The 144,179-nt window shown below is 45.3% G+C and overlaps 4 long non-coding RNA genes across 6 annotated transcripts in view; 3 read left to right on the forward strand and 1 right to left on the reverse strand.

Moving 5' to 3' along the window:
* The window catches only part of LOC119870287, a 21,409-nt gene extending 7,814 nt beyond the window's left edge, over positions 1–13,595 (forward strand). Inside the window, exons 2-3 of the long non-coding RNA XR_005355657.1 lie at positions 12,590–12,693; positions 13,414–13,595. This is a non-coding gene — a long non-coding RNA (uncharacterized LOC119870287). The remainder of the gene's footprint in view (positions 1–12,589; positions 12,694–13,413) is intronic.
* Positions 13,596–44,957: 31,362 nt separating this feature from the next.
* On the forward strand, positions 44,958–72,651 carry LOC106557966. The gene is made up of 2 exons (XR_005355654.1): positions 44,958–45,190; positions 72,055–72,651. It is a non-coding gene; the product is annotated as an uncharacterized LOC106557966 (long non-coding RNA).
* Positions 53,581–108,536, reverse strand: LOC111092539. 2 transcript variants are annotated; one of them, XR_005355655.1, is made up of 3 exons: positions 108,366–108,536; positions 91,496–91,639; positions 53,581–54,700 (listed from the first exon to the last, which is right to left on the reverse strand). It is a non-coding gene; the product is annotated as an uncharacterized LOC111092539 (long non-coding RNA). The 2 variants fall into 2 exon arrangements; XR_005355656.1 differs by lacking the exon at positions 53,581–54,700 and adding an exon at positions 88,858–88,919.
* A 15,646-nt stretch (positions 108,537–124,182) lies between these two features.
* On the forward strand, positions 124,183–143,994 carry LOC111094658. 2 transcript variants are annotated; one of them, XR_005355007.1, is made up of 3 exons: positions 124,183–124,290; positions 127,373–127,523; positions 143,882–143,994. It is a non-coding gene; the product is annotated as an uncharacterized LOC111094658 (long non-coding RNA). The 2 variants fall into 2 exon arrangements; XR_005355006.1 differs by having other exon boundaries at positions 124,187–124,290; positions 127,357–127,523.
* Positions 143,995–144,179: the final 185 nt, after the last annotated feature.

Genomic DNA, 144,179 nt, shown 5'->3' on the forward strand with positions numbered 1-144,179 from the left:
GGTGCAGTCACGGCCAGGGCGGCCTCGCGGGCGTGCCGCTCCCAGTGTCACGGAGGGGACGCACCGGGGCCAGGCCCTGAGCCGGGCTTGCCGGCCGTGTGGACGCGGCCTCTGCTCCAGGGACGCCTGCTGGTGTTGACCCAGGCTCCGAAGGCCCTGGAAGCTGCTGGCCATAGGTCCCGCCTCCACGCACGCCTGAGTCGAGGGGTAGAGTCCAGAAGGATCCCTGGGCTGGTTCCTGGCTCCCGTGCATCACGGTGCACCTGTTCAACCTGGGGCGTCGAGGCGGGAGTTGTCAGAGCTTCTCGGGGGGTGACGGAAGCGGAGGGTGAGGTTCCTGGAGGCAGAGCTGCCACCCGGCCAGGGCCCTGCGCGTCGGGGCTGGAGGGCCCGTGCTGTCCCCAGCCGGGCCGACCCCTGGCAAGCTCCGCTGGGGGCCCGCCACCACTCAGGCCTTGCCCCGTTCCTCCGGTTGAGCACCTCGTGAATAAATGAGATGAGCTGCCTCCAGGAAGCATCTGCTTTGCTCATTTATATCGTGCGTGACTTCATCAGTATGTGGCTTTTACTATGTGTCTGTTAAGGAAATGTCTATTCTTTACACGTCCTCGTCCTTCTAGTTAGTGCATAACTGGAGCCAAACAGAAAAAACAAAAAAACCAAAATCCAGTCTTTCCCGTACTGTCGCTTTCCCCCTGGATCTGACATCTTCCTATCCGGCTTCTGCCTTCGATGACTCAGGCTTTGCCTTTGGCAACACGTCCAGGACACTGCCACTCCCAATTTGTCTCAATGCCACAGCAGTGCCACCACCTGCCTCATTGTGGCCACGGGGGAGTTTTTCTCATCATAAAATGTCAGGACTAGGAGGGAACTTACATGCTATCTAGCCTGGGGATTTTGAAAAATTCTCATTTCCTTAGTGAAACTCTTTAAAACAGAATCTTATGTGGAATTCTAAAGGTAGAGGAGCTTGGGTTGAAGCATGGCTGCGGGGCCAGAGGCGTACCCGCTAGGCCCCCCTCTCGTGCTGGCCCTCCCTACTTCTCATCCCCCCGAGTTAAGAGGCAAAGTGATGAGCAAAGTGAGTCCCAGACAATGCAATCTCATAGTCGGTGAACAGTCTACTGAACCTAGATCCTAGAGTGCCAGGACAAGTTGCTTACAAAAAAATAAGATTGATTTGTTTTTGTTGTTTTCATTTGTTAAAATTCTGATATTTTTGGCTTGGGTGAATAAAAGGAACTTTTTCTTTACTAATGGGCTTTGTCTTTTAGTTTGCCAGACATTTGTCAAGCATGTGATCCTATTAAGTGCTTAAAAATTCATGATTTGAGTGCAAACAAAACTGGTCTCTGGTGCTAGTCAAAATCAGAGTGCCTATAGTTAGGATCAAATGCCATTGCCAGTAGTGGGCGTCCCAAGTAATCGTGGCTTAAACAAGCTGGAAGTGTGTTTCTTTCTCACTGTAAGGTCTGGGGGGTAGACAGTTCAGGGCTAGTATGGTGGCTCTGTTCCGGAGAGTTCTCTGTGATATTTAGGGCATGGCTTTAGGCTTCTTGTACCAAGATGGTAGCTAGAGCTCTAGCCATATCTATCAGACATCAGATGGAGGAAAGGACAAGAAAAAAAGGAGGCAAAGGGCGCATCCCCATTTTAATGGAATTTCCCAAACATGGCCAAAAGGAAACCTCCGTTTACATGCCCTGGCTTGGTTGAACTCATCATAGATTGTTCCTAAGTATCACCCCGGGCAGCCATGTGCCCAGCTAAAAATCAAGGATTGTACTATGATAGAAGAAGATGGGGACAGTGAATGTTGCGGGACATTGTGCCTCAGAGTGGACTTCTCGTGTTTATTTTCCCCTCTTCTTTGATTTTCATAAGCAGATTTCGAGGGAGCCTGAGCATAAGGTATGGAGTGTGTAGAGAGGGTGGGGGTGGGAAGAGTAGGATAGACTCCAGACAGGGTGGGCCTGGTGGGTAATGGCTGATGGAGGCAGATGTGGGCCAAATGAAGTATGAGAGGTTCAGTGACCTGGAAGTCTATGTCAAGTGTTCACCAAATTTTACGCTCATGAGGGTTCACCTGTTTCATCCCCTAAGGCAAGGCTGTTTAGTCACATCGTTTATTAATCGGACAATAATAACATTGCTTAGTACAACAGAACATTATCTGGCCCTAGATCCTCTTTTTGGAGGTAGAGGAGTTTATGGAAAAAAAAAAAAAACTAAACTAAAAACCAAGCAAAACAGAAAAAAATTTATGGGAACATTTAATACTGAGTAGTCAAGGCATGCCAAAGACCAAAAATACATTGCACAGAAGCATGACAAAGCCCATGTGGGAAAAACAAGCTAATGTGAGATGGGGGCGTATGAAACATCATGATTTCATTTTGGAACTAATGTGGGCAGCTGTGGACAGTCGGGCTGCTTTAAGTACTGAATAGCAATTATTGAATTATATTATCAATAATGATGGGATTTCTTTAAAATTTAAGACCAGGTCATAAAGCGCCTGGGTCTTATCTCTGTGTACCGTGTACGAGGTGTGGGCTATTTCCTAGCTGCCGGAGTGCATCCCTGCCTCTGAGGTAGGAAGGCATTTAATAGACTGAATCAGTGCAGCTTTCTTTTGGGAAATTTCAATTTCATCGCAAGCAATTTACATAGAGCGTCGCAGCTTGAATTCATAGCTCATATCTCGGTTGCTTTGGAGATAGCTTCTCTGTTGGAAAGGCAATTACTATCTGCAGGAGAAGCCTGTCTACCATTAGTCTCCAGTTTTAAACGTTGACAGGTGGAGATGGAAGTGGGGGCGGGGGTGATTAATAAAAGGCTTTGTCTTTCCAGTCCACAGAAGGAAAGGGATTTAAGTGTTACAATTTCCCGGTCTCTAGAGAGAGTTTTTTTCCAGAACATTTCAAGCTTTTGACCAAAGTGAGAACATGAGTCCTTTTTGTAATCAGTGAGTTTTGTCTCATTAAGAATATAGGGATGAACGTGAAATGACCAAAAGTCGGTCCCTTGAAGTTTTACCAAGCCATGGAAAGGAAATCGAGTGATGCTGTAAAACCGATCTTGAGCCGCTGGATATGGAGAGCTTTGAAATCTAGATAGTGGTTTTTGCTATAATCTTTGTTCTTAAGGACAATGGAATTGCACTCTGGTTGTTGATGCTGAGTGTTCTGCAGCACACAGCAGTCTCTGTGACGGTGTTTGTGAGATAGCTTTTCCCCTCAACAGCTAATGTGTTAAATTGTTAATGTGTTAAAATGTGTAAAATTGTTGTGTCCACGTTTTAGATCGTGGTTCAGCCAAACAAATGTGTATTCCATGAATGACTTATTCTGTGTGAGGCTCTGACATAGCCCAGAGGCTTGTGCATTCAAATCAGAGACCTGCGCTGAGACCTGCCGGCATTTCCATCTAATTGACTTAGGCATGGGGACCCCGACTCCTTCTCCTTTAATCATCACCTTATACTCAAGGCTAAAAGGCTATAATTATTTGAAGTAGCTGAAATTTGAGTGACCCAGATAATTATCTCAGCAAGATGGGCTTAAAGTTTATTGACACAAATGCCAGTTTCATTAAAGGTTTGGTACAAAAGGCAGGTCCATGAGACAGCTGGTTGGCCGAGGTGAACTGACAGTGAACGGCACCAAAGACATAGGAATCACCAGGGACTTTGAAGTAATTACCATCATTTCCATAATACAGTTAGCAGAGGATTATGGGAGGCCAGAGAAACCTTCATAGTTGCTTTGAGTTGGAGGGCGTCTTCCCTCATCATTTCTCAATGTGGAATCCAGAGCGTCATGGCTCAAACTCCACCCGGGCTTCTACTTAGTCTAAAAACTGGTTGATGAGTCAAAGCAAATGAAAACTGTGTTCGTCCCTAGACTGTGGGTAGCCAAAGCTAATACTATGATAATAGTAAATTTTGCGTAGGTATAGATTTTGAAATCTTACCTTACGCATCTATTTCTTTTGTATGTTTAGTGGATAAAGATAAGCACAAAGCCCACCTAAAAAAATAGCACAATACCTACCTTCTGTAAAGTTTAAAACATTTTTTTAACATTCACCATCTGAATTTAAACACACACAATCAAGTCCTCAATACTGTATTGTAGGGTTTATTATTTATTCATAAAGAGTGAAAATTCTACATGTGATTAATCATAGATCACTTTGGGTATTAAACACATTTTTATACCAGTAGGCAAATGTTATTACCTACTCTTTGTTGACATGTAGTAGACGTGTTATGTTTCCCCATCTAGATTATAAGCTACTAAAGCAGGTGCCTCTAGTAACAATATTAGCACAGACTTAGTGGCTTAAAAACACATATTTATTATTTCACAGTTTCTGTGGGTTAGGAAACCAGGCATGACTTTATTGGGGGCTCTGCTTTAAGATTTCTCGTGAGACTGTAATTAATACGTCGTCAGAGCTGAGGTCTCATCCGAAAGCTTGAAGGGGGAAGAATCTACGTCTAAGCTCAAAAGTCTTCTGTGTTTTTCTCTCCTCTAGCACCAAGTACTATGCTTTGTAGATGCCATAGGTACTTGTTAAGAAAAAATGGAGATTTTGACTTCCATACATGGAAAAATATATGGATGGGTAACTAAGAGTGAGTGAAGTCACTATCCTGTGTTCGACTTCCTCTTTGAGGGAATGGATGGGGATGGTGGCAATAATCGTCCAGCCTTTGTGGACTGTAACTCAGTTTGTGAATGTGACTCTGAACCGATCACATTTCGGAGTGGAAAAGTATAAATAACAATGATAATAGCTCCTATTCCTTGAGCACTTAACCTGTGCCTGGTACTGTGGTTAGCAGGTGAGAAAGCAGAGGCCTGGAGCAGGTAAGTAGCTTGCCCTGGGATTGTGAAGTCGGGAGACCTTATTCTATTGATGCCAAAGCACGTGTTCCCATCCACTCTGCTTTCCTGCCTCTGATAATTATTTAAAACTGCCCAGTTACCTTATACTGATAGGTGGCACTTTGGATAGGACACAGAGCACTTTAGCTCTGTGGGGAGTGAGGTGTGCTGCTGCTTTAATTTCGGGGTTCCTTTGTTCAAGGGAAGGGTTAAGAAGGGATAAAAACCCTCACAGCAAGGCACTGTTAAAATTGCTTTCCTTTTTATAAAGTCCACTTTTAATAGCAAACAAGTAATAAATCAATGTCTCACCTCTAGCATTGTTTAGCAGCTAGGGTCGGGGAGAGGAGGCAATGATCAGTCATAGTCAGCAGTAGTGTCTGGAGACCAGCAGTGAGGCTGGTGTTCCGGGGTGTCTGTGTGCAGGGGGATCAGCAGAGCATGAGGTGATAGAACAGAGCATGAAGCCAGTTGTACACATGCGATCTATGTTCCTTGTCAGCTGTCCCCCTGGCCTCTAGCCAGGGCAGGATTTTCTCCCTCGAGTCAGGTTATTGTGCCCTTGTGGTTTGGGGCCCTCAAGGTCCCAAACCATTAACGTAATAATCACATTGCTCTGGGCAGATTTCTGCCCAGTGTCCTTTGTGTTATGCTGCAAAGACAAATCAGAAACACATTTATCAGTCAGAACAAGTCAGCCACCAGTCATTTTGACTGGTAAAAATAACTTAGCAGTTGATATTTCTGTATATTATACTCAGGCATGCACAGACATAGGCCCTTAAACACAAACACCGAGGAAGTGAGAGTACTATCTGGTATTTTACCCAGGGAAGGAACAAGGCTATGGTTTTCTCCAAAAAATTTCAGACCTACCATTTATTGTATATGCTCACTATCGTGACTCTTCCTTCATTACTTGTTACACTTAAAAGCTAGAATATTTGATGGTTTCTTGCAGCTTCTTAAATTGTGCCAGAATGTGTCACTAATGGATCAAAAATGTTATACTCCGTCTGATATTTCCTGCTCCTCCTTCCCTCTTGACAGACACCGCCATCCTACACTTCCCCACCTGGGTACCATTACCATTAGGTCAAGGTGCAGAAGTACAGAGATCTACTTATCCCTCTTCTGGGAGCCACTGTCTCTGGAAACTCTACAACTGGGTGGGCAATGCTATTTGACTGGAACAAAGTACTGAAGAAAGAGTGTGTACAAGAGAAGAAATGATTGTTTACATACTCAGGCAGACCAAAGAGTCTGAAGTGAGTATGCAGGACGGTGATTTGTAGGAGGAAATCTCAGAATGCAGAAAAGTGACAGCTGAAAAAGAAGGGAAACAGGAAATAACCAGCTTTGCAGTGGTTTGCAAATTCTGTAGTACAATCGAATAATTTAAGCAGTTTCAAAATTCTAATCTCTAGGCCACAGCTCAGAGCACTCACATCAGTGTATCTGAGGGTGACACTCAAGCAAAAGTATTCTTTAAAACTGCCCAGTTACCTTATACTGATGACCTCCAAGGAGAGGAGGCCTGCCATTTCCAGGTATAAGCATCTTGTCATTTATCTCTCAGTGCATAGTAACATTATCACAAACTTAGTGGCTGAAATAACAGACATTTGTTATCTTACAGTGTCTGTGGGTCAGGAAAGCAGGCATGCCTTAATTGGGCGCTCCACTCTAAGATCTCTCATGAGGCTGTAGTCAATGTGGCCAGCAAGGCTGAAGTTTCATCTGAGAGGTTGAATGGGGAAGGATTCCCTTCCAAGCTCACATGGTTGCTGTCAGGATTTAAGTTCCCTGTGGCTTAGGACCCAGTGGTGATTCGTAGAACTAGAAATTAAAACAAGAAACTCAGTCTAAATTATTTCTCTTTGATATTTGATTTATTACAGAATATTTAAAAATCATGACATGAGTGCATAGACTAGTTTATAATGATCACCCTGTATACCACCCAGCTTTTTTAAAAAATTTTATTTATTTATTCATGAGAAACACAGAGAGGGGAGAGAGAGAGGCAGAGATCCAGGCAGAGGGAGAAGCAGGCTCCATGCAGGGAGCCCAACGTGGGACTCGATCCTGGGACTCCAGGATCACGCCCTGGGCTGAAGGCGGCGCTAAACCGCTGAGCCACCCGGGCTGCCCTACCACCCAGCTTTGTAAACAGTTTGCCATATTACAAGAATGTTGTCACTTCACTCTATTTATTTTAATAAAAATGCAGTTACATGGAAGGAAAGGGTGATCTTGTCATGGTGGGTAACAGGGCAAATTTGTTTGTTTTTACCTCTTTTATTTCTATGGTTATGATGGGAGGCAAAGATTCCATTCACAGCATGATTCATGGTATGATGCACATTAATACCTGTAGCTAGTGAGGCCAAGCCTGGGAGACTGACAAGAGGGGTAAAGGGTGATCGTTTTTCCAAACAGCCTCAAAAAGGTGAGCAAGGTGCTTACCAGTCGGTATGTAGCAGGAGGACAGATGCTCTTGCATTCAGACCACCATCTGTGAAGACATACTGAACGTAAACCTGAGGGTATGCCTGGCCAACAGTTACCAAAAGCTGCTACCTATGGCAAGGGGTGAGCAGAATTGACAATTCCAACTTGCCTGGGATTTCTGGTGCAGATCTCTACTTCCATCTCCTGACTTTGGCCTAAATGATCACCCGGGTGTTGAATTCCACACGGGCAGCTGAGGTCAAACCACAAGGGTCATGAGAGTGCTTGCAGAGTTTAGGGATCTGCATGGCCCTTGTTAGGGTTTCAAACAGATTTGGGAAAGGGTTCTGAGTAAATCATAGGGTTTTCAGGCTCCAGCCTCAGGCCAGGAACAACAGACGGTAGGAACACATGAGGTTTCAGGAAGGCCAGCCTCAGGAAGGCCCAACAGGCTTTGGTAGATACGTCCTCTTACTGCTTAAGTATTTGGCTCTTATTTATTTTGGATATGCTCATCGCACAGTTATCTGCATTTCTTTCGCATTCAGCTAAAAAAAATCTCACTTATGTCCAAAATACTTATAAGAATATTTAAACCTGCTTCACCAATCCAGGAAATGGTGCCTGGTAAAAACTAAAAATAAACCAGAAAGGCTCAAGCAAGGTTTCAATAGCAGAATCCAAGGAGTTCGAGGGATTTCTAAACTTGGCCAAAGGCTTTCCTGATTTTCTATTTCAAGTTCATCCACGTGTGGATTTTCAAAATCTGAGGATCATTTCTTCCTTTTCCTGATGTTGAAAATAGAAGAACTCTGGCTTCACTTTGGAGCAGATTGCGATTTACATTTTGGTCCTTCTGTGATGTGGTGGCGAATGTATAATGAGGCAGTAAAGGGCCTGGCCGTCAGAGTTAGCCTGGGTTCCAATCCCAGCTGTCACTGAGTGTGAGACACTAGGCAGGTGACTTACCCGCTCTCAGCATGTCATCTTTCTGCAGTCAAGATTGATATGGGGATTAAATGGGATAATGTGTGAATTTAACATGGGTCCTAGGACACAGTAAGTGTCCAGTAAATAGTGGCTCTTACTCTACTCCTATTGTAGTAAATGTAACCATCTTTTGACTTTCGGTCATGGTTCTGGAAATGAAGCATTGTTATTCTAGATTTGTGTAGGGACGGGGGCATAAATATGCATACCTTTTATGTCAGAGACAGCTAACTATTCACTCACTAACTTGCTTCCTTATGTTTCTGGGCATTTGTCTAAGACCATGTTCCCCGGGCTCCCTTGCAGGTAGGTGATGCCATGTGACTAAGTTCTAGCCAACTGAATGTGCACAGAAGTCATATGTCCCATTTCTAGGCCTGGCCCATAGAAGTCTCCTGTAAACACTCCTCCATGCACTTTATCTTGGGATGGAGCTGGTTACGATGACCTTAGAAACCATGTAATGAGGGTCGCACAGTCAATGTTGGTCTGAGACTTTGAATGACAGCAGGTGAATGGAGATAAGCCAACCTCCAAAGAGAAATGTCTATCTTGGTCTGAGGTAAATAAACCTCTGTGGTGTTTGAAGCATTTTGTCTTTTCTTTCTTTCTTTCTTTCTTTCTTTCTTTCTTTCTTTCTTTCTTTCTTTCTTTCTTTCTTTCTTTCTTTCTTTCTTTCTTTCTTTAAGATTTTATTTATGAGAGAGAGAGAGAGAGAGAGAGGCAGAGACACAGGCAGAGGGAGAAGCAGGCTCCATGCAGGGAGCCTGATGTGGGACTCAATCCCGGGTCTCCAGGATCACACTCCGGGCTAAAGGCAGGTGCTAAACCGCTGAGCCACCCAGGTGTCCCACATTTTGTATTTTCTTATTCGTTAGAGCAGCTAGTTCTAAACGCCCAGCACTGTCTTGATCACTGCCTTCCTTAACTAATACTCCTTTGCTGCTTCCTGTTTCCTATGTGAGATCCCTGAATTAAGTAAAAGGGTTACAGGATAAGTGTTGTGGAAGGACCCCACCACTAACCAAAACATACATCTAGGAGCTTCTATTAATTTTTTTTTTTTTTAGCTTCTGTTCATTTTTATGGATCGCTTCCGCTTCTTGTTTTCTAAGACCCAGGAATCTTGGGAAGTAAGCCTCATTGAGACAGAATTTTGAGAATGGATGTGCAAGGTCTCAGATTACTTGGATTTTACTACACTTGACGTCAGAGTAACAAGTAGCGTTCACCTAGCCAGGTAGCTCCCTTTGAGCATCCTCAGAAGGGGTCATGAAAATGAAGACATAGTTAGGAATCACTGGAATCATTAATGGAAATTAGATACAATTTGACATATGCAGTTAATTGCAAGAACTTTAAGGAACATGCAGTAGGTTTTCTTATCAGTCTCCAGTTCCCGCTCACCACAGAACATTCAGTCACCCTTAACAAATAAGGTTGAGGAATGAGTCTTTGCTCCGAGGTAATCTGCATCCTCTTCTGTGGGTCCCCTGGTGCTTTTGTCCCTAGAACCAACCATCTGTCCATCCTTCCCGCCTCCAGGTATCCTTCCCTTTCTCTCGGTCTCCTCTCCTTCCTTCCTTCCTTCCTTCCTTCCTTCCTTCCTTCCTTCCTTCCTTCCTTCCTTCCATCCCCCCTGGCTTCTCTTTCTATTCATGTACTTGCTTTATATAGTGAATCTTACTAATGAATGTTTACAGACAACTCTGCTCTTCTCCAATGTACCTGGCAAATGTTGGCTGCCTCCTTTCCCTGTTGGTAAAACGGCTGACTGTTAATGAAAAGGATTCGTTTCACAGGGCCCTCTGGCTGCCCTCTCTGTGCCATAGTGATAAGAATAAAGTTTTAAGCCTCTTTGGAAAAAAAGGTCACTTCTTGCTTGGAGTCTGAAAACAAGTTCCACGCTTAAACAGCACCTTGATGCGTCCTTAATGATGTGCCACTTCATTAGCCATCCCTCCAGCAACAGGCACTGAAAAAAATTGCATTCTAGGCCTTGTTTTTCATGCAGAATGGCCTGGCTCCAAGCTCCACTCTAGGGTTCTATCCTAAGGGCTTACCACCAAAGAAGTCATTCTGTAAATGTAACATGTGACCACAAATCAAAACTCCTTATTGGGTTTCCTAACTGCAGGAGGGCTTCCCCATAAGGCATCCAGGAAAAGTTCTGGCAATCTGGAAACAAGTATCAGGAGGGGTACTAAGGGGTTGTTAGAGTTTGAGGGAATGGTCCAGCAAGTAAAGTAGGTGCTACGGAGCTCATAACAGATGTGTAGATGGACAGATTAAGCCCTGGATTGTCGGTCGGTCGGCATTGCTAGTTAAAAAAGAACAGAACCGTAATCATAGATATGTCTCCTAGGACTCACCCTGTAGTTACAGAGATTAAATATTATTCAAAAGAAAGGAATTTGTGTGAGGGAGAATTCCAAAATCCCATAGCCTTCATATTCCAAGAATATTTTCTCATGAAGAGAATTCCAAGATTCGTTGTAGAACAGATTTCTAATTTTTAGATCCTTATTAGGAGACCTCTCTGTGAAATTACAATAGAGCAACAATAACATTGAACAGGTAATGAATAATTAATTTGAAGGCAAGTCTTAAATTAGAACTCCACTTGAAGAAGGCATATTCAGTCCATTTTGTCCTGAACTTTTGACTGTTTGTGGCAGTTTTTTTTTTTTTTTTTTTTACTGAACTAAATTGGATGTGAGGTTTTTGAAAGAATTCTCCATGGAATGGGAAGGACAGTTCCTATCTGGGCATATATTTTCCTAAGGGAAAAAGAGAAAGAAATATAGGTTGAGCACTTGATATGCAGTACGTGCTTTGCGGCTATACTATTTACTCATTGATATATTGCCTACTCTCAGGACTCAGCATAGTCTTATCTCTGTTTTGCGTCTCTAGGTAAGCAACTTGAATAATAACTCAACTGTGAAGTGGAAGACAGTACCACGATGCAGGTCTCCCAGGCTCCACACTCATGTGTTTCCACTGTCCACTGCCCTGATATTTATCAGAGTTTGTGCATACCGAGTTCTTGTCCAATGGAATGGGGATGCTTTAAGAATAATGTGAGACTGACTATTCTAATGTCAGCATGAAATTCTCGTTCTGTAATTGGGCCCTACGACTTTCTCCTTTAATACTCAAGTAAGGGTCTTGTCTCTTCCAGTGTTTCAACTCTTTCTGACCCAGGCTGAAATAAACCCTTTGAAATTAGTAGAGTTTCAATTCATAGTGATGCGGGTATGCAGAGAAATGGGTAGGCTTTGATTTTCCAAGACATTTCAACCATCAAAGCTTACTCTACTTTCTTTGGCCTCCAATGAAGTGATTGTCCAACTTTGGTATAAATAAGAAACATCTGAATAAATTGTCTAAAAACGAATGCCTTGGTGGGGTGCTTGGGTGGCTCAGTTGGTCAAATGTCTGACGCTTGGTTTTGGCTCAAGTCATGATATTAGGGTTGTAAGATTGAGCCTGCATCAGGCACTGTGCTGGGCATGGAGCCTGCTTAAGATTCTTTCTCTCTCCCTCTCCCTCTGTGCCTCCACCCCTTCTCTTGCTCTCTAAAAGAAAAAAAAAAAAAAAAGAAAAAAAGAATGCCTTGGCTTCCACCCTAGTGATTCAGGGGGTCCACAGTGAGGCCAAGGGTTTGCATTTTTCACAAACATTCCAGATGGTCAGGAGAATTTGGGTTTTTAAGTACTCGAATTTTCCTAGTTACTCTGATTTTCCTTTTTTTTTTTTTTTTTTTTTTTGTCTTTTGAAATCTCATGTCCTTTGGGGGTTGAAATTTCTTTTCTAAGCCATGCTCTTCTAGAACTGTACTGCTAGCGTATGGTCTGAGATTATGAAGGCTCAGCATTAAAATCAGAAAAACAGAAGTAAGATCTCATAGCCAGATGCTCTACGATGGTAGGAGAGACGGAAGAGGTTGCTAAATAAAATATTAGTGGTAACATTTTATTCTGTTGAAAATAAAATGTGCATCTAGTCAAAGACAAATTCAAAGGAGTGACACAAACCTGAAGCAATCATGCCGGAAGGGTGAGATCCCAGAGCAAGCTGAGGCTCGGGGGAAAAAGGTTAAGGGCAGAGCAAGGGCTTTTTGGAAGCTGCACAGGGATGAAAAACAATGAAGACATAAAGGCCAGGAGCAGATGATGTAATGTTGACAGATGACAGGGCCGGCAGCACTGCTTATTTCCTGTTTTTCTTCCCTCCTCCATCAGGGACCAGGATCTCCAAACTGAAAATTTGCAAAATAAAAACAGCTTAGAGAAAACATCATCCAAACATAGGAGAGGGGGTAGGAAAGAAGACCTACTGGCACAAAGTGAGTACAAGTTTCAAGACCAGATGAGTCATACCACAGGGTACCAAAGATTGGCACTGGAGTTATAAACCTGTTATTGGTTCTCTTTAAAGAAGAAGAGGTGCCAAATGACTGGAGGCAAGAAAATCTCCTGTGTTTCTCTTTTTTTTTCCCTGAAGTTGTTTCTAGAAACCACAGATGTTAATTCCCTGCAAAATCCTAGAAGAGATAACAAATCAGACAATTTGGCAAAACTTAGAGAAAAGAGTGGTGGTCACCAGGGGCCCGCACGGGCTCTGCAGAAATACATTATGTGGGTCAGATTCCGTGTCTTGAGCATGTGCTCAGGAAGCTACTTTTAAGGCAAGAGGGTCCCACCCTTAGAAAGAGGCCTTTTCAGAAACCCAATGACTTACATCAGCCTCTGGAGTCGGGTGGTTTCTCTTGCTTTCCATTCCCCTTTTACATCATTTAGATCCGCATCGTTTCTTGTATGTTCCATAGAAGTTGCCATGGGGACAAGGTTCCAACTGGCTTCAGATCCAGCTGCTGAGATCTGTCCTGTCTCTTCAGTTTGCGTTGGGTGTTCAGCTCCGCGTCTCTCTAATTTGAGTTTCCCAGTTGACTCCCCCTTCTCCAACAGCCTACCACTCTCAAGTCCACATTGTAAAGTCTCAGTTGCCTTTCCCAGCTCAGTTCTTACCATAGTAACTTCTGAACTCCCACCCCATTCTCCAACAGATAAGCTCCTGGCAAAGTTCCTCAGGTGATCCTGTATCAGGGATTGACACGATGGCTCACTGGTCCCATGCTTAGAAGAATGCATAGCTGCTCGGATGATATGCGCAAGACTACTCTTTTATGGGCAGATGTCCCTAGTAGATAATTAAAAACTGACTGCCTCAATAAAAAATAAATTTATGAAAAAAGAAAACTGCCTTCCTAGTATATATTTTGATTAAAATATTAACAAAATATTAATTGTGAGTAAAGTACTCCATTTCAAGTACCCTGATCATATAGATCTTGGATGAGAATATATTGGAAGGGGAAACTGAGATTCAAAAATATAAATAGCAGGGCAGTCCAGGTGGCTCAGTGGTTTAGCACCACCTTCAGCCCAGGGCATGATCCTGGGGTCCCGGGATCAAGTCCCATGTCGGGCTCCCTGCATGGAGCCTGCTTCTCCCTCTGCCTGTGTCTCATGAATAAATAAAGAAAAAAAAAATCTTGAAAGAAAAAAAAAAAAAAAAGAATCAACTGCTTAACCAAGCTTAACCATCCAGGAAAAAAAAAAAAAAAGATAAAAATATATAGATAGCAATATAGATAGCAAAGAAGGTAACACTCAATAGAGACAAATGTAAAGTCCAGTCCTTAGGTTAAAACAGACAAACAAACAACTGCAAGTGCCTGGCTTTGTGACCATCGACCACGTTAACAGGAGTTAATGTGAAAGTCACTTTAAAGCTTCCGTTAACTATAAGCTCTCTGTGGGTCACCGATAAGATGTGCCTACCAGGAGGGGAATGTCTATCAGCTGTGTTAATAAAAATGTAGACTCAGTTTAAGAGAAATAATTATGCTGTCAGTGAAGGACATGGGGAGAAATCCTAATGTTCCAATGATGACACAAATCTGAGATAATTATGTAAGGACAATTATGTCATAGAATGGGCTGAGGCTTGCAAAAATAGACTCTTCTAGGCTTTTTATTACATAGGCTCCTAGAATCAATTGCAGTAGGGGAATGGTAAAAAATAATAATAATAAATACTGTATATATTTAATTCTGAGTATATTTCTTTTTTTTTTCTTCTGAGTATATTTCTTTTGAGAGGGGACACTGGCAAAGAAACACATGAAGGCCAGTGCTGTGTTTGCGAGTCGTATCCCAGGATTGGTACTCAGGCTTTGTGATGGTCAGCTATTTAGGTCGTGGAAGCAAAGAACTGAGAGACGTGAAAATGCATCAAATGCTTTAATGGGCTCTCTTACCGAAGGGGACTTAGTCTCCCCCTCACAGGGTAGATGTGGAACCCAAGGATCAAAGCTGTCAGGTGCTAAGCACAGACACCTCTGACCTGTGGTTGCATCCCAGAAGCCTTGTGAGCTAGTGAGAACTCAGAACTCTCTCTGCTCTAGGGCTCTATTCTTTGGAGGAAAGAGGTCCTGAGGTGTCCTGCGAATTGCTCAGCTATTTCCCTTGTGGTGCTCAGTATTGACAGCTTCTGTGAGCAGAGCTGGAGGGGGTGAGGGAGAGAGCTGGGTCTCAGGCTCAAGTACCTATGGGAGGCACTGCCTCGTGGTACCTTTTTAGCCTGGACCCTTGGTGCCCGACTGCCTGGAGCTGGGGGGCGAGTAGTTGGCTCTCTTCAGGCTCCACTCAGAGAAAGGGCCTGATAGGAAGCACTGTGCCCGAGAATGCAAACAATTTCCTGGCAACAGCATCTCCTCAGCTCGGCCAGAAGAAATGTGGTGTGTGGGGAGACTAGGGGAAAGAGAGTAGGGTAGCAGGAAGGGTGGAGAGAAAAAGGGAGGAGGAAGGGAAAAAAGGCCAGCGTTGGTGCTTTCGTCTGGCATTTGGCACCTGCTGGAACCTGAGTGCCACCAATCTCTGAGTTGGTAAGAATCCAAAGTGAAGGAATGACCCGACAAAAGGAAAAATAGGGAGTTTGTTATACCATCCAGATCCCTTCTGATCCTCCCAGCTGGTGATGGTACCGGGAAGAGCATAGCGGCCTCTGAGGAAGGAGATGCTGACCACCAGAACCTCTGTGAGGATTTACTTCAGGGCCACGCTAGTGTCACCTTAATGCAGAGGTTCTTAATGGGGGGTAGGGCAAGATCAGCTCCCCCAGCCTCCCCGGGGATATTTGGCAGGATCTGGAGACGTTTTTAGTTGTCACATCATGGGGAAGGAGGTGCACTTGGCATCCGGTGGGTAGAGGCCGGGGATGCTGCCGGAATCCCTATAATGCCCAGGACAGTCCCCAAAACAAAGAACTGTCAAGCCCAGAATGTCAGTGGAGCTGAGGTTGGGAAACCATGACTTAAAGGGATTTAACACTGGAGGCCTCAGTGCCCAGGGCCACCCCTTGGAGCCAAAAGCTTTCCATATCTTTCTGCTCTTACAGGTGAGGTATTCAAGGCTCAGCGAGTAAAGAGAGTTGTGTGGGGACCCTGGCCTTGGATAGAGATGAGTAAGAGCCTTGGAGGAAGATGGAATAGTTTTAAATCCCAGTTCAGTAAGTTAATATCTGTGCGACTCTGGCAAGTTGCTTCACCTCTTAGAGCCTATATATTTTTTTACTCATTAAATGGGCATCACATAGTAACTCCCTTACGGTATCGTTTTAAGAAATATGTGAGATAACGCCTATAAAGTGCCTCCCATAGCATGTGGCCTAGAGTAAATGGCACCTCTAATTATGAGTAGCAAAGCTAGAGCTAAAAACTTGGCTCCCATGCCCAAGTTCTGTTCTTTTCCATTTTATTGCTTTAGCGAGTCCCAGTCAAGGCTAACCATCAGTTCTGAGAGGTTTGCAGCACAGTGGTTGTGTGTTCTGGTCCTTGGCCCAAGTGGGCCTGGCTTCCAAGTCCAGCTCTGCCACTTCCAAGCTGAGAAATTACTTCATCTCCCTCTAAGCCTCAGTCTTCTTATCTATAAAATGGGAAATTGCTAATACCCGCTCTATAGGCTTGTTGTGAGACTTAAAATGAGAATTCACATTAAACGCGTTACCCCAGAGTGTAGACTATAGTAAGGAATCATTATATATTAGTTGTCGCTAATTTTTATGGCAGGTTGTATTTCCCCAAAATGGCTGTCACGGTGTCTCCCATTCAACATGCTCCTCTTCCGGTGCAATAGTAATTCTCCTTCCACAAGAGATGGGTCTGTTTTTTTTCATGAATGTGGGTGGACATGTGGCATAAGGGGGAGTGATACTTGGTGACCTTTAAGGCTAGGCCATAAGAAAGTGATGCATCATTGGCTTGCTTCTCCCGGGATGCTTACACTTACAGCCCAGCCTCCATGCTGTCAGGAAGCCCAAGTCACCCCGTGGCAAGGGTGACTGAGGAGGAACAGACAAACAGTGCGAATCTTGCCAGACACATGAATGAGTCACTGGAAGAGTGGAATGCCCAGTCCTAGCGAGGCTGCCCAGCTGATACTGAACGGAGAGAAATGAGCTGGCTCCACGGAACCCTGCCCAAATTACAGATTCATGAGCAAAATCAATGATTAGTTTGATCCAAAACCACTTAATTTGGGGATGGCTTCTTATTCAGCAGGAATAACTAGAGCAATATTATTTTTATTATTAAATTCCAAAAAAAAGTTTTCCATCTGCCCATTTCACCTTCTCAGCCTCAACATCAACATCAGGAAGAAAAACAGATGGTGCAGGAAATGCTGCTTCTTCTTCACAGATTGGTGGTTTTCATGGGTATCTGGAGGAGGTGAGCCCACCCCGTGACTGTAGTAGATGGAGAGCGAGGAAGCTGAGGGTTTATCTGGGGAACCCAATTGGACAAATATCCTTCAGGGACAGATTAATTCCATGGCCTGAGAGTTGTCTGAGAGCTTGCAGACAAGGGTTCCCAAGAGCACGTATTCATACTTCTTTCCTTCCTTCTGCCTTGGTTTCTGCTATGGGCATGGGGTCAGGAATGCCCCGTCATCCATTTAAGCTTACTCAGTCCTCTGTGCCTCCATTACGGTTTTGAGGGATGTGAGGTGAGGATAGAGGCCAAGGTCTGAGGATGAACTGAAGATCTTGGTCCTTCTTAGGAAAGCAAATCAATTTTTTTTTTTTTTTTAACCAACTATGGTGTGTTCATGTGTGTCTGTGTGAGGTAGAAGGGCAGGGGTCAGTGTTATTGAAATGAGAAGTTCAGGAACTTCCTTGCTCTTTTTCCTGGGCACAGGAGTTGTTGGGAATCTCCTTTTACCCCGGAGGAAAGTTACCCAGCATGACCACTCAGAGCCTCAGAACTACTAGGCCCGGTGAGATACCTTCTTGAGGGGTGAGGGCCACGTAAGAGCTCTACGCTTCATTCACCAAGACAAACCAGCCCTGTTTGTGTTTTGCCAAAAGGATGGAATACTAATGAGCTATGTGCTCACTCTCCCTGGGAACTCTACTGATGCTCTGGTCAAATGGCCCCGCTCTCTTAAGGCAGGGGTCCAAGTCAGGGATCCTGGGATGGGTGAAGGGCAGACACTATGATTTCTGGAAAATTGACAGTATATTAGAAATGCGACTTCCTCCTGCATCAAGTGGGAGAGATTTACGGTTCTGAAGGCCTCACATGCCATGTCCTCTGCATCCCCCACCTACATGTCTTCTCCTTTCTTGAAGGACCCTCAGGAGAGCTCTGGGTTCCACTCTAGGATGTCCACAAAACCCCCCCCCAAAAACCAAAAAACCCTAGTGAGAAGTGGATTTGCGACCTGCCCTCCTTTGTATTTCCCAAGTAACCCGGCCATTGGAGTCCTACTTTGGGAATAGCTGGGAGAAAATGTTCGAGTGTGGCTGAAGGGAGCTTTTATTTTCAACAGAAAACCACTGTGGGCTTCTCACTGCCTTTCCAGGCCTGATTGGTATGAAGACTTGGCCTAACACCTTCACAAAGTGGTGTTTGAGCGATTTGTGGTGAACAGGCACTTAAGGTGGGAGTTTTTTCCTTGTCTCCTCTTCTTAGTTCTTCCTGTGTAAGAAAATTTGGCGTGTTTCCTAATGACATTCACCTACTGGGGAGTGGCTTCTAGCACGTTACACGCGTGGGTTATAAAAGTCGAGAATCCAGCCGATCCAAGGTCTCCAGCGACACTGTTTACTGAAAATGGTGTGACTTGCTATTTTAAAAGGTGGCTGAATGGTCTGTGAGCTGAATGGGGAGTGTGGTGGGAGAGAGCGGCCTCTCTGTTATGTCCCCGGGGGAGGAAGATGGTGCTAAGCGAAGCCACTGCGGGGAGACTGGACCATGAATCACACCAACACGAGTGGGGTTGTTGGCAGAGCAAGTACGCTGAGTGCTCAGTGGTGTTCAGTGGCTTTCCTGGGGGAGGAAGTAGTGTCTGCCCCTCTTTGCTGGGTCATGATGATCTCATTTTTTTTTTGGCTTCTCATCGTTGGCTGTGAAAATAGCCTTTCACCTCCAAAGAATCCGTTAAATCAGACAAGGAGTACAGAGAGCAGTGTGAGTCATCCGCTTCCTTTCGGACTTCCCGGGGAGCTTGAGGGACAAATTTATGAGGCCCCACCAGCAGCCATGCTTTGCTGGTCCCTGGACAGAACTGCTAGTGAAGCAAATACCTCTGAGGGGAGTGACAGGGATAGGGGATGCCGAGAACCCCCTCCACCTCACCAGCAGGCTGCCAGTCACTGACTGCCCCCTGGTCAGACCGGCCCGAGCCCGTAAAGTGGTTTGCTGATGCTTTGGCAAGATGCCCTTCTTGGTTGCCCGCCCCCCCCCCCTTCCCTGGTGGTCACAGGGGACTGGACTTGACCAGGGAGTGAGGTTAGACGCCGGCAAGACTGGAGGCTCCTTATCTGGCCCTACTGGAGGTCCTGGGGCAGCTCCTGACTGCCCTCACCCTGTGACTGGGGACAGCAGTGACTCAGCTGGAAGGGGAGGAGGGCTGGTGTCATCAGCTGTTGTTAGGAAAGAACAGAGGAGCCTGGGGGAACTCTCCAGTCCTGGGAGGCCGGGAGGCGGGAGGCAGGTTGCCTAGTAACAGTGCCAGCACCTCTCCTCACACGCCTTTCAGGCAGCTGGGACCTCCTGGCAGCTCCTAGTTTGCAAGCTCTTCCTTCAGAGCTGCTCTCTGTACACCTTTTAACCAGATTTCACCAGGCTAAAATGCTCCTGGGGGTGTGGGATGTGGGTTGGGGGGCAGAAAGGGTACGTTTTCTTCTGGATCATGGAATGCCATAGAGAGTTCTGCTCTTGATTGACCTTCCCGAGGGGAGGACAGTCACAGTTCAGAACTCACAGGCTCCACCCAGATCTGGGTTCAGATCCAGAGCCAACATCTAGTAGATGTGTATGCTCTTGGGCAAGTTTCTTAATTCTTTCAACGTTTTAGTTTCTTTTTCTGTAAAACAGGAAGAATAATAGCATCTACTTCAGGTGAGGCAACGTGAGGATTTGGTGTGAATAGATAAATGGGCAGAAGATGGACAGACAGGTAGAAGGATGGACAAACTTAGAATAGAGCCTCACGTGTCGAAAGTCTGCATATGTGTCAGTTCTCAGTAGGCTTGGAGGACAGCCGGACACAAAAACGGCCTCTCAGTGAGCTGGGGAAGGGGCCCCAGAGCTCTTGTCTCTCAATGGCGTGCTGGTGTTGGGCGATCTGGGTCCAGGCCTGGTCCCAAGGCTGGTGTGCCGGGGGGCTTGTGCAAGTCGTGACTTTCCTTGTCTGCCCCCAGTCTCTTCATCTGCAAGATCAGAGGACAGGACTGGAAGGGCCGGAATTTACTCTCATTCTTCCCTGCCTTACACCACTGGGCCATGGATCGAATTATGAACCACCTCTGTTGCACAGTAATGGGGGAAAATAAAAAATGAGACAGCGATAGGAGCTTCTCGGTGAGCCCCAGAAGGATGGTTTGGGGGAGCCCTGGGGGCGGTCACTCCCCGTAGCCTCAGTTAGGGGAACTGTCTAGGTGAGACAGTGTAAGGGGCCAGGCAGCTGTGCTCATGGCTAGATCTCCTTGTATTTATTTCTGGAGGTTGCTCTAGGAATGACAATATGCAAACCTAACTTTTCACATTGTATTTAAATTTAATATTTGACTATTTGAAGTAGAATGTAGAAACCTCACAACTCTCTATGTTCCTTTCCCCTTCCTCCCTTATGTTATACGTATACATATGTCATAAGTGTTACATCTGCAACATTAAGAGCCCCCTACTCCCCAACAATGTTATAATTTTATGACTTTTCATAGTCATACATATTTTGAAAACCTAAGAGGAAAGAAGTAGTTTATTATGTTTATTCAGATGTTTACCATTTCTGATGCTCTTCCTTCTCTGAAGTTCTAATTTTCCCTCTGGGGTCATTTCCTTCTATCCGAAGAACTTCCCTTAACGTTTATTTTAGAGCAAGTCTGTTGGCAATGAAAACTTGTAGTTTTCCTTTGGTAAGAATATCTTTATTTCCTTTCTGAAAGGATATTTTCATGGAATGTAGAATTCTGAGTTGACAGTTCTTCTCTTTCTACTCTGCACGTCTGCTGTCAGAAATGTACAATAAAATTTTTATTCTCCTACTTGTAACATGTCATTTTTCTCTGCTTTCAAGATTTCTTTCTTTCTTTCTTTCTTTCTTTCTTTCTTTTTTTTTTTTACAGTTTGATTATGATGGTTTTGTGTGGATTGGTCATGTTTGATGTTCCTTGAGCTTCTTGCATCTGTAAATTTATGTCTTTAACTGAATTTGGGAAATTTATTGTCATTATTTCTTCAAAAAACGTTTTCCATACTAATATCTTTTTCTTTTCCTCATGGGCTCTGAGCACATGCACATCACACCTTTCTATATTGTTCCACAGATTCTGAGTTTCTGTTAATTTTTTAACCTATTTTCTGTACCTTTTGTTTATTTTTTAAATAAAAAATTTTTTTAGAGAGAGTGTGTGCACATGCACACGTGTGAACAGGGTTGGAGAGCAGAGGGAGAGGGAGAGAGAGAATTCTAAGCAGCCTTCACACCTAGCTCAGAGCCCCACACGGGGCCCAGTCTCATGACCTTGGGATCACAACCAGAGCTGACATAAAGAGGTTGGACACCTAACCAACTGAGCCACCCAGGTGCCCTTTATTTTTTAATTTCTATTTTATTTGAGTATAGTTGACATACAATATTACATTAGTTTCAGAGCACTACGTAGTCATTCAGCTTCTCTGTATATTATATTATGTTCACCACAATGTAGTTACCATTTGTCAAGATACATTGCTCTTATAATGTCATTGCCTGTGACAATGCTGTACCTTTTATTTCTATTATTTGTTTCATAACTGGAAGTCTGTATTTCTCCCTACGCATTGTTCATTTAGCCCATCTCTCCACCTCCCCCCCTGGCAACCATCAGTTTGTTCTCTGTATTTATGGGTCTCATTTTTCTCTTCATTTGTTTATTCATTGGCTTTGTTTTTTTTTTTCTCAAACTATTCCAAAAAATAGGAGAGGAAGGAAAGCTACCAAATACATTCTATGAGGCCAGCATTACCCTGATCCCCAAACCAGATGAAAACACCATTAAAAAAAAAAAAAAAGAAAGAAAGAAAGAAAAGAAAACTACAAGCCAATATCCTTGAGGAATATGGATGCAGAAATTCTGAACAAAATATTACAAATTGCATGTAACAATACATTAAAAGGATCATTCACCAAGGTTAAGTAGGATTTATTTCAAGGATGAAAGGATACCTCACTATGCATGAATCAATCGACATGATGCACCATATCAACAAAACAAAGGATGAAAATCATATTAGAATCTCAATATGCACAGCAAGCATTTAACAAAATTCAATATCCATTCATGATAAAGACTCTCAACAAAGCAGGGAACATACCTCAATATGATAAAACCCACACCTTATATCATACTCATTGATGAAAAGCAGTTTTTCCTCTAAGATCAAGAGTAAGACAAAGAGGTCCCCTCTCACCACTTTTCTTCAACATGCTACTGGCCACCCTAGCCACAACAGGACAAGAAAAAAATGAGGGCTCCATATTGGTAAAAAAAAAAGAAGTTAAATGGTCACTATTTGCAGATGACTATTTGCAGTCGTCAGGGTTTTCTTCTGTACTTAGAAAACCCTAATGACTCAACCAAAAAAAAAAAAATGCTAGAATTAGTAATAAATGAGTTCAGTAAAGTCTCAGGATACAAAAGTAATGTCTGGAAATTGGTAGCATTTCTGTCTGTTCTTTAGATCAGAGAATTTCTGTATGTATCCTCAAATTAAGTAATGCTTTTTTCTGGTTCTTTTTACTTTTTTTTTTTTTTTGAAGACAGACTTCAATTATTTGAGTCACTTCAGTGAAGTTTTTACTTCAGATAATATATTTCTCATCTAAAATTCCATTTAGTTCTCTTTTTATGGTTTCTGTTTCTTTGTTGTGGATTTTTCATTCACTTCAGGAGCATTTGCTTTTTGCCTCATGGAAAGCGATGATAATAGATGCTTTAAGGTCTTTATTTGCTCATTCCAATGTCCAGGTAATCATAGAGTTGGCATCTGTTGACTGTCTCTTCCTTGGAGAATTGGTCAGATTTTTCCCTGGTTCTTGACAAGCTGGGTACTTTTGGATGATAACCAGAACAGTTGGTATATGAAGTGGTAAGACTCCGTGTTAAAATCCTCCTAAGAACGTGGAGCTTTTTGTTTATGCGGGCAATCACCCAGTTAGGTTTAGATGGCCCGTCCTGAGACTGGTGGTTCCACTGCCCACTCAGTTTTCAAAGCCTTCGCGGTGCTTTTGTGGGCTGCCCCTTGCATGTGGCACTCGGGGTTGTCTGGGACTTGAGCGGTGATTTACACGATCTAGTTCTCAAGGGCTTTGCTATACTCCTTGGGATGTGTTCCATGCACCTACGCTTGGCTGTGAGTTCAGGATTTGCGTTGGCTTACGCACAAAAATGTCTACCCTCCTCGCCTACCTTCCATTCATGCTAGCATCTTATGTAATCAGGATACGTTGACCCAAACTAAGAAACTGACGTTGATACAATACCCTTAACTAAACTGCAGATTTTATGCCAATTTCCCAGTTTTTCCATTCACGTCTTTTTTCTGTGTCAGGATCCAAGTATGTTTGGTGGTCTTGTCTTTTTAGTCTCCCCCAAACCACAACATTTCCTCAGTCTTTCTTGGGCTTTCGTGACTTTGGTACCTTTGAAGAGTAGTGGTCAGATGTTTTATGAAATGCTCCTCAATTTGGGTTTATCTGATATGTTTTCATTGATAGGATGAGGTTATGGATTTTTGGAAAAGCATCACAGAGGGGGAAGCACTCTTCCCATCTGGTGATATCAGTGGGCACAGGATGTCAACATGCTTTATCACCCGTGATGTTAACCTTGATCATTTTGTTAGGGTGGGATTTGCCCGGTTTTTCACAGGAATGTTGCTGTCTCCTCCCACGTGTAATTTGTTAGAACTGAGTTTCTACATCCGGCCTTTCCCACTTCCTACAGGGCAGGGTATCAAAGAATTTGTGATCTTATGTTAAAACCATCACAATAATTAGAAAATCTGGAGATAAACGTTTTGAAGATACATTTCTCCTGAAAGGTTGTCCCACTAATTTTAGTATTTATCGATGGATCCTGCTTAGAAACTGAGATCCGAGCATAGGCTTTGTGGATGCTGGGCCGTCGCAGCTTCTAGGCCTTCCCTGCAGACAGAGCTGGGAAATGTGCCCACGTACACCCACCAGGGTATCCTCGTGGCCCGTGGTTCAGCTCTCTCCTGAAAGAGAGATGTGAGGTGCCGTCACCCATCGCTTTGTGGCTGCTCGTGTGCACGGCTTCCACCCTTTGCCACCTCACCAACTTTTACAGAGCACAGCTGATGCTTGAGCCACTTATATAACCATCGGGCGCCCGGCGCAGGTTAGGAACCGGGTACGTGGTCAGGGCCCGTGGGGACGGGTTGCTGTGATCACAGGCTGTGTGCTCGGCTCGCTCTCTCTTCTTTGATGGCGAGAGGCACAGGTGTGGATTGGAGGATGGTTATTTGAAGTTCTGAAAGTCAAGTTTCGCCATCTGAGGGGAGATCCACGCGCGGGGAACGACTGGGCCCCTAGTGGTGCTGGGAGCGGAGAGGTTTCTGCGCTGCTGCTGGCAGCTGCTGGGGGGGCCTGGCTGGCTGGGGCGCTCCGGTTAGCTCTCCGCACCACCCGCCAGTCCCGCTCACCCCGTCACCCTCGGGCACGTGCCCGGCGGGACCCCGGGCAGCCGGGCCTGCTCCTTCGGTGCCCGGTGAGCCCTGGGGCTGCGGGGGGTGGGGTGGGCGGTGGTGCGCACCTCGGCCACTTGTCTACCTGTCGGCCCTCACCGTTTTTTGCCCCTGCTCCTCTCCCAGGCCTTCTGGGCAGGAATCGGCCGGCCTCTGTGGTTGATGCTAATGCCTCTCCCGGCCACCCCCCGCCCACCCCGTACCCCAGTCTGGTGCTGGGGGCCCGCAGGAGGTGAGCAGGTGCTTGGCGGGCTGGGGTGGGGGCGCCTGGCCCGCTGGGGCAGGTGCGGCGCCCCGGCTCTGGCTTCCCCTCTTGCACGGCTGCCTTCTCCCCCTGAGGGGGAGCAGTGGCACGAGGGGCCCCCCGACGGCCCAGAGTCCACTCCTGCCTGATGCACCTGAACCGGCGGTGGGGACCGTCGCATCCAGGGGGCCACTGCTGTCCGCGGTAGGGATGCCTGCCAGTCGCCAGAGTCGACATCCCGGGGAGGCAGGGGGAGCCGGAGATGGGTGGCCCCCCGAGATGGGTGGCGGGAGCGTGTCCCCAGGACCTCGGTGGCTCTGTTCTCAGGCCCGTGCACACCCTGCCCCGTTTGTCCCCCTGGAGCGCTGATCTGGGGCCCTCTTCAGACCCTGAATGTCACCCATGGAAGTGGGGGGACTCCTCTGAGTGTCACCTGCCCCTCAAGGCACAGAGCTGCGGTCCCGGCACCTGCGGAGCAGCTGGCTCCTCGCGTGGCCTGGGCGGAGGGCAGGTCTACACTTGTCTGGCCTCCTGGTCCCTCGGGCCCTGCCCGTCTGTCCTGTCCCAGCGGGAGGCCAGCGGGCAGAGCGAGGCTGCTGAGGGGCAGGGGCAGGGCTGTGTGCCTGAGGACTTGACTCATTTAATGGCTCCAGACCGGCTCCCCTCTCCCTTCCCCATCGAGGCCATTCCATGGTATTAATTTCTTTCTTTTTTTCTTTTTTTTTTTTAATTTTTTAAAGATTTTATTTATTCATAGAGACAGAGAGAGAGAGACAGAGACAGAGACAGAGACACAGGCAGAGGGAGAAGCAGGCTCCATGCGGGGAGCCTGACGTGGAACTCGATCCTGGGTCTCCAGGATCTCACCCCGGGCTGCAAGCAGCGCTAAACCACTGCGCCACTGGCGCTGCCCTAATTCCTTTTGTAGTATTTTCTCCCTGCATCTGGTTCACGGGCTCTTGTCCTGAGAACACAGACCAGGAGCATCAGACCCCCGCTCAGATTTAGCAAACTCCTCATGCGGCCGGGAGATGACTTCCTAAGGCAAACTAACTTGAGAGGTTTCCAAGACCGAGGAACTGCTGGGAAGGTGTCTGGTGGCCCTGGTGGCAGCCAAGGTGATCCTGGATTCTGGAGAAAGAGAAAATAGCAATACCTTGGAGAGCTTCTCTTAGTAAATCTTCTAGAAGAGACAAAAATATTCTGGCAAATGCCAAACCTTAAAAATACCACGGATGATATTTTTAGGTGGACAGATAGACATGTTTCTTTGTTTTTCTTGAAGAGTAGCCATTAAACCTGATTTATTTCTTTTTTCCTTTTTTGGGGGGAGGCTAAGTGGCACAGGCCGCTAAGACTGTGGTGTGGTCAGTGTATTTTGAGATGTGTGGTGCTGCTCATCCCTAAACCTGAATGATCCCGGATGACTAAGCCTCTGGAGCTTTTGTCTTTTTTTTTTTTTCTTTTTTCCCCTACATTTTCCCTTCTGCCTTATTTACTATTAGGTTGTGCATCATAAAAATGGTTAGATACAGCAGCCAGGGTAGCTCAGCGGTTAAGCGTCTGCCTTGGGCCCAGGCCGTGACCCCCGGGGTGCTGGGATCGAGTCCCACGTTGGGCTCCCTGCAGGGAGCCTGCTTCTCCCTCTGCCTGTGTCTCTACCTCTCTCTGTATCTCTCATGAATAAATAAATAAAATCTTTTAAAAAAATGGTTAGATAACAATCAAGGAATGAACACATACATTAGAATTAATAAACAAGTTCAGTAAAGTCACAGGAGACAAAAGTCAATTGTATTTCTATGTATGAACAACGAACAGTAGAAAAAGAAAACAACTCCGTTCACAGTGTCATTAAAAAAGATCAGGAATAAATTTAACAAAAGAAGCACAAGACTATACCCTGAAAATTACAAAATGCTTCTGAGGGACAGTAGAGGTCTAGATAAATGGCAATATATTTCATGTTTATGGATTGCAAGACTCAACATTATTAAGATGGCAGTCTTCTCCAGGTTGATCTATAATTCCTATAAAAATTCCAGCCTTTTTTATGTACAGAAGGTACCAGACTATTCCTGAAATTTATATGGAAAGCAAAAACGTAGAATAACCAATTTTGCGAAGAAGGAAAAAAGAACCAAGTTGGAGGACTTTCTCTTCCCAATTTCAAGACTTATTATAAAGCTACAATTATTTTTTTTTAAAGATACAATTATTAAGACAGTGTAATGGTGGCATACGGACAGGCATAGAGCTCAACAGAGCCGAACTGGGAGCCCATTAATAAACCCTTAAAGTCAGTTGAGTCTGATAAAGATGTAAGGCAATTCAGTGGAGAAAGAAGATACATGAACTGTCACTAAGGATGTCATGGGTCATGAGGGAAATGCTAACTCAAACCCCACAAGATGCCACATCACCCCATTAGAATGGCTGTGGTCAGATTAGGTGACAATAAATGCTGGCTTAGATGTGGGAACACGGGGGCCCTGCCACGTGTAACATGGTACGGCCGCTTTGGAAAATGGTCTGACAGCTTCTTAAACAGACATGAGTTTACCAGACAGTGGAGCAATTCCTAATACTAGGTCTCCACCCAAGAGAGTGGAAACGTATGTCCGTATGAGGACTCGTGCACAGATGTTCATGGCAGCATGATCCATATGGCCAAACACGGGAGACCATCCCTGTGTCCGTCAGCCGGTGAATAGATAAATAAAATGCGCTATATCCATACCATGGACTATCATTCAGTTATAAAAAGAAGAGAAATTCTGCTACAGGCTGCCACATGGATGAGCCTCGCGATCACTACGCTAAGTGGAGGAGGCCAGACACCAACGACTGTGCATTGTGTGATTGCCCTGATAAGTAATGTGTAGCCAAGGGCGAGAGGGGGATAGAAAGGAGACAGATCGTTGGCTGGGGATGGAAATGGACTAACTGCCCACGAGAGAGAGGGACTTTCTTGAGACGGTGAAACTGTTGTAAAACTGGATGATGGTGATGATGGCCGCACATCTCTGTAGACTCATGTGACGCACTTGAACTTTAGTCCTCTATTACATTGTCAGCTTTTCTACCAGGAGTGCCTGGGAGGGCAAAGTCCTGTTTTATTCATTTTCTTATCCTCCTTTCTGGGGCATAGTAGGTCTCAATGAGTCTTAGTAGAAGAAAGGCATGAATGAACAACGAGACCACTCGGTTGGTTGCTAGAACCTTCTTGGCTCCCGGAGTGTTAGGGAGGGCTGTTCCCTGTGCCACACCTATTACAGCTCTCCTGACCCCCCTCCTCTGACCTGCTAGAGGGCTGGTGGTTATCCCATCACAGCGTCAGCCCTCTGTCGTACCCTGGGTGTGTGTGTGCTGGTCAGGAAGGTGGCATTCTCGTCCTGCCGCCCCCTGGGTCCCTCAGAAAGCCCAGCAAGATCATCTCATAGGACATTATGCTCGGTAGCATGACTCTTTGCTCATAACCCAGAAGGTGTCCGGTCACGGGGGGAGGCAGAGCCAGAGAGGGACGGCATCAGATGGGGCCTCCCCCAGAAGCTCATGGCTGAGAGGTACACCAGCCAGGTGTAAGCACGGGAGCCCAGCCAGGGGTCTGCAAAGCTGAGTCTTTGAAGCAAAAGGCCGGATGTTTCAGTCTCTGCAAACCAGACTGTTTCATGTTCTGTACTCTCTGTTTATTTGTCCCCGTCCATTACTTATTCCCTCCCTTTGGTAAAGACTGCACGCTTTCAAAATGTGGCAAATGTTCTTGATCTATAGATAGAAGATGTCGCCCTTTTTATACACAGGGAGGAGAAAAGACAAAACAGATTGCATTATAATCGATGTTTTTAAAGACCTTTGTCTTTTTTTTTTCTTTCATACCATAGAAACCACCTAGGTTAACCCTGTGTATTTTACAGAGAAGAGAATTGAGAGCCAGAAAGGAGGGGGGAACCCCCAAAACAACCCTCACCCAGATTGGCATGGTTTGGAAGTAGCACAGACAGGAAGATTCCAGCTCAGTTCAGACACTGCCGAGGCCAGTGGGAGCCCAGCTCCAACCACCAGAGCCAACGGCGTGTGGGAAGGACAGGCAGGAAGGCCAAGTGGAATGACTTGATTTCTACATCTGGGTAAAAATAATTCCTCAATTTGCAGACACCTAGGCGATCACGGGCTTGAGGGTAAAAATAAAACTTGCTTTCTGACAGTGCAAATCTTGTCAGACTAATCTAATTTCTCCCTGCCTTGGGAGCTGGGCTCGGCCGTTCAGGAGGAACCGGCTGCGGGGTGGGGCTGCTGCAGTGCCGGGCAGGGCCTCCCGGCGGGGGGACAGCCCCAGTCATCTCCGGCCCCGTGTCTCTGGAACCTGCTGCCAGACTGGACGGAGCGTCCCCAGCCTCCGCCGTCCCAGGTGGGGAGTCTGTCCCAGGGGCGTCGGGCCACGAGGAAATGAGGGGAGAAGAAGTCAAGATGTTGTGTCTGTACAAAGGGTTTCAGTTGCTCTTTAGTCCCTTTGACTTGATGCCAGCTGTTTGGATGTGTGAACATCATCTCAGCCCTCCACCCCGAGGGGGGATCATTCGGTCCTTCTCATATGTCCGAACCCTCAAGCTGGTGTCATACTGGGTGACGGGGACAGGCTGCAGAAGGCCTTGCAATGTAATAGTGTGGGGATGAGCTGTGAGTTTGCAGCAATTGACCCTGCAGTCGGGTTCGGCGGGTAGGGAATGTCCTGTCCCAGCTTTTGTCTCACGGAGGCCAGAGATCGAGAGCCATGGCGACATCTGCTCGACGCTACCTTTTACCTTATTTGGATGCAACTGGACAAGGTATCGCTGCACGGGTGTGTGGTCCTACCGAGAGAGCAAAGCTATCGTGATTTCTAAACCAAAGGATCACTGACAAATGACTTCCAGAGGGTGTGTGTGGTCCCTGTCGCAGCAGGTGGAGGTGTTGCAGGGCCCCGGCCTGGTGTGGGCTTCAGTCTGCTTCCCGGGAGGACCGAAGAGTCCTCTACTCGGGCATCGTGGGGCCTCAAGCCACCTAGTGCCTGTCCCACCTGGGACACCCACCCAGGATGGGGAGCTTCAGGAGGGCCACCGGAGGGCCTCGCAGGGGCATCCCGGGAAAGCTGGGGGTGGTATTTAGTTTCTCCTTCCTCGTTCCCTTTGGTGTCCTCCTCTGTCTCTGTCACCAAACTGGCACCAACAGCGACACATCTGCCCCATGTTTCCAGTTTCGTGGCTTCATCACTTTTGACCCCATGATCACCAATAGGGTCTATGCCGGCGTTCCTGCCGTGGCTGGCTCCTCTGCTCTCACATAGTTTCTAAAATAAGACTCGGGTTCTAGCGTGTCCCACTGCCCAAGGTCCGGCCCCAGCCCCACCGATCTGGGAATTTTTTTATTGTTCCCTGGCCATGCCATGCTTCCCCCAGGCAGGTCTGCTTGGCCCTCTTGGGGCCGAGGCCACCCTCACCTTTGCTTGTGCTGTTGCTTCACCTACGATGTTGTTATTGTTGTTGTTGTTCTTCCTCCTCCTCCTCCTCTTCCTCCTCTCCCTCTTCCTCCTCCTCCTCTTCTTCTTCTTCTTCTTCTTCTTCTTCTTCTTCTTCTTCTTCTTCTTCTTCTTCTTCTTCTTCTCCTCCTCCTTCTCCTTCTCTTCTTCTTCTTCTTTCTTCTTCTTCCTCTTCTTCTTTTCTCCTCCTTACTTCACTAGCAATCTTCCTTGGACCTTTAGGGCCCAGATGCTACTCACGATGGAAATGTCGCCCAGTAGTCTGGCCCATGCTCGTGATGGTGGTGCTGTGGTCGTGGTTGAAGATGGTGTCCCAGTAGGGACAGTGGCAGATAGCTAAGCACCTGCTGTGTCAGCCTCTAGGGCGTCGTGGAGAAGACGGCTTTCAGCAGTCTGGGTACCGATTCTGGTTCTGTCCCCTATTAGCTACCGACCCCGGGCAAGTTATTTATAACTTAGTGACTCAGTTTCCCACATACATAATGGGGATGATAAGAGCACCTACGTCCTGGAGCTAATCTATGTAACGGGACTCGCTATGTAATACATATTACAAGACATTATCACCATCTTGTAAATAATGTGACGTATCTGTGATCTTTAAAGCAGCCCATGAGGGCAAATGTTCTTATTTCCATTTTACAGATGAGGAAAGTGAGGCTCAGCAAGATGAAGTGAGTGTCCAGGGTTGCTCAGCTAACGCGCAGTGGGACTGGAATTTCGACTTTGGTCTCGCTGCCCCGACAGACCAATGTCTGCCTTTAATTTCTGGAGTACCTGGGGCTGTTGCCGTGAGGGTCACTGTCGGGGAATCCTCTGGTCCCTCCCCATGTGTGCTCGTCTGTTTCCTCTGATTGTAAGCCTCACGAGGGCAGGGTGGCCTCGTGCACCTATGTACTTGTCCAGCGGTTGCCGGAGAGGCATCAAGGGCACAGGCACAGTGTCTGTGGATAAGGGACACAGGCGACTCCGAGGGTCCGGCCTCCCGGGGTCGTGGAGCCGCTGGGGGCGGCGCTCTGCCTCTTGGGGCAGAGCCATCCACACGGCTCTGTCCTTTGGGGTCAGCCTTCGGCTCCTTCTCCGCGGTCACCTGGCCCTGGCGATGGGATAGTCCTGCCACCGCCTGTCCTGGCCCCGCGGGCCCACGGCTCCCGCCACACCACTGCTGAGCCTTCCTTTGGGACGGCCCCTCGGGGTGGCCTGGGGTGACGGCCCCCGTGACCCGGTGGGCCCTCATGAGCCTCCTCCGCTCCCTCCAAACACCCAGCTGTGCTCCTGGGTGACGGCTGGGTCACAGGGTCACCTCCGGCTGCCCGGCGGCTGCGGAGGCCACCTCTGGGAGGGACGACAGCCAAAGGGAAGGCCGTTGGGCACCAAATATCTGCCACAAACGATAAAGATGTGGAAAGGATTTTCAAAACAAACGAAGACATCTGGGCTCAGCCCCAGGGCCGCGATCGGGAGCCGGGCCCTGCCGGGAGCGCGGGGCCGGGGCCTCGGGTTCTCCTGGCCGGAGCCCCTCTGACGGCTGATGCCCGTTGGTGGCGGTCCCGCTACTTGGCAACTGCAGGCTGCACTGGAACCTGACGGGGACGGGAGGCTCGCTGCCCTGCAGCCCGAGGCATCGGAGGGCGCGGCCCTTGGGGCTCACCCCTGGTGCTCAGGCCCCCGCCCAGCCGCGTTGTGCAGCCTCGGCTCCTGTGGCCTCTGCGAATTCCTGCAGCAACAGCTCCTGGCAGCTGGGCCTCGGGGCGCTTCTCTTCCCCACCTTAAGGAACTTCCCTCCACGGGGTCGGCCTTAGAACTCCCGCTGCTGCTTCCCGCCTAAGGAGATTCGTTTCTGGGTGTGGTTCCGCCAGGAGCGCCCCGCGGCCGCCCGTGCCCCCCACCCCGAAGGCCAGGCGGCCCTTCAGTGTCTCCTCGGGGCTGCGGCTGCACGGCTGTAGGGCTCGGGGCCACCGGGGTGCTGCTGCCGCAGGAGCCCCACAGCCTGTCCGCCCCCTGTGGCCCCAACACGTGGGCCGTGCCTCGGAGCCGCAAGCTGAGCCTAACCCGTCGCGAGCGGCTCCCGAGGTCCAGGGGACCGTGGTGGGACGGAGACGGCCGTTCCCCTGGAGATGTAGGAGCCTCAGAGGGGCCGCGCCCAGGGGGGCCGGGGGGGGGGGATGGGGGCCGGCTGGCTGGGGCCACTCCTGGGAAGGGGCCGGGAGCAGCCCTGGGGGACGCTGAGTTAGTGGAAGGATGGAGCCCGAGGGATGCGGAGGCCGGGGGGGCCCCTGGGCGGGGGCGGGGGCCAAGGCTGCCAGTGGGTCTGCCAGTGGGTCTGCCAGTGGGTCTCCGCTGGGCCCGCGCCCTCCCCCCACCCCAGGCTGCCCACGGGCTCGAAGGCAAGGCCGATCGGATAACGGCGGCGAGGAAACCCACCAGGGTGGGTCACGGATGCGCGGGGGCGCAGGGCAGGGCCCTGGGGTGATGGGGGCTTCAGGAAGAAGTGCCCATGCTAACATGTCAGCGTCATGATCATCAAGCTTGCGTCCAAGCCCTGGGAACAGCCCACCGTCCAAAGAAGGTGACGGTGGGAGGGAGGGTGCAGGCGGCGGGTGGAGACCCTGATGGCTGGGCGTCGGTGCAGACACCTGTCCTGGAACCTCGTGTCTGGCACGTCCTGTGCAGGTGACCTCGGCGGTGATGTTCCCTCCCTGGCAAGGGGGCGCTAATGCCCGCCTCAGGCTGCCGGGAGGACGAAGCGGGAGACGGCAGGAAACGAACCTGGCCCGGGGCCTGGTGCACCGTGTGGCGGGTGGTGAGGTAGGCCCGGCCGGGAGAGGTCAGGGTCACCGGGGCCTGCTGGCCATGGCCCGGGCGCGGGTGGCTTGGCCCCAGGCGGCAGCCGGCCCTCCACTTGAAGACCCGGGTGCTTCCTCCTTCCCCCTGGATCTGCGGTGCCAGTTGGGAGGGCGGCCAGCGCGGAGGCCGGGCCCTTCTGTGCCCCGAGCTCTCAGCACCTCTTCTGATCAGCAACATGAGTGGATGTGCAGGGTCTCGAGTCTTACAAGGGCCATGTTCGGGATGTGCAGGGGGGGCCGCCTCCTTGGACACCTGCCTCTGCACACCCTGGGAGGCCCTTTCGGAGCGCTTGGCCTCCTGTTCCAGCTCCCAGGGGCTGGCCTGCCTTTGCTTCCCCCTAGAGCAGCTCTCCTCCTTCCTGCTCCCACCCGAGCCCAGGCCGGGGGTCTGTGCACAACTGAGAAGGGCAGGCCTCGCTGGCCCTCGGTGACCCAGGGCGGCCTGGTGCCGCGGGGGGGACCACGAAAAACCAACAAGTCTTGCCACCAGCAAAAGGAAGGCTGCAAGGGTTTCAAACAGAGCGCATGGCCCACCTGCCTTGCTCCTGCACCTCAGTCCCATCCCTGCCTTCTCTGGGGTCCCTCCAGCAACCCCCACCCACCCCCTGAAGTCCGGTCGTGGTGACTCCTGAACAACTTAGGACTCTCTTCCTTCCAAGGCATGTGAGCACTTCTATTTGCTGGGACCCGGGAGGTGCGCGTGGTTGCCAGGGGGTTGATTTTTTTTTTTTTTTTTGGTTAGGAATTTTGGAGAGGCCCCTTGGCACTCAGAGGCAAGTCACCGAAGGGGACGCTAACCCTGCTTTCCAAGTACTTACAGAGCGACGGTCTCACAACTGTAACGGGACTAGTCATAGCAAAGTCGCTTTTCTGGTACAAAACGTTCTTTCAAAATGTGCTAGATGCCTCGTGCTACACAGACCCCCCTCCCCACTTCCCAGAGTGAAGCAGAGGACTGGGCTCCCCTCATCCGCTGCCCCCACGTCGTGTCGCCCTGTCATGGGCCTGTGCTGGCAGGCGGGCCCGCGGGTCGGGCATGAGTCTTGCAGGGGCAGGGGTCCAGGAGAGCAGTGCACGGAGGGGAACAGGCGTGCTTCCCACCCGGCATAGCCTGGCGTGACGGTCCCCGTGCCAGCCTCGGTCCCCATCACCCCCATGCCCGTAGCCCGTTGGCACACCCCGCCAGAGCCACCGGCCAGTTTGGGCAGGAGTAGGAGAGGGGGGTCGGGTGTGCGCCTGGTCGTGCCGCAGCACATTCCCCGCTGTGGCCTGTCCGCAGTACACACGGCAGGAGCCTTCGGGCAGGAAAATAAGATGCCTTTATTTTATTTGTTATTTTATTTTTTTTATTAAAATGCTTTTTTGTTTTACTTTTTATTAAAATGCATTTATTTTATTTTTATTAAGTCTATGGAAATTTAAGTTGAAACAGAAGGGGGTATTGGCTGAAATTTTCCAGAGTTGTACTTTGTTTTCTTTCGGAGAAACTGCAGATCTAGTTCTTGATGGACATGACAAAGCATGTGACCCACTTACTTCAGGAGTATCCTTACTACATATATATATGTATATGTGTATATACACACAGATTCATATTATCATTCTCTATACCTCTGCAATACATATAAAATACTATGACATGTCTGTAGGGTATACGGGCTTCTATGTGTCTCTGTCATATGTCTGGGAGACTGCTGCATGAAGCAAATATATGCATGTGTCTGTATACGTGGGTGTATATAAAATGTCAGGGACACTTGGCATTAGAACCCCCCCCCTCCCCAGCTATCTATTGCATTTTCATGGGACAATAAATAGAAAAGTGGGCAGACCGAGGACGCACCCCAAATTGCAGTTGCTTGGGGAAGAGGACGGACGTATTGATTCGCCGAGCCGCGCTGATTGCCGCCAAGCAGCCCGTGTCCGGCTCCGTTCCCCAGCTGGCCTCCCGCGTCCCCCGTTACAGCCGCGCAGGGCTGCAGGTCCACACCCGGTGAAGCGGGCGCTGCGGCCCTGACTCTCGGGCTCTGGGCCCACCGGGCTCTGGCTCTGCGCAGGGCAGGCAGGCACTCCCGCCCCGCCCCGTGAACCCAACCCAGCCGGCTGAGCAAGGTGCCTCGGGCCAGGAAGGGGGTGGGTGGGCAGAGATTTGTGATGGAGGTGACGCAGGACGGGTTGGTGAGGCCTCCTTTTGTCTACGCTGCTGCAAAACAGGGTGGCTCTCCCCACGTGACTCGCGTCCTTAAGGCTGCTTCTCCTCCTGGGGCTAATTAGACCCACCTGAAGCTCAGGGATGGTGAGTTAATTGCCAAACGCTTACAATTATCAGGAGCCTACGAGGTGCTTCACCACCATAAAGCATTACATCTAATTATTGTTCATAATCATAAAGGTTCAGGAGTGCCAAGGGCTCCCATGGCAACCTTAACTCTTCTCTCTCTCTCGCACACACACAGTAAGAGATTTTTCATTACAGTATTAAATGCAGCCCATAAACCTGCCATATTATTGGGCAAATATTTATTTTTAAAGCTGAGCTGATCATAGGCCGTTCTGGGGTAATGATTCTTCTTCTAAAGACTCCAGACAGCCCCGGTCCTCAGCGTGACGACACACACAAGGCCCAGAATTTCAGCCAGTGCGCCAAGCTTGCTTCATCCGCAGCAGCGAAATATCAGACAGACGTCACGGCAGAGGACACGGAGTGTGACTTTAGTGTCATGGTATTTCAATAAGAGTAGCCCAGATCACCCGAGAGTATTTACTCTTAGAAATAGCAGGGATGCCTGGGGGGCTCAGTCAGTTAAGTGTCTGCCTTCTGCTCCGGTCGTGATCTCGGGGTGCTGGCATCGAGGCCTGCACCCTGGGGCTCCCTGCTTGGCGGGGCGTCTGCTTCTCTGTCCCTTCCTCAAATAAATAAATAAAATCTTAAAAAACAAAACAAAAAAAAATCCCCCAAATATTTTCCAGGAATTTTCACAGGCCAAACAGCACTGGGCTCTGAGTTGCATGAATGCATTGGACAGACGCGGTTCCTGGGCTGGTGACAGTCACAGGAGAGCTGGGAGGTATCACGGTACAGGAGGCGGGAGCACACATCACGTTCCAAGAGCAGAAGAGGTCCTGGGCTACCCCTAGGGGCGGGAGGTCAAGCTCCCCGTGGAAAGAAAGACCAGCCATTTGGAGGGTCTTTTGGGTCAATTTTGGTGGAATCTCGTGGCGTTCTTGAAGCCGTGGGGCTAGTCCCGTGATGTGCACCGACCCGGTTCCTGGACATGAGACAGCCGAGTTATGGTAGCTCCAGCAGAGGCTTCACCGTCTTTATGTCATCGGCACTCTGAGGCCTTGGATGGGCTTGGGGGGGTGGGTAAAACACCGCAGCCAGAGGTGCAAACCCAGGACAGGGCCTGGAGCTGCTGCACAAAGCCTAGGAGGTCTGTTCCCCTCCACAGATGTCCCCGAGCAACAGAACAGACTGCAGAGTGGCATACAGATGATTGCAGATTTGAATTTCATATTTCTGAAGGGCCTCAAGCACGTACACGAGATGTTTAGAACACATAATAAAGTCCATGATAAGTGTCCCCGCGCCATCTCTCACCCCCCACCACGGTTCTTTGTCCATTTGCCTTCCAGGGAACATCGGAAGTTTACAGAGGGGGCTGAAACCTGCACGGCCAGCAAGGCCATGATGCCGGGTACGCGGCGTCGCTTTTCTTCCAAACCAAGCAGGAGTCCCCTTTTTTATATGCTCCAGACACTTACCTCCTAGACCTCAGGGAGGTTCCTCAGCCCTGCGGCTCTGACCTTCACCATGTAAGACACCTAAAGGACGTTGCGTTGTTTAAGCGTAAGTAGGCCAATAGCATTTTCTCCTCTTCACACGGAGCACTCTGTAAAGTCAGAGTGTAAATCTCAGTAGCAGCTGAGGGGACATGGGAATAGCTAACAGATCTAAAGGAAAGCCCTGTGTTGACAGAATCAAGATTCGGAATTCACATAGATTAGATTACTCATTAGCTCTTCTTCTGAAGAACCGTGGTATTGCTCCGTATTTTAAGCATCTCTTAAATGAGATTAATTTTTAGAATGACAGGTAACGCCACTCACAAGGGGAAAATAACAATTTACTTATCATCCTCGATTACTTGTTAAAAAGCATTTCATTGCAGTCTAGTCTGGTGAATCAGAATCTTCACCCAGAGATCAGTTATAACCATCCTGGTGTGAAGCTCATTTACTGGGGGGAAGTGTGGAAGAAACAAAGACAACGGGGAGGACCAGGCCCGCAGGAGACCCGTGGGTGTTGAGTAGGCCTGTCTGTGGCCACACGAGGAGCCTGCATGGGGTACCAGGCAGCTTTTTTTATAATGTATTTAAGCACCAGCACTGTCCTTGGTGATCTTGACTTCAATTTAAATCATATTTATGTTCTGATTATAAAATAGATACATAGCATTCGTTGGAAATATTTAGGAAAGTCTTAAAAGGCACAGAGGAGAAAATAATAGCTTTAAAAAATTTTTTTTAAAGATTTTTATTTATTTATCCATGAGATACACAGAGAGTGAGAGCGAGAGGGAGGGGGGAGGGCAGAGACAGAAGCAGGCTCCATGCAGGGAGCCCGATATAGGACTCGATCCCAGGACTCCAGGATCATGCCCCCGGCTGAAGGCAGATGCTGCACTGCTGAGCCACCCAGGGATCCCCCGAAAATAATAGCTTTTAAAGGTGCACTGAAGACACACACTGGTGACATCTTTTGTCTGATGCATTTATACCGACAGTGTTTTGAAAGAGGAACAGTGATTGCTGGGACGTGCAAAGGCCCCGTGGTGAGAATAGGTTGGCATTGGCATGTCCAATGAGGCACAAGGAGGCTAGTCCGGCGGGAACAGAAAAGACCAACAGCAAGAGGAAAAATGTTAGAAGAGGTGGTGGGAGAGATAAATCAGGGCTGGAATCTGCTTTTGTAGGTTAGAGTAAGGACTTGGGGTTTTATTCTGAAAGAGATAGAAAGCCATTGAAGGGTATTTGTCAAGGGAGTGGTGTAATATGAATAATCTTCTACGAGGATCTGTCTTCTTGGGAGAGGAGAGGAGGGTTGTGCAAGGACAGAGACAGGAAACCATGTCAGCAATCGAGGCGAGAGACGACGCTGGCTCTGACAAAGATGCGCGTGGTAGAGGTGTTAGACAAATGAGCCAAGGTTAGATTCCGGATCTACGTTGAAAATGGAGCCCACAGGACTCCTGACAGATTGTATGTGGAGTTTCAGAGGGGAGCAAGGATGGTTCCTGTATTTCTGTGTTGAAATACAGGAGAAGACAGTTGCCATTTACTGAGAAGTGGCAGGTTGAAGTCGGAACAACGGGAGCTTGGCTGTGGGTACATCACACCTGAGATGTCACGGGCACACGAGTGGAGGTGATACGTGGGCAGCAGTTGCATTTACAACTCTGGAGTTTAGGGGTGATGCCTGGGTTGCAGAATTAAATTTTGGAGTCGTCAACGTGGGGGTGGTATCTGAGGCCACTTGGCGGAGTGAGAGCACCCAGAGAGCGAGCGGACGTAGCGGGGAGATCTGGGGACCGAGGCTGTGATGTTGAGAGGACGACGAAGGAGCACGAGAAAGGAGCAGCCAGGTGGGCGGGAGAAGCGCCAAGAGGCTGGTGTTCCGGGGTCAGGTGAAGAAAGGCTTTCAAGCGGAGGTAGTCTCAGCTCCTAAAAGAAAGCTGATGGTAGGTTCCAGAAGATTCGCTGAGCAATGACCGTTGGGTTTGGCGATGCTGGACTTGTCAGTGGCCTCGGCAAGAGCAGCTGCCGCGGGATACTGGAGGTGCGGGGGGTTCGCTAGGGGCTGGGAAGGGAGAAAGTGAGAGCGCAGCACTGGCCAGACGGCAGCGCACGGTGAACGGCCGACAGCAGTCTCGAGACATTCACGGTCAAGGTGGTGGAACTAGGAAACGCGCAAGCACCCACTCAGGAAAGAGGGACACACTTCCTTCTCTGGGCGCCGGCGAGGACCGGCTTGCGGGGGCGTCTGCTAGATTGGGGAGGGCGACGGCGTACAGGACCCAGAGCCTCAGACTCATGCACGTGCAGCTGGCGCATCTCTACAGAGGAAACGGAAATGCCCAGCAGAGAATTCCTTCGCCCTCCATCCGCCCTCGTCAGAGGAGCAAGGTAAAAATGGAATAATTTGATAAAAGCGGCTCACGGTTTCCTGATGATTTTCACTTTGCAAAAGTGCCTTTGTGCACATCACCTGATTCTCACAGCAGCAGGGGAGGGAGCCACTATCTCGTAAGTGAGAAAATAGGGACGTGGTGAAGGTCACGGGTGGTATGGATGGAGGAGCTGGGGCTAGACACAAGTTTTTTTTTTTTTTTAAGATTTATTTATTCATGATAGAGAGAGAGAGAGAGAGAGAGAGGCAGAAGCAGGCTCCATGCAGGGAAGCCCAACGCGGGACTCGATCCTGGGACTTCAGGATCGCGCCCTGGGCCAAAGGCAGGCGCCAAACTGCTGAGCCACCCAGGGATCCCCTGGACGCAAGTTTTTTTGACTCCAAATCCCAGCTCTCTCCACTTTATCATCCTGCCTCTCCTAAGAGGCACACGTTGCTATCTTTTTTTCCAAGCCTGCCTTGCAACAGCCAGCTACCAGTCATGGGTCAGGCCCTTCCTGCGAAGAGACCATGTAATGCTCAGAACAACCCCATCGCACAGTCACCATTGTCACCCTCACTTTACGGACGAGGAAACTGAAAGAGACGGACAGGCTAAGCAGCCGGCCAAGAGTCATGCAGCGAGGACGTTGGGAGCTTGGAGTAGACCCCGGTTTCTTCACTGCACTTTGCCATTTTGTCTTCTTCACACCCGGCCCTTGAAGCAGGGAAAGTATTGGGACCATAGTCACGTTGATGGACGTTGATCCTAGTCCAGAACTCTGATAACTGGATCAAGAGAAGGGAATTTTGTGCAGCACCCTCTGGGGGTGGTACATAGTGTTGGATACTTTGAAGTTGGGCGCAAAGTTTCTTGTTCTGAGGAGGTGGTGGCGTCAGCCAGCGCGCCATCCACGGTCTTACCCGACAATTCTGGAATGCAGGGCGGTAGGTCGAGTGGGCATTGCTTAGCCCCTTCTCCCCTGTGCCTTCCTCCAACCCGGGGGCCAGTGCTCACTTGCCCGGGTTGGACCTGGCCGGGGGCCTGCGCTGGCCGGTGCATGGTGGGCAGGCGCCAGGCGAGCACGGCTGTTGGTGGGCTTGTGGGCCGAGCCTCGGTCTCCGGCAGAGGACGGTCCCCGTGGCTCCTGCAGCCTGGGCCCAGAGCGAGGCGCTGAGCTCGCCGGGACTGCACCGTACACCCGCGGGAGAGAGACCGTGGCTTGCTGCTCCCGTGGCCCGGGTGCCAGAGTTGCCAGGCGCCCCGGTGGGGAGCGTCCCCTGGACATGCCCACTGTAGCTGGAAAGTGTAGTTAGCAGCTTTAGCAATAAAGGGAAAGGCGGCGTGGCGCGGTGAAGGAGGCCCAGGGCAGTTCAGGGTGGTCACGGGGGCGACCTCAGTGTCCCCCCCCACCCCCCGCCAGCTCTACTTCGGACGAATCTTTGAAGGGGAGGACACCACGCTCCCTGTTTGTTTCTTTTGTCTTAGATGGTGACTGGGAGGCCGGGCACAGCCCAGCACCGTGTAGGCAGCGGGCAGGGCAGGCGGACAGGGCGCGGGCCTAGGTAGGCACCCCAAGTCCCACCGACGTGACTGCGGGCGGCCGACTTGGGGGTCAGCTCGAGAAACCTTGGTAAGCCCAGGCAGTCACATCCCTGCTCAGTTGAATGAGGGAACATAGACCCTTCACAGGTCATGTAAGTTGAGGCGCAGAGAAAAACTGGGAGGGATGGGGGGGGGCCCAGTGTCGGGGAGGGGGGCATCCCGGAGGTCCTCCTGCAGGCGGCCCCGTGCCCTCTGCGCCCCAAGTTGCCCTCCAGCGGCCCCCGGGCCCTTCTGGTTTGAAGTTCCTGGGATGTTCCCCCGTTAGGCGTGGCTGGCCGGCCACCTCCAGCTGAACCCCAAGCTGACCTGGGGACCTGCTGTTCTTCACACACCTGCCACCCGCCCTGTGGCCACCCCAGCTTCCTCGTCCCCCTCACCTCCGTGGCTCTGAGGCTCTTTCCTGTGCTGTTTTGATGACCTTCTGTGATATTGAACGTACAGTTGAAATGCAAAGAGAATCAATTGAAACAAAACACCACCAAGTGTGTCCCTTTCCAAGTGAAGGGCAGGGAGGATTTGCAGGCTGATGATTAGCACGCACAACCACAGATCCAAGCTCAGGATCCGGCGCTCGGCCCATACCACACAGAAGCGAGGGGCGGGGTGGCCTGTGGCCTGAAGGAGGAAGCTGCCCAGCTGTAGGGCCAGACCGGGACATGAGGCCCGGGGCAGTGTTGCCTCATGTGGTAGACCGAGTATCATCAGCACTTGCTCATGAGGGGATCTAATTTCTTCTGCAGTGATAAGAACACGTGGGGTTGTTACTATGCCCCATTTTGAAAAACCGTCTCATCATTCTTATTTTTTTTTAAAGATTTTATTTATTTATTCATGACAGAGAGAGAGAGTAAGGGAGAGACATAGAGGGGGAAGCAGGGTCTGTGCAGGGAGCCCGACGCGGGACTCGATCTGGGGACTCCAGGGTCACGCCCTGGGCTGAAGGCAGATGCTCAACCACTGAGCCACCCAGGCGTCCCCATCTCATCATAATTAAAAGCAAAATGAGTCTTTTGTTTGTCTATTTCTCTCTTTTTTTCTTTAAGCTTTTATTTATTTATTCATGAGAGACACAGAGACAGAAGCAGAGACCCAGGCAAAGGGAGAAGCAGGCTCCCTGCGGGGAGCCCCATGCGGGACTCGATTCTGGGACCCTGGGGTCATGACCTGGGCCCAAGGCAGATGCTCAACTGCTGAGCCACACAGGCACCCCTGTTTTTCTATCTCTGAACCATAAAAAGCCAGTTTCAAGTGGTTCCATTGTGTCTCCTTATTCTCTACCCCTGGCATGAAGTCAAGGGGGCCGTGTGGACTGGAGCCGAAAATGGAGGCGGCAATAATCTTGACTTGTAGGACAGGAGTCTGTGGTGCTCTCCCCACCCTGTCGACCAGACGTGGGCACTAGATGGGGCCTGTCCATTCAGGCCTGGCCAGGAAATCAGCACTACAGTGTTTTAAATGTACAATGAGAATCTCTTTATAATAACAAAGAGTGGATAATTGATTGCTCAGATAACGCAAAGTAGCAAAGTAACATAATTTTCTAAATACAAAAAAAAAAAAATAGGCTTGGACAGACTTCAAGGGTGTTATGCTGAGTGGGAAAAGGCCAGTCTTTATACATTGCATACTGTTCCTAAAGTGACTGACAGAGGTAAGGAACAGCCCAGCGACTGCCAGAGGTCCGAGATGGTGGGGGCGTGGGCATGAGGACAAGGGGGTAGCACGAAGGGGATCCTTGGAGTGATGAGTGGCTTCATGTCCTGATCGCAGGGACTGCTGTGCAGCCCAGAGCATGTGACGAGATGGCGCAGGTCTGTGGACACAAGAGCCGGTGTCACTTTGCTGGTTTTATCACCGTATTACGACTGTAAGTTGTAGCCGTTGGGGTAAACCCAGTGACCTCCCTGTGCTGTCTTTGGGATACCCCGTGGATCTAGGAATCTACGGTTATTTCAAAGTATAAAGGGTTTTTGGCTATTTAGTTTTATGAAACCAGCATACTGTGAGGAAGAAAGGGGAAAGACAGACCACCATAGGCTGGGAAAAACTTTTTGCAGTACATTTATACAACAGAGGGCTCACGTCCAAAGTTACAAAGCGTTCCTGCAAGTCAATAAGAAAAGGGCTCAGGACTCAAAACCATGAGCCACTCGGGAGCCCTCATCTGCATCTTTCTACCCCAGACTTCTTCTTCTTCTCCTTGTCGCCTTCCAAACTTTTGAGCAGGTGCATCAGCCACTTGCTACCGTCCGTGGATCTGTGTGTATTTTAACCCCTGACTACTTCTTCGGTCACATAAACGGAATGACCAGATTTCATGCCAAAGTTCTTCTCCCTGAGAGCTCCCTCCTTGTACCTTCAGGTTCGCTCAAGAGTATGAGTTGTCATCGGCTTTCGGCTTGTACTCACATTCAGACCAACCCATCTATGAACTGGACTTAGGCTCTTCTCTCCTGTCTTCTGGTCCTAAGAGATCCCCTCACTCTTCAGTTGACGCCATTCCCAGGGAGGGCTGAGAGCTGGCCACAGGCCCAGCACTAGGAGGAACTTCTTGAAGGACAATCCGAGGGAGCCATGGCAGTGTCCACCAAAAGTATCAACCAAAGCTAGACACATGCCGACGCTATCACCCAGATATCGCACTCTTGGGATCGATGGGAGAGAAAGGAGTACATTTGTCCAATAACAACAAAAAAATGACATAAAAAAATTCAAAACAGCTTTTGTTCCCTGAAGAGCTCCAAGCTGGAAACAAACACCACACAGTCCATGAGTAGGAGAAGAGCTAAGTACAGTAGGACTATGGTCATACAATGGAATATGAAACCATAATATAAAGGAATAAACTACCGATACCTACAATAGTGTGGATGAGTCTTACAGACATTATGTTGAATAAAAAAGCCAGAGCCTAGAGTAGATACAGTCTGATTTCATTTCTATCATTTGTCCGGGACACTCAAAACTAATAGTATTTGAAGTAAGAATAGTCTTTACTTCCAGTGAGTTTGGTGGATATGGCCTAGGAGCTTTCTGGGCTGGTAGAAATTTTTTGTATCTAGATCTGGACTTTGATTACATTGAGGTAGATAGAGATAGAGATATATAGAGAGATACATTTCATTTTTTTTGTATTTTATATCTCAGTTAAAAAAAACAAATAAAAAGCATATTCAAGGGAAAGAGAACATGAAAGTGTACGATAAAGAAGCCATGTGAGTTCCTTAATATGTGACACCTCTGTTTGGACTTTCTTGGTTCTTTTTTAAGAGGCAAAGCCTCAAGGCATCAATACTAGGTAAATTCCACTTTGCTATTATTGATACTTTGCTTAGAGTCACAGTGTTCTGGATTTACCCGATCCGATTCTTCTTTGGGACTTGGGGTTTCTACCCAACGCCCCTTTCCATCTACAGCAGCGTCTTCTTTCTGACTTTTCCTGGAATAATTTCTGTTTCTGGAACCAACTGCCTTCTGCAAAATATAAATGTGCTCCAGTTCCCCTGCCTACACCTGTAAATATTGGCCCGCAGCTGATGTCCCTCTTTTATTTTGGAAGCATTTGATGTCACTGTCCCTTAGCTATTTTCAATTACCCTGTCATTTCCCTTTCCCCATCCCCCAAGGCTTTCCATGTGTAGATGATTTAGCAGTATTCAAGAATCAGATATTTAAAGGGACCAGCTTCTTTTGAAACAAGACAGTTTTTTTTTTCCTGCACCAAATTAGCCCTGTTCACACTACTATGTGAGTTATGATATGATAGGGTCCAGTGTTGTTCCCATGGTGAATATGCCAGGCAATCATCTATCAGTGTCGGGGGGGGGGGGGTAGACAGGTGCAATGGGAGCATTCTGATCGCGTCATTTAACCCTTTTCTTCCACTGTAAAATAGGAAAATAGGAGGCAATAGAATTGCTGTGGGAATTATGGCAACACACAGAAAGCACTAAAACAGTTGCTGACAATGGTGAGCACCCTAAGGAGAATTTTGATCAGAGCCATGTTGCTCACTGAGCATGTGCAGGACACATCCATGGAAACCAACGACAGTGGGAAAATGTCTCCTGCACAAATAAATGCACCTCGCTTGGGAAGGACGAGTCCCGAACAGGAAATGATCTCCAGTTGTTGAAAGGTAACAGGGAAAGAATGATTTGTGACGTAGGGAGAATTTCTTTAAAGACCGAGCTGAATTAATTATTAAAGACGTACGTGATGCGTAGGCAGGATAATATCAAGGAGTTCTAAATTATTCATACTTTATCGCTCTTCGTTGGTGGGTGTTTTTGACATGGCTCATCTTCTGCTGGGGGATTCTGTTCTTGGCCCGGAATATTTTCTGACGATGCGCCTCTCCCTGAGAAGATCTCGAACCATCTCATTCATTTGAAATAATCAGTTTCTTGAAGTCCTGGTCCCAAGCATGCTGCTCTTAGCAATATCTTCAGGCTGCAGATCGTAGCTCCTACTTTAAGGGTGTGTGAGATGGAAGAGAGGTCTCCGAGGAGCAGGCCAGTTTTGAATATATAATCAACCCCCTACCATTCCTGAAAATCTTGGTGCTAGAGGTAACAATGAGGTTAGGGGGGCCTCACCCTTCGTGTGCACCCTAGCACTTCCCTGTGGGTCGTCACCTGGTGCCTCGGAGCTCCAGATGGTCTGGGGAGGCCCATGTGCTCTATCGAGTGTGTTAATTAAAGTCACGCAGCTCTTGTGACATGCCCACACATTTCCTGAGCCAGACACAGGTGTTATGGGAAGGGGGCGGAGAAAATCCCCTGATACCAAACTGCACGAAAAAAAAAAAGAGGGAGAGTGCTTGTGGTCAGCTATGAGGAGAATTTTGACAAGGGCTGAGGGCTCCCTGACGAACCTGGGTCTCTTCCTCACCTTTAACCGTAAGGAGAGAATCAGAGGCCTAAGAGTCCCTGTGCAGATTAGTTGTGGTGGGTGTATCGTGAGCATCCCCATCCTTGCTCTGCCTCCCCAGGATAAAGGATCATGGGGTCCCAGCAAAGATCAGATGTTTAGGATAGGTTCTAGAAGAACCTAATCCGATCTATCTATCAATCTATCTATCTATCTATCTATCTATCTATCTATCTATCTATCATCTATTTTTACGTGAAATTTTCCCCAATCTACAGAGCCCAGGCTGTAAGAGAGCCTAAACCTAGGATATGGGGTGGATGTGGGGCAGTGGGGGAGTGGGGAGCAGGAAATGGGAGTTTGATTGGGTTTCTCTTTGACCACTGTATGCGGCCATAGATGTTTCTACTCTAGGAATCTCTATGCCAAGAAGCTTACTTGACTGGTGTCCTTTGAATTAAGTTAGAAACTAGGAATTTGAGAGAGATGATTAAAACCTTAATTGAGGGGGGACCTGGGTGGCTCCGTCTGCCTTCGGCTCAGGTCATGATCCCGGGGTCCCGGTCCCTGCTCCCTCTCCCTCTGCCGCCTCCCCTGCTTGTTCTCTATCAAATAAATAAAATCTTTAAAACTACGCGCACACACACACACACACACACACACACACCCCTACATACATACCTTAATTGGGCCCATCCACAGCATTTATCTTCATTTTGTAACTCTACCGTCATCCGTATCTCACTTCTTGACATTCTGGCCAGCTTCATTTGGGTTGATTGATTCTATTTATTTAATATTTTATTTAAATTCAATTTGCCAACATACAGTAGAACACCCAGTGCTCCTCTCACCACGCGCCCTCCTCAGTGCGGGTCTATCGATCCTAATAGGGTTTTGGGGTCTCTGGAAGGCGAGAGAGGAGGGGCCGCCGTTCCTAGTCTTGGGTGTCAGGCACGTCTGTGAGGCCCAATCCAGTCCGGCCCTGGGTCCTCCCCAGCGGGGCTGGGCAGTGCCGTGGGACTGCCAGGTGTCCCCAGGGACGGGCTGGGGGCCAGGAGGTTTGGGACGGCGGGGCTCCCTCCCACTGCCTTCTCACGTGCTCGTTGCACCCCCTCCTGTGCCCTCCAGACCCCCAGGGCCAGCCTTCTTCGAGTGAGTTCGTTTAGAAGAGCGTCCCCAGGTGGGTTAGTGTGGCTGCTCCTACTGTTCACCTGGGTCGGGGGGGAGGTGTCCGCCGCCTCGTCCCGTCCACCTCGCCCCGCATGACAGTGACCCGTCCCGTCACTTCCAGCCGCCTGTCCCCGTCTCTGCTTCATGTTCGGCCTGCATTTCTGAACCCGGGCGTCTCCCCTGCGTCCCGACCCGCGGGAGCCCTGGATGCACCTGGCGGGGGACAGGCCCTCGGCCCCCGCAGCCGCCAAACTGGCTGACCCCTCAGTGTGTCTGCAGGCCCTTTCATTCTTTTTTTCTTTTTTTAAGATTTTTTTTTTTAAATTGAGAGAGAGTGAGAGCAAGAGAGAGGGAGGGTGGGGAGACGGGCAGCGGGAGAGGGAGAAGTTGACTCCCCGCCGAGCAGGGAGCCCAGAGGAGGGCTTACGGGCTCGTGCCCCCGCCCAAGGCAGACGCTGGGCCACCCAGGCGCCCGGGCCTTTTCATTCTTAGGACTCAGTTTCCCCTCCCTCAGGTACCTTAGGAAGTCTCCCTGCCGTGTTGTGTGATGGCTCCTTAGATCTGTGCGCGCGTTTTCTTGCAAAACCTCAGCCCTGTCTTGCCCTCTTCCAGCAGGAACCCTGGTTTTCTTCAAAAAAAGCCCCACCGACAGCTCTCCTTGCCTTCCTGCCTCCCCTTGGACAGGTCCCCCACGCCCGCCAGCTTCGTCTGCCGGTCCGTGTGGGGGTCCGGGGAGGCCTGGGGCCCAGGAGTGCGCGGGCCGGACCCACCACTGGATTTCCTGCTGTATCAGCGTGGCTCCAGGAGAAGGAGCTTGGGGTGGGGGGCCTGTAGAGGGGGGCTCACACTCCCTTCCCTGGGCTCTAAAACCTGCAGCTCCGCATCTCGCTGACGCCCAGGGCGGCGCTGTCCCCCCAGGGCTGGGTGGCCGGGGTGCTGGGGCATCTGGCTGGGGGTGTGTGTGTCCCCAACAGACCAGGTTTGGCCACTTGCCCCTTGACAAACCCAAAGGCAGAGAGAGGAGCGGGAGTGAAGCAAGAAGGGCACTAATGTAGGGAGGCTGCCCCCTGCCCCCGGGAATACAGCGGCTGGGCTCGGCGGGCCCCAAAGTCCAAAAGTGCCTCCTGGTTACACAGGGTGAAAGTGGGACAGGGGCCCTGGGCAGCGGGGGTCAGGCCATCACCGACTTGGGGTCAGCCGGGGGCAGGGACCTGCGGCCTCAGGGTGCCTCCATTGCTCCAGGGGCTGGTTTGGGCCCCGATGCCTTCTCTCCAGTGGCCGGCAGGGACGGCTGGCCCAGGGGGTGAGCCAAGGACAGCGGTCACTGCACTGAGGCCCGGGAACCCCAGCGCGGGAGCCCTGCCGCGGCGCCCCCGGGGCAGCTCTGACCCCCGGCCACTGGGGCCACGGGCCGGTCTCCCCGTCTCCCACGACGAGCGTGTCGCACGTGGCCTTCTCCCGGGGCCACCTCGCTGCACCCACCTCCCCTGAGGGTGGCACCTGCCCTGCTCTGTCCTCCCTGCTGGGAGGCGCTGCTGTCCTCTCCTAGAAGGGATGGGGCAGTCGCGGCGGACCTGCTGGGGGTCACCCTGCGTCCCCCCGCCAGGCACACTCATCCCTCTTCTACAACTTTGCACCTGTGCCTCTGTGTCGCCCGTCGTGGCCTGGAGCACAGCGGGCAGCCCACACACGCGTGCCGAGTGCGGGAATCTCATGGAAACTTGCTTTGTAGACGTGCGGTGGGCGACGGGGCCGGCCAGGAAAGGAGCCACAAGCTTGTCGGGCAGGGAAGGCAGAAGCAAGTGTAGGACCCGGACATGCGTGTGTGCCCACGGCTGCTGGGGTCGCTGCGGCCCTGCCCCGGGCCTACCCGAGGGCACGCAGCTGAGCCAGGCGAGGCTGGTGAGGACGTGGCCCTGCCCATGCAGGTGCTCGCAGGCAAGCCCCCTTGGTCCCTCCGTTGTGCGGGCGTCACTGTGACCCCGTCATGTCCATCCCAAGCCCCGGGGCCAGGGCAGGTGGGGGCACGGTGCCTGGTGCGGCGGCCTCACAGGTATCCAGGCGGCTGGGGACCGTGGTGTTCATGGACCCCCCCTCCCCCGCCAGCTTCTCAGCGACCACAGTGTGACCTTCATGCACACAGGCTGTTGCAAGATCCTCTGCTACCATCAGCCTTGTTGTCTCAGGAAGCCTTCGGCCGGGCCTGGTCGGACAGTTCTTTCCTGCCGGGGAGAAATTCTACGTGCAGAATAGTGCTTGGCTCTCCGTTCCTTGCCCCTCCACTACCCACCCCCTTCTTCTAGAAGCTTCTCCTCCCTTCTCAAACCACCCGGAGAGATTTTCGGAGTGTGTTTCCCAGCCAGCTACCCTGGCTACAAGGAGACCGATGTACAGGAACAAAGTGTCCCCACGTTATCATTGGGTCACCGTCCAAAATTCAGTTGAGAATCAGCTCCTGGAATGAACAATGTTTTTATTATAATTTTTTATTTTAACATCGAAACACAGAAACGATGGTGGTGGAGGGCATATCCCACTGCAGCCTTTTTATCTGTAATGAAGCTGAATTGAGATCCGAGGGAGGGGGTTTAGGAACAGAAAGATGATCTGTGTGATCCAGGAGGAGGGTGCGAGGGAAAGGAAAAGAAGGGGGGACTGTCCCCCGTGTCTTTGTTAGTGCAGTCCTGGGCCAGGGCAGTCTGCGGTAATCGGGTCCCGTGCACACAGCTTCTTGTGCTCTCAGAGCAAGAACCAGTTGACGTCTAGGGCTGACCCAGGTTAAACACACTCAGAAGAGCTTGACGTAGCAACCAGACGCCAGGTCACCCACCAGCACTGGTGGCTGCTAACCCCCCAGGATGAGCATGTCGCTACCAGCGCATTTCCTCCGTGGAAAGAAATCTGCAGAGGCAGTCAGAGGGGGTCAGAGAACCCCACGGGACGCCCAGGCGGCTGCGTCGGCGAGTAGCTGCCGACAGCTCAGACTGTGACCCCCGGGTCCCGGGAGGGGCCGCGCTGGGCTCCGTGCTCCGCGGAGAGTCTGCTTGCTTCTCCCTCTCCCACTGCCCCTGCTGGTACTCTCTGCTCGTGCTCTCTCTCAAATCAATAAATAAAATCTTTTTTTTTTTAAAAAAGACAGCTGGCTCCGTGGTGGGCCTCATGTAAATCAGGGCACGAGCTGTGCAAGGACTGCACGAAAGCACCCGAGGCCACACTGCTCTCTCCTGTAGGCGCCGCATGCACCGTTAGGCTCAGGCCTTGCTCCTTCCCTCTCCTGTTCCGAGCCACCCCCCCGCAGCCCCCCCGGCCTTGGCAGGACGCGCTCTGGCCCTGGCAGTAGGGGTGTCTCCAGCCAGCCCAGAGCCAACGCGTGGGCCCGGGAGCCCTGCCGACCCTCCACAGCTGACGCAGCCTCGCTCACTCTGTTGTGACCCGACGTGTGGGGATCTAACCAGCAGGAGACGACTTCATCTGCGTGTCGTCAGGGATCACTTCCATTTAACCTTCCCAATCTCTTCCCTACCGTGTGCCAACCATACTTTCCAGGTACGGGAGGGGAGGGGAGAGCAGAACGTGCATCCTACTCCCTAAAATCCATGCTCAAAATTAAAGATATTTGCTGCCTCGGATCCTTTTTAGAAGTTGCAGGAACATAAAGTCAGAACAAAACGTGAGCACATGGAGAGTCCCTTACTGACTTCCATTCTTTTTTTCTTTTTGAGAGCGAGCGAGTGAGCAGTGAAGGGCGGAGAGAGAGGGGGACAGAGGATGCTAACGACCCTGAGATCATGACGTGAGCCAAGATCAAGAGTTGGAGCCTTAACCCACTGAGCCACCCAAGTGCCCGCCCCCACTAACTTTCATTTTTAATTAAGACCTCCTCCCTTAGTGCAAATAATCTCAGCTAGATGTTAGAAAGAAAAGTGGGTGGGCTAATTTATACTAATGTGTGAATGACTAGCAAACCCCTCTCCTAACATCCTGGGAGTTCTTTGTCTTTTGAAAAGAAGGGATACAGTGATGCATATGCATCTTTATCCAGTAGGATTTCAGGCAGGATGAGCAGCTATTTCACAGATTAGAAAATGCAGGGAGTGTTGTAGGAAACATTTCAGGTTGAGGCTGATCTTTTGCTCTAGAGTTCTGCTTCCCTCAGCTACTTATAGCGTGTTTTTGTTTTTTGTTTTTTGTTTTTGTTTTTTTCCTTTTCCTGAACACCAGTGTCAGAGATCTACCAGGCCCTAAAGCTTATGGCAGGCGTGTTCATGGCAGTACTGTCAGGACCTCTAGCTCGGAGGTGAGGGGGGCAGTGAGGACACTTGTTGGCACCTTTCATCGACTAGCTCAACGTGACCCTTCATCCATTTCTGTTGCTCACATTTCTCACCCCTTTCCAAATGCCCCCACTTCATTTTTCCGTATTGCTTTTATTATTTTATTTTATTTTATTTATTTTATTTTTTCCATATTGCTTTTTAAAAGTGAACTTGGCACCTTGACAACCCAAGCGTTTCCTTTTATCCCCCTGACGTCATGAATGCGTTCTCTCCGCGCCAGCCCTCCTCCGGTCCCGTAGCCTTGACCCCCAGGACCCCACCAGATAGAGCCAGTTCCCGTTTCCTAGCAACTCGGTTTGAGGTTGGCTTTGCTGGGGGGGGTCTCCTCCTCCTTCATGAGCTTCCAGACCTCCCCCCACCTGCCCGGCCCCCCAGCTTGGGAAGAACTTTCCTCCCACTTCTGTGAGTATCTGAGACTTGGGATCACCATCAACCCCGCAGCCCCTCAGGCTGCCTCCCCTTCTTGGACACCCCCCCACCCCCCCACTGCCCACCCCTGCTTCTCATTGACGGGAAGATGAATAGTGTGTCTGTGGGGTGAGGCGGTGACATCACGTGCCCCGTGGCCACATGTCCACGAATCCCCAGCTCTGCGTCTAGGGTGAGAGTAATTGTCCTTAGCTGAGGGGGGAGGGGCTGGGAAAGATATCGGATAAATTTTGGGGTTTTTTTTTTTGCTTTAACCTTCACATTGTGAGGTCTCCGGATATAAGCGCGGCCCTGTGTGAGCGTTGGCCCGAGCGACCTCTGGGGGCCTCCACTGTCCTTTTCTTTGAATCTTGGCTTTGAACAAAGCAAATGAGGTGGGGGCACCATTGCTAGGGACCATAGGGCACAACTAGGATGTCTTTCACGGGGACCCTGCCACCCTCTTCCAGGTGGTGACTGATATTTCCTTATCACTGCTCCAGCGCTTTTCAGAGATTCTTTGTCATCAGTTGCCAGGAATCTCGGGGACCTAGTTAAACGTTTAATGAACTGGCTCCGTGGACACCTAAGCAATCATTTTGTTTGCGTCTGAGAGTTGGAGAAACTAATAGGGTCAGCACCAAGAAGCTGAAAACGCTTCCACGTGGGTGGGTGGCTACTCTCAGGAAATCAGTTCGTAGAAGCCTTCTGCAAACATGGGGTGCCTACTATGTGCACGGCACTGAGCGGGGCCTCGGGGACACTGGTCAGGGAGTAGGGAAGCTCCGTGGTCGGCGCTCATGGGTGTTACAGTGACTTCAGGGAGGGCCCCTGGCTCAGGTCATGATCTCTGGGTCCTGGGATCGAGTCTTGTGTTGGGCTCCCTGCTCAAGAGAGTCTGCTTCTCCCTCTCCCTCTCCCTCTCCCTCCACCTCTCTCTCTCCCTTTCTCTCTCCCTCTCTCTCTCTCTTGCTCTCTATCTCAAATAAAAAAATCTTTGAGGGGGGAAAAAAAAATCAGAGGTCTGTGCTTTCACAGGAGTCGACCCCGTGTTTATCTGGGGAGGGTCTATACCTGGATTCTCATGTCCTGCCTCTTGCCAGGTTGATGGGTCCCGAGGGCGCAAGCTTTGACCACTCTGCTGTGCCCTCCTTGTCCCTGGGCTGCAAAGGGGGGGGGCGCGCCCGGAGCCCTTACGCCCTATCCCTGGCATTCGGGACTTTGCTTGGCCCAAACCCCAAACCTACGGGAGGGAGGCCAAGAGGGCCTCCACTCAACCTCGCTCTTACCTCGGTCCACACGGCCAGCGAGGCCCTGGCTCCTCTTCCCTCCGTCCCTCCGTCTGTCCTGTCCCCGGGCCCACAGGGCCCACAGAGCTCAGCCCCGCCTGGTCCACCCGCTGTCAGGGCTGGCCTGGGGGTGCCCCTCCCAGGGCCTCGCTCCCCCAGGGCCTTGCTCCCACCCAGGCCCTTGCTCCTCCACAAGGCCTTGCTCTCCCTCCCAGGGCCTTGCTCTCCCCCCAGGCCCTTGCTCCTTACCCCCCAGGGCCTTGCACACCCCCAGGGCCTTGCTCTACCCCCAGGCCCTTGCTCTTCCCCCCCAGGGCCTTCCTCCCCCACCCAGGACCTTGCTCCCCCCCCCAGGGCCTTGCTCCCCTCCCCAGGGTCTTGCTCCCCTCCCAGGGCCTTGCCCCCCTCCCAGGGCCTTGACACCCCCCCCCCACCCCGCCTTGCTCCCTCCCAGGGCCTTGCTCCTCCCTCAGGGCCTTGCTCTCCCCCTCAGGGCCTTCCTCCTGAGCCTCATGCTCTTCCTCCAGGCAGGCCCGTCCGTGATCCGTCTGCAGCCCCACACCTGCGCCTCAGACAAGTGTTCGCGGCCCTCGCTAGTAGAGAGACCTCCTGCATTCCTGGGCTCACCCTGTTGTTTTCCGTCATAGCATAGTCATCATTACCTGCCACACTGTGCATCCCTTATTTTGCGTTTAAGATCCGTTTGTTGAGATCTGAATACCAGGTCTGCTTGGGAGGGATTTTGTCTGTGGTCTCGAGCTAGATCCCTCGTGCCCAGCCTGTGCTGGCCACAAAGTGTGCTCTCCCTAAATGTTTGATTGATGGGTATATCTCCATCTTATAGACGAGAATGTTGAAACTTTGAAAAATTAAGTGACTTTTCAAGGCCACACCACTAGGAAATGCCACAGATGGGATTTGAACCTGAGTGATCTTAGGCCAAAACCCAGATTCTTAACCAGTGTGTGTGTGTGTGTGTGTGTGTGTGTGTGTGTGCGCACGCGCGTGTCTTCCTTCCTTCTCCATCAAGCCCTCAGATTCCCGGCAAGCACTATTTGTTTGATATCCTGTAGCCTGGGTGCTTAAAGAGAACGACACAGGGAGGAGATTTTGTGAATAAAATATATCAATCAATCAATCTGTAACCGGCGTGCAGATGGACCGATGGAATAGGCTGAGAAAGGCACTGACGGGCGTGCAGTGTAGACGGACAGGGGGCCGAAGGGACGCACGGGGCAGAGCCGAGGTGCCAGCCCGCAGGGTCTAGGTGCCTGCACGCGAGGCTGCTGAGCAGCCCGGCAGCCGCGCCAACGACACCTACCGCGTGTGCAGTCCTCGCGCCCCTTCCAGCTGCGGGGCCCTGCCCTCGCCTCTGCCTCCAGGGCGCCCGAATGCTTTGCTAATCCTGCGGACCCCTCAGGAGGAGGAGGTGGGGCCGTGGCGCCCGTGGGCCGCCGTCCCCGCCGCAGCGATGAAGGGCCGCAGGGTCCCCGCTGGCTCTGGATGTCGTCCAGGCAGCACAGGTGACGCTCACGCTGCGGATTCCGAGCCCAGGGAATCTGGAGGCACCTGAGCAACAGAAGGATTTATTTTTGCTACCTCCACGCAGAGCTCTGGACCCTCGGGAGCAGGGGACAGCTTGGTAGGCATCGGTGCAGGATGGAGCCAGCCCCCTGGACTTTGCCGGCCCTTCCTCTGCCCCAGCTCATCCTCCGGCCGTGGGATGCTCGGGATGCTCGGAATGCTTGATGATGCGCGCAGGTGCGTGCAGGTGTGTGCAGGTGTGTGCAGGTGTGTGTAGGTGCTTGTAGGTGTACGCAGGTGCGTGCAGATGTGCGCAGGCATGGCGAGAGGTGCAGGCCCTTGACCTCCCCTGGGGCTACTCCCTCTGCGGTCTGCCCCGGGTGTTTAGGGGATTTACTCTCCGGGCTAAGGGCACAGATGTTCCTCTACAACGTTGTGTAAAATTCCTTTCGTTTTTGCCACTCACGTTGGAGCCTTAGGTCATGTTCACGGACTTCTGGGTGTGGTACGAGGTAAGGCTCAGATTTCGTTTGCCATAGATTTTCCCCTTTGCACAAAGCTCACCGTTTCCCTGCTGATGTGCAACGTCTGTTGCTCAAAATCCAGTTTCCACGTGTACACGAGTCTGTTTTGAGGCACTCTGGGCACACTGTTTGTCTGACTGGATTTGCCCTGATTTTAGAGGTACATTTTTAAGAGAATGGACATCTTCATGAAACTGAGTCTCCTTATCTAACGGCATGGAACAAGGCTTCCTCTATTTAGGTCTTCTCTTTCAGTAAACTTTCATAATTATAATTTTGTCCAGAAACAGCAGATATATATCCATTTTTAAAACTACTTTTTTGGGGACACCTGGGGGGCTCAGTGATTGAGCGTCTGCCTTCGCCCCAGGGCGTGATCCTGGGGTCCTGGGATCGAGTACCACGTTGGGCTCCCTGCATGGAGCCTGCTGCTCCCTCTGCCTGTGTCTCTGCCTCTCTCTGTCTCTCATGAGTAAATAAATGTTTCAAAATTTTTTCTGTTTTAGGTTTCTTTGTTATTGCAAATAACATCTTAAATAAATTGAATCTTTTGACTGATATGTAGAAATGCCATTGATTTGGGAATATTGATTTTTTAAAAAATCTACTAATCTTCCTATTTTAATAATTATCTACAGATTCTTGGTATTTCTTCTTGAACAGTCATAGTCCCTACAATAGTAACAATAACATATATTTTTCAAATATTTATACTTCTTTCCCTTTTCAGTCTGAATGGATAGGATCTCTAGTCCAGTGATGAGAAGTAGTAGAAGTAGACCTCCTTGTATGCTTCCTGATTTTAAGCATCCTACCATTAAGTGTGTTGTTTATTGTAACTTATGTGTAGGAAATTTCTTGTTAAAAAAAAAGGAAATTTCTTGTTATTCCAAATTTAATAAGAGTTTTATTTTTTGTTAAAGCTTAGAGGGTGTTATGTTTTATCAAATGCTCTTCTTCCTTTACCTCCTGTGATGGTCGTATATATTTACTCTTAAAATGTGTTAATGTGATGAATTGCATGACCCAACTTTTTAAGGTTCAGCCAGTCTTCCATTCCTGGGACACACTCAACTTGGTCAGGATGTTTTATCTTTCTTTACACATTTCTGAATTGTTAATAGTTTGCTTAGGATTTTTTCATCTACTTTTATCAGTTATATTGTCTGCTATCTTCCTTTTCCTTCCCCTTGGGCTAGATCCATCATGATGGAGATTGCAGACTCATGCTACTGTGTATAAATTATCCACAGTAGCATTCAGCCTTCTTAAGTATTTGGTTTGATCACTTCTGGGAAAATGTACATGTTTTCCAACCACGGTTAAATTCTAGAATACTTCTATCACCCTGAAGAACTGGACAATATATATTTGGATCTTCCTTTTTTATCCAATCTGGCAATCTGTGTGTTTGATTGGAGTGTTTAGTAAATTCACATGAATGTACTAATTGGTATGTTTGTATTTAGACGTATCTTTTTGTTATTTGTTTTCTTAGTCTCATTTATCTTGTGTTGTTCTGTAACTGCTTGTTACACCTGATGTGTTATAGCTGGGGACCCTTGTTGGGGGGATTAGTAATGGCTTCAGACACGTGGCATAAGGTCAGTTGCTTTTGTGAATGTGTTCTTTTCTATTCAGTTCAGAAAATGAGATTAGAATTCACATTTATATGGAATGGACAATGAATATTCATTTGCAGGGCTATGTTAGCTTTCTCACCCTCCAACATAATATATTCCAAAGAGATCTGGACTGTCTAGACATCCTGTAGAACATCATATTGATCTATTACGTCATGCTGATTGGGGAAAATGAGCAGAAGGAAGTAGTACACTGAAGTCTGTTTAAGACCCACGGGCTCCAGATAGTGGGAGAAAACCTCTATGACAATTCAGGAAACTATCCCTTTAGTAAAGTTTTTAGGGTCTAGTGGTCAGGGATGGGCTACGCTACCTCTACGGAAGTAAAATGATGGCATCTCACATTCCCTACCACAAAGAAGGAAGCACAGTGCCTGGTAGGCCACTTTGGGATCTAGAGACAACACATTCCCCATCTAGGAATATTGCTCTGGCCCATATATATGGTGAAACAGAAGGCCATCAGCTTTGTGGGGTGGGGGGGCCCAAATATGAAAGAGCTCTGCACCAAGTTCAGGCCACAGTGCAAGCAGTCTTGCCATATAGGTCATGCAGTCTAACAGGCCCTTGGTGTTAGAAGCATTGGTGGTGGGAAAAGATGCAGTGTGAAATTTATAACAAGCCTCTGTGGGAGAATGGCAATGCAGGCCTCTGGGGTTCTGGAGCAAGGTCATGACATCTGCAGTAGAGAAATACATGCCTTTTGAAAAATAGCTCTTGTCATGCTACGGGGACCTGGTATAGATTGGGGTGGTTGCTTGGTTATTGGAGCATCAAATGATCCTGCACCTGGAATTATCCCTGCTGATCTGGGGCCCATCAGATCTGTCAAGTCATAACGTTGGACAAGCCCAACATCAGTCTTTTATAAAATGGAAATGTTACAGGCTCAAGCCTAAGCCTAGGAGAGCACAAGTTAACTCCACAAGCAGGTGGCCCACGCTTCCACATCACTCGCTGTAGTTGCAGCAGCACCCATCTCCCAGGCCACACCTACGGCTGTAGGGAGGATTGCATATGATTAGCTGAGGGAGGAGGAAAAAGCCTGAACTTGGTGCACAGTTGAGTGGACTCAGTATATGGCAGCGAGCTGAACACGGAGAGTGCTGCATTATGTCCACATTTGAGGGTGAACTTGAAAGATGGAGAAAAGTGAAAACCTTCCCAGTAGGCAGGGCGGCAAGTGGCACACCTGGTCATTCACTTTGAGTGGAAAGAGAAGTAGCACAAGGTAAGAATCTAATACTGCAGATTCCTAGACAGTGTACAATGGCCTGGCTGCTTGCTTAGGGCCCTGGAAGGAAAACAGGCCATCCCACTAATTTCTCTCTACTAAGTTCCTACAGAAAGAGAGAGGCCCGAGGAACCATGAAGGAGTTGCTTCCTGAATAGGGAGAAGAGGCTCTGTTACAGCACAAGTGGGATCTATGGCAGTGTGGAGGTGAACTGCTCCAATTGACTTTAGGGAGACCTACTGGGTACTGGGGTCTTTAGTTGAATGACAGCTTCTAGCGACTGCCCCTTCCGTCTACTGTGGTTTTTATGCCAAGGTTGTACCTTCCCTGGCTGCTACCAGCCAATGACTCAGCATCATGAGGAGCACTAAAGGCGGTCCATTTTGGGTTTTTTGTTTTTTAAAGATTTTATTTATTTATTCACGAGAGACACACAGAAAGAAAGAGAGGCAGAGACACAGGCAGAGGGAGAAGCAGGCTCCACACAGGGAGCCCGACGTGGGACTCCATCCTGGGTCTCTAGGTTCACACCCTGAGCCGAAGGCGGCACTAAACTGCTGAGCCATCCAGGGACCCCCAAGGCAGTCCATTTTGGCTTAATGCCAGACACAGCCAGGGGACAACCCTTGCTTAGGGACTCCTCTTCAGCTTAACCAAGACTTCCTTAGGACTGTGTTGCCATTTGAGAGTCTACCTCCAACTTCTTCCTCCCCATTCTTCCTCCACAGCCCAAAGGATGTCGCTGCCTCCTCCTGCTTGCTCCCTCTTTATGCTTCACAGGTGTTCCCCATAATATTGTATAATAATCCCATTGGTGTCTGCTTTTCAGAGAACCCAAACTAGCTCTGTTAAAATGTCTTTCATTACATGTGAAGTGATATAACGTTAATCAAGATAAAATGGGTTAAGGATGGGCGTTGTGTTTCCTAGAGCAACCACTAACAATATAAAACAAAGACATACAGCTGAAAAGCCAATAGGTGAGGTAAAATGAAATATAAAAAAATTCTCAATCAATCCAAGAGGAGGCAAATGAAAGAAAAACAAAGGAACCAAGAAAGATATAAGATACTTACTTATATAATAAGTAGCAAGATGCTAAAATTAAACCCAACCATAAAATTCAGTGTAAATGGACTAAATACTCCAATAAAAAGGCAAAAACTGTTAGAGGGAATAAAAAGGAAAGATCCACTTGTATGTTATTTATGAGAGACACATTTTAAATATAAAGAACAAAAAAATCCAAAACCATCAGAAGGAAGGAAATAGTAAAGATTAGAGCAGAAATAAATTATAGAAACTAAAAAAAAATAAAATAAAATGGACCAGTGAAACCAGGAGCAGGTTCTTTTTTTTTAAAAAAAGATTTATTTATGATAGACACAGAGAGAGAGAGAGAGAGAGAGAGAGAGGCAGAGACACAGGAGGAGAGAGAAGCAGGCTCCATGCCGGGAGCCCGACGCAGGACTCGATCCCAGGACTCCAGGATTGCGCCCTGGGCCAAAGGCAGGCACCAAAATGCTGAGTCACTCAGGGATCCCCAGGAGCAGGTTCTTTTAAAAGATCAATGAAATTGATAAACTTCCAGCCAGGATAAAAAAAACAAAAGTCCCAAATAAAATCAGAAATGAAAAATGAGAAATAACAACCCATACTACAGAAACACAAAAGATTGGAGGGGAATATTATGAAAAATAATATGCCAACAAATTGGACAACCTAGAAAAAAATGAAGATCTAGAAACATATAATTTACCAAAACCGAAACAGGAAAAGAAAATCTGAACAAACTTATTGCAGCAATGAAATTGAAATCAGTAGTCAAAAACTCCCAATCAACATACCAGAACCAGACAGCTTCACAGATTAATTCTACCAAATATTTAAGGAAGAGTTAATACCGATTTTTCTCAACTATTCAAAAAAAAAAAAAAAAAAAAAGAAAAGAGATGAGAAAAGGAAACTTCCAAAAGCTACCACACACACAAAAGAGAACTGCAGGTCGATATTTGTGGTGAACATAGATGTAAAAATCCTCCTCAAAATACTAACAAACTGAGTTTAACAATACATTTAAAAAATCATTAAAAAAAAATGATCAGGGATCCCTGGGTGGCGCAGTGGTTTAGCGCCTGCCTTTGGCCCAGGGTGCGATCCTGGAGACCCGGGATCGAATCCCACGTCAGGCTCCCGGTGCATGGAGCCTGCTTCTCCCTCTGCCTGTGTCTCTGCCTCTCTCTCTCTCTCTCTCTGTGACTATCATAAATAAATAAAAATTAAAAAAAAATGATCAAGTGGGATTTATTCCCAGGATACAAGAGTGGTTCAAAATTCACAAATCAATGTGATATACCACATCAATAAGAGAAAGGATAAAAGTCATGTGATCATTTCAACAGATGCAGAAAAAGCATTTGACAAGGTACAACATCCATTCATGATAAAACCACTCAACAAAGTGGCTTTAGAGGGAATATACCTCAACATAATAAAGGTCTTCTATGAGAAACCCACAGCTAACAACATACTCAATAGGGAAAAACTGAGAGCTTTGCTTCTAAAGTCAGGAACATGACAACGATATTCACTTTTATTCAACATAGTATTGGAAATCCTAGCCTGAGACCAAAAAAAGGAATAAAAGCATTGAAACTGGTAAGGAAGAAGTACAATTTCACTATTTGCAGATGACATGATACTGTATATAGAAAACCTAAAGACACCAACAGAAAACACTAGAACTGATAAATGAATTCAGTAGAGCTGTAGGACACAAAATCAATGTACAGAAATCTACTGCATTACTATACACTAATAATGAAGCAGCAGAAAGTGAAATTAAGAAAGAAATTCCAGGGATCCCTGGGTGGCAGTGGTTTAGTGCCTGCCTTTGGCCCAGGGCACGATCCTGGAGACCCGGGATCGAATCCCACATCGGGCTCCCGGTGCGTGGAGCCTGCTTCTTCCTCTTCCTCTTCCTCTTCCTATGTCTCTGCCTCTCTCTCTCTCTCTCTCTGTGACTATCATAAATTAAAAAAAAAAAGAAAGAAATTCCAATTTTATTGCATCCCGAACAATAAAATATCTGGGAATAAACTGGAGGTGAAAGACCTGTATTCTGAAAACTATAAAATACCGATGAAAGAAATTGAAGATGATACAAAGAAAGGGAAAGTCAGTACATGCCATGGATTGGAAGAACAAATATTATTGAAATGTCCATACTACCCAAAGCAATCTACATATTTAATGCAATCTGTATCAAAATACCAACAGTATTTTTCACAGAAGTAGAAAGAACAATCCTAAAATTTCTATGGAACCCCAAAAGACCCCTTATAGCCAAAGCAACCTTGAAAAACAAAAACAAAATGGGAAGTATCACAATTCCAGACTTTAAGTTATTTACAAGTTATGTAGCAATCAAAACAGCATGGTATTGGCAAAAAAATAGACACATAGATGAATGGAAAAGAAAAAATAAACAGAAATAAACCCACATTTATTTTCAATTAATCTTTGACAAAATAGGAAAGAGTATCCAATGGGAAAAAGTCATTTCAATAAATGGTGTTGGGAAAACTGGACAGCTACCTGCAGAAGAATGAAACTGGACCCCTTTCTTACACCAGACACAAAAATAAACTTAATATGGATTAAAGACCTAAAGGTGAGACTTGAAACCATAGAAATCCTAGAAGAGAACATAAGCCATAATGTCTCTGACATCAAATACCTCAACATTTTTCTAGCTATATCTCTTGTGGCAAGAAAAACAAAAGCAAAAACTCCTGGGACTACATGAAAATAAAAGACTTCTGCACAGTAAAGGAAACAATCAACAAAACTAAAAGGCAACCAACAGAGTGAGAGAAGATATTTGCAAATGACATCTCTCATAAAGGATGAATATCCAAAATATATAAATATATAAATTATATTTAAAAATATAAAAAATATACAAATATATATATACCACCTCACACCAGTCAGAATGGATAAAATGAACAAACCAGGAAGCAACAGATATATAAATAGGAATGAACAAGAAAGGAAGCAATAAATATATAAAACTTAAGAATCTAAAACCAAATAATCTGATTAAAAATAAGCAGGAGACATGAACAGACATTTCTCCAAAGAAGACATACAGATGGCCAACAGACACATGAAAAGACATTCAACATTACCCATTATTAGGGAAATGCAAATCAAAACTACAATGAATGATCATCTCACACATGTCAGAATGGCCAAGATCAACAACACAAGAAACAACAGGTGTTGGCAAGGATGCAGAGAAAAAGGAACCCTCTTGCACTATTGGTGGGAATGGAAATTAGAGCACAATGTGTCGAAATATGTGGGATGCAGCCCTAGAAACCCTTAGAAATTTATAGCATTAAAGTTAGACAACAAGAAAGGTATAAAGTCAATAATCTAAATTCTTACCTAAAAAGCTAGGAAAAGAAGAGCAAATTAAACCAAAATAAATAGAATATACAAAACATAAAGAGTGGAAATCAGTAAAACAATAAGCCTGTAAACTGCTGGCAAAATCAACAAAACCAAAAGTTGTTTCCCTGAAAAAAAAATTAATGAAATTAATGAATCCAGAGCAAGATGGATAGTGAAAAAGAAAGAAAAAATACAAATTAGCAATATCAGTAATCAAAGAGGACATCACTATCCTATAGACATTAAAGGGCTAATAAGAAAATATTATGAACAAATTTTAATGGCAATAAATTTGGTAGTTAAGTTAAACTAGACACATTTATTGAAAGATATAACTCAGCAAAACTAGCACAAGAAATACAAAATCTGAATAGCCACATATCTGTTGAAGAAATTCAATTTATGATTAAAACTTTCACACAAAGAAAACTCTAAACTACATGATTGCACCAGGGATCTCTGTCCAACGTTTCTGAGTAGGACATGATATCAATCCTATGCAAACTTTCAGAATAGAGAGGAAAAGGGGAATATTTCCTAACCAATTTCATGAGGTCAGCATAACCCTGATATCAAAAGCTGACAAGGACATTGAAAAAAATTAATTACAGACCAATATCCGCCTAAGCCTTGATGCAAAAATACTTAACAATATTAGCAAATTGAATCAAACAACATACAAAGAGGATAATACATTAAGACCAAGTGGGGGATTGTTCCAGGAAGGCAGGATTGGCTTAATATTAGGAAATCAATAAAAGCACATTAACAGAAACAGGAGAAAAATTATGATTAGCTCAAGAGATGCAGAAAAAGCATTTGACCAAATTCCAACATCCATTCATGACAAAAGTAGAAACTCAACAAACCAGGCATACAAGAAAACTTCCTCACCCCAATAAAAGCCATCTATAAAATAACTATAGCTTATGTCATATAACGTAAGTAAAATACTGAATGCATTTACCCCACCTCCCACCCCCAGCCATCAGTAACAAAGCAAGAGTATCTGTTCTTATGACTTGTATTCAGTCCTGTACTGGAGATCTTAGCCACGACAAAAGGAAAGATTTTTAAAAAAATTTTTAAAGGATTGGAGGGCAGCCTGTGTGGCTCAGCGGTTAACGCCGCCTTCTGCCCAGGGTGTGATCCTGGAGACCCGGGATCGAGTCCCACATCGGGCTCCCTGCATGGAGCCTGCTTCTCCCTCTGCCTGTGTCTCTGCCTCTTTTTCTCTCTCTGTGTGCCTCATGAATAAATAAATAAAATCTTTAAAAAAAGGATTGGAAAGGAGAAGTAAAACTATCCATTTTCACAGAAGATGTAGTTATATACACAAATAATGTGGTTCCAAAGGAATGTACCAAAAACTATTAAAACTAATAAGTGATTTTAGCAAGGACACAGGATACAAAGTCAGTATCTAAAAGTCAATTGTATTTCTATATATTAGGAATAAAAACTGGTAAATGAAATATAAAAGTTTACAGTTACAACAGAATTACAAAGCATAAAATACTGAGGAATAAGTTTATCAGAAGATGTGTCATAGGGTAGCTCTATTTTTAACTTTTTGAGGAATTTCCAGAGTGGCTGCACCAGCTTGCATTCCCACCAGCAGTGCAGGAGGGTTCCCCTTTCTCTGCATCCTCACCAACATTTGTTGCTTCTTGGCTTGTTCATTTTATCCATTCTGACTGGTGTGAGGTGGTATCTCATTGTGGTTTTGTTTTGTATTTCCTTGATGCTGAGTGATGTGACCCAGCAATTGCACTACTAGATATTTATCCAAAAGATACAAACACAGTGATCCGAAGGGGCACCTGCACCCCAACGTTTCTAGCAGCATTGTCCACAACAGCCAAACTATGAAAAGAGCCCAAATGTCCATTGACAGATGAATAAAGATGATGTAGTATATATACACCACGGAATATTATTCAGCCACCAAAAAGTGAAATCTTACCATTTCCAATATGTGGATGGAATTAGAAGGTATTAGGCTAAGTGAATAAGTCAATTAGAGAAAGGATTATCATATGATCTCACTCATGTGGAATTCAAGAAACAAAACAGAGGATCATAGGGGAAGGGAGGGAAAAATAAAATAAGATGAAATCATAAAGGGAGACAAACGATAAGAGACTCTTAACTATAGGGAACAACCTGAGGGTTGCTGGAGGGGAAGTGGGTGGAGGGATGGGGTACCTGGGTGATTAAGGAGGGCATTTGATAGAATGAGCACTGGGTGTTATATACAACACTGAACTCTACCTCTGAAACTAATAATATACTATATGTTAATTAACTGAATTTAAATACAATTAAATTTTTGAAAAGATATGTAACACTCCTATACTGAAAGCTAGAAACTACATTGTGAAACAAATGAAGAAGACAAAAATAAATGGAGAGATACACCCTATTCATGGTGGATAAGACCCAATACTGTTAAGAGATGATTTTTTTCCCAGTTTTGCTAAATATTCAATTTAATTCCCCCCAAACAATCTATAGATTTAATAGAATCCCTACCAAAATACCAACAGCATTTTTTAAAAAAAACAGAACTAGAGTTCCTAAAATTTATATGGAACCCCAAAAGACCATGACTAGCCAAAGCAATCCTGAAAAAGAACAAAAGTGTAGGTATAAAAATCCCAGATTTCAAGCTATACTATAAAGTTGTAGCAAGCAAAAACAGTATGGTAACAGCACAAATACATACGGATTAATGGAACAGAGTCCAGATATAAACCCACACTTCTACGGTCAATTAATTTATGACAAAGAAGGCAAGAACACGCAAAGGGGAAAAGTCTCTTCCACAAATGGTGCTGGGAAAACTGGACAGCAACATTCTAAAGAATGAAACTGGACACTTTCTTACACCTAAAAATAAACTCAAAATGAATTAGAGACCTAAATGTGAAATCTGAAACCATAAAACATCTAGAAAAAAACATAGGCAGTAATCTCTGTGACATTAGCCGTAGAAATATTTTTCTAGATAATGTTCCCTGAGGCAAGGGAAACAAAGGCAAAATGGAACCACTGGGACAGCACCAAAATAAAAAGCTTCTGCACAGTGAAGGAAACCACCGATGAAAAAGCACCAAGAATGAGAAGGTATTTGCAAATGACATATCCCTCAAGGGGTTAATATTCAAACTATATAAAGAACTTATATGACTCAGCAGCAAAAACCTCAAACAATCCAATTAAAAATAGGCAGAAAACATGAACAGATATTTCTCCAAAGATGACGTGCAGGTGCCAACAGACGCATGAAAAGATGCTCCACATCACTCATCATCAGGGAAATGCAGATCAAAACTTCAATAAGGTCCCACCTCACACTTGTCAGAATAGAATGGCTAAAATAAAAAACACAAGAAATAACAAGTATTGGTGAGGATGTGGAGAAAAAGGAACCCTCGTGCATTGTTGGGGGGAATGCACACTGGTGCAGCCACGGTGGGAAACAGTATGGACATCCCTCCAAAAATTAAAAATAGAATTACCATATGATCCAGTAATTCCACTACTGGATATTTGGCCAAAGAATATGAAAACACCAATTTAAAAAGATATATGAAAAAAAAAAGAAAAGATATATGTACCCCTATATTTACTACAGCCTTATTTACAAGAGCCAAGATATGGAAACAACCCAAGTGCTTATCAATCTATCATCTATCTATCTATCTATCTATCTATCTATCTATCTATCTATCTATCATCTATCCATCCATAGACACAGACACTAATATATATGGAACGTAAATAATATATATAGACTAGAATATATGATGCATTATTTATGTTATATATTTATTTATACATACACATATATAATGGAATGTATATAATATATAGAGAATACATATAATGCAGTATATAATATATAATGGAATATTAATCATAGAAAGAAAAGGAAATCTTGCCATTTGCAATAACATGGATGGATCTAGAGAGTATAATGCTAAGTGAAATAAGTCAGTTAGAGGCAGATAGATACCATAAGATTTCACTCATGTGGGATTTAAGAAACAAAACAAATGAACAAGGAAAAAGAGACAAAAGAAAAAAGACTTAAATATAGAGAACAAACTGGTGGTAAGTGGGAGGATGGGTGAAATAGGTGAAGGGGATTATGAGGGTACTTATCCCAATGAGCGCTGTGTAATGTATTTGATAGTTGAATCAGCATATTGTATACCTGAAACTCATATAGCACTGTAATTAATTATACTGGAATAAATAAATAAATATTTTAAAAATGCAGTGGGAAGAAAACAAGATTCATAGTAATCCCAATTAAAACCCCAGCAGTGGTTTGCTGTTTTTTTTTTTTTTTTTTTTTCTGGTAGAAATTGTCAAGCTGATATGGAAGTTTAGATAAAAATAAGAAGGAACTAGAATAGTGGAAACAACTTTGAAAAAGATTAACAAAGTTGGAGAACTTACATTCCCTACTTTCAAGAATAAATTTAAAGCTGTAGTAATTAAGACAGTTGGTAGTGACATAAGGATAGACAAATAGATCAACTGCACAGAAGTAAGATTCCAGATATAGAGTCAGCTGGTTTTCTATAAAGACAGCAGAGCAAATCAACAGGGAAGGAAAAGCCTTTTCTACAAGCAATGCTGGAATAACCAGATAGCAAAAAATGAACCCCAAATACTGCCTTATGCCATATACTAACGAAACTTATCTTGAGATGAATCATATACCTAAAGGTAAAGGTTTCCTAAGCCTCTTAAAGAAAGAAAGAAGAATATAGTTCCTTGTGAGCTTAGGGTAGGTAAAGAATTTTTTTTTAAGGCTGGAGACAGCACTAAGAAAAGCACAAGAAAAGAATTTGTAAATCGGACTTCTCCAACAGCAAAAACTGCCCAGCTTTCTTCCAATCTGAGCTTATTTTCTGACAAATGATTTGTAATCAGAGTATTTAAAGAACTCCTTAGTATCAATAATTTTTTAAAAAAAGCACAACCCAGTATAAAAATTGAATAAGGAGTTGGACACTTGACAAAAGAAGATGTGCAAATGATCTGTAGGCGCATGAAAATATCCTTAACATTACTAGCCATAGAGAAATGCACGTTAAAACCACAGTGAGAAAATAAATAAATAAATAAATAAATAAATGAATAAATAAATAAATAAATAAAACCACAGTGAGATGATAGGATGAGCACTGGGTGTTATTCTATATGTTGGCAAATTGAACACCAATAAAAAATAAATTAAAAAAAACACAGTGAGATTCTATTTCACTCCCTAGGGTGGCTAAAATTGAAAAGATTAACACCAAATATTAGTGAGAATGTGTGTTGCTGACATAATCCTTTCAGAAAAATGTCTGGCTCTTTTCTTAACAAGTTAAACATACATCTATCCTATGACCCAGAAATCCATTCCTAGGTATTTACCCAGAGAAATGAAAACATATGTCTACAAAAATGCCTCTATAAGAATATTCATAGCTGCTTGAGTCATGATTATCAAAATCTGGAAACAACTCCAACATCTACCAATGGAAGAAGAGACAAACACGTTACGGTACATTCCTGAGTGTCGTCTGCTCATTAATAGGAGGAAATCACTAAAAATAATAATAATAATAATAATAATAATAATAATAATAATAATAATAAAATTAAATTAAATTTTTAAAAAAAGGAGGAAATCACTGAAACCTGCAAGAAAATGGTGAATCTCAAAAATAGAAAGTGGAACAAAAGAAGTCAGATAGCATAGAGTACAGCCTGTCCTATGGTATCAGGGCCTCCGTTTTGAAGAGAGGCTGCTGGGACTCAGGTTCAGCAACTTCATCAACGTTGACCTGGGGCTGGAGGTGGGACTTCTGACCCCAGAGTTCGTGCTTACCATGCCGTCCTGTGTTGTGTTTCTTAATTCGCTTAACCACATACTAAGCAACAGGTGCTTTCCTTCATCTTATACGTAAGGAGCTGAAGGCTCACAGGCCTCCAACAACTTTCCCGCTGTCTTCCCTCGAGCTGGAAGGAGAGTCCAGCCTGCTCTCTGAAGCCCACAAACCTCCTGAAAATGCACTGCGGGGCTGTGTGTGTTACGTTCCTCGTTTGCCTGCCTCCTCACTAAGGATTGTGTTTTTTTCTTTTGCTCCAGTCTTTAGAGAGTTTTATTTATAACTCCCTTGAAATGGGCTTCCCGAAAAACCCATCACTCTACACGGCAATGTTTAGACCTGACTGCCCAGGCAGCCTCTTTCATCAGCCTCGTCTCAGGGAGAATTTACTTGATTTACTTGCTTTCAATTTCTAAGCCTTCATTTGTTTGCTTCTTTAATCAAACAAATTAGACCTCAAGTCTTTAAAGATGGACTATCAGAGAGGCTATATCATGTGTTCAGCCTAAAAATTAAGCGAAATCTACACTCAGGTGTTTAGAGAGAAATAGTTTGGTCAGATTTGATCACTATATACCAACCTTTTTCTGGGTTTGAATTTTCCCTTGAACTCAGGGGAAAAATACGTTGTTGAGCTTCCAAGGCCACCTGGTTTGGCCCTAGCATTCCTGCAGATAGCCACAGCTCATTGCATAGCAGACAGGAAGATCTTATTCTACGTACAGAAGTTTGGCCTGTAGGGGCTAGAATTTTGACAGGGCCAAAGAAATCAGGAGACATTATAGTAAAGTATAGTATTCCCCAAAAAATGACCCAAGGAAGGCTTCATCCATGGCTTGAACTCTTCCACATAACCCAAAGAGAACTAATAGAGTTATTCAAGTTTCTGTCCCACTGAAGGGTGGCCATTGGCCTTACGTCCATAAAGCTGGCCTCCCACATCTGTGGGGAGATGTGTCAACCATGGAGGTACGCTGCTGAGATATCCTTTCAACAGAACCTGCTACAAGGAAGATAAATAGCAGGTATCTTTCAGATGCTACAAATTTGGACCTCCACAGAGTTCACATTGAAGCCATGCTTCCTCTGGTTTGACACCAGCCAGGACTGATGATAGCAGGGACACTAGAGCCATGACATTCCAGTTAGACATAAGACTCCCATAGTGGGAAATCTTTGCTCTGGGGATCCTCATCGGCTTAGAACACAGATATGCTCTGCAGTCTGGGGTTCTCCTTCCTACTCTCCTTTCTTAACTCTCTCCTTTCAAATATCATTCTGAAGACAAGTTCCACCTATTTCTACTCCTTCACAAACATTCTCCTGGTGAATCTCTAACATGTCTAATTCCATCTTGGTGTCCACTCTTGGAGCACTCAAACTTATACAGTTGGTACATAAAGTGAGGTTTTGGAGACTGCTCGCTCACCTCATAGCTAGCAAAAAGAATGCTAGCGCATTTGAAATGTGGGGCATAGATAGTTCCTGGAATAAGACGGTATGCCTCCACTGCGGAAGATTTCATGAGTGGTGACCTGGAAAAATGTCCCCATGGAGGAGAATGTCTTTGCCAATGAAGTGACTCAGGCAAAACATGAGGGAAATACTAACTCCAAGGCCAGTTATTACTAAACTGTATAGACACACTGAGGAGGGCTAATTAGAAACTGGGGGCCATTAACAAACAATTCAGAACTAAGTGTAAGAGCCAGACAGCCTTTCTGAACACTTGCAGTCTCTCATCTCTGCAGTGGAATAATGATCATAGTTGAAGAGAAGACTCGGGATCTAGAAGACTTAGGGTCTACAAGTTTGTTAGACCTCCAGAGATATTTAAAGACAGGGCTGTTATGCTAGCTGGGAAAACCTTGAACCATGAAATCTTGGATGGGGCATCTGGGTGCATGCACCCAAGAATTTTATTTATGCCCTAGCAGATGGTAAAGGAAGGGGTTTTAAAACTCAAGGGGGGAAAGAATGCTAGAATCAATATTTTATGTGAGATCAGAAGACCCACCTGAGGACTGTATTGTCTCAGAGAGTCCGGAGGGCATGGCATTCACCAGGGCCATCAGGAGTAGGCTGGGAAGTTCAGTAGCGGCAGGGCCAAGCTGGGCTTACTGACGCCAATGGAAAGTGGAGTCTGGAAGTGATAGAGGCCAAGTAGCAGAATTTGACCAAAGCTGGGAGGTTGCAGTGTCAGAGAGGCAGTCGAGGGCATGTGACACGGGGACTGGTGAAGATGGTTGGGAGGAATATGACCAAACAGATGAGAAGCCAAGAGTGCTGCTTAATACAATCAGAGAAAGAAAAGAACAGAGGAGGAGACTGAAGGCAGTCGTCTCAATAAGAGGTCAATATCATGTGTTTAGTAGCCCTGAGCCAGTTTTCTGATTTGAAATCCAATGACTGAAGAGGTGACCAGATCTCCAGGAGAAGGGCCTGGCAACATGACAGCAAGTGTATACTATGACGACTCCCTGAGTCCTCCTTTGGGAAGACCTATGGCCATTTACTTGAGTGAATGCACAGTGGTAGGATGAATACCCAGACATTTTAAGAAGTACTGGACATGGAATCTTAGTTGACACTGACGACCACAGACCCCAAATATTTTCATAACCCCCTAGTGAATGGAGACCTGGCCAGTCTAGTTTACAGTAGGTTTATGGGTCCATAGACCCGTATGTGGCAGTTGGAGTACTGACTTCCTGGCCTGTATTTAAGAGTGAGCATAACAGGGGAAGGTCAACTGGAAGCCTCTAAAGTAAATAAAAACAATTATCACATCCAAAGTTGTTTTATTTTTTTTTTTAGAAGAGGGTGGATGGATGACTATAGACTACCATATTCTCAATCAAATAGTAGCTCTGATTACAATGTTGCTTCAGACATGGTGTCTTTGCTATAGCTGATTGATAAGGTCTCAGACAGTATGTGGCTATCGACTTGGTGTCTTCATTATTTCTACGGCAGTCAAAACAAAATCAGAAGATTAGAAATAGCCTGCATTTACATGGAATTTCATGGATTTATTTCATGTCACCCCAGGGCTATGTTAACTTTCCTATTTGCAGTCAAAATATAACCTGAATAGTTCTGAACCAGCGAGAAACTGAGAGGGTGAAACAAGAGCAGCCCCACTGACCATCCCTCTCGGTGACCTCCCCCGTCCACATGGGATTTTGTGCCTCCCATTACACAGTTCTGGGCTTTGCAGGGTTAGAGGCTCTAGTCACCGAAGAGAGTACCTTCTTGTCAGAGGACCAAATAACTGCTTCCACCCAGGCACCCTGGACTTCTGGTGTCCAAGGACCAGCAGGTAAGGAGGGGAGTCATCATTCTGGCAGAGGTAACTGCTTCCTATGAGGAGGGCGATCTACTCTTATACAATGGGGATGGAAAGAAATATGTCTGAAATGCAGTAGAGCCAATTAGACATTTTTAGTAGTCTTTGCCTCGTTATGCTGGAGGTTCAGACCCCTTAGCAATGAGAGATTGGGGTCTACCACCGGCTAAGCCATAGAGACCTGCCCAGGTGACACTGAAAGTAAAGAGAATTTACGGTGAATAGTGGATGAGGGAGACTGACTAAATGCAGAAATGGAACTGTTACTTCATCCAACTAACCTCTTCTAGGTTTCTCCTCTAGAAAAGAAGCCTGTGTGAACCACGGAGATGCTGCTTACCGACATAGTAGGGTGACGGATCTCTACGGCACAAGCTGTAGAAATGGCAGCCATGGAAGCAGTCCACGCAGCTCTCCCTCCAAGGGAAGCAGCTCTGCGCAGAGAGTCCCTGGGAAGCCTCCAGCTTTTCACCTTGGATCGAATGCAGCTTTCATTCTGAGAACTTGCTCTCCACGGGTTGCTTCTAGCCAGTGGCCAAGCACAGCAAGGAGATGAGAGCTGGGCCATCGTGGGACTCCTGTCATGGGTGGTCTTTGCACGGGGGCTCCCTGTTGGCCTGGCTGAGATGTTATCAGAGTTTCTCTGCCATTGAAACCTCCCCCTATTCAGTTTTCCTCTCTTCCCTTTCCTTGCACAGCTGTCAGCTCTGCACAGGGGTCTGAAGGCTCTCCCTGCTCACTCCAGCTCCCTCTCTCCTGTACCCTTTATAAACACTTCCCTTCTGCATGTTTTATTCTGGTTGGCATCGACTTCCCAGAGGACCCAAAGTAGTACAGGAGGCCTCAGAAAAAAAGCAAATAAAAATCATAAATAAATAAATAAATAACTGGATGGCAAAGTGATTGGGCAGGGCTTTCAGATACACACTTTCTGGACATTTTCAAAATTGCAAGGAAACAAATAATTGTCATGGAGAAAATGTTTAGTCTAAAGCTATTTTCAAGCTTCTCTATAATTCCAAGTTCTATTAACTTGTGTGAAAGCTCTTATACTTGTCAGATCAAATTGTTGTTCTCTGCCCAATTTGGAAGTTTCCCTTCTGAGTGGCAAAGGACAATAATTGAACGTGTGGTCCTGAATCTTGATTGGGAGAGGATTGGCCCAAATCTTATTTCTCCCCAGTCTCTCTGGGATCACTAAGGGAAGCACTCCTCTTGACTTTCAGAGGAAGTTGTGAAAAAACATTAATACTTTATACGTTATAGCTTGTCTTGATGGACTGCAGAGCACCTCCTTTACCCATTATTTATTATTTTCAATTGTGCACCCACCAGGTGAAGGACAGTCTCTGTTAGCACCTTTATAAAAAAAAAAGATTTTATTTATTTATTCACAAGAGACACAGAGACAGAGAGGCAGAGACATACGCAGAAGGAGGGGAAGCAGGCTCCATGCAGGGAGCCCGATGCAGGACTCGATCCCAGGTCACGCCTTGAGCTGAAGGCAGACGCTCAACCACTGAGCCACCCAAGTGCCCCTGTAGCACCTTTTTTAAAGCAATGGATGATTTGCCACTCTCATTTTATTATGTGCTTAAAAGCAAGATGTACATTTGACTCTTGAACAACAAGAATGTGAGTTGCACAAGTTCACACATATGTGGATTTTAGAAAGTAAATAGGGTACTGTAAATATATTTTCTATTCTCTAGCTTATTTGATTGTAAGAATATGGTATATAACACATATAACATATAAAATGTGTGTTAAACAACTGTATCACTAAGGCTTTCATCAGTGATAGGCTATTAGCTTATCAACAATAGCCAAAATATGGAAAGAGGCCCAATCATTGACTGATGAATGGATAAAGAAGATGCGGGGTGTGTGTGTGTGTGTGTGTGTGTGTGTGTGTGTGTGTATAAAATGGAATATTACTCAGCCATTAAAAAGAATGAAATCTTGCCATTTGCAATGGTGTGGATGGAACTAGAGTGTATTATGCTAAGTGAAATAGGTCATTAGAGAGAAAGACAAATATCATGATTTCACTCATATGTGGAACTTAAGACACAAAACAGATCAACATAGTGGAATGGGGAAAAGGGGGAGGGGGAGGAAGCAAACCAGAAGAGACTCTTAATGATAGAGAACAAACTGAGGGTTGATGGAAGGAGGTGGGTGGGGGATGGGCTAGACGGGGGATGGGGATTAGGAGGGCATGTGTTGTGATGAGCACTGGGGGTTGTGTGTAAGTGATGAATCACTGAATTCTACTCCCAAAACCAATATTGCCCATATGTTAACTCACTGGAATTTAAACAAAAATTTGAAGAAAAAAACCCTCCTAAAACCCACAGTAGGCTATTGAGTTTTGGGGAGTCAAAAGTTACACATGGATTTTCAACCATATGGGGTGGGGCAGGGAGTGCTTCAACTCACCCAAGTGTTCAAAAGTCAACTGTAATGTAAATTGAATTGAAACTAGAAAGGCCAAACTAAAAAAGTGACATCTCCTGCCTTTGGTAGAAGAGTATAAACAAAGCCATATAGGAAATGGTTGAGAAACAAACTGATGCTAAAAACAGGTGAGAAAGAAAAGAGATCTCTAACTCTTTAAGAAAGAAGCACCAAGTGCTCTCCCTACAACAGATCATCTTATCAGATCTTTATCTTTTGAATAATTGGCTTGAAGACTACTGAAAAAACATTTTTTTAAAATTAAGATTTATTTATTTATTTGAGAGAAAGAGAGCAAGATGGAAGGAGGGACACATTGAGGCAGAGAGAAACTCTCCAGCAGATGCCCTGCTGAGTATGGAGCCTGACATGGGGTCCATCTCACAACCCTGAGATCATGACCTGAGCCGAAACCAAGAGTTCGATGCTTAACCAACTGAGCCACCTAGGTGCCCCTCTGCTGAAAAAAATTTGTTCATATTTCATCACCCAAATCAAGAAATGAAAAAAGAAAATATCTATAAATATCTATGACTTGGTTGAATCAAATTTTCTATCAAAACCTGAGTCATTCCATGAATGGAGGAAAGGAGGAGACTGGATTAAAATGGCCTTGGTTACAGTACCAATTGTTACAGTTGGTGAGCATGTTCAACAACCAGAAGCTTCCCCAAAACCACTCTCACCACACAAGGAAGGACACTACAAAGTCAGTATACTTTACCCCATTGTACAGAGGAGATCCTGAGACTCAAAGATCCCTGGTATCTTTCCTGAGGTCAACTAGATTGGGATGGGCAGAGTCCACGTGGGTCAGTGCATGTCCAAAGCTAGTCCACCCTCTCACCTTCCTATTTTCAGGTGAGAAAAAGATGGGGGAGAGGCAGGGGTAAGATTTAAAAATATATATTTATTTGAGAGAGAGAAAGAGAGAGAGAGAGAGAGAGAGAGAGTAGAAGGGGTGGGAGGAGAGGCAGAGGGAGAGAGAGAGAATTCAAAGCAGGCTCCAAGCTTGATCTCATGACCCTGAGATCACAGCCTAAGCCAAAACCAAGAGTCCGCCACTCAATCCAATGCACCACGCGGGCACCCCTGGGGTAAGCCTGTTTTAAGAGCGATGGCATATCTCTGTAATGAAATGCAATCAGACTGCACACAATATATTTTATAATAGTTGGAAAGAATGAGAACAACACTGATAATTGTGGGAATCCTGTAAAATCTGGGGAATACTCTTGGTTAGGAACATTTGAAAAATAGGCAGATAACTCTTCCTCTTCTAAACTCCTTTGCATTTTATTTGAGCACATCATCAACCATATTAGGGCTCAAAAGATATTTTGAACCAATAAATAAATTTGTACTGCTATTAAAATAGCATTGGCTTTTTGCCTCATGTTGTAGCTATTTCTATGTGCTTTAAATCTCCCTTCCTGGACAGTGTCTTCATATCAATGGTCTCTTGCATTTATATAGCAATTTATGGTCAAATGTTGTGTATATCATCTTACTGAGAGCAATTCTATGAGGTTTGAAAGGTGGGCATTCTTAGACACATTTTGAGGACTTTGAGGCTCAAAGAGAAATGATTTGCTCAAAGTCACATACCTGGCAAGGGAGAATGCTTGAACTTGAATGTAGGATTTCTAATTTCACATCTGTTTTCTTTCAAATACACAGAGTCCTCTTAAGGAAAACTGCCCCTCTGATTCATCATTGTAGTGTAACAAGCTAAGCCCTACACCTTACTCATGAAAATGTTCCATGAGTATCTGTTGGGTCATTTTTATGAATGAATGATCGAAGACATGAATGAAACCCTCCAAGAAATGGTTGAATGAGGTTTGCATTTGGGCAATTTGACTTTCAGATCTTGGTGGAAAATGTTCTAGTAAATTCCTCTGTCTAGTCACATTTCATTTTTTTTCTTTTTCTTTTTTCACATTTCATTTAAATAAATGTCCTTCCAGATGTCCTCAAAGGAGCTAGTTTCACCACACTTTCTAGTCGAAAAATATTTGTGTTTTGGTCCTTTCAGAGGCCATAAATCTCTCTAATCAGTGCCTAATGGTTTTTGGGATGACTCTGAGCAACTATCCCATTAATTGAAAGAAGAATGTTGTCATCTGCCACGGAGATTTCTCATTATGTTTCATCAAATTCAAAACAGAGCCCTGTTTGGAATTCTTTTATGAACAGTGTAATTACACCACATCCTATGGTGTTTGGAAGTAGCGCTCACAATTAGCATCCCTGTCATGAGTGGGAAGTGATCCGTGCTAAATAGGAGCTGGGCCAGATGGGTCTTGCTAAGACCCCTGCCCCTCCCCCTTCAGCTCCATTAAATTAAGCTGTCCCTACGTGTGCGCAAAAGACATAAATCTATCTTTTACTTCTGTGTGTATTAAAGAAATGCATCCGCTTCCATTAATTAAAAGTCAACTGCTCCTGTTTACGGTGATCAGGGTAGAAGACACACTTATGCCAGGGAATTTCAGAGAAGCAGGTCCTGGTGGATGCCCCAGTCCTCTGCAGGCTGTAAAGCAAGAACTCGGACATGAATGAAATGGTCGTTGCCCTAGAAAGTAAGAGCAGCATCCCAGCAAACCCAGGCCTCGATTCCCTGTATTGCAAAGCAGCCCCAACTTGGGAACACGGCTGATCATCTCCACGAGCATGGAGAACACAAGGCCCTGTCTGATGAACAGCAGCCATTGGGCCTGCCAGTCATGGTAGCAGTGTATACTTCGTCTTGGGAGCTCCATTTTCTTCCTAGTTGTTGTTTCTGATTTTCCTTTTCATTTCAAATTGCTCCCCTCCCCAACTCCCCATGAGTACAAACCTACTCATAGTCTTTTCAGGTACTCAGAGTTCTCATTTCTGTTATTCCCCTCCCTACTTGCAGTTGTTCATACATCATGTCACAACTATCTACACCTTAGTAAGAAGCTCAGCCAATATTTGGTTCCCCATATATATTATGTTATATATTGTATATCTGTATATAAATGGCATATGCTCCACACATGCAGCATATAGAAACATACATATAAAATAAGCATAGTTCCTCAATATGGGAAGAATATAGGTTTTGTGCCTGATTAGAGAACTAGACTGCCTTCTTACTTTTCAGTGTCCTTTTTCTGTCATGAAATAAATCTCCTAATAGACAAATTGGGGATAATTTTTAAATAAAAAGTAAAAGAATTTTCCCTCCAGTCCTATCCCTGAGAGTCAACCACCTTAAATATTTTGGTGTATTTTTCTCTCTTTTCTACTTTTAAGATCACAAAATGTTTGTTGCTTACAAAAAAGCATAGAGAAATGCTTACTCTTGTTTCAGGCATGATTCCAACAACGTTGGTTTGATTTCCCAGTCCACAGTAGATTAGAAATAGCAATTTTATGTATTTATTTTCAAAGATTTTACTTATTCATTCATGAGAGACACACAGAGAGAGGCAGAGACACAGGCAGAGGGAGAAGCAGGCTCCTTGCAGGGAGCCCGATGCAGGACTCGATCCCAGGACCCCAGGAACACAACCTGGGCTAAAGGCACTCAACTGCTGAGCCACACAGATGCCCCAGAGATAGCAATTTTAAAGCAGGGAGATCGACAAGGGAAGACAGCAGGTAGAAAAGAACTGAGACTTCCTAACTCTGCTCTTCTGTATTTATCCTCTTGCAGGCTGACGAGTGAGAAAAAAGACAGAGTCAGACATAAGAATCGGGGGCAAATAGCTCCTTGTACACAACTTGAAACTGAATCATCAAGACAAAGCAACCTACTGAATGGGAGAGGGTTTTTGCAAGTGATACATCTAGTAAGGGATTCATATCTAAAATATATAAATAACTATACAACTCAACACCCAAAGACCAACAACAATCCAATTAAGAAACGAGCAGAGGAACTGACTAGATTTTTTTTTTCCTGAAAAGACAGAGATGGTCAAAACAACAACAACCACCCATGAAAAGATGTTTAACATCACTCATCATCAGGTAAATGCAAATCAAAACCACGATGAGATATCATCTTACACTGGTCAGAATGGCTGGTATCAGATGGACAAGAAATAACAACTCTTGGTAAGAATTTGGAGAAAATGGAATCCTCATGCACTTTTGGTGGGAATGTAAATTGGTGGAGCCATTGTGGAAAATAGAATGGAAAATAGAATAGAATAGATGGCTCAGTGGTTTAGGGCCTACCTTCAGCCCAGGGCATGATCCTGGAGTCCTGGGATCAAGTCCCACATCGGGCTCCCTGCATGGAGCCTGCTTCTCCCTCTGCCTGTGTCTCCGCCTCTCTCTCTCTCTTTCTCTCATGAATAAATAAATAAATAAATAAATAAATAAATAAATAAATAAATTCTTTAAAAGAAAAAGGAAAGTAGAATAGAGTTTTCTCAAAAAACTAAAAGTAGAAAATACCATGCAATCCAGTAATTCTACTACTGGGTATCTATCTAAAGAAAATGAAAGCACTAATTCAAAAACGCATATGTACTCCTATGTTTATTGCAGCATTATTTACAAGAGCCCAAATATGGAAGCAACCTAAGTATCCCTTGATACATGAATTGAAAAAGAAGATGTGGGGTGTGTGTATGTGTGTGTATGTGTGTGTGTGTGTGTTGGAATATTACTCAGCCATAATGAAGAATGAGATCTTGCCATTTGTAGCAATATGGATAGACCTAGAAGGTATAATGCCAAGTCAAACAGGCCAGACAGAGAAAGACTTATGACTTCACTCACATGTAGGATGTAAGAGATACAACAAATGAACAAATAAAGGATGGAAGAAAAAGACAAACAAAAACCAGACTCTTAAATACAGTGAACAAAGTGGTGGTTGCCAGAAGGGAGTGGGGTGGCGTGAGAGATGAAATAAATCATGGGGGTTAAAGGGTACATTTACCCTAATGAGCACTGAGTCATGTATAGAATTATTGAATCACTATCTTGTACACCTGAAACTAATATAACACTGTATGTTAATTATATTTCAATAAATTAACAAATTTAAAAATAAACTAGAGAAGATCGCAAGGTTTGTGATATATTTTAGCAAACTTTCCATTGCCAATTCAGACCTTTGGAAATTTTAACTTTGGGAAGAAATAATACTTGGTGTATACCAAGTTGATATTTCATTAACTCTTTCACAAAATTTGTCTTCACAAGTGTGTGAGCCTAGGTTAGGCAAGCATTTTGCTTAAGAATATAAAAGCTGAGACTCAAATAGGCTTCAGGGTCTTGCCTGGGTTGGCCAAGCAATAGTTCTTTTGGCTCCTCACCTTGTGTGTTTTCTCCCCTGCACCGCCACCCTCCTTTCCTGGGACCCTTCTCTGGAGATCCAGGCCAGGGCACTATGAGGTCAAAGCCAAGAATACTGATTTGACAGAGGTGCTGGATGTGGTGTTTAGATCTCACACCTGAGGGCCAGACAGCCCAGGTTTGACTCCTGGCTCAGTTACTTATTGTATGTGACCTCTCTGAGCCTCAATTTTCCTACCTGTAGAATGGGGATAATATCCTACCTAATCTTAGGGTCACTGGCATATTTAATAAGTTAATCCAAAGTCCTTAGACAGATACTTAGTGCTAGGCGGTAAGTACAATATTCAGGACTCGACCTATAGCAGAATAAATGTGATTTTGAGAAAAAAAAAAAAAGGATTTAAGCATAGAAACTTGAATCATGCATTCTTGTCTTTCATAGAATATTTTAATTCTTCTGTCCTATTTTATTATTATTATTCTTTAAGATTATTTATTTATTTATTCACGAGAGACACAGAGAGGAGAGAGGCAAAGACCTAGGCAGAGGGAGAAACAGGCTCCATGCAGGGAGCCTGATGTGGGACTCGGTCCTGGGTCTCCAGGATCAGGCCCTGGGCTGAAAGTGGCGCTAAACCGCTGAGCCACCCGGGCTGCCCCATCCTATTTTATTATTAAGTAGATTTTGTTCCAACTTAAAATAGTTTATTTTTTAAAAGTTAACTGTATGATTCAACAAACAAACTACATTTGAGGTCCAGCAAACTGGTATAGTCTGTCCATGCTTTTGATTCACAGTGTGAGTCAAGTCTCTGTTTTCATCAAAGTTTGGGAACAGTATTGATGACATTTTAGTAAAAAGAAACTTTTTCACTAAAAAGTCTTAAGTATATTAACAAAGGCCATGCTCTACTTTCCACCTCAACTGCTACTGTCAAACCTCAGGAGGAGGGGTCTGGCTCTAGGGAAATAAAGTCACCACTTTTTTTAAATTATAAAAATACGTTTACTCAATATCAACTGTGCAATGTTTATAGGAAGCCTCAGAATGATCCTATTCTAGTGGCAGCTGGGATGGTTGGAGTTGCCACTGGGAAGCTGTCAAAAGTTCATAGTCGGTCTTTAGCAAACAAAAATTCTGATGTTATTTGATGCAAAACCCCTGGAATGGGCTGGGAAGCTGGGAAGGAAGGGTGAGCTGCATGGTGGGAACCAGTGAAAACATCTTTTCATGCCTATTATTAAAGCAGCTCCATAAGAACTGTACCTGTTCTTGTTCTGTTTTCTCCTAATTATTTGATTATTTCCATTTATGAACATAAATGCTATGTAATTATAATCATAATATGTGTACTACTTTGCATTCTTTATTTTTCACTGGGAAGCAATTTAAAACCATTTCTACAAATTCTTCCCTTTTTTCCTTTTTTTTTTTTAAGGCTTTATCCATTTATTTATGAGAGACAGAGAGAGAGAGAGGCAGAGACACAGGCAGAGGGAGAAGAAGCAGGCTCCATGCAGGGAACCCGATGCGGGACTCGATCCCAGGACCCTGGGATCACTCCCTGAGCAAAAAGCAGATGCTCAACCACTGGGCCACCGACATGCTCCCCCTTTCACCCTTGAAAATGTGCAATATTTTATCTTATAAATTCGGTACAAGTTTATGTGACCCTATCACTGGACATTTTCCAATATCTTTTTTTATGTATCGTTTTTTTCCTTTTCTTCTTTTGAGTTGTTACTTTGGCACCATTTCTCAAAGCTAGGATCAGCAGGTCAAATACATTTTTCTTTCTTTCTTTCTTTCTTTCTTTCTTTCTTTCTTTCTTTCTTTCTTTCTTTCTTTCTTTCTTTTTTTTTTTTTTTTTTCAGCAGGTCAAAGAATGTGAACACTTACTTGCAGTTATTGTCACCTAACACCTAAGACCCTGATAGGGTCTTCCCAGAAAATGTGAACAAACTCGGAGGAACTTGTGGAGGTGATTATTCATAAGAGAAAATGAAATAGAATTTTATATTTTCAGGAAGAGAAAGACAGGGTAGGAGACTAAATGAAAGAGAAAAAAAGACATGAAGAATAGCTTTAAGGGCCCTTTATAGATAGGATATAAATAGTCCTGAAGCCTATGAGGTGAAGCCAGAAGGGGTATGGAAAGGAGAATCCCGCTTCCCCTTTCAAGAGGAGACTGCTCACATATGAGGTAGGCGAATCTGTAAGAGTCCAGTGATCCTCCCCTTTTACTTCAAGTGTATCCAACGGAATCGTTTCTGTGCTAGGCCGCTGGCCAGGAAGTTCTACAACCAGGGCCTTGTGGTACTTTGGTCCCCACACTCTTCCCGGTTTATTCTTAAGCATGTGGGTGCACCCTTGATGAAGTGGGTACTTTTCTCATCAGGGGATTATGCAGTGAGCCTCACACGTCCAGCAAGTGACAGTGTGGATGTGGATGTTACCAGACGCTGGGGTTCCTGCGTCGAGCCATGTAATAAATGGAGGGGGGGGATCCCTGGGTGACTCAGTGGTTTAGCACCTGCCTTTGGCCCAGGGTGCGATCCTGGAGACCCGGGATCGAGTCCCACGTCGGGCTCTTGGTGCATGGAGCTTGCTTCTCCCTCTGCCTGGGTCTCTGCCTCTCTCTCTCTCTCTCTCTCTCTCTGTGTGTGTTTTTCATGAACAAATAAATTAAATCTTAAAAAAAAATGAGGTGGAAGATTCTGAGATTTAGTTTCCCTCTAGTGAACCTCATGCATATAACAAAGCACCCCACATTTGTATTGCCGACTGCATTGAGCTGAGGGTTCTCTTACTCTGATATTCCCAGGATGCATCACACTAAATGCATGGTTGTCATCTTCTGTTTGGTGATCCTTAAAAGATAACCTTACTATGACTGGTTTTCTTTCCTTCCCTTCCTTCCTTCCTACATTTTATTTATTTATGTGTGAGAGAGAGAGAGAGAGAAAGAGAGAGAGAGAGCAAGAAAGAGCATAAATTGGGGGGCAGGGAGAGGGAGCAGCAGATTCCACTGAACAGGGAACCTGACACAGGGCTCGATCCTAGGACCCCAGGATCATGACCTGAGCTGAAGGCAGACACTTGGCCAACTGAGCCCCCAGGTGCCCCACTGGTTTTCTTTCTTGAAGCATGTTGGAAACATAGGCATCGTTTTTTTCAGTCTGTAAGAATCCCAAACTCAAGGATGTGTTGAATTTCAAAAGCAACAGGTTAGATGTTTGTCACTTAAAATATATTATGAGTTCCCATCAGAAAAGATTAGGACATCTCACTTTTTAACCTGGTTTTACAGCTTTTAGATATTGTTCAGCGGTTCAAGTGTAGTGGATGTGTGATTTCATTTGATCCTCACAACATTTTTGGGTCAGAAGTATTATTAATCCATATATTAAAGATGGTTGGGGGGGAAACAGAAAAATAAGTCAAGTTTTTCTAAGTTTATGGAGCAAGTGAGCAGTGGAGCTATAGGCCTCTAACCTGTGTCTCTAGCCACCTGCTGTCCAGAGCAGCACCCCTGGCCAGGTTCCTGGTTCAACACATAAAAGGCTGTTTTACCCATAATTATTAATATAGTGATTTAGGAAAAATATTTGCTTCCCAATTTCAGGATGTGAGGCAAATGAGTATGTGAAGCGATCTGTAATCTAGTGATGTTAAAGTGTTCTAAGTTGGTCTTTTGAGCCCTTGGGCTCTCTTCCTGTACCCCTGAGCTCTTTCCACTGTCCCAGCTCCAAGTAGATTAAATCAGATTGTCCCGGTTTGTGGTCCAAGATTTTGTATTAAAACACACACACACACACACACACACACACACACACACACACACACACAAGACAAACAATATGGAAAGGTAAACCAATTTCCTGCATAAGAAAACAGCCTTACAACATAAAGATATCATTTTCCCCTAGGCCAAGCTTTAGGTTAATACCTCAAAACAATACTTTAAGAAAAAAATGTTTTTCAGTGATTCACTGATGCCAAAGTTTGCTGTGGAAAAACTAACGAGCCCGAACAGGCAGGAGCTTCTGAAAAAGGAAAGCAGTGGGGGATTTGCTTTAAGGGATTTTTATAACATATTCGGAAGAAGCCAGCTCCCTCCGTCTTCAGCTGGGCCCCTGCCTCACAGGCAGGCCTAAGGTAAACCTACAGTCAGGGTGTTTATCTTCATCAAGTCAGAACCACATTTTTGAAGAGACGAAAGTCTCACAGTGAACAGAGCACGACGAGCCAGACGTAGGAATGACTTAGTCCTACTGACTTTGGGGAGACAATGGCTGGAAGGATTGAGGAAGACCTTGCAGTGGGGGCGTGTAGAAACGCGCTCTCACATGCTGCCCACGGCTATTTATCCTCAGATGCAATTGTGTGAAAGACTTAGTGTGCAAAAGTCTTCCTTCTGGAACATCTATCTTCTAACCCTTCAACAATGTCATTTGTTTTTTCACTTCTGAACCCATCCAGGTTTTAAACAATTACAATTTCCCAAATCTCTCCATTTTTAGGAGCATCAGAGCCTTCAGGGGGGAACGGGGTGCAGGAAGGCATCCTCTCAGGCACCTGTGTCCAAGTGTCAGGTGGAGTGGCCCGAATCCACACACTCCTCCTCCGTGGCTACTGTCCCACCATAACTATTAAGAGCTCCTCCCACAGATGTCCTCATTTGTGCAGTAAACTCTATGATCACCCGATACAGAAGGCAAGGGCTACCTATATTTTAGTGTGGGAGGAGAATAATCGTGCCTAGATGACCTCAGATTCCTCTCTAGGATACAGAAGAGGGTCCCACACATTCCAAACTCTCTCAGCTTAACGTTGCTTGGGTTGACTCGAGGACCTTCTGGGATGCAGGCCTTTTGGCCTTGAGTCCTCACAAACAAGACGGGGGCCCCTGAGTGTTTCTCAAATGCACTCCCCCCTCCCCCAAGCTGCCGCTCTGTTCCAGTTACATAAACGGGTGTGGCCAAAGCCTAATCTTCCCGTGGGAAAGAAGGAAAGTGGAGATACAGGGAGAAATGCTCTTTATGACTGGAGATTTCTCCTCCATCTGTTTGTAATATGAAGGAAGGGGAAAGGGAGAAAAAAAAGGAGAGAGAGAGAGAGAGAGAGAGAGAGAAACAGATCGAGTTAAAGCGACCAGTGACTCCAGGGTCCTCCTCCTCCCCAGTCCCCAGGCAGGCATCTCAGGGAGAGAGAGGCTTTGATAGGAAGTCTGTTCTGGAAGAGACACTGCTCCCAGAGCCACCCTTCAGAGCTCCTGTGACGTGGCAGTTTCTATAGAGACGAGTCTCTTTCCTAGGAGAGCTCAGTAAGCAGGATACACAAAACCTAGCAACCAGTTGAAGGTTTTTTTTTTTTTTTTTTAATATGAGGATTTTCTGTACTTGAATTCCAAAGGCTCTCCCTTCCCTGGAAAGGCTGATTTGTGGCAAGCAGGAAAGGGTGGACTCATTTGCCTGGGGGCTGAGAATCTGGAAATAAGATTAGAAGGTTGTAGGTGGATGAGGGTAGAGAGAGGAAGGAAGAGAGTTTGCTCCTTACTGTGCCAGGGGGGCTGGTTTCAGCCTGAATTCATCTTCCAGCCTGCCCTAGGGGAGCCCAACCCCACTGCCAGGAGTCCATGAAATGATCCCCGGAGGGAGAAAACAAAACTGTGATTGCCTTAACGACCTCATTGTTGTCTTCCCTTTCACCTGCCAATCCAGGCATTTTTAGCAGGGAGAAGTCAAGTGCTCAGAGGATGCAAACCTGGAAGCTGTGCAACACGGGGAACCTGCTTACTTGGCATTAAGTAAATGCTCCATTTAGCTGACGTGTAGCAGCTCCATTTAGCTGCTCTTCCCATCACAGCAGCTCAAACATCACTTCTCAGGGAAGTCTTCTTTCTTTGTAAGAGATTGTGTTTGGCTACACGGAAAGAGACCCCACTGAGGAGTTGAACCAGATAGGGATTATTTTCCACCTAAGAAGAAATCCAGAAGGGGGCAGTTCTGGGGCCTCTCAGCTCCGCAGTGTCATCCATGTCCAGCTGCCTCTGTCTCCCTGCCTGGCCATTCTGAACATTCCATGCTCACGGTCCCTCCTGTGGTCAAAGACTGTTCCAACCCAATCAGCATCCCAGGCGGGATGAAGACGTGGTAAAACCAATGAGGAAGGGGCGGTGCCCACAGCAGGAAGCTACCTTTCACAGCAGATTTCTGCTTCTGCCTCCCTGAGTAGAACTGGATCATGTGGCTCCAATCTTCAGGAGGCTGAGATATAAATGGTTTTTGGTTGCTTTTTAGCTGAGCAAAGTGCCAATATAAACAGCGGCTATGTTTCAAGACCAAAGCTAAGAATAAGCACAAAGAGCTAGTGGCAGATGCCAGGGCTTCCCATCCTCTCTCCCCACCTATTACCTCCAGGCTGGGTTCTCTGTCTCTACTCTGTGACCTCGTACACTAGCGTGCTGATAAACGTTTAACTAGCAATCTGGGATTAAAAAAAGGGGGGTGGGGCATTCATTTGTAATACTTGCTGATTTCTGTGGTATAAATACCTCCATCGTGGCCGACTTCAAACTACCAACACGATGTCACTGAATACAGAGTTAGGAAGAGACACGCAGCCACACGTTATTCTATCTGGTATTGCAGATCCAAAAGCCACCATCTCAAGAGCAAAAATAATACTGGAATGTAAAATTATTCAGGTCTACATCTCTGTCCAACACTACGTATTAGAAATAGAGGAGCATGGTACAGCGTTCCTGGCTTAGGGAGCTCAGACCCACAAATCCTAGCTTTGTTTGGTTCTTGACCTGTGGGGCATCTTGTAGAAGATTAATATATGGTTGTCATTCTAACACAGCCCAAGCCTTGCTCACGTCTCAGCCCACGGCTTCAGCCTGTAACACTCAAGCAGGAATGAGACTGGAGAAAACTGGCACCTCTGCCCCCACCTCTTTGGAGATAACATAGCATTGGGATTATGGTAAGGAAGGAAAATAGAGAATGGCCTGGAAGATTACCGAACTGTGTTAGTACTCATTGCTGGCACCACCGCTGAAGAAAGAAGCTACGAGGTCTTCTGCATGTATCTCTCTGTTGGGATCTGACCTTGTGATTCTGGACTCTCACAAGTTTTATGAATCCTGCATTCAGCCAATTAGTTGGAAAGCTGTTCTTAATTTTCTGCTGTTGAAGCCAAACTACATGAGGCATGGGTTTCAGGATTTATTGCCTGTACACATTAACAAGTTTTCTTCTCCAAAATGAGATGCAAATGTTGCCAAGTTGACAGAGGATGAGGCTACCTGTGATGCTACCTTTTGGACTAATCACTGTAGACTGGACCATTTTGGATGCATTCAATAAAGCTTAAAGGAGCATATTGCATGCTTACCTAAAAGATAGTGAGCAGGACGGGTTTCTTTGTGAAACCAAGAGCAAAATGTGACTAGGAGCCTCATTTTCAGGCTGTGAGAAAACTCAATTTATCAAAATGACATCAGGGAGAGTCTGTGACTTGATTTATTTAAAATATTTATTTCTGAGTCCTTTCAGGAACTAGAAGGCTCTATAAAGAAGTACAGACTTCGTTCCAGGTCCCAATGTACAGCAAATGAAGGTCACAGTTATTGTGAAGGGGCCATTATCCAAACCTGGGGTTTTGACTTACATGGAAACCTCTAGGTAACTGCCATTGGCCATCAGTTTGAAGTGCCTAAGGAAGTGTATAATTTGTGATTTTCGCAGGCTAATAGGCAACACTGTCCCTCTCGTGTATAAACCTGAATTGCAGGCCCAGTGCCTTGGAAGGACCAATCAGCAAAAGGAAGGAGCTATGTCTTACAAATTCAAATACAATAATAACTTATATTTTTATAGGACTTATAATTTTAAAGTTTCTTTCACGTGCAATCTTTCTTTTGACTCTCACAACCATTCTATGAAAAACAGCGTTTCATTTTATAGATGAGGTTATAAAGGTAAGCTATTTATAGGACCATAGAGTTATTAATAGACTCAGGTTCCTGACTTTAAATTTCAGCCTCTTTCTACCACCATCGTGTTTCTTTCTTCTTCTGGACTTCAAAATGAGCTTGCTCTGTGTCCTGGCCAACTCTGGGAAGTAACTACAACATGAAAATGATTATGATTGTTCCTTGTCCAGCCAATGTATTGCCCCTGCCCTATGTAACAGCTCAGAAAACACTGGTTTTACAGGGAAATGCTTTAACTTTAAGAGATTAATAGTGAAAATTTCAGGTGCTACTGAAAACAGTGGAAGAGTGTTTTCCAACTTCCTGCTCAAACCTTGGAAGCCGGTTCCTATTTTTATCCTGAGCAGTACTGGGGTTGGAAGGAAACTGAAGTTCCAATTGTACCAAAACAAATAAAATAGCTAGGAATTGACTTAAGCAAGGAGGTGAAAGACCTGCACTTTGAAAACTATAAAAACAATGATGAAGACACTGAAGATGACACAAACAAATGGGAAAGTACACCATGTTCATGGGCTGGAAGAATTAATATTATTAAATGTCCATACTACCCAAAGCAGCCTGCAGATTCAATGCAATCCGTATCAAAATACCAAGAGTATTTTTCATAGAACTAGCACAAATAATACTAAAATTCATATGAACTCAAAGTGACCCTGAATAGCCAAAATGATCTTGAGAAAGAACCAAATTGGAGGCATCACAATCCCAGATTCAAAGATACATTACAAACCTACAGTAATCAAAACAGTATGGTACTGGCACAAAAACAGACACATAGCTCAGTGGAATTGAGAGCCCAAAAATAAACTCATGGTCAATTAATGTATAACAAAGGAGGCAAGAATATATAATGGGAAAAAGATAGTCTGTTTAACAAAAGGTGTTGGGAGAACTGGACAGCTACATGCCAAAGAATGAAGCTGTACAAAACTGCACCACTTTCTTCCACCATACACAGGAATAACTTAAAATGGACTGAAGACCTAAGTATAAGACATGAAGCCATAAAACTTCTAGAAGAAAACAAAGGGAGTCATTGCTTTGACATACAGCTTAGCAACATTTTTCTAGCTATGTCCTCTCATGCAAGAAAAACAAAAGCAAAAATAAGCTACTGAAAAAATCTTCTGAACAGTGAAGGAAACCATCCATTCAACAAAAAGACAACCTAGTGAATGGGAGAAGATAGTTGCAAAGGACATATCCCATACATACCAATAGGAGATTCATATCCAGGGATCCCTGGGTGGCGCAGCGGTTTGGCGCGGGCCTTTGGCCCAGGGTGCGATCCTGGAGACCCGGGATCGAGTCCCACGTCGGGCTCTTGGTGCATGGAGCCTGCTTCTCCCTCTGCCTGTGTCTCTGCCTCTCTCTCTCTCTCTCTCTCTCTCTCTCTGTGACTATCATAAATAAATAAAAATTTTTAAAAAATTAAAAAAAAAAGTTGATTCATATCCAGGGACACCTGGGTGGCTCAGCAGTTGAGCATCTACCTTCGGCTGGGGGTGTGATCCCGGAGTATCGGGATGGTATCCCACATCGGGCTCCCCTCAGGGAGCCTGCTTCTCCCTCTGCCTGTGTCTCTGCCTCGCTCTCTTTCTGTGTCTCTCATGAATAAATAAATAAAATCTTAAAAAAGGAGATTCATATCCAAAATATATAAATAACTTATACCACTCAACCCAAGAAACCCAAACAATACAATTTAAAAATGGGCCGAGGACCTGAATAGACATTTCTCCAAAAAAGACCTCCAGATGGCCAACAGACACAGAGAAAGATGCTCAACATCACTCATCACCAGGGAAATGCAATTCAAAACCAAAATGTGATATTATCTCCTACCTATCAGAATGGCTAAAATCAAAAACACAAAAAACAACAAGTATTGGAGAGGATGTGGGGAAGAGAAAATGCTCATGCACTATCGGTGGGAGTGCAAACTGATGCAGCCACTGTGGAAAACAGTATGGGGTTTCCTCAAAAAACTTAAAAGAGAAATACCATATGATCCAGGAATCACTAGTGGGTGTCTTCCCAAAGAAAACAAAAACACTAATTTGAAAAGATACATGCACTCCTATGTTTATTGCAGCCTTATTTAGAACAGCCACGATAGGGAAGCAAACCAAGTGTCCATCAATAGATAAATGGATAAAAAGGATGTCGTACATGTATACATACAATGGAATATTAGTTGCAAAAACTAATGAGATCTTGCCATTTGTGACAACGTGGATGGACCTCAAGGGTACCATGCTAAGTGAAATAAGTCAGAGGAAGACGAATATGTTATGACTTCACTTATATGTGGAATCTAGAAAACAAAATGAACTGGCAAGCAAACCAAAAAAGAAAAAAAAGAAAGAAAGAAAGAAAGAAAGAAAGAAAGAAAGAAAGAAAGAAAGAAAGAAAGAAAGAAAGGGCAGCAGAAACAGACCCAAAGAATGTTTTTGCTACATTGTACTACCCTAAAATAAAAGCTATGGATGCTGAGTATCCCCACTGCAGGCACATGTACACACACGTAACACACACTTACACATAACACAGGCACACATATAATAGGCTTCTTTCTTTCTTTCTTTTTCTTTCTTTCTTTCTTTTTCTTTTTCTTTTTCTTTTTCTTTTTCTTTTCTTTCTTTCTTTCTTTTTTTTTTTTTTTTTTTTTTTTTAGATTTTATCCATTCATTCATGAGGGACACAGAGAGAGGCAGAGACCCAGGCAGAGGGAGAAGCAGGCTCCCTGCGGGGAGCCCGACGGGGGACTCAATCCCAGGACCCCAGGGTCACGTCCTGAGCCAAAGGTAGACAGATGCTCAACTGCTGAGCCACCTAGATGCCCCATAGGCTCCTTTCTAAATGGATTTTCAACTTGTTCTTTTTGCCACAGGCCTTGTCTTGCTCATGACACAGAACAGAGTGGAAAGAAAGTGACCAGACAGAAACAGGGGCCCCTTCTGCAAAGATTCATCTAGGCTCAGGGCTGTGCCACCAAAGGCCCGACACGTCCACCAGGTCCCAGGCGCCAGCTACCGCCCAGCAGGGAGCATGTACTAGAGCGGGAGGGCCTGGCCAGCTCCCCAGAAGGGGCGTCTCTCCTTACCATGGAATTGCTCTGCCTATTTTTACATGCACAGCAAATCTCTGCCCCCAACTTTGGATGCAAGGACTCTTCTCCAAGTAATGAGGTGCTTTTCAGCATGGAGCTGCCAAACTACAGCTTCCCAAAAAAGACCCTGGGTAAAGCTGTGCAGCCTGTCCTCATCCAGGTTCCCTGATTCTGCAGGAAACTCAGAGGAGAGAGGAAAGTGCCTGGGCAGCCCTTCACCCGAAGCCTCAGTCACTGGCATAGCGTCTGCCTTGCCGGGGCCACTGCCAGGGCTAACCCAGGGGGATGGAAGCACTGTATGTGTGTGGTTGAGGTGGAGGGGTGCTTCGCATACTTTAGCCTGACTTGTTTTCCTCAAATCTGTATCACTCATCTCATCTATCCCAGAACCAGCCCATGAGGTACATGCTTTGGGCAGTGTGAAGAGGGTCAGAAGGAAGGTAGCTGAATAGTGAAGAGGAGAAGAAATATGAAAACACTTCAAAGAGAAAGAAAGATGTGAGTAGTGGCTTGAATGGAGAGACCAAAAGAAAAAAATTCTCCTTCAGTTACCAGGCGTACTAAATGGACAGGCAGCTGGTCAGGATGGAGACCTCCACGCCTACCTGTAGCCCGGAATAGAGGGCTGGGGTGTTCTGTTTTGCTACTTACTTAAGCAGGAGGGAGACCTTGAGAGCTTGCTTGGTTTTTATCAAATACTTTTGCTGATTAAAGAGGAGAGGGTGCCTGGGTTCTTTAACTCCTCTGGCCTCTACCAAATAGGGCTGGTAGATGAGATGCACAAACATTCATCTGAATATAAAGGGACTACGGGAGCTGTGGCCCTAAGGTCCCAACCCAGCAGGCACCCAGGCTGGCGCTTACCTCTGTCTTAAAGACGCTGAAGGCCTGGAATCTGACCCGGGAACAGAGTGCAAGCATGAATCCTAGGGCAGAAGAGAGCTGGGAACCACTGGCTGAGGTTACAAAATAACTGTGCTTTGGGTGCAATCATGGTCTGCTAAGGAGCTGCAAAAGAAAGATAAACACATCTGTGACTCATGCTGACCTAGGGATGGAGCCCTGGGGAGGCCTAGTAGTGAGAAGGGAAGGGGGGAAGAACCACCAAACAGGCCTGAGGTCAAATGACCTTGTGGCCTGACTCTAAGCACCCTGCCCCCTGTCAAGTTCCTGGGCTTGGGCTGATGGTTAAGCTCTTCCAAGGAAAATAATGGTCCTTCTGGGTAAGAGGCCAGCTTGTGAGGGGTGCAGAAGAGATTCTAGCCCCCAGTTGAGGAGCCCCAACACCAATTCCGAGTAGAGGCCAGAGCACAGAGGCTTTCTTGGATGAGGGCAAAACCTTGGCTGGATCGTGGCCATACCTCTGGACTCAGCCAACAAAACCAGAGGAAGCTCTGAGGGTCTCAACTGAGAAAACAGGGTCTTTTCTTTGTGCCTAGTTACTCCTTTATTCTCAGGCACAGTATCTCCCTCAAGAAAGAAGAATCTGGAAAATATTAATGATGCAACTGTGGGTTCCCAAGCCTACCCTTCTCATTTTACAGTTGAGGAAATGGAGGTCAAGGCCTCATAGCCAGTGGCAGAGTTAGGACTAGAGTCTAGATTTCCTCGTTTTCATATTTGCTTCAGTGCACCCCACCCTGCTACCTCTACTTTGTGTCCCCTGCAGGAATTTCTTTTTTTTTTTTTCATGTTGTATCCTCTTTATTTATTTTTTTAATTTATTTTTTATTGGTGTTCAATTTGCCAACATATAGAATAACACCCAGTGCCCATCCCATCAAGTGCTCCCTTCAGCCCTGTAGGAATTTCTAGCCAATCCACCAGGCTCTGTGAACTGAGAATTTTTTAACCCACCTTTTTTTTTTTAAAAAGATTTTATTTATTTATTCATGAGAGACACAGAGAGACAGGCAGAGACACAGGCAGAGGGAGAAGCAGGCTCCCTGCAGGGAGCCCGATATGGGCCTTGATCTCAGGACCTCAGGGTCAGACGCTCAACCGCTGAGCCACCCAGGTGTCCCTAATGGACTATTTTTTTAAGAGTAGTTTTGAGTCTACCTCAAAATTGAATGGAAGGTAGAGAGGTCTCTCTCTCTCTCTCTCTCTCTCTCTCTCTCTCTCACACACACACACACACACACACACACACAGCCTCCTCCATTATCAATATTCCCCCCGAACCCACCTCAGGGTGGTCCATTTTTGACCAATATTAACCTACACCAACACATCATAGTCACCCAAAGTCCATAGTTTACGTTAAGTTTCCCTCTTGGTAGGTGTGTTATATCATCATACAGAACGGTTTCACCACCGCCAGCACCACTGCACGGAGAATTTTCATGACAACTCTTGTTAATAAAGAACCAATCATAGGGCTTAGCTTCTGTGAGTATAGGACTCATCTCTGGTGCACACTCGTTTGGGTGCCCACTGGCTTGAAGACATTCCTCTCCCCCACATTCCTTGTTGGCACCTTGGATGGAAGTGCTTCCGACACGCAGGCTCCGGATTAGGATGCAAGCATGTCAGTCTGGCAGACAAGATCAAGGCAGGGCCAAGCTGTCATTGTAGACAAAGTTTGTCCTTGGAAGCTCCCACTTCCACCCCCAGAATACCTATGTGCATGCACATGCCCTCTATCCCTTTCTTCTAGTACAATCAACTGCTCTCTATCCTTCCTAAGGATCTTAGTGACCTTTGCAACATCTTCTGTTCTATCAAAAAACAAAATGTTTCTGGGAAGGAATCCAATGCCAATTATTTGCTATTCAGTGTTGACTGAAGCCATCACATTTTTGTTCCCAGGGATGTGTGCACCATGGGCCTTGGTTCTCCTTGTAAAAAGAAAAGTTTTTGTGCTTTAAAAATTTCCGGTACCTTTTAAAAAAAAAAAAAAAAAAAAAAAAAAAAAAAAAAAAAAAAAAAAAAAAATTTCCGGTACCTAAAAGCAGATGGGAAGAAGGAGGTTCTCCCCTTGGTCCTTGAAATCACCCCAAATAGTACCTGCTGCTTCTGCTTTGCATAGCATAGGTTCTGGCCTCCCTTCAGCCAGAGATAATAATGAAGAGCCAGAGCTGACACAGGATGTAAACAGAGACGGGGATTTGAAACAGAAATGGTCATTGAGCAGGGGGTGGGGGTGGGGAATCCCTGGGTGGCTCAGTGGTTTAGCACCTGCCTTCGGCCCGGGGCGTGATCCTAGAGTCCTGGAATCGAGTCCTGGAATCGAGTCCCGGGATCGAGTCCCACGTCAGGCTCCCTGCATGGAGCCTGCTTCTCCCTCGGCCTGTGTCTCTACCTCTGTGTGTGTCTCTCATGAATGAATAAATAAAAATCCTTAAAAATTTTTTTGAACATTTAAAAAAAAAGAATGTAATTTCCTGAAGAGTAGGAGGACCTATTTAAAAAAAAAAGAGAGAGAAAAGAAATGGTCATTTGGACCAAAAACTAAAGTTTAATTTTTCCAAAGTATGAAGCAGGTTAAGAATAGAGCCCTGGCTTTCATGCTGTGGTGCAAATGTGCTGGTGTTAGAGGAAAGAGCATTGGAAAAGCCTGGATCCCGGTCCTGGGTCTATGTAAAAGTAGCTCGGTGACTTTGCAAGTCACTGTACTTCTCTGAGCCTTGATTCTTCCTCTCTAAAATGTGTGGGTTGGATTAAATGCTTTCTGCAATTCCTCCTAGCTCCAGCATTTTTCAGTGCTAAAGTTCAGAGGAGGAACTGAAAGGAAACCAGATGAATCCAGGTTGCCAGGCTTCCCACATTCTTTGCTTTTGACAAAAGTAATTGAAGTGGTTTGAAGGAGCTATTTTCACCAAACCTTGCCCTGCCCCATCCCAGCAAGAAGGTGCTAATGCCCAGCAGACTGCAAATACACTAAGACAAAGAACGTAGCTCTATTTAAAAAAGAAAGCATATTGATTTTTAGCATCGCCATCTCCTAGCATATGTAACTTTGAGCCAAACCAAGGAAATGTATGAGGGTTCAGCTCAATCTTATAAAAATTTTAAATCAGTAAGTGCTGCTTGGAAGAGATCTGGCCATGATCGTATCTCAAAGAGGTAAATAAAACAAGAAGACTTATGTTGATACTAGGTGTTATGACAGAGGGCAAGTCTGTTGCCCAATTTCTGTGAATCATTACAGCAAATTATTAAACCTGAGGGAGGCTTTGTGGGAACTCTTGATTTGTAGCCAAGTTGGACAGAAGCATGGGTAACCTGGGAACCCATTCCTTGTCATTGGCATCTAATGGGGGAAGTTTTATGGGACTGAGCCCTTAACTTGAGAGATCTGATGCAGCTAGGTAGAAAATGTGAGAACTTAGTCGAGTTATGGAACACCCAGAGAGTGTTGGAGAATTGGTCAGTGTGGGAAAAAAAATCTATACACTGGGGTCGCCAGAGGTGTCAGTGAGTAGAAGAAATAGGGGTTTTTCTCCCCTGCTTTCAATCCTTACATGTGGGTTTTTCTTTTAGCATTTGTTTTTTATTTTTAAATAGATATTGAAAAACTTTGTCTTTAATTCACTGTATATTCTATTTAATTACTATTAAATAATTACTAAAATACTTTAAGTATACATCTTTATGCCAATAAATTTAACAACCTAGATGAACTGAAAAAGTTCTTAAAAAGCACAATTTCCTAAAATTAACACTAAGAGAAGTAGAATCTTCCTATAACTATTAAATAATTTGAATTTCTAATTTAAAATGTTCAGGCACAGAAAGTTCCAATGTTAAGTGGCTTCCCTAGTGATTTCTTCCAAATACTCATGGAAGAAATAATACTAATCGTACAAAAAGTCATCTAGGAAGAAAAAAGAACAATAACGAATAACTCACAGCTCATTTTATACAACAAACATTACTTTCACGAGATGATACTAACATCTGAGAATGACATTTCAAGAAAGGAAAATCACAGACCAAACTCACTTATGAGAATGGTTGCAAAAATCATAAACAAAGCTTTAATCAGGGATGCCTGGGTGGTTCAGTGGTTGAGCCTCTACCTTTGGCTCAGGGCTTGATCCCGGGGTCCTGGGATCGAGTCCTGGCCCCGGCTCCCTGCATGGAGCTTGCTTCTCCCTCTGCCTGTGTCTCTGCCTCTCTCTGTGTCTCTCATGAATGAATAAATAAAACCTTCAAAGCTTTAATCAATAAAATCTATCAATATATTAAGAAGGTAATATAAAATGTCTATATTCTAGAAATGAAAAGTGATTTAACACAAAAATCAGCCAATGTAAGTCATTATGCCTGTAACATAGGGGAGAAAAATCATAATCATCTCAATATATGTAGGAAAAATCATTTGACAAAATTCAACATCTATTCTTGATCAACATAAAAATTCTCAGCAAACTAAGAATAAAAGAAATATTCTACGGCATATGTTATATTTGATGGCAAGATACTTATTATATGAGTTCAGCAACAAGACAGTGATGTCCACTTTCACCATTATTATTCAGTACTGTACTGGAGGCCCAATGAAGTACAGTAAGCTTAGCAAAAAGGAGGTATAATGACTGGAAAGGAAGAAATAAGGCTAGTATTATTTATAGGCTACCTAATTGTATATATAAATGAAAAGAATCAGTAAAAAATCTATTAAAATTAATAGTTTAACAATATTATTCTACAGAAGGTCAATATATATAGAAATTCCTTATATATGTTAGCAACAATTAAAATTTTAAAAAAATTAAATGCCATTTAGTGAAAAAAGCAAAATGTCTAGTAATAAATCTGAGATGCACAATGTCTGTATACTACAATGTATAAAGCATTATTGAGAAAAAAATTTTAAGTCCTCAATAAACATATAAATATACCAAATTCATGGGTTGCAAGATTCAACCCATTGTTGAGATTTCAATTTTCCTCAAATTGATCTACAGATGAAATGCAATCCCTATCAAAACCTCAGAAGGATTTTTTAAAAAATAGGAATTGCCAAAATTTTAAAATTTATATGCACAGAATACAAAATAGTCCAAAAAATTGAAAACAAAATGAACAAATCTGGAAGACCCATATTTACTTGATTTTGAAACTCATTATAAAATTCACCGTGGTATTAGCATAAGGATAAACAAATAAATTAATGGAATGTATTAGAGTCTATAAATAGACATATATGGTCAATTGCTTTTGGACAAAAGCTTCAAGATAATTCCATGGAGAATTCCAACAAATAATATGGAAACAACATGGCATCCATACGGGGGAAAAAAAAAAGAATCTCAACTCCTACTGCATATCATAATAAAAATTTGAGCTAGACCAAAAATCTAAGTGTTAAAAAGAAAAAAATAAAACTTCTGTAAGAAAATTAATATTTCCATATCCTGGGTTAAGCAACAATTTCTTAAATACAACACAAAAAGCATTTACCACAGGGGAAAAAATGGGAAAATTTTAAATCAAAATTAAAATTAAAATTCTGCTTTTTGGTCTTCAAAAGACTCTTTTGAGAAAGTGTAAAAGCAAGTCACAGATTAGGAGAAAATATGTACAAACAAATATCTCACAAAGGACTTGTGTCCCTATATAAATGACTCCTCAATAACAATAAAAAGCAAACAATCTAATTTTCTAAATGGGCAAATGACCTGAATAGACACTTAGCAAAAAGACATATGAACGGCCAATAAAAAGATTCTCAACATCGTTAGTCATTAGGGAAACACACATGAAAATCATGAGGTATGATTTCGCACCCACTGGAAAGGCTAAAATTAAAAAGACAATACCAGGTGTTGATGAGAATGTACAGAAACAAGAGTTTTCCAAATTATTGCTAAAAGTGTAAAATGGTACAACTACTCTGGGAAACAAGTTGGCATTTGCTACTAAAGCCAAACTTAAACATATTCTATAACCTGCCAATTCCACTTCTGGGTATTTATCCGACAGAAATGATTGCATATGACCACCAAAGATGTCTATAAGAATATTCCTAAGTGCTATCCACAATTGCAAAATCTGGACTCACTTTAAATGCCTGTTAACAGCTGAATGGATAAGCATGTTGAGATACATTCTTAGAATATTACAGAGCAATGAAAAGCAAGAATTATAGCAAAAGCAAAGATAAATCTCACAGACCACAAAGTTGAAAGAGAAAAGCTACAGACTCAAAAGAAAATGTACTATGTAAATTCACATAAAGTTCAAAACTAGACAAAACTTACCTTTGGTAGGAGATTTCGGAATAGTGCTTACTTTAAGAGAGGAATATCGACGGAGAAGAGGCATGAGGAAGCGTTCTGGGGTTTGATGCGGAAGGTGGAGACATGGTTATACATCCGTAGAACTGAGCAGTACACTTTAGATAGGAAGACCAATTTGCCTTGGATTATTTGGCACTGTCCTGGCTTTAAACCTAAAATCCTGGGGAAACCAGGATGGTTGGTCACCCTAACTTTACATTTGTGCATTTTACCATATACATGCTAGTCCTCAATTTCTATAAATCTGGAAAAGAAAAGCCCCAACAGGGGGAAGTGTCTTCAGTGGCTCTCCTTTGCCCTCAGGACAAAGTCCAAACTCTTCATAATACCTACAGCTTTTGCGGTGTGGCCCCCGTGTGCCTCTTAATTGTCTTCTCTGGCCTCCTACCTTGTGCTCCCTGAGCACGCTATGCTCTCTATTAGTTAAGCTGATGTGACGGCCCAAAAATCCTTTCCCCTAGCTCTTCCCAGCCAGCTTCTGTTCATTCTTTAGCTTGGGATGGAGCCCAGGTGCCCTGGGTCGTCTATAATATTTTAACATATTAATTCTTCCAGCCCATGAGCATGATATACCTTCCCATTTGTTTGTGTCATCTCCAGTTTTTTTCATCATGGCTTTATAATTTTCTGAGTACAGGTATTCTATCCCCTCAGTTAAGTTTATTCCTAGGGATTTTATTCTGTTTAGTGCAAATGTAAATAGAATTTTTTTTTTAAATTTCTTTCTGCTACTTCATTATTCAGGTATAGAAATGCTACTGGTTTCTGGATATTCACTTGTGTCCTGCAACTTACTGAATTGATTTATTATTTTTAGGAATTTTTTGGTGGAGTCTTCAGGTTTTTCCATGTATAGTTTCATGTCATCTGTAAATAGTGACAGTTTAACTTCTTTATTAATATGGATGCCTCTTATTTCTTTTTCTTGTCTGATTGCTGTGGCCAGGATTGCCAGTACTATGTTGAATAACAGTGGTGAACGTAGACACCCTTGTCTTTTTCCTGATATTAGAGGAAAAACTTGATAAAGAGGGCTTTTATTGGCTGTTTCAAGAAGAAAAAAAATAATACCTACCAAAAAAATAACATTTTTTAGCCTCTTTAAAAAGTCTTTCACTTGCACTGGTCAGAAGAAGGGATTTTCTTTCAGTAATCTTAGAAATAGTTGAGTTTTATTCCTTTCCTATTATCTAAAAATTCTTAATATAACCCAGAAAAGGCAGTGATATTCAATAGTAGGGAATTGTCCAAAAGTTAGAACTTTGTTGTGTGAAATTTACAAGGCTGTCTGAATATTGAAGAAGTGGAATGTGGTTAGGAGCAGATTCTCAGTTCAGACTACCTGGGTTTGTGTCCCTGATCCACAGTTACCTAGAGATTTGGGACGCCAGTAACACTCTCTGAGCCTCAGTTTCTTTATCTGCAAACTTGGAATAACAATAGTGCCTACCTCATAGGATCCTTATAAGGATCAAATGAATCAGTATACATAAAGGGCTTAGAATGGTGTCTGACAGACATATTCAGCAATTTTAAGTGCACTCATTCTTATGTGAAATATATAAAAAGACTAGGCAACATTGTAGACATTTCTCCATTTATTATTACCCCACATCTCCTCATCTTTCTTATGAGCCCCCAGGCTCACATTTCTAAAGCCTAATAGATGTTATCACCCAATTGAAATGTGAGTGGCTCAAATGTCTAACAATCAATCCCAAATCCTCTTCTTGACATTTTTTGCTAATTATCTGTTACCTAAACTGAAAAACATCCCAATCATATTTCTTTCCAGGAACTTGGATATCCAGCTATTCAAAAACCAGAAAATGCTCACAGCTATTCCTTCTTTTTTTTTTTTTTTTTTTTTTTTTCTGGTTCCCCTATCACCTTCAGAATTGGAATTTCAGATCATCCACATTTGAATTTCCCTCAGTGGCCTCTTAGCTCACTACCTTCTCATTTAGACTGATCTTCCTAGACCATTCCTTGATCCCATAATCTCTTGCTCAAACATCTTCAGTGACACCTAATTATCCTTGGAAATCAGTCATAATTCCATAGTCTGTCATTCAGTATCTAACACAATCTGACCCAAAATCTACGTTTTCAAATCCATTTATCTTTTTCACAAAATTTCTCTGTCAACTTATGTACCCAATTTACAGCACTGACTCATAAATTGGACAAATACTGGGCCTAAGGCCCAAAGCCTACAAGAGGACACTCTCTCCTCTAAGCCCAAACTTAAAGCTCAGTACCAGGCCCTAACCTAACATGAATGAGACAGAGAATTCAAATACTCATAACCAAAGAGAAATGAAAGCAAGCAAGATGGCTCCTCTCAAGCAAAAGTGACCTCTAGCCTCCCATCAGGCCATGTGGACAGGAATGGTAGAAGAGAGTGCCATACTCAACTTACCACATCAACATTTTTAAAAATTTTTATTTATTTAATGGGTGCCTGGGTGGCGCAGTTGGTTAAATGTCCGACTCTTGGTTTCAGCTCAGGTTGTGGTCTCAGGGTCTTGAGATCAAGCCCTATGTGGAGCTCTGCACTCAGCACAAACTCTGCTTAAGACTCTCTCTCTCCCTCCCTCCCTCTCTCTCTCTCTCTCTCTCTCCCTCTCTGCCCTCCCTTTCCCACTGTGTGCTCTCTTTCTCTCTAAAATAAATAAGTAAATCTTTTTAAAAAACTATTTAAGAGATTTCTATACTCAAGGTGGGGATCATGCCTTGGAGATCAAGAGTCATGTCTTCTTCCGACTGAGCCAGCCAGGCACTCCTTGCATCAACTTTTTAACATTGGAATGTTCTTGCCCACCACCAAAGTATGGTCCAGTCATTGTCCTAAATCTGATCTACTGAATTTGTAACTCCTCCTGGGGTGGGGGATGTGAACTGTCCCCCTTTATCTGGAGCCCAGACTCTATAGGGCTTCCCACTTCTTTACCTTTATTCATATCCTGGACCCTGCCTTGCATGTCCTCCCCATTTCTGCTGATTGAAATTCTATTCATCCTTCTAGATCCAGGATAACATGATGCTTCTTGATCACCTTACTTCAAACTCGTATCTTCTAAATTCTAACAGCACTGACTGTACTTCTAATTTGATACTTAAGATTTCCTGCCTTGCATTTTTAGCTGTTTTCTTGGGTATATATAATTACTTCTCCCTGAACTGACAATTCCTTAAGCTATAGACCATGTCCCTATGCAAGTCAGGGGCTAATTAAGATTCTCTGACTTAATTTTTTATCCTAATACCAACTAGGCTTAATAAATATGTGTTGATGAGTTACATGTTTTATGCATTAGGCTTCAAGCTATACATTTCAGTGTGAAAGAGATCTAAAACCGTGGGTCACATACAAGGGTGTTCATTGCTATCACACTTATGTTGGCAAAAAAATGGAAAACAACTAAGTGTCCGTTAATAAAAGTAATGGATAAATAAAATCTCTTATTGATGTATGTTGAAACTCTGAATGCAGACAATGAAACAGATCTGCATGTTCATCATAGATAAATCTAAAAACAACAATGAAAAGAACAAGTTTCTGAGCTATATCATAACCTCCCATGTAAGTAAATTTTCAAAACACAGATAAAATAATATACTCTATTCATGGATTCATGAATTAAGAAAGGTTATAAAAATATCAGTTGAACCCATTCATATTTATAGTCATCAGCTGAAAGATGGGAAGGGTCAAAGAGTCTTCAAACTAATTTCTGTAATTTTTACTGTATTAAATAAACACAACCTAAATACATGTTTGTTATATTGTCCTTTATCTTTTTCTGTATTTTTAAAGCTTCTCAACATGAAAAGAAACAAACAAAAAGATACTACTTTGTCTAGACCCCTGTCTTCTGGGTGTCATGCTATTATTCTTTCTATTGTATGAATATAAAGATCAAGAGAAAGGGGAGGGCCTGAAACTGTACTGAGGCTAGGGCACGGCTTGGGAGTTGCTGCTGCTGAAAATTCACTAAATCCTTTCAATGAACTAGTATTCTTAGTTATTTTCCTGTAAGTGAAAAGTGAGGCGGGGGTGGGGTGGGGTGGGGTGGGGTGGGGTGAGGAACAGGAGGGGGAAAGAAACCTTTCCTGTTGCCTGCTTATAATAGATTACTGTATGTTGTTTTTAAACCTCCTAAGAAGAGATAGCTCATTCTTTGTACCCCTTTTGAACTGATATGGTTTCCTTTCTGTGCCCTACACACTGTCCATAATTAATAATAATAACAGAGCTAACAAGTTTTAAGAGCTTACTCCATGCCAGGCATTTTACTAAGGGCTTTATATACAGGTTTGTATCAGTGTGGATGCTTCTAGCTTCCATCATAAAACGCTATTCCAAGGGAGTCAAACAACAAGGAAATGGGTGATACATTTTGACTCTTCCGAGAAGAAATAGGAGAATTGATAGCCTTCAGGACGGGTTTGTGCAGAATCTCACCGCTATCCCTCAAGCCCCAAGGTGCCTTTGGTCTTTCCGTCCTGTTGCCTGCAGGTGCCATAAGAAGATGCCATAGAGTTGGGTCTGCGGGCTTCCACATTTGCATCAGGTGGGAGAGACCCAAGTTGGCGCAGGCCTGCTGCCCATTCCGAACAAATCGCTGTCGACGCAATGGGTTCTATTCACTGTTTAGAGCCTTTAGCAGCTGGAATGGAATGGATGCTGAGAAGAGGACACCGTGCCCACCAGAGATGTCTTCTCATTAATCCTCACAATGCTTCTGTGGAGTAAACGCTGTCGTAATCTCTGCGTTAGAGGAGGGCATATGAGAGGCTTACGTGGTTTTCTAGCTCACATGGCTGGCGAGGAGCAGGCCCTCCACGACTATACTGCACTGCCTTCCAGTACCTGGAGTGCTCAAGAGTCTCCGGGATGGGAACTGGGATGCCAGCCGCAAGGGCCTCCTACCACGTGAACCCTGGAGCGATGGTTGGCTGGTGGCCGTCTCCTTCCTTCCTTCGGCCCTGACTCCCCCCTTGCCTTCCTTCCACATCTCACCATCTTTTCTGCTCTTTTCTTTCTCTGCGAGCTCGGTGGTGAGTGCCAAACAGACTTGCCCCTTCCTTGACTACCTGCTGACTCTGGGAAGTCAGTCCCTAAAGTGCTCTTGCTGCGACTAATCTTTTTAGAAACAAATTATAGGAATAAATAGAAGCTAAGAACAATAACAACAAGCTTGGGAGATTTACCAAGCCTGCAGAATCTAACAGTTCTCTTAGTCATGGAGCTGGATCACGTCCCAGCGTGTCGGCCGGAGGGCCTGTAGCAGAGGAAGGGTGGAATGCTTCCTGGAGCTGGCCTCTCCCAGTCTTGGGGGTACCTTTTGGGGCTGCTCCACAAGGTCACCTCCTGAAGGGTTGCCTCAAGGCACATCTTTGTCATCCTTCAAGGTACCCTCCTTAAAGGACTTCCTCATCTGTGGATTTCCTGGACGAGGCCACTGGTCCCCAGTGACACCAGGCACCTCAATGAGCACTCTGAGACACCAGCCCCAAAGGGTAGAAGCTACAGGAAGACAGATTTCCTCTCAACATGAAGGCTGGAGCTTCTGGGGCCTGGGTGCAGCCAAGCAGAGTTGAAAAGATGCTTCCCGAGGGTGGAAGGGAAGGGAAGACTGGGCCGGAGGGAATCACACTGGCCCTTCTTAACGTCCCCCTTCAGCCCTGAGGTTGTAGGAACCATAATTCAGGAGGAGACAACAGTGATGAGTCAGAAGTTCCTGGCTTCTCGGCTTCTCGTGGACCTCCCTCCCATGCAGCCAGAGTTTTCAAAGTGATTTGTGGGCAGACCCAGCTTTGTGAGCCTGGCTCTGTTTCTTTTGCATTTGTATTACTCCCTCCAACTAGAGCCCTGCCTCCTCCTCTCGAAGGGTCACCATGGGTTCACACCAGCAACACAACTGCAGAAGAGAGAGTGTGGTTTTGATGGGAGAAGGAGAATACTGACGGGTTTGTACAAGAGACGGAATTAACCCCACCTCTGTGATCTGCCGACACCTGTTTCTCTCCCTCCAACTTTCTTGCTCTTCCGCAGGCCTCAAAACTCCGACCTTAGCCCCTAAGCACTGAAAGATATATACGACTTAGCTTGAAAATATCCTACTCTTATGCAATTTAAATTTGGTATCACTTTTAAATGGTGAGCCAGTGCAGATGCTGCGGGTGGGGAGCCCGTCCGTTCTCCTGCCAGTCCGCCTTCCCAGAGGCTTTCCGCCCCGGCAAAGGGCAGGTATTCAGCGTCCGAGGCGGGTGACCGCTGCCCAGGCCACGGCGGGGGCAGGAGGGGCGCTCCTGTAAGAAAAGCTCCGCAAACAGCGCCCCGTGCAAGTAAAAGCATGAAAGGATCGGCATGGTTTGTAATGAGGAGCAGGCTCTGAAGCCTGTCTGCCCCTTTGGATGCTCCGCAGGGTCTGTAGCACCACAGAAGAGCTTGGTTAGGAGGGACATCTTTCATCTCTGATCCTCTCCCTGACAACGAAAATAGGGTGAGCTCATTTGCATAACAGAAGAAAGGGACAGATTGCCAGTCCAGAAGGACCCGCAGGACACCTGTCAGAAATATTAAAAAGCAGGATAATCTCACAAAATGTGAAACGTTTTATGTTCCAGTCTCGAAATAGTTGATAAGAAAGCGACGGTGGGAAGAAAGAGAATAGGGGCCACGGCCCACGTCCAGACTCTCACTTTGCAAAGGATCGCAGGAGCCCAGGCCAGTCCTAGGCCCTGGCCCTTGTCCCTCGTTTCAAGGGAGCAGGCTCCTGCTCGCAGCCCCGGCAATGACGGGGCGACGACAGCTCGAGAGCAGGTATTGTGGCTCCCCACTTGGCCTGAGCCAGCCCACCTGTGGCCTGGTCCCCTTCCACCTGTCCCCAGCCCTCGGCCAGCCCGCCGCCACCCGGGGGAGCATCCTCGCCTTCTCCCAGAGCTCAGGGACGGCGTTCCTGTTCTCAGGGCACACAGACCACATCAGAGCATTTCTTCCCCCAGAGGACAGAGCTGAGAGGGCACAGGTAAGAGGCCCCGGCTCAGGTCCACTCTAAGCTAAGAAGGTGTTGGTGGCTCCCTGCTTCTCGGACGGGGTGATGCAGGCAAACAGACCAATTTGGGAACGTGCCTCCGTGGGTCAGCTTCCCCGCAGGAGGGTAAAGCTTTGTCTCCCCCGAAGGCTCTAGGATCTGGGGGACACAGAGCCGGGAGATGGCCGAGTGACAGGGCCCCCCCGGGCAAGGGCGCGGAAACACCTGCCCTAACGCAGGCAGGGCCGTGCAGGCTGTGGTCCTTGGCCAGCTGCTGCGCGGAAGGCGGGGGGCTGGGGGTTAGATTCCCTGAAGCCACACTCAGAGAGGGGACAGTCTGCTTACCCCCCAGAGAGAGACAAAGCATTAGAAAGAAAGTGGCAGGACTTGGGGGGCAGGGTGAGGAGAGGTGGGGAGGAACAGGAGCTTTACGAGGGCTACCTGCGCGTGAGCGGCAAGGGAGGCAGCACCGGTGGGCAGTCGGGAGGAGGAGGAGTCGAGGCCTGAGAGCCGGGGCCTGTGACGGGAGCTGCCCAGAATGGCCTGCCTGTGACCCGGGTGTCGTTTTCCTGCTGGACAATAAAAATCGGTGGAGGCTTTGTTGTCATGGTCACTCCTATTGATCTTCTATTGTTCTCTCTCCCTTTCTCTCTCTCTCTCACACACACACATGAGTAGAATAATTTAGGACACCTTCGACCAAGCCCCCCCAAATAAGACTCTTGACGGAAAGGGAACGGTGACCTTCATCCTGATGCCATTGCTCTATGGCAGCTCTCTGTCTTCAGGGAGCACAGACATCATCTGTGAAGCTTGTTGGAGATGTGTCTATCCTCAGATCCCGACTCGCAGAGTCTAAACCCACTTCTGCTAATTGCTGTCTGTGTTCGGCATCGTGCTCTGTGTAAAACAGAGAAGACTGTACACGCGAGGTCTCTCGCCACAGTAAGTGGGAAGAAGTATTCAGAAACGTGCAGCTCCAGCAAGCGCCTGTTGCCAAGAGATGCTCAGATGCCACCTGGCCACCAGGGGTGAGACATCCACATGGAGTCATTAGGTCAACATGAAGAGAGATTTCAAGCTGGAGGTCATGTCGTGGGACCTAAGGGGTCACCACTGTGGGGTTTAGTGCTGTGTTGCTACAGGCAGTGGAGAGGAATTGAGCTCTGGCTGTCGGGGGCAGGGTCGTCTCCAGCGCACCTGCAGGTGAGGCCCGGTTGTTGACTGTCGAGGTCTGTGTGAGCCAACCTCAGGGTGTCTGCACATGAGCAAATGGTCCATTTCTTTCAAAGAAAGCAGCAGGTGAGGCTCTACACAACCAATATTTTGGAAAATGTATGGCCCTTAATCAGAGCAGGTGTTTCAAATCAGTTTCCCATTCTCAAAAGAATGAACCCAAAGGGACTTTAGATTCAAATGCAACCACTGGTCTTTCAAAAACTCTCTAGAATGCTATCCAACTGAAATAGAAAGCATAATGTGCGCTACACATGTAATTTAAATCTTACTATTGATCATATTAAGAAAATAAAAAGAAAGGTATAAAATTAATTTTACTATATTTTATTTAACCTAACGTATCTAAAATATCATGTCAACATGCAATCAAAAGTTTAAAAACTACTCATGAAATACTTTACCTTTTTTCTGTATTAAATCTTCAAAATATAAATATTTCATATATAAAGCACATCTCAACTCAGACTAGTCACACTTAAGTGCTCCATAGCCACAAGCAGCTGGTGGCCAGGGTCCTGAGCAGCATAGACATGGACCATGGGCCAACCTGGGACAGAGAGGGGGCTGAGATAGGATCCACTCAGGCCAATGAGGAGCAAGTGGGGGAAAGGGAGAGATGCAGTTGTGCTGACCCCGTACCCAAACCCAGACGGAAGTTCTGTGGGTTCTCTCTTCAAAGTGTACCCAGACCCGTCCCTTCCCACCGCGTCTGCTGCCATCGTGGCCCGAGCCACCACTGTCTCTCCTGCATCACTTCTTACTGGTCTCCCTGTTTCCACCTTTGCCTATTAGTCTATCCTCAAAATAGCAGCCAGATTAATCCCATTAAAGCATAATCAGATCATGTAACTCCTCACTTCCAAGTCTTCGGTGAGAGTTCAGTTCACCTAGAGTTGAAGTCAAAGTTCTCCTGACGGAAATCACCAGACCCTCCGTGGTCTGCCTCCTGCTCCCCCAGTTACCTCGTCTATTTACTCTTCCCTTTGTTTCCTCTGTTCCATCCCTACTGGCCTCTTTGCTGTTCGTCACATAGTCCCTTATCCTCCCATTTTAGGAGCATGCTGCTTGTTCTCCCTGCTGGAATGTTCTTCCCCCAGATACAAGACATCTGCAAGGCTATCTCCTTTGCCTCCCTCAAGGTTTTGATCAAATAACACCTTCTCTTTGAGATCGGCCCTATAGAGCAATGCAAACTGCCTCCTTGGCTCGCTCTTGCTCCTCTCCTCCACGTGGTAAGTCCCCTTCACCCTGCCCCACTATGTAATACGCTCCTGTGTATTATTTATTATCTGCCACCGTCCATCCCCCAGCCCATCTACACTGCATCCAGGCAGGAGTCTTTATCTGTTTTGTTCAGTGCTTTATCTGTAACACCTGGGATAGTGCCTGGCGCCCAATAGGTGTTAAATAAGTATTTATCGAACAAATGAATGGATGAATCAGGGCGGAGGCATCCTCTATTTTCTTCCCTGTAGCTCAGCCCTTTGTCAGCAAAGGGGACTCTGTTCCACCCTCCCCAGCCATCTGTCTCATCTTCTCACCCAATTGCAAAGGTCTGGGAAGGAATATCCGGGATTAATCATCCTCGCTGCACAAATTCTTCCCTTGGAGCAATGATTCTTTACTGCTTTTCTTTTTCTTTTTGTCTTTTAATTATAGACTCCCTTGTGAAGTTGATGGCAGCTATGAACGTTCTCTCCCTAATCTCCACAAAAACACAATTTCACATATAATTTCAAGGAGTTCATAGGCCTCTGACACCCCTCAGTTAGAGGCCGGGGACCTCCTGTAAGAATTTCTGCACCAGAGGTTCACCCACATGCAGTTTTCCTATCTGCCTTTGAAATCAAATCTTTCTGCTCTCCCAAAAATAGAAACCACGTCCAGGAAGAAATTACAGAGCTCCACAGCCAGAAGCAAACTTGAATGGTGATATAGTTCATCTTCCCACCTCCAGACAGCATTGAACTGCCTATTCATCCTAGGAAAACTCCACTTCCCTGGGGGAGGCAGGTCAGTATCTCACACAACGTTCTTTCTGATACTTCAGCTGAATCGTTACTGTTTTAGGATTAACTTGCCCTCTCTGCTCCTAGGAAAAAAATCCCTCCTAGGGAAAAAATAAAATACTTGTCTTAAAAATATATGAGGATGCCCCTGTTCCCTCTCCTGATTCCCTTCAAGCAGAAAGAACAGACTTACCCAAGCCAGTATTTACTGAAAATGCCTTTGCTCGGGAAGGGCTGGAGCCCAAGTCACAGCCAGCCGAGGGTTGTCCAAAGACCCAAAAGAGCAAAGGATGACGGGAAAAGGGAGACCCTAGGCTCCCCTCAGACCTCTAGGGGGAGAGTCACATTTTCCAGGCAACTCTTCTCCTTTGCCTAGAAATGTGGCACGTGACGACTGAGAAAGACACAAAGCAGACTCATACTCTCTTTCCAGATGCGGCTGCCAGATTTGCGGGGCTGGACTCAATCTTAGTTTGGGGACAATTAATGTGTTTTTATCTCAGTCAGTCAGATGGTAATCTTCAAACAAGCCTTTGGTCAATGGAATGAGATGAAAACCAAGCTTGCATTATTCTCAATTTTAGCTTTTCATTGATGATAGCCTGAAAGCTTTAAAAATGCTTTACAAAATGTATCCACAGAGCTCCTTTTCCAAAGCATGACTCAGAGAATAGTAAAACTCCCTGGGCCAGCACTGAAAATGCTTCAGAATTCTTGAAATCAAATCAAAGTATGACAGTCTGTGTCTTCCCAAAGCAAATTCTATTCATTAGGCAATAAAAAAGCAGGCTGGAATAAAGCACAGAGTTTATATCAGAGCCTGATCTGAAGGTCTGGACTGAAATCATTCCATCAATATTTTTTGATGGGATTGCAGTTTGTTTATAAGAAGTTGCCAAGAGGCAGGGATAAATCACAAGATTTCCTAAGGAACCAGAACTGCACAATCAATGAAACTGAGGAAAAACACTGTAAATTCCCTGAAGAACTTACTGAACGGAAATATGATTGTTCACATCTGTCTTTCTTTTGCCACCTGAGGCTAATGAGAGGCTCATGAAAAGGTGGGGTTTCAGAAAACGTTGGACGTGAACTAGCTGCACAGCTCTGTGCTGTGCCCAATGAGTACAGGCACGTACTACCCTCACAAACTCCTCATGTGGAGGCTGCTTGAGGCTCATTCACTCCCTCCTCTAACAAGGCTCCACCGATGGCACATGGCCTGGCTCCCCAAGACCCAATTCTACTACAAGGGCAGCTCCAGCTGAATATGGTTCATACTTTTCTGAACCCAAAACTATTGAGGAATGATGGTAATAAGCGTGAAGAACCCAAATAATCCTATCAAGAGGTTTCATGACTCAGCCAGGCAAAAAAATATCAAACACTCTATCCTTCCTCATTATCTGACTAACTTCTCAAGGCAAGAAGGTATTGACCAATTGCAATTGGCAACACATTTGTGTAACGGCATCCTTTTTGTATTATTCAGAACAACTGCTTTTATTTTACCATGAGATGAAGAAAAAACTATAAAAGACTTGAGAAAACATTATCATTTAAGAATTCATAAAGATTTTTCAGAAAGGGATTTTCTGACTCCTATGTCACAAGAGACGGTAATTTCTGCCTGCCGTTGAGTTCCTCTGTAGGACCCCTAATGAGGCACGACGACCAAAACAAGGATGGCAACTTCTGAGAGCTATGCATTTGGGACTGAATTATGACAGTAACTCAGACTGAGGCAGAACTTGGACAGGCTTGTGGCATTCAAAATAAATTTTATTTTATATTTAAAATATTTAATTTATTTATTCATGAGAGATGCACAGAGAGGGGCAGAGACACAGGAAGAGGGAGAAGCAGGCTCCATGCAGGGAACCCCATGTGGGACTCGATCCCAGGATCCTGGGATCATGACCTGAGCCAAAGGCAGATGCTCAACCACTGAGCCACCCAGGCATCCTTCAAAATAAATGTTAACCTTCATACAGGGTTGAGGTCCAGCAGAGAGATTCAAGTCACTATATGGATCATATCATTAAAAAGTCACTGGGGGAGGCCTTCTAAGAGATTCACAGATTGGACATGTCTTTGTATAGGTGCCATGTTGGCCTGTAACAAATGCTCAGAATCCAAACTGAAGACTCTCTGGGCAAAAGAGCTTTTCCTCGACCCTCTTAGGTTCTGTGTTTAGATTATAGAGGTCTGTGAATTAAACTAACAAAAGACAGGTTACCAAAGAAAAGGTGTGCAGCTTTTATAGTATTTTAAATACATGGTTCACAAAAAAAGTGGCTGGACTCTTCCATTTTAGCAGAGGAAAGGGGATCTGGGCTTCAAGGGAAAAAAGATTGTGAGGAAGTGAGTGGGAAATATCTGAGGGGATTAACTGAAGATAAGGGTTATTTACACAAACTTGTTGACCTCTCATCTCCAGTGATAAGAATGTTCTCTTCTTGGCATGGTGGTAGGAGTGGGTGAAGAACACCCACACAAGGGGAAATTTATGCCCTGCTTTTAGGCAGAACAGAAAAAGGTAGAGACTCTTCCTGCACTTTTTGATTTTTTAATTGTTTTCAGCTCGAAATAATCCTTACGTCAAATTGGCATATTTGTAGGTGGCATATACTGATCTCCTTCAAAATCATCCTTTGGGTTGCAATAGGCAAAGGTTAAACCCCTCTTTCGCTTCTGGGTGGAGGGATAAACTTTTTTCTTGCCACTAAGGGGGAGCAAAATTAGATGGAAAAATTAGTTTGTTCCCTCCCTTGGCAGTACTCACAAAAGTCTCTACCTCCAGAGACACTGGAAAAGAGAAACCGACTAATAACCAACCTCATTCCTTGAATAAGCTAATTAAAGAAATATGGGCTTTGGGGACACCATATCCTTTTTGATGAGAAGGATGGGGCTCTGGAGAACCGCTGGGAACCCACCTCCTAGAACACACCTGCTGATTACTAACGATGGAAATCTGAGGGGGACCTGGGATGAGATCAGGCTTGGGGCCTGTGCACAGCTTCTCCTCAACCTTTGGAGCTGTGCCTGTAAGCGCAGCCAACCTCTTCCTTTCACACATGGGTGGGCACCCTAAGGAATTATCCTTGAGGCTACGGGGTAAAGCAGTTTTTTGGTTTAGAGAACTTTAAGGATCCTTCCTTAGGAGAAAAAGTCAGTAAAGGGTGCCTGGGTGGCTCAGTCAGTTAAGCATCTGCCTTCGGCTCCAGTCACGATCTTGGGGTCCTGGGATCAAGCCCCACATCGGGCTCTCTACTGAGCCGGGAGTCTGTCTTCCTCTGCTTCCCCCAACTCATGTTCATATTCCCTCTGCTATCTCTCAAATAAATAAATTCTAAAAATCTTTAAAAGAGAAAAGAAAAAAGATCAGTAATTATGCTCATTTTGAGGAATTTTAACGTTTTTTGTGTATGCATACATAACATGCGAAGGCTAGAAATAAAAAAAAAATCAGCCTTTCTATTAGTTATTGGAGTCCAATTTCTTAAACTATCAAGGTTATGATGTTTACCAATTGGGTATTATGAACTACGTCTTCATTAGAATAAATGGAAATCTTACGTTTCTTTGTAGGGAATACAAAATGGGATTATGTGCTAAATTCTGAGATCTGCATAGAAGTGGGAATTTTTAAATATCATTTTAATAGAAGCACTGCTCATTTGTGAACTTACTTCAGGTTTAAATGAGTGATTTTTTTTTTCTTTCTAAAATAGAATCGAATCTTCTCCCAACCATCAGAGTTGGGATAATCCAAGCCACTTAGTTAGCTAAAGATCTGACTGTTGGAGAAGATGTGGCTGGTTTTACCTCCTGGTTGTCCCTATCTGGCAGCTAATCCTTCCATCTAAAAATTTTAATGTCCTAAAAAGAGACCTTTATACTATGCCTCAGAAGACTGGAGCCAAAGGGGTTGGCTGGAGATTGTAGGACTGAATAAAAGGAAGTTGATTAGAACATTCTAATAGTCGGGATGCAGCCTGAAATATGATATTTAAATAGGTATGTTGGTGTATTGTACAAAGCCTCTGGAGAAGAGCAAGTAGTTTGGTTACTGGATGCTGTTAGAAAAGAATGGGCAGGGGCAGACGTGAAGGAAGACATGGAGGAGGAAATATGTTCAAATAATGGCTCTCAGATGGAAGAATTTGGACCTTGACACTTTTTTAGTCTACTGGAAAGAAGAGAAAGGATGAAATTTCACATAAACCCTTTAAAAGACTGTTATATACGAATGTTCATGGCACTATTATTCACAAGAGGCAGAAAGTGGAAAAGGCCTAAATGCCCGTCAATTGATGAATGGATGGACAAACATGGGAGAGTGGCAATAAAAAGCAATGAAATTCTGGTACATGCTACAGCATGGATGAACTTCAAAAATTTTATGCTCAAAGTAGGAGCGAAAGAACACATATGTATAATTCCATTTATGTGGAATGTCCAGAACATGGAAACCCACAGAGACAGAAAGGAAATTAGAGGTGGGAATGGGGAGTGACAGTAAATAGACCCAAGGTTTCTTTCAAGGGCAATGAAAATGACATGAAATTAGACTATGGTGATGGCTGCAAACTCTGTCACCTTACTGAAAATCGTGGTAGATTTAAGCTGGGTGTTTTATGATATGAAAATTATGCCTCAATAAAGTTATTAATGAAAATGATCATCTGACTACAGTCTCCTTTATTACTATTAAGTGTTCAAGGATTCTGTGTATGAGCTTACGTTCATTATGACTTTAAATAAATTCCTTGACTTCCCTTAAAGGAGAGATTTCATCTTTTTAGGCAGCCCAAGCTGAGCTCATATCCTGGTCACATCTCAGGACACTGGACCAGCGGTCAGGAAGAGGGACCACCTTCTCCATCACTACATCAGCTACCTCTTCTCCTCTCATTGTAAGCTCATCACTGTTGCTGGATGTTGGGGATCTCTGGGTTTCAAGGATGAAGAACCTAGCAGTAAAGCACAAACATGAATGGCTTCTAGTGGGAGAGAGAGCATGCAGGAGGGTTAGAAAATAATATCAATAATCATATAAGCCTGGTAGAAATGGAAAGGACGGATAAAAACTCCAACTGGAGGAAAATTTTCACACTGTCTCAGCTGAGATTATTTCTTCAAGGCAGGTGGTTTTGAATTGTTGTGAATAGCTTCATATTTGCATGGCTTTCTCATTTTTTTTTAGATAACCTCAACAAATAGCTTGAGAACAACAGTGTTATTTCCAGCAGATCCCTCCCCCAGTCTAAGCATATCTAATATTTGTTATTTTTGCTTATTCAAAGCATAGTACTAAGACTCATATGACTGTTACGAATCTTTGGCTGTCAAGCACCAAGGCAGAGCCCGGGACAAGCTGGGATTAGAGGTATCTCCTGACTCCTCTGCTGCAGGTCACAGCGTGGAAGGGGGCGGGATTGTGAGTGGAGCTCAGTGTGTAGCTTCTAAAATCTTGGTGAAATCCTTGTGGTCTGATTTGGGTTAGAGCAAGGGTATGGCCTGGTTTTCACATCTCCTAACTTTTCAAACCAACAATACCAGTACTTTCTTGAGCTAGCCCAAGATTCCTGAGAATCACACTACTGAAGGAGACAGACTAAAAAATAATTTCTGTACTCCTTTCACTCACTGAGCCTATTTCTGTCCTCCGGGGCCCGAAGAGAACAAGTTGAAGCCCTTTGCAACATGACAGCCTTGTAGAGGGTGGAAGATATCCTTCAAACATGTTTCTCCGAAGATTTCATTAGTCCAGACCAAACAACCCCAGCACATTGGCCATTCCTCAGAAAACATGATTTTCAGTCTCAGCTGGACAAATTTTGTTATTGTCTCACAGCGTGTGGCCCATTTTAAGGAATGCTCTAACACAGGTGTACACAGTGGGGCCATCATCTTCCTCATTAGTGGCAATGACAGTTATTCATGGGAAATAAAAGCAGTGCTGAAAAAGGCTTCAGTGAGGGCTAGGAGAGAGAGAGCTACTATCTGTGGGTGTTTACTATAAGCAAACAGTGGGAAGTGCTTTATAAACATTAGACCATTAAGCAGGATGGGGGAAATAAGAGCCCCCTCTGGGGCTGATAAGAAGTTTGACTGAAATGATCAACTGGGTCCACCCATTCCAGATATCACTGTGAAGGATCTCTCTCATTTAAAAGCTTGCAAAGGGCACCTGGGTGGCTCAGGGGTTGAGCATCTGCCTTAGGCTCAGGGCGTGATCCTGGGGTCCTGGGATCGAGTCCAACGTCGGGCTCCCTGTATGGCGCCTGCTTCTCCCTCTGCCTGTGTCTCTGCCTCTGTGTCTCTCATGAATAAATAAATTAAATCTTTAATAAATAAATAAATTTTAAAAAAGCTTGCAAAGGTGAGGGCACCTGGGAGGCTCAGTGAGTTGAGCATCTGACTCTTGATTTGGGCTCAGGTTGTCATGATCTCAGGATTTATGGGATGGGCCTGCATCAGGCTCCCTGCTCCGTGAGGAGTCTGCTTAAGATTTTCTCCCTCCGCCCCTCTTGCAACTCACTCTCATGCTCTCTCTCTAAAACAAGTAAATAAATCCCTAAAAAAAGCTTCAAAGGTGAAAAAGATGATTAATTGAAATTACTAGCCCTATACTATGAAAAAAGGAGTTCATGTAGTTTTGCTCAAGAGTTTTCAAATTATGTCTAATTATGTCTAATAGTAAAGTAACAAGAAACTCAGCTGTGATGTTAACTTCAAATCCCTTTTCGCTGGGGAATCACTAGACACCTCCCCCACGGGTGAGGAAAGAGGCAGCCTGTGCCCTAGCGCTCTCTTCATCCTCGGTCTGCACTCCCACCCATCCTCTTCCAGACCACACAGCTCTGGCTGTGGGTCACAGTGTCTTTAAATACATGATTATGGAGAACTCATAAGCATTCTGTTTTCGATTGGTTCAAGTTTACTACTTAAGCGCAACCTTCAGGTAATAAACCCTCTGCCTCAGCGGCCCTCCGTGATGAGCAAGCTCACCCCCGCTCTGAGCTGTAGCCCTGGGATGGCTTTATGTGGGAAGAGAGGAGCTTGCTGGGTCAGGTTTTCCAAGTCAGGAGCATTCATTCAGATGTCTGCAGGTGATCTTTGGAGGAAAAAATCAATGACAGATTTTCTTCTAAAATGTATTTCCTATTGAAAACTCATGAAAAATAAGTGTATTATATAGTTACTTTTGCTATGATATGATGACCAGCCTTTTAGAAGTGGCCTGTCATAACCAATAATGTTAAGAAATCACCAATGCAAGATCACGTGACTCTTAATCTGGACAGCACTGACCAAGCAAACCATTCGTTGACATGTGTCATTGAGGTAGCTTGCCTTAGAAATTTAACATATACATCTGTGATATGTAATCATTAGGAAGACTTTTAATACCAAGACATAGGAAACTTGGTTACCACTGGCTTATGCAATTAAAAATTTGGTTTCCTTATCTAATGAATAGTCAGGAGGTAGGGAGGGACAGGCTTGGTTCAGCTTCAGAGGATCCAGGCCTTTCTAGATTTCTGCTCAGGTGTCTTCAGCATATTGCCTCATGATCACAAGATGGAGCCTGCCTTTCTAGGCAATATGTTCACATAACAAGCAAGTAGAAGCGAGCCAAGGTGTGGCTCCAGTAAGCTTATCTTGTGTCTATTGTATTATCGGAAAATAAAATCTTGCTTAAAACCCTCTTAACAGATTTCGCCCATATATCTCACTGATGAAGATTGCATCCCATGACCACCACTAACTGCAAGGGAGATTGGGATAATGGGTATCTGACAAAAGGAATGGATCATTATAACTGGTTTAAGGGAATAGAGATCTATAGAGCACACTGTCTCCCCTAGGCAGAAAGATTCAGGGATGAAAGGTCACGGAGGCAACGTCAGTGATAGAGCACTACGATCTGTTGTATACTGAGCATGTATATGACAAAAATCACTTCCCATAGATCAGATTCTGAGAAAATAAAGTCTTAGATGAAAATTCAGGTCTTGTTCTTAAACTCTCTCTTTAAAAAGATTTTATTTATTTATTTCTTTTGCAGAGAGAGAGGGAGAGAGAGAGAGAGAGAAAGAATCTGAAGCAGACTCCATGTTGAATGCAGAGTCCAATGCAGGGCTCAGTCTCATGACCTCGAGATCATGACCTGAGCCAAAACCAAGAGTTTAACATTCAACCGACCAAGCCACCCGGGCATCCCTCTTAAACTCTTTCTGAATTAAACCAACACAAAGAGGGACACCTGGGTGGCTCAGTGGTTGAGCATCTGCCTTTGGCTCAGGTTGTAATCCTGGGATCCAGGATCAAGTCCTGCATCGGGCTCCCTGCATGGAGCCTGCTTCTCCCTCTGCCTTGTCTCTGCCTCTCTCTCTTGTCTCATGAATAAATAAATAAAACCTTGAAAAATAAATAAATAGATAGATAAATCAACACAAAGCCAGATTCTACAAAGGAAAAATAACTATGGACTTAGATTTCTAAAAAAAAAAAAAGAGAGAGAGAGAGACTGCAGTATACAATATGAGGTAATTAATGGTCTTTAGAGAAAACCATGTTAAAAGCATTAAAAGCAAAATTTTAACTGAGTACATTTAAAGATCAAAATGGCTTTATTCAACAATTTATGGATTGGGCAGCACCCCATCCGGCAAATAGAAATCTGCTGAGCTGTAGAAAAGGAAGAGTTTTTAAGGGTAGGAAAGGGGGAAAGGAAATTAGCAAACAACACATTCATTCTTTTTTTTAATGGCTGAGTAACAGTCCATTGTATATACCTACACCACATCGTCTTTATCCAGTCATCTATTGATAGACATGTGGGTGGCTTCTATATCTTGGCAATTGTAAATAACGTTGCAGTGAACATAGGGATGCATGTGTGTTTCTGAATTAACGTTTTTATCTTCCTTGGGTAAATACCCAGTAGTGGAACTGCTGGATCATACACTATCTTGCCATTTGCAACAATTCTAGAGGGTATTATTCTAAGTGAAATAAGTCAGACAGAAGAAGACAAATAACATACGATTTCATTTATATGCAGACTCTAAAAAAAAAAAGAAACAAACAACAACAAAAAACCAGAAATAAATTCATAAACACAGAGAACTGTTGGCTGCCAGAAGGGAGGGAGGTGGGGGAATAAAAGGTGAAGGGGATTAAGAGGTACAAACCTCCAGTTATAAAAGAAATAAGTCATGGAGATGAAAAGTACAACTTAGGAAATATGGTCGATAATATTATAATAATGATGTATGGTGGATAGATGGTGACTACGTTCAGCACAGGGAGCAGGGAGTAATGTACAGAATTGGGAAATCACTGTACTGTACACCTGAAAGTCACATAATGTTGTATGTCAACTGTACTTCAATAATAAAAATTAAAAATAAATGAATGCATTGTTTCGGCCAAGGTCACCCCCACAAGGGGAACAGACAGGGTGTATCAGGTGGGCCGATTACCTCGCTGGTGCTAACGAGGTGACTCCGGGTTGACTGGTTAATGGTTATATTCCTGGAAGAGGTTGAAGCTGCAGTTAGGTTATCAGGCCTTGGTTTGCTGACATGGGACTTAGTATAAGTGACTCCACTTTGGACCTGATGTTTCCTTTTTAACGAGAATATCAGACTGTCACTAAATGTGGAAGTACAGCTTGTCATGACGTTTCTGGAATGCAGCTTTGATAACAGAATCTCTCCTGTTATGCTAAAAGCAAACAAGCAAAAAGGATAGACCTGATACCTTACCTGAAGGAAATACATGACAGTGTTTTCTGTACGACCCTAATATTTAATTAAAATGCACTTATCGTGTCTAGAAAGTTGGTGGTGTTCACATCATTGTTCATAAGAAAATTTTACTTGCAAGAGGCAGTATTATTTCACGACGCCGAGAGTAAGCTCTGGAGCCAGGCAAACCTGGATTCGTGTTCTGACTTACTGCTTATTAGCCTTGGTCAAGATTCAGTGTCTTCCCTGCAAATGGGGGTAATAACAGCACTGACATCCTGGACCCATTAGAGTCTTAAAGAAACCAGCGCCTATTTAATACTCAGCATATCTCCAGGCACAGAAGTCAGCCCTCAGATATTACCCAGCTCAGTATTTTTCTTATTTTTGTTCTGAATAAAGTAAGAACATTTGGACCTAATATAATTGTCAATTCTAACAATTTTCTTACGAGATATTGTTTGTTGTTTGTTGTGATACAATCCAGGCAATGCTTATATCTTGTGACCTCTCCCTGTTGGCATTCTGCCAAAAAACTGTAATAAAAAATATTCTGTGGTGTGTTTTGAAGATTTTATGTATTTATTTGGCAGAGAGAGAGAGAGAGGGAACAAAAGCAGGGGGAGCAGCAGAGGGGGAGAGGGAGAAGCAGGCTCCCCACTGAGCAGGGAGCTGCTGCAGGGCTCCATCCCGGGACCCCAGGATCCTGACCTGAGCCTAAGGCAGTTGCTTAACCCACTGAGTCACGCAGGTGCCCCTCTCTGGTGTGTTTTCATAGCAATTCTCTGATTCATGACTTAAGAAGCCTTCGGTTGTGTATCAGACCACACCTAATGGAGTCACTGATATTTCTTAAGTGGCACTTGCCGATCTTCCTGGCCCACTGCGCCCCTGACTGCAGCATCTCTGGTTTGCTGCGAACCCTCTGTACTGTAGGCTCCAGACACAGTAGATTTGGGCTGTCTTGGAGAAGTGCTGAGTCATGGTGGCTGTTCTTTCTCAGACTCTCCAAGTCTCTTCCAAGAAATCTCTTGGCCTGCATGTCCTCATCATCTTTATTGTTGAACAGCTCATTTTTTGGACCCAAGTATAAAAATCAGACTATACTATTATCCAGCCCACATCATTGCATTTTTGCCTTCAAGAAAATGAGACCTTCTGTCAAATATTTTGTTAAATCCATGCATAGCATATTTGCCTCAACCAGCAGTCTGGCAAAGGCATTGAGGTTAATTAGGCTGAAGGCTTGTTTGTATTACTGTCTTTCCCCGGTTAGAGCCAATATGATAGAAACTATGTTTGTTTTGGTCATAATACTGGAGACAAAACAAGTAATTTTTGAATAACTTACAGACTGAGAAACTGAACTTAGTGATAACTAATTGTTATGTGCTCCCATGTCTGTCCTTTTATTATTGTTTTCCAGAAAAATGCCCATGATCTATGTGAAAGCCACCACTACTATGTGGAACCCAACTCTGACTTCTCTAGCCTGGCTCCTCCTTGCTAGTATTACACTTCAACAAAGATCTACGCACTGGCAACATGTCGGATTGCGGCCAGGCCTAAAGCAGGACATCATTCTTCTCCTAAGGCCACCTAAGCAAAGCTAAAAATAAGTACCAAAAAAGTTACCTTGAAACCAACTGGGGCTGGGCAGTCCAATTGTATAAGGTCATCTAAGAACAATGGGTTGTTTTAGCTTTTTTTGATTCCAGGCTCTAATATCTCTGATACGATTGAGAGAGTATCAAATAAAAGTTCTACTTGTTCCTCCAGGGAAAGCGTTTTCAAAATAAATTCTTTACCAAATATGAAGCAATGGGAGGGTAGATTCTGGGAATAAATGCCACTGGCCTGAATGTTGTTCTTTGGCTTATTCGGTCATCCAGATGTCCTCTTCACTCAAAAGATTTTGTCACAGAAGTGACTCTACATTAGTGACTGGACAACACCAGGGTAGCCATTCATTGCAACTGGCATTTCTATTCCTCTCAGAATATCAGGAAATGTGATTAAAAACAAAGAATAAAAATCCCAGATGTCTACTCTGAGTATGGAGAAGAGAGGGGACGTTGTGCTCCTGAGAGGCATCACATGTGACCCAGAGCTGCTGCTGAAATGTCCAGGGGAGACTGCTTCCCAGAAACGACTAAAGTTATTGCCCAGGACAGAGGTCCTGGAAGCTTGGTGCAGGTGAAAGACTTCCTCAAAGTCAACAGTGATATATTATGCAGCTGAGAAAATGTATCACTCAGATCTCCTGCCATGGGAGACTGAAATCCCTGGCTGCTGCCTCTCTGTATCTACTTCTACACTCATGCCAAGGCCATGCTTACCCCTACATGTTCTCTGCCACCAGGGCAAGGGTACTAAGGGAAGGGGAATCTGTGAGATGCAGGACTTGTCCAAGGACAACTGTGTGTCAAGGATTCTCTACAGGCTGGTCTGAGACTCTTCTTACCCAGGCTTCCCTTGTTCTCTCTCCTTTTATAGGTATTCGACCTCTCCTGAAGTCTGAAAGCAATCCTTGCCTTTCCCATTGTCCCAACTCCAAGAAATCTTTTGTATAACTAATCCTACCTTGACTTCTGCTCTTTGGCAGACCCAAACTCATGTACGTAGCATTCCTTTGTCCAATCAACTGAGTATTGTTATGACCAAACACAAAAGACATCATAGAGATTGACTTTCTTGATCAGAGTGAAAAGAAAAACTAAATATATTTCTATTCCCTACGCAAGCCAAGAGTAAGCATTTTTTTTCTTCTCCCATTGGCCAATCATAAAATACTTGTGTCTCCTACAACTTTTGTATAAGATAAGGACATAATACTATATTACGAGCTGACAATACTTTTAGCCATTTGGGATATTGGAAAGGGGGGAAAAAAGGATCACCAGCATTGGGAGATGTGCTCAATAAATATCTAAAAAACAAAGCAAGCCAGTGTGTCCTTTATTTTGTCCTGGGCAATGTTTCCCACTAACCAGTGGAAGTTAGCTGGATGACAATAGGGACCAGAGGGTATCAGGTATTTTTGCCTTGCAGTTTCCCATAACTAAAATGTAGCTGCTTGTCATAAATGAGCAGTCATTCCTTGTTACTGGGTCTGTGACGATTTGTAGGACTATTCTTTTTTAAGATTTATTTCAGAGAAACAAATTGTGAGCATGAGGAGAAGCAGAGGGAGAGAGAGAGAAAGAGAAGCAGACTTTGTGTTGAGTGCAGAGCCTGACAAGGGGCTCTATCTCACGACCCTGAGGATCATGACCTGAGCTGAAATCAAGAGTCATATGTTTAACCAACTGAGACATCCAGGCGCCCTGACTGTTCTTTTAAAAAAAAAAAATCCTAAATTGTCTTTCAGCAGCAGAAGATAATATTGAAGTCTCTAAATAAAGGATGTGAAGGAGCTAGGCAACAAAAGCGAAAAAAAAAAAAAGTGCTGAAATTTTGTATATATATTTACATTGTAAAAACCACATTTGAAAAATAAGTCCAAAATCAGTGCTTAAAAATAACTGTAATAGTTCATTTCTCTTTTTTAAAAATGAAACTGAGCATCTTATTTGGGGGCTGTTTTTTATTGGTATTATACGATTGCAAGTAAACATTCTGAATGACAGAAAAAGAGTTGCAATGATATTAAAATTTCTTTTCAGCTTTTGTGTATTAACTCATTAGTCATACCCTTCAGTGAAACACAATTTACAAGCTCATATCCATTTGTTTGTGAGCATATTATGAATATAAAAACACTTTAGCAATTTGGTAATTATGAGCCATTATTTGGCTTGTAGAGGACCAATTAAGTGAGAAAAATTTCTCCTCTCTCTGTCTCTGTGTCTCTGTGTCTCCCTCTGTCTCTGAAAGACAGTGAGAGGCTAAGCTTAGGGGAGCATAAAATAATTAAACTAATTATACTGTATTTGAATTGGTAGAAGATTTTAGACCCAATCTGGTCTAGAACTCTTAACCTAGAGGCTACAAACATCCCAGGAATCAATGAGTTGGCTTCATGGGAACAACTCTGGTTGGGTCCTGGTGATCCTGTTAGATGGTCCTGGAGATGGAGAACACTCCAACCACACTTCTCAGGGATGATGTGAACTCAGTGGCTCCTAGAACTCTCAAAGGCGGGGGTATGTGATGTAGGCAGACCACAGAAAGGAGCAATGGACAGTTGCTGATAAACTCAGCTATCTATGAACATTCCTATGTCCTCAAGGACTACATAGGTGAATTATACCAGGACGTAACAATCGTATCATCCTGGAAGGTCACACCACTGGGAGTACATGTGTATAACAAACAATAAGAGGTCAGAGATGGAGAGAATTGTGGTCCTCTAAAAAAAAAAAGAAGAAAAAACAACCAATTTGGGAGGGTAGGCAAGGGTTTGATTTTTAAAATATGGCATTCAAGGAGTGGACAGAAAATCCAGTTCTAAGTGATCCAAAAGTGACTGAAAACACAGAAGTAAAGGTGAATGCTCACTATTACTATAGCCATGTTCCTTCCCCATGAGTTTTTCCTTCCTTTGGGGTTCTCCTGAACCCATGGCTACCAAGGCCCTTAGCCGCAGGAATGTACTGTATCCTCCTTTATTTGAAGTAGTGTGCTGAGCTGGCTTGTAACAGGTGAAGAGAGTCATTTGCTAGCCTTTCCCAACTTTGCCTTCAGTGACTTTACACTGGCTGCTTGAAGTTGGCCATAGTGGGAGTATTTACATCACAGAAACCAGCCAGTGGTATAGATGAGGAACCCCCCACCCACCATGAGTTGCTAAACATTTACCAGCATTTACCAATCACTGCCTAAGAATGAAATAGAGATATGTGGGGCCTTAAATAGGTTGATTATGGAAGACCTTAATATTAAAGTGGCATTTGGGGCAAGGAAGAGCATGCCTGATATAGAAAACAGCAAATGCAAAGTACTGATGCATGAATGTGCTTACTCGAAGGACAGAAGAAAAAAAAGAAAGAAAGAAAGAGAAAAAGGTTAAAGTAGCTACAGCAGAGTGAGTGAAGGAGAGAGTAGTAGGAGATTAAGTCAGTGATGGAAGTTTCGAGGAGAATCAAATCATGCAAAATCTTTAAGATGATTGTAAGGAATTTGACTTTGAGAAAAATGATGAGCCAACTGAGGGTATAAAGCAGTGAAGTGACATGAGTATGGCTTACATTTTTAGGGATTTATCCTTTTAAAAGGGATGCTTTATGAAAAAGAGACTGCAAGGGGGTCAAGGTGGCTGCAGAAAGACCAGTTAAGAGGCCATTGCAACAACCCAGATGAAATCTGATGATGACTAGGACTAGAGGGCTAGTGGTGGAGATGGAAGAGGTGGTCATACTCTGGATGGATGCCTTAGAGCTGTACTCAGGAAGCAGCTTTCAGCTCAGTAAGACTCCTTTCCTTTCCTTTCCTTTCCCTTTCCTTTCTTCCTTTCCTTTCCTTTCTTCCATTCCTTTCCTTCCTTCCTTCCTTCCTTGAAGACCTTTCTAATAGGTTTTTTTATAATCCCCAATGAAGTACCAACTTTCTGTGCCTGGAGATAATCAGGAAGAAGCCTGATAGCCACCCATCATTGATACTGTAGAAGACTTTCCTCTGTTGGGAAGAAACATCTACTGGCCTCTAATATTCTACAACAGCATAGGAGCTTGGCTACACAAGAAAATGTTTCTGTTTAAATGTCAAAACTGAGGGCACCTGGGTGGCTCAGTTGGTGAAGCATCTGCCTTCAGCACAGGTCATGATCTCAGGGTCCTAGGATTGAGCACTGCATCAGGCTCCCTACTCAGTGGGGAGTCTGTTTCTCCCTCTACCCCTCCCCTGTGCTCATGCTCTCTCTCTCTCAAATAAACAAATAAAATCTTTAAAAATTAATCAATCCGATTGTTAAGGCGAAGTTAAGGCGAAGGGAGCAGAGTTGGATGTATCTATCAAATGGCTTCATTTCTGTGAGTGGTTTTTCTTGGATATAATACGTATGTCATATATTATATAGTATTGCATGTACATATTAATGACATTATATAACATTACCTAATATATAATGAGTATTATATAATAGATATGCATTATATCATAGATATTTATAATTAGATATATTTAATATATAATCATTATGTCTATGAATACTTAAGGGGGGGGCCTAACATAATGGTGTGTGTGTGCGTTCTGTGACATCGACCTATCACGTCACTATCACGACCTATCACGTCAAAGTGAAGGGGAAGGAGGATGAGGAGCATTGAGTGTGTGCATCCCTCTCCGTGGTGCTGAAATACCAACGGTCAAGCGATAATCTCTCAGCTGGCTGACTCATCATCCTCCAGGGAGGTGAGGCTACAGGCCTAGTGCAATCATGTGAAGCAGAGATGGGGTGATGTGGAGGAGGTTAGAGAGTAAGTGAAGAAAAGATGTTGTAGGCTTTAAGATAGTACAGCCAGAAAAGATTTCAGGGAGTATCTAGTCCAACCCATTAATTTTGCAACTAAGGAAACAGAGTCACCCCATTTATTCTCAGCAGAGGCCCAAGGCCCACTGCAATCTGGGATGCGATCAAATGAGAGCAGGCTGGTCCTATGGGATGGCTCTTAACATTCCCAACAGAGCATCCTACCAGCTGAATTCTCTTTCATCATGTGATCCCCATTTACCACGACAGTAAAGAAAAACTTTCTCAGAAACATGTTTTGATTTGTGCATGAATTTTCCTGTGCAGTGAGTTTTGATACCCCCCAGTCTGGGCTTTATAGCAGTAATAGAACTGCTACTTGGTGTTGCCACAGCTTCCCAGGCCACTGCAAATGACCACTACTTTTGATTAATTTTACTAATTTATTACTTTTACATCTAATTGATGTCTCATGATTTCTGAAAGATGAGGACTTGGACAAGCTTGGTATGCATTTACGTGTTCTTTTTGTCCTTGGGTGGCTGACTTTATGCTCCATGAGGTTGTCGATCTGCCATTGGGTAGAAAAAAATTAACGAGGTTACAGGATAGGAAAAAGAACAGAGGGCTAAAGCACCCAGTGACCAGTCACACAGATGTTCAGTGAGGCAAAAGCTTGTGCTACGAGCTGGTTGATTTTTTACAAAAGAAAAGACAGGACAAGAGTCTGCTGAGATAGATAATCACACCGATCAAGGTGGGCTGAGTGTCCTTGCCTGAATTATCTAGGTGGACTCAGACACGGCTTAACATTTATATATTTGAGGAAGCTACATTCAATCTTCATTTCAAAACTTTGTTAAATTCTAATTAAGTCTGTGTTTTCTTCACTGGGATGACAGACATTAGTAACTACTAAACTAGTGAATTGCAAAATGCCATCGACTACTGATGTGTAAATAGAACAAAGCCATCTGTGCAGTGCAGAGCATGGGAGTTCCTGCCTCACCCTCCCAGAGGCTCATTGTAACCTTGGGTCACAGATGGAGGCAGCTCAGCTGCCCTGAGCACCAACTTCATCTGGCCTCAGGGCCCCCGAGCCTGGAGCAGGTGTGGGCCACATGCTTAGTATCCCCAGGGGGAGGAAGAGCAGCCTTGAGATCCATGCTGCAAACAAAAGCCAGTAACAAGGACTCATCTCAACTGTTTCAGCCAGAGTCAGAAATGCAGACTCCAAGGGGAGGGAAAACCCAGCTTTCTTCACTTAAGCAGAGCCCTTCAGAAAGCCTCTGTCTCCAAGCCTGAGTCCCAAGGTTTTCAGCAATATGCTATTTAAAGTCTGCACAGGTGTCCGCTGAGACCAGAATGGCTTGGTTAGAGAACTGTCTGGATTGCCAGTCTTCCTCTACAACCCACACCACAAAAACTGACTCACCCAACTTTTATGAAGATGGTCTTCCTCTAAAAAAATACATTTACCATTGCTACTCCACTTTTCTCCTACACTAGGTCTTTTATTTTTCTTCTCAATTTTCTTTCTCACTAGAGTGAATGTATTAGTTCTTTCCCAGTTGTAGGAAAATAATCCCATCTTATACAAAGGCATTGTACCAGAAGAACAGATACTGCCAAGGACAGGGCCTCCATCTTGCATTATGGGGTCCAGAGAGCATCCTGTGAGCTATGGTTTACCTTGGACGTGGGGGTTTAGAAAGCGGCTAAGGGAGGATCCCTACTGGGGTCTTCAGCTTTCCCTGGCTCACCAGGTTTCTGACAGGGGGGAGGTTTGCATGGTGTGGGGGGGGACAGAGACTAAATAAATGGCTGAGGGTGGAGGAAGTCCTGAAGGGTTGAAGTGTGTTCCTATGAGGGCCTCAGGAGGCCACCAGGCAGGGCCTGATCCAGTACTGCAGGCTGAAGCTGGCTTAATTGCTGGTAATTAAAGCAGGATCTATAGTTTCTGGGCATGCCTGGTGGGGGAGGGGCTGGGTTTCTGGCCTTGGAGGAGCTGCAGGAAAGCACATGGTGCTCGGTGCTCCGCTGAGCTCACAGCCCCACTCCCAGCAGGGCCTGTTGCTGGGCAGTTTTCAGCCGAGGAGTCTCTGCAAACCTGCTCTTCAAGGATGGAGGATTGTCTTTTCAAAGGAAATCAACGTAGAATAGAAGTGATCTTTGTAGAGAGTTAACTATAGGTTAGGCATTGTTCTAAGCACATTTAATTCTCAAATAGATAAATTTTTAATTGATGATAATGACACAAAGATTAGATAATTTACTCGAGGTCTACAGTTAGCACAGAGCTTCTGTTTTCCAGGCCCCTGCTGTTTTCCAGAGGTTGCCAGCCGGTAGCCTCTGAAGCTGGATCGCAAACCTTCAACTGGCCTGGTCCCCCTGTGACCTTGGAAAACGAAAGTGCCCCATTTTAGTATATGTGCTGCCGAAGCGAGCATGTAGAAGACAGAAATGTCCAATAAAATTCAGGATTTCTGAATTTCTTGACAGAATGATAAGATCCGCCAACACTAGCCCAGTTTTTGCATGGAAACAATGGACTGGGGCTCAGTAGCTGCTGCCCCTTCAAGAGAAAGAATCTCTAGTTTCCCTGGAGATTTTTTCCCCCCAGTTTATGCTGCTCCCTTTTGCCTAAATCGTAGCCAATTTCCATCATTTATGGAACTTTCCTGGGCCTTGGTTGGCATTTGGAGGTTGTGGCCCTGCCTCTTTAGTGCAAAATAGAATAAAACATAGAATTAAAATAAGAGCTGGAATAAACAAACGAGTTGGGGAGGCCCAGTTACACGAGCAGAAGTGTCCTCGCACTCGGTTACGTGCTGAAAGAGCAAAAGCTCATCACTGAAGCCAGTTTTCCCGAGTCTCATTTTCAAACTCACAGATAAGCAGAGGAAAGCTTGCTGGCTTCCTGGCTCAGGGGAGGGGGAGGGAAGCACAGAAACTTCAAGAAGCATTGTAGTCTAAGACAAACAGCTTTCCTTGTCTGCTTTTAACAGATTGTTTTTCATAAAGCTTTCCTATAGCTCTGCTTTATCATCCCTGCCTGAGTTTCCAGCTGGACAGAATCCGAAAGCTAAAAGCCTGCAACTTGCAGAGAAGGAGGGCATTTGGCTGCCACTACGGCTGTACGGCCACGCCAGCCTGCTTGCTTCTGGGTAATCAGGTGGGAAATTTCATCTGAGTCTAGAGTTTCCTGCTGTATCAGTCTCTCCAGGCTCCTGCAGAGTTTAGATTCATGTATCCATACTGGCAATCCTGCCTTGACAAGGCTGAGGTCACTTTGGAGAGTAGGGGACAATTAACTCCTTGGTTTTCTTTAACCAGAAGCATCAGCCGCTCTGGTCAAGGCAAGGACCATCAATGGCCAATGTTGTGGTCCAGTTTTTTAAGTCCTAGGAGTAAGCAAAGAATGGCCTCAAGTCAAACGCTTAAAAGACAAAGCACTGTGACCCCCACGCAGAGGCTTTGAGACTCCGAAGGGCTTTGTCTAAGAGTGTGTCTTCTCTGCTAAGAGTGACAGTTAAGCTGGAATTACTGACAACAAGGGTGACTAGGCTTTTCCTAAGGAGCTAGGGCAGCTGGCATTTCCACACTTTCACAGGCCAGGAGACTCTGGCCTTATACGTATGTGCTCTTGTCTCTTTTTCCAGACTAGCTCTTACAGAAATCTTGACTAAACTATGTCCGTGAAGGCTACTCTTGCCTAAATCTAAACCTCAGAGTTTCCTTGACAAGATGACTCCCGTCCTGAGCAGAGGCAATGTAGCAGGTCCATTAGGGCAGGATGTAGACTTCGGCAGCATTGGGTTTGTGTCCAAGCACTGCCCCTCACTAGCTGGGTAGGCCTACTAGGTGCCTAACCTCTCTGAGCTATGGTTCCCTAATTCATGAAATGCTTAATGCCCCTATCTCCCAGAGTTGGAATGAAAACTCTATGAAAAATATAGCTTTTGGGGCACCTGGGTGGCTCAGATAGTTAAACGTCTGCCTTTGGCTCAAGTCATGATCTCTGGGTCCTGGAATCGAGCCCCGAGTCTAGCTCCCTGCTCGGCAGGGGGTCTGCTTCTCCCTCTGCCTCTTCCCCCACTCCTCCCCTGCTTATTCTTTCTCTCTCAAGTGAATAAATAATATTTATTTTAATAAATAATTAAAAATAATAAAGTAATTAATATTATTTATCATTATAATAAATAAAATCTTAAAAAAAAAAACGAAAAAATACAGCTTATAATACTTGGCATATAGGAAGTGACTAATACAGGGTCTAGCTCTTTCTGTCTCCTGCCTCCTCTAAGCTCATCTCTTCCCATCCCCCTCTCTCATGCTCAGTATGGTTTCTTCTGACAAGAGCATTCTTTCCATCCTTCACCCTTCACTTACCTAGCTCCCTTTCCCTCCCCCTCAGATCACTCCCTTCCCTGGCCTTCCAGACTGGATCAGGTACCCAGGCTGAACTCTTTTAAGCCACCTCGTATTTCCTCTTTGTAGCACTTGCTGCTGTTTGTGACGTAATGCCACTCAATGTCTCTCCCACTATATTAAGGACTGAGAGCGAGGTTCAACTATTTTGCCCATCTTTGTGCCCCAAGTACCTGGCGCATAGTAGGCTCTAAATAAATACTCTTCAAAGGGTTAAAAAATGATATGAGTCAGTATGAACTTTCTTTCAATTATATAATAAATGGACAGTTAACAGTCGTGTGTTCAGAAGTCATTATAACCATATACAAAAATTAAACCAAAATAGATAAAAAATCTAAACGTAAGAGCTAAAACCATAAAACTCATAGGAGAAAACATACAGGTAAATCTTCATGACCCTGATTTTGGCAATGGAATCTTATGATATGACATCAAAAACACATTCAACAAAAGAAAACATAGGTCAATTGGACGTCATCAAAAACTTTTGTGCTTCAAAGGACACTATCAAGAAAATGAAAAGACAACCCACAGACTGGGAGAAAATATTCACAAAACATATATCTGATAAGGGGCTTGTATATAGAATATACAAAGAACTCTTACAACTCAGTAATAAAAAGGTAAATAGAAGATGGACAAAGGATTTGAACAGACATTTCTCCAAAGAAGATACACAAATGGCCTTGTGCACACAAAAAGAAGCTCAACATCCTTAGCCATGGGGGATATCTATTTTTTAAAAAAATTTTGTTTAAAATCAATTAATTAAAAAAATAAAAAAAATAAAATAAAATCAATGAACATACACTGTATTATTAGTCTCAAAGTTAGGGTTTAGTGATTCATCAGTTGCATAGAACACCCAGTACTCATTCCATCACGTGCCCTCCTTCATGCCTATCACCCACTTACCCTATCCCCCCACCATCTCCCCTCCAGTGACCCTCAGTTTGTTTCCTAGAGTTAAAAGTCTCCTATGGTTTATCTCCCTCTTTGATTTCATCTTATTTTCCCTCCCTTCCCCTATGTTCATCTGTTTTCTTAAATTCCATATATGAGTCAGATCTTATACTTGTCTTTCTCAAACTGACTTATTTTGCTTGGCATAATACCCTCTAGTTCCATCCACGTCATTGCAAATGGCAAGATTCCATTCTTTTGATGGCTGAGTAATATTCCATTGCATATATACACCACTTCTTCTTTATCATTGGGGAAATTTAAATCAAACCCACAAGATACTACTTAACTGCCCCTAGGATGACTGGAATCAAAATGTCAAAAAATAACAATTGGGCAAGGACATGGAGAAGTCATAACCCTCATATACAGCTGATAGAATTGTAAAATGATGCAGCAACTTTGAAAAACATCTGACGGTTCCTCAAAAGGTTCAACATAGGGTTACCATTTGACCAGCAGTCCTACTCCTAGCTATACACTGAAGAGAAATGGACATATGTATCTGCACGAAGACTGGCTTGCAGACATTTATAGCAGCATTATCTGTGATAGCCCCAAAATGAAAATAATCCAAATGTCCGTCACTTAATGAATGAACACAATATGGTATATTCATGCTATGGAATATTATTTAGCTATAAAAGAGAATGAAATATTGACACTTGCTGCAACATGGATGAACCTTGAAAATATTATACATGAAAGAAGTCAGACACAAAGGACCACACATTGTCTAGTTCCAATCAGATGAAATGTTTGGATTAGGCAAATCTATAGAGAGAGAATATCGATGAGGGGTTGCCCAGGGCTGGGAAGACTGGGGGCTGTGAGCTGAAGGGTACATGTGTTTCTAAGATTGATTATGATGATGGCTTCACAACTCGGTGAATATACTAAAAACGAAATACATACAAAAAATTGAATTGTATACTGTAAACGAGTAAATGTATGGCATATGTAGTACATTTCAAAGATGTAAAAAAAAAATTATTATATGTCGTGAATTGTTAGGTATTAAGAGAAGCGTGTGACTCTCTCCCAGGAGTTAACACACCAGAGGAGGCAAGTGTGTATGAAACAGTAAGTAATACCAAGTAGGCTAGAATCAAGTGCTTCCTCTAGGACAAGGCTGCAGTCCTGACAAAGCACACAGTCTGGGGAGGTGGGAAATCGGCCTTAGGACATATTTTAAACTCCAAGTGCAGAAATTACATTGTGTGACATTTGGTGGTGACACCAGTTCTTTTCCAGTACCATCGTCCGATTTTTCTTGTGGTTTGGTAGCATGTGCCCAGTGAGACGGACTATTTCATCTTTGTTTCCCCTCCTAGCTGCAAGCGCAGAGCCTGACGCCCAGCTTGGGGTGATTGGGTTGTGACTGGGGATGGAGCCAGAGTCAGGATTTAGGGCTTCCTGTCTGAGCTGACCTGTCTCTTTTAATCATGCCTGTGTCACCAAGGGCTTCCTTTTTGCAAAAGGCTTTCCCATGTTGTCATTTGTTGGCCTACCTCACAGCCCCAGAGGGCAGAGGAGCATGCTAGTGTTACCATCTCAGGAAGTAAGGGAAGAATAGAAAGAGCGGGGAGGCTGGTCTTACTTCAAGGTCACCCAGGGGGCAAGCACCTGGCTGATCAGGGATTAGCATAGATGTCACTGTCCCGCTAAGCCCACTGAGCCACATTGTTTATCTATTTCTGAGATAGGTTTAGAGCCATTTAAGGGAGGAAAAAAAAAATCAGTCTCAATGAATCTTTAAGAATAAGTGTGTGTTTGAGGGAGGGGAGCAGATCACATCTTGAAGAGGGGGCCAAAATGCAAATAATAAAGTTACCACCAAAGTGTTCTTGATCTCCTCTATCCCTGAGCCCCTCTAACAGCTTCATCCTAAAATGGTGAAGATTACCTTAAGCCAGCCTCAATGCTCCTTTGGTGAGTTTGTTCTATTTAATATATTGTTTAATGTATTTGTTCATTTAGGCCATGACTCACTGCTTTCTGAATTCTATTTTTAGCTGTTGCTTCTCAGTTGGATTTTTCCACATATCAGATGTTCAACTATGTGTCTAAGGGGACACCGTCTGCCCTGGGGATGAAACACTGACCATACAGTTTTGTTATTTATAAACTGTAAAAGGTGCTAAACATGTCTCTCATCTTCCCCTAAACCTTGTGAAGATTGAGGTGTCACCCTACAGAGAATATATGATGAATGCAAACTGCTTTAGGTGCATATGAGGCAAAATCCTGAGACCCCCAGAGGAAGTTGGTGGCCACCTGTATGTTACTGTGTACTATCTGAACATCTGACTCTTGACTCCCTCCTTAGAAAGGAATCTGGTAGTGGCATGAATAGGAAAAGATCACGCAACTGTGTTGATACAGCAGAGTTATGAGTTTGTGAAAAGCTAAGACTTTAGGGAAAAGCAGTGGCTTTGAAGAAGGATGGAGGTGGCCAGAATAACAGTTCCAGAGAAGGGCAATCAGGCCCTAGAAGGCAGAGTAGGCATTTACGAGGGAATCTCAGGAAAGCTTATGATAGAAACTAACCAAGATGGTGGACCACATGGCTGCCCAGAAATGACCATTTGTTAACCTTCATTTCTTTCCGAGTCTATAACTGATATATGCTTATATCGATAGGTAAATGCATAGAAAACTTCTGGAATGATACACACCAAACTGATAACAGATTCTGGAGAAGATAAATCAGGGGGTTGCCCTCTACTCTAAATACCTCTGTTGATTGATTTTTTTTCCCCAATAACAAAAATGTATTTATATATTCCTTATGTAATTAAAGAGGAAGGACAAAGAGAGGAGAATGTGTAAGTCTATGTGTGCCCGTTGTTAAAAAACAAAGTTAGAATCATGTAACTAGGAGAAAATAAAAACCATCTGTAATCCACCACACCAGGGGAGCATATCTCATCCAAACCCACAACAGTGGATTTGGAGTCCAGGCAGAAAAAGTCTCCACTAGCAGAGAAAAGGGCTGCCACCCCAACAGGGCAAGCAGGGAGAAGCAGGAAGGAAGCAGCTGGTCAAGTGGTGGGGCTGGGGCCAGAGGTGAGAGATCAGGGGAAAGAGCGAACAGGGCCAGGAGGAGGGACTTGGGGGTGTGGATATTACTTGGGGGTGTGGATAATAGGGTCAGACATTTGTCCTCAGTCTTGTTTTTTTTTTTTTTTTTTTCTGTGCCCATAAATAAAGTCATCAGCAAGAAGTCAGCAGTTATAGCTGGATCTTACCCAAATTGGATGCTGGGATTATACAGACAGATAACACTACCAGGCAGAGGGCTTACCTAGGCCTCTAGTGGAAATGGGGCTGGGGGGTGCGGGGGGAACGTCTACAGAGAGGGGCCTGGAGCCTTACAGGTCAGTCTTAGGTAGGAAAGAGAGCCCTATGACTGAAAGCAGAGTGACTTAGGAAGAGTCTAGAAGAGGGGCTCCTGCCTGGGTAGCTCAGTTGGTTCAGCGTCTGACTCTTGATTTCAGCTCGGGTCATGATCTCGGGGCTGTAAGATGGAGCTCTGAGTTGGGCTCCACGCTGAGCCTGCTTAAGATTCTCTCTCCCTCTCCCTCTGCCCCCCTTCATCCTGCTTACATGCCTCCCCTCTCAACCAAAAACAAACAAACAAACAAAAAACAATCTAAAAGAGTCAAGAAGCAATGGGGATGCTCCTGGCATTGGGAGGGCCCTTCGTTGTGTGGACTGTCCATGCACCGCAGGAGGCTGGGCCCCCCTGACCCTTTGCCACTGAAGAAGATGCCCCCAAACACCACTACAAATTAAAACATCGCTGCAGCCCCAGAACACACCCTTGTTCGGAAAGCGGGGCATCTGATGCCCAGCTAAAGGAGCCGCGGGAGGCTCTAACCTCCCAATCCTCTCCTGCTGCAGGGAAGTTAGACTGCGGCTCCCAGATGACTTTGGGCCACAGAGGATGGGGGAGACTGGAGGGGTGCTAAGTAACAAAAGAACAGAAGAAACGCATGAAACCTCGAAGCACAGTTGGTAGAAGAGAAACATCCCCCCACTTCAGCTTCTAATGGAGAGAGCTGAAGATCTCCCACCCCGGGCAGAGGCAGGAGCCACAGGGAGGTGGGGAAGGAATCCACGTCAGCCTTTGGCCATCAGGCCTTCAGCTCTGCACGTATTGCGTTTTTTTAAGGAGCCTGAAGAAAGCCAGTTGTTGGATCTGCTGTGAACGTTGAAAGAAGCGTGCTCTTAATCTATCACAGCATTAAACGGCTCTCGAGCAAGAGATTGTCACATCAATTAGACGTGAAACTCCCCTATCTCAGCATCTCTCCACATACAACTACTTGGAGGGAAAGAAAAACGCTCCTATTTAGACGGGATATAGATGGTAACCATCCAAAAAAACACTGGCCCTATTTTTAGATGCGCGTTTCTAGGCTTCTCCGTAACTGGACAACAATGCAGTATTTGCAATGTTGAGTCAAAATCAGTTCCTCATTCTAAGTGGGAAAACGCATTGCATTTCTGGGTTTGCTCGTATCCATTTCCACAAGCAACTTAATTGCTTGAATATATATATATATATATATATATATATATATATATATATATATGCATTCTCCCCCCACCCAATGCTGTCCCACATAGAACTGCTCAAGGAACAAATACCCGGCTTAAAACATTTTTCTTTTCTTTTCTTTTTTCCAATTTGGGAGACATAAAACCGTAAGGCCTAACATGGCATTTCCAAACGCAGGGCCCTGAAGAAACCAACAGATACTCCAGCCCTTGGAGGCTCCACGTTCTTCTATCCTTTGGTAGAGAAACAGAGGGGATCCCTGGGTGGCTCAGCGGTTTCACGCCTGCCTTTGGCCCAGGGTGCGATCCTGGAGTCCCGGGATCGAGTCCCGCGTGGGCTCCCTGCATGGAGCCTGCTTCTCCCTCTGCCTGTGTCTCTGCCTCTCTCTCTCTCTATCATAAATAAATAAAAATAAATCTTTAAAAAAAAGAGAGAGAGAGAAACCGAGACGCACCAGCGAGCCTGTCTGAGGGGGTCTTATTTTTTCCCTTCCTTGGGGTCCCCATCAGCCCGGAGGCAGTCTGATTTCACCAGCCCAGAGAGACCAATAATGCAGCAGCAGGGCCCATGTTATGAGTGGTCACCTCGTGCCAAGCCCTCTACTGATCGCTTACACACATGATCCCATTCAGTCATCACGACAGCTCAGAGGGGTGGATAGAGATGAAGAAACGGAGGTGCCAGGAGGGAAAACAGCAGAACGATGACACACAGAAGTCCCTAGAAGGCCCACCTTCCATCGGTTTGTGAACAAAGGCAGGAGAGTTCCCCCTGGGCTCCCAGGGCCGGCACCAAGCTCTGATACTGTGGGCCCCTGGGTGGCCCCTCAAGGTGGTGTCAGGCATTCACTTTCCCAGTCTTCTGCCCCAGGCAGGCCTGCCCTGCTACCGCCGTAAACTGGCCACCGAGTGAGCGTGAGCAGAAAAGGACCAGTAGGCCCTGGGCCTGCGCCGCTTCCCTCTGCTTATTCAGCACCTTCTCCCTGTCATTGGGAGCAGCTGGGGTCCCTGAGCTGGAACCCGGCAGATCAATACTGTGTGCGAAGACACGGCTAGCGGGGTACTAATGCTCATCGCGGATACATCCAGTATGTCAATCACCGTCTAGAGGTTAAGTAGATTTTTTTTTTTTTTTGGTCTAATGTCGGGAGGTCTGTCTTATTAGAACGTGGGATATTTTCCTGCCTCGCTCGCTCGGTACGGCTTTATTTTTTTATTTTTATTGTTTTTCATCGGTATGGCTTTAGATGAACGATGTGCTACGGAAACATTTGTAATAAGGCTTCATAGGTAGCCCATAAAAAAGAAAAATCCTATCAATATAAACATAAAACATACATATATATACACATATAACTATAAAACTATATATATAAATACATGATTGAGTTTTGGACAATATGTTTTCTGATCATACTGTGCGTGAAACATGTTCTAAAAATCCAGTGCCTTTTCCATTGTGCTGTAAGGTACCCAGATGCCAAATTCTTCTGCAAAAACAAACAAAAAAACTGCACGGGTGATGTAATATTTGCCTGCGTGCTTGCAAAATCGGTTTTTGTCTTTTGCTTGTCATCTTTCTCTTACATGAAGGTGCAGCCCGGTCGCAGTTAATGACTTAAGCAAACTTCAATTCCCCGTCCCTGGTGTTGGTGCCACCTCGCCTCCCTCAAGGGCCCCCGCAGGGCGGCAAGCAGAGGTAGGGGTCCCAGCCAGGAACGCCTTTCCCTTCCGATGGTGCCTTCCTCGTCTACATTGTGCTGGAAGGCATGGTTGCTTCTCAAGCTAAAAAAAATTTTCTGTGGCCCTTTAAGAGCCATGAAAAGAAAAAAAAAAAAAAACCCAAAACAAAACCAAGGAGACATGCTCAGTAACACAGAAGAAGGAGAATGAATACTTTTATTTCTGCCAGAAAATTTCTAGCAATGCCTGTCCTCAAAATGAGCCGCATTTTCCCAAATGTGGGTGAGGCCTTTCAAACAAAGGTAACAGCGATAGTATAGGGCGCGCATTCGGTCTCCCCTAAAAGACATTGTGTGTTCAGGAGGCTCCGTGCAGATGCCGGTGCACAGCCCGGGTCGGTCAGCCTCCAGCTGCGGGCACAACTGCCCGGCCCTCGGCACCTCACCGGCCTTCCTGCAGGGCCAGAACCCTCGGCCTTGCCCAAGTCCTCCCGACGCCCGGGAACCAGGCCCCGAACCAGCTGCAGAGCAACAAACAAAGGCCAGCGGACCAAGGCGGGTCCCTAAGGGCTTGGGAAGCTGAACAACGCGGCCGGCCGGGCCTGGAGACCTTTGATCCAACAGGCTGGGCTCAGGGACGCAGGCGGTGACGCAGGCCCTTACAAGGAGCCCGTGTGGAGCCCAACTGCCCAGCGGCCGTGGCCGTGGCCGTGCAGCTCACGCGGGGTCGCACACTCCTTCACGCCCTTGCCAGGGTTGGGGGGCGGCCGGCCAGGACCTGCTCCAAATCACTTGTCAGGGCTCCCGGGGGCTCAGTGGTTGGGCGTCCGCCTGGGGCCCAGGCTGTGACCCCAGGGTCATGGGATCGAGTCCCACGTCGGGCTCCCCGCAGGGAGCCTGCTTCTCCCTCTGCCTGGGTCTCAGCTTCTCTCTCTCTCTGTGTCTCTTATGAATAAATAAATAGAATCTTAAAAAAGAAAAATAAATAAATAAACAAATCGCTTGTTAAATGAACTAGCAGACTCGTTAGACACCTTGAAATGGTGTCCGCCACGTCGGCGCTGGGCGAAGCGGCCTGCTCAAAACGCAGAGCAGTAGCGGGGAGGCCGGGGACCCCCACATCGCTGCCCAGCCATCAGCAGGCCTCCAAACGTCCCGCCAGTACCTGCTCCCAGTCTGGTCCATGCCTGTGAGCACGGGGGCAAGGGCACCGCCACCCGCCGGCCGCCCGGCACTGGGCACAGGCCTCGCTTCCCTGGGGACGGTATCTGCTGCCCCGAAAACTGGCAGCAACAATTTTGCCCCCTGAAGTGCCTTCTAAGGAATTATTTAGCTGAAACCCATCCTTATTCTCATTCTACATCTTGTGCATCCCCGGGTAGTGGCCAGGGAAAGCTCTTTTCAAGCGTTGTTACGGAGGACGTAAGGAGGAGAGTCCTGCCCCGGCTCCGCGGAGGCCCATGTCCCGCGAGGAGGGCCAGCGAGGCATCAAGTCACATATGAAGGGGATGCATGGCTTGGGTTTGTGGGTTTTCCTATAACATTTTTTTTTAAAATCAAGATGATTTGTATTATTTTCATTGAACGTCATAGACTCCTTAGCCCATCTTGACCTTGATGTGACCTTGGATTTTACGGTGGGATAACTGTGCCAATCAACCCAGGTGACAGCACGGCTAGGAGGTGGGGCGGGGAACTCCCCGAGGGCCACGGCCTGGGGTGGGGACAGCCCTCCCCAGAGCTGTGGGGACGGAATGAGGGCCCTACAGTCCTCCTGTTGCTGATGCATCCATTTGGTTTCCAGGCCTGTGCCTGGAACCATGACCCCAGCCCTGATCTAACCTGGGCTTCTCCCAAGGCAAGCCTTATACTTTGCTTCTTCCTCCATTTCCCCACATTAAGAAGTACTTCCAAGTTTTGAAAATCTTTGTGCCATGCAACGTGCCCGTGCTTTACAGGCATCGATGACCTCACGTAATAGCGAAAGCCAACTATTTTTTATCCCCTTTTACCCACGAGGGGTCTCAGGGGCAGAAATTGAGTGCTTTGGTCAAGAGGTGGCTGAGACACAAACGGATGCTTGATGTTCACATTCAGCAGAACTTTGGAGCTTTTCTTTTTTTCCCCCTTTCTTATTTAGCATTCTTTTTCTTCCCCCAAGGCCTTGCCTTCATCGTTAGCCCCCTCAAATTCAAATTTCCAAAGCTGGTGTTTACATTCTCACTGTATGAAGTGACAAGTAGGGAATGGCCTTGAGCTTTGGCTTCTACACTTGTGTCCACACCTGAGGGTCGCAAGTCGTGGGCAGCCACTGATGTGCGTGCTGCCAAAGGGGCGCAGGGGCTTGTGGTACCTGCCCAGCAAAGGCCTCACGTTCGAGCTCCTCAGCAATCCCGGGATGCCCTGAGACGAGGAACGCGGAGAAGAGCCTGGGGTCTGCAGGGGGTCTTAGGGAACAGCTGCCTCGGAGGAGCTTGTAGACACAGGCCAAAGAACCCATTTCCTCCACAAGCACGGACCTCTCAGGGCACATTTTAGCTGCGGCTTCTCAGGGCCTATTTTTATCACTGTCCAGTTATTGATAAACTGAAACGCCTTTTATTTTCCATTGACGAGGTCATCATTTGCTACTTATTTTCAGTAGATAAGACGTCGTGAGAACAAAACTTCACTGATAAGTCCACAACACAGAAAGGGAACAATTATAAAGCGCTTTGATTTATCCCCAATGAGACTCTTAACTAAAAAAGATGGTTGCAAGTCTTGTTTTGATTTTTTTTTTTTTTTTTTTTTGGTAGGACTTTTCAATAACAAAGATCTCAGATTTGGGGGAAAAGAAAAAAGAGCTCATCATTTGCCTCTGCTGGGTAGAGATGTACATTTTTTAACTATTTTGCTCAGCATCAGGGCTCTGTGAGCTGCTGCAGCCACATGTCCTCCTGCCAGGTCTCCCCCAGGGGCCAAGGATTTCTGCCCAGAAGGACCGACCAGCCGTAGTCACAAGTTGAGGCCCTGTTAATCCTGTGCTCCCGCTAGAGGAACTCACACAGTAACTTCCTGAGGGCTACTCCAGCCCCTGCCACCCCTGGGGGCAACGGGAGGCTCCCAGTCATCGCAGCAATTCAGAAAGATGGTTTGGGATCCAGTTGGACTTCCCTTGCTGGTGCTTCGAGAAGCTTCCTGCAAAGCCATCAGTGACCATCTTGCCGTCTCCAGGAAAAACTGAACAAATGATCCAGAAGACAGAGGTCCTTTGTTCAAGGATCAAAAGCCCCTGTACTTGTTACAACGTGTATAATCTTTAATATTCATGTTGCTACCAGGAAGAAACTTCTCAAAGCCAATACTTGTAAGAGGCAAACAAGATGCAGTGTTGCCTCATGGTCAGTTTTTCTAAGGAAAGGCACAGAGGGGATGGAGAAGCACCTGATGTTTAGGCCCGGAAGCCAGATTTGAATTCTAGCATAAAAAAGTGTAGGTTTTGGGCAGCCAGTGTGGCTCAGTGGTTTAGCGCCGCCGCCTTCAGCCCAGGGCCTGATCCTGGAGACCCAGGATTGAGTCCCATGTCAGGCTCCCTGTATGGAGCCTGCTTCTCCCCCTGCCTGTGTCTCTGCCTCTCTCTCTCTCTCTCATGAATAAATAAATAAAATCTTTTAAAAAAATGTAGTTCTTCTGTAGGCAATGATTACAAATATTTTTATTTTCTAATTTAAGTTTTGAATAGGTAATACAGTCTCACATAGGTCAAAGCTTTAAAAGATGTAGTGTCCACCTAACCTGTGTCTTAGCCACTCAGTTGTGTTCTTATCCTTCCAGAGATATTTTATGCACATACAAATGCATATCTATTCATGCTTCTCCACAAACATTAGTATATATTATGTTCTTCACTTCGCTTTTCTTCATTTTACAACACCTAGTAGAGATTTTTTGCTATCGGTACATAAGCAGCCTTCTCATTTTTGTGGCCACATAATAGTCCACTGAGAAACTGTACTATTTTTTTTTTAATGTATAATGTGTTGGCCACTAGTTTCCCACTAAAATCTGGACTTATCACTGTGAACAGTTGATAATCTATTCGGAGGTCTTTAAAAATGAGGTAAATTCTCATCACATAGGAGTTTGAATAGTATCCATGCAACAGGTCCCCTAAGAATTCCTTCTGAATAGTGTCAGCTGAGGACTGCAGAGACTATAGCCCACAGAACCCTGTACATCAGGCCATAAGGCACTGGGTGGTTTCTAAGAAAGAGTCCCTCACTTATGCAACATTTTAAAAAATAAATGAAAAATAATAAATGGCATTTCATAATAACTTAGATATATATCCACACTAGCTTAAACGAGGGCAACCCAACATTTGCTTTTAGAGCATTAGAGTTAATATATTGAAATAGAAAACACACTTGACATCTGGTCTGTTCTGCTATTGCACTTCACTGGGGTAACACGCCCTTTCCTTTATGGTAGGCATTTCCAATGCAGTAGAGAAGGACTAATTGCTTTCTAACTTGAAGATTTAAAGATTCAGACTGAAGCTATCGTGATTAACTTTAAACCACATTTGAATTCTACTTAATTAGAGTCTTCAAATCCATTTCCCCCATTTTTGGAGCTACATTATTTATATCACTGACATAATAACATCTATCTTTCATAGATCTTGGGCCAACCCTCCATCAGCCATGTTGTGAGAACAAAGGCTCTTGGAATGTGTACTCAGGCCAAAAAAAAAAAAAAAAAAAAAGACAATGTGACTGTGGGAAGTGGTAGCAGGTGGCACAACTTATCTTCCTGAAATCCAGTTTGGAGGGTTTTACTAGAAATAAGTTACCAGGAGGAACTGCTGGGTTACGTTCACAGTGAGAACATGGTACGTGGCACTCCTTATAGGACTCAGTTTTAGGAAGGAGGCTATGAAGTAAGTGAAGCCGTTTGGAGATGCCAGCCAAGAGGCCGAGTTGCCTGTGAGCTGGGATTCCTTTGTGGATGAGAGCAGATATGGATGGCACCTAACTTCCTCTCGTTGTAGGGCCCAGTGCCAGGCACACATGGAGTGTGCAAGGAATGCTTACTGAAATGAGCCATTCCCAGCAGCCTCGCTGTGGACATGACAGGGGAGCGAAGTTCATGGATGTTGATCATGTACTGTCAGGTGGAGAAAGAGACAAAGGAACCAGGGCACAAAATGCAGGATTTACTACGAAGCTAATGGAGCTTAAACCTTGGGACCTCTCACTTGCATGGCTCCTCTGAAGGCCCAAGAATAACAAATATATACACAATACACATACACGAGTTAGGGAGGATATATATAAAAAAATGTTAAAATTGGTTTTCTCTGAAGGTGATTATTTATTTGCTATTTTCTAGATACTAGAATAACAGGTGAATTAATGCCATGTAAAAACGGACCCTTTCCTTCCCTTATAAAGAAGTATCCTTTTGAACTCACTAACTTTTTTTTAACTATTACTTTCAGGCAAAGTTTCTCCCCATCCAGCACTGGAAATGAACTGGTCTTTCCTGGTTCTTGGCAATCTTGACAATAAGTGGGGAAGAAAAGTAAAAACACATGGGCAAAATAGTCTCTCTTTGAGTTACAATCTTCAAATTCACGGGAGGACACACATCTGCTTTTTTTGGGCAGGTTTTTGCAGGAAGTTGATCAAAGAGTCAAGAGCTTCTCTTTCCCACATGCCGTGGTTCCTTCCCTAAACCCTCATGGTCAACCTCTATCTTCCATCCCAACTGTCTTCATTCAAGCTGACTCGCCCCTTTTACCATCCCCTGGGAAGGAACTTGAAATCTGGAAGTCTGGGGTTATAGAGGACAGGTGGCCTTTAGGTCTGTGTCCACAAAACCCAGAACAGCAGAGGCTGCGTCCCCTGAGTCCAAGTCTCCATTAGATCATCTCAGAATTATTTTCACCAGCAAGGGCTGGTGACGCGTGTCCAGCCCTGCTCTTTCTCCCTCACTCACACTCTCACGTGGCCCCCCATAGCCTGGAGGGCCAGGCATGGGGAGGCAGGAATGCTAAACGTGGTCCTGGGCTCACTATGTTTGCCCTGCCATGTTCTTGTGACCCTCCAAGAAGATCAAAGGAATAAAAGACCCCGCTGCAAGTGGACGACTGTGCTTCTGGTGGGTTTGACTAGAAGAGAAAACAAGGAGCTGATCGGGGGAATCACAGCATATCTCTCTACAAACTTCACTATTTATTCTCTCCCTCATTCAATTTTTCAAGCATTCAGTAGATGTAGATCATCGTCTTGTTATGTGCCAAGAACTATTTCATAGGCCGTGGATACCAACAAAGGTGAACAGAAAATAACACTGTGTTTGGGCATTCACAATACGGTGAGATAATTTTCCGATCATTTTTAGTATAGTTATAATTATTCTAAAAACAGGAAGACACAGGGGATCCCTAGGTGGCTCAGTGGTTTAGCACCTGCCTTCAGACCTGGGAGTGATCCTGGGGTCCCGGGATCGAGTCCCACATCGGGCTCCTTGCACGGAGCCTGCTTCTCCCTCTGCCTGGGTCTCCACCTCTCTCTGCGACTCTCATGACTAAATAAATTAAATCTTAAAAAAAAAAAAAAACAAAACAGGAATACACAGAAACATACACTCCAAAATATAGTTTTTTAAAAAACTTTCTAATGGAAGCTCAGTTACAATTAGGTGTATGCCTCAAAAATATTAGCATGGCTGGACACCTTGACCTACAACCTCAATCGAGTACTCCCTAGCATCGATACCAGGCCCCAACAGAAAATGAGAGAAAGCATAACACCAGTCAAAAAATGAGGGTTCTTCTGGAAAACACTTCAGACGTGATGAGCATATATTAAGCATCCTGTAAGTAGCGACCACCGTCGTCATCATGATCATGTTCTTCATCATTATTCTAAGCAAATGGGCAGAAAATGCAATGGTTTGGGGTCAGAGAGTATGGCACGTTCAAGGACCTTTTTTTTTTTTTTTTTTTTTACGTTCAAGGACCTTAAGGAACTTTTGAGAGGCGCTAGGATGGTGAGCTACCGGGTGGGAGGGACAGGCAAGGGGCAGACCATGGGGATTGTTGGCCGTGCAAGGGCTGCTGACTGATCTTCAGTGTCTTCCACCTCCTACCTAACTTTGGGTCTCACTCCTATTCTTCTTGACTTCCTTATTTTTTAGAATTTATTTATCTATCTATCTATCTATCTATCTATTTATTTATTTGAGAGAAGGAGAGAGCATGAGTTGGGGGAGGGGCAAAGGGAGAGGAAGAGGGACAAGCAGACTCCCCACGGAGCACAAAGCCGGAGGTGGGGCTCCATCCCAGAACCCCAAGATCATGACCTGAGCCAAAGCCAGACACGTAACCCCCGCTGGGCCCCCCCGGGCACCCCTGTTCCTCTTGACTTCTATGCAAGTAGAGTATTACTTGGCACGTCTGCTTCCCCTTTACTTTTCTGTCAAACCCTGGACGTAGGTGCCTCAGGTTCCCGTAGTTCCTCAGCAGGCCTCCATCAGACCTCTCTCTTACCCAGAAGCCTTCAGAGGATCGGCCAACTGTCTCCCGGTGGCATGAGAGCACTACCGTGCTACGGCTGCCGCGTACCTGTCCAGCCTCCTCTTTCACTATCCCCTCCATGACCTCAGCATCCATCCACACGTGGCTCCCACGGGCCCCCGTGCCTTCAGCACCCTCCCTAAATGCCCTGTCTCAGTCTTTCGAGTTCTGGACACCTTTCAGAGCTCTTCCCAACGCCCCCTCCTCTGTGAGGGCTTTCCTTAGACTCCTAGTTGTCTGAGCCTCCTCCCATCTCAAAATCCCCACTTTGTAATCCTGCCAAGACTCTATAATTACTCCATGCACCGGTCTGTTTCTCAGCACAGGATCAAGAACCCTCCGAAGTCTTGCTTTCATGTAGAACCTTCCAGGATGCTTGTTCTGTAGACTACGCTTTAGGAAAGACAACGGGAAGCAACGGAACCAGATCCTAGGTGGGTTCACCCACATCCATGTCACTGTGGTGTGAGCTTTGCTTTCTGGCAGGGTGAATCTAGGAGGCCTGTGTAGACTGTGAGGCAGGGGGTGAGTCCCCAACGCAGGCCACTGGCCATGGTCATGCTCCAGTCCACCAGGCTGATCACCAAGTCCAAGGAAACAGCCGGGCCAAGATGGCTTT

The sequence above is a fragment of the Canis lupus genome, chromosome 2, assembly GCF_011100685.1.
Source record: "Canis lupus familiaris isolate Mischka breed German Shepherd chromosome 2, alternate assembly UU_Cfam_GSD_1.0, whole genome shotgun sequence".
Lineage (NCBI taxonomy): Eukaryota > Metazoa > Chordata > Mammalia > Carnivora > Canidae > Canis > Canis lupus.